The sequence below is a fragment of the Neospora caninum genome, chromosome Ib, assembly GCF_000208865.1.
Source record: "Neospora caninum Liverpool complete genome, chromosome Ib".
NCBI classification, from domain to species: Eukaryota; Apicomplexa; class Conoidasida; order Eucoccidiorida; family Sarcocystidae; genus Neospora; species Neospora caninum.
This window is the reverse complement of record NC_018386.1, coordinates 1,024,884-1,159,783: the sequence shown is the minus strand read 5'-3', so window position 1 is coordinate 1,159,783 and position 134,900 is coordinate 1,024,884. Positions and strand designations below refer to the sequence as shown.

Here is a 134,900-nt window from a genome sequence, read left to right as displayed (position 1 = left end):
TGGCAATGAGAGACAAACAGTCGGGACGGGAAGGCCAAGGCACCGGTTTCTAGGCCTCAGTGTGCGATTGCGCGTCGGTCTCCGCCTCATTTTGCGTGCCGCCTCACACGCGCGAAACGGCGAAGAAAGATACGCGTGCCTCTCATGCAGCCTGGGGACGCCTCGCAGTTGCTTCCTCCAAACACCAGCAACTCTCACAGAGAGGCTTATTTGCAGCGGCCCTCAGTTTCACGCGCGTTCCGATCTTTCGGAGACAACGGGGAAAAACAACGGGGGAAAACCGTCTGCCAGAAACCCGAGTTCACGGGTCCTGGAAAGAAGTGCACGCAGGATGAAACGACTTGCGAGCTGTGGAGGGAAGAGACGCTTCCTCTTTCCGGTTTGGTAATGCTTTCTTCGCCTCGTTGCTCTGTCTGTCGCTCCTCTCTCGCGCCGTCGCACAGGTCCGGCCCCCCGCACATTCGTCAAAGGGCTCGCCGTCGCAGCGCAGGCACTCCGGACTCACCGAAGGACGGGTTGCCAGGTCGTGGGCCAGGAAGAGCACCGAAGAGTAGAAGAGAAACTGGGAAAGGAGATGTGCGCTATTGAAAGATTTGCGGTCGTGCTAGCTCAGCGCCCATCTGTGAACCGGGACGGCGTGCTGGAGCGTGGGCAGCTGAGACAACAACGAAGCGGGTTTTGGGGATCTCCGGGGGAAAGACAGGCAAGAAGAGGTTAAACACAAAGCAGAAAAGCGCGCAAACAGTCTGTGTGTATCCCGAAACGGAATCAAGGGGGGGAAAGTTAACTGTTTTTTGACCATGGCACTTTCACTAGCTTCCGCTTCAATCCCCGCCGTGCCACAACAAGTGACGCGCGCGCGTTCTATACAGTCGAATTCCGCGGCGGATGGCAGGAATGCAGCGACAGAACGGACACGGAAAGAGGCGATTTCCGTGAAGACTCGAAAGAGTTCGCGGCACTTCCCTTCTCCCCCGAAAGCCTCCTCGTGGTTTTCTTTCTCCCGTACATCAAGTGCACCAACCTCTCCCGCGCGATATTTTGCACAACGCATCACTGCGCGCAAACGCGCGGTCTGTCAACCAGTGGCGCCACGCACAGCGGCGCAAAAAAGGAAATCTCGGTGTCTGTGGAAAGCTGGGCCGACAAATTCGTGTGCCGTACGAGTTTTTTTGCAGCTCTGTCGCTGCATCTATCGAGGCCGTACGGCCCGGACCGGAGCCGGAAAATGCGAGACACACACGGCTCGAGGGAGAGCCAACGACCGGACGCGCAGGAAGCTGTAGCTTTGTGTCGCAGCGCCGCTTGGCAGCGAGACGAGACGAAATCCGAACTTGAACAAAAATGAGCCGAAACTGCCGCAAGGAAGGGAAAATCGCTGCCAGAAAGAGGCGACAAAGGCGCCAAGCGGCCGGTCGAGCTGTCTGCCACAGGGACTCGCCGAGCATGCAGAAAAAACTGAGACATCGAGGCAATCCAAGCTTCCACAGGAGAGACGCGGAAACTGCGCACCACAGTCTGGCCCCTTCCGGGCGCATCCCCAGAGGCATCAATGCGAGACAGTTCGTTCGCGACAGGGGTGGAGACCCAGGAAGCAGAGAGGCGCGGGAATTCCACAGCTCCTCTCCATCCGGTGAAGAGCCCCGGAACGCCCAGCAACGCAGTGTAGGCTTACTGTGCTGACACAGCGAGCGACAGGGACAATCTTTGCGTCAGGCGTCGAGTAGGGCATGTGTCGGAATGATGCATATGTATGTATATAAATGTGTGTGTAGGTATGTGACGGATTCAGAGAGAGAAATGCCGTCTTTAGGTCTGGAAGAGCAGCGGATGAAAAGCGGGAGTCCCCCTTATTGTCTTGCCACTCTGTGTGTATCCTGTTTCCATTGGCAGAACACACAATCCCCCCTCCCGCATTCGCCTGCGAAGGGGAAAGGCCACGATGTTTCCTGGCGTCGATCCACCGGGGGACGGGCTTTAGAATCTCCTGTCCACTTTTAAAGAACGGAAAGGGGGAAAACACAGGTCGACTGCAGCAGGTGAAACTCGGACAAAACGAAGGAAAAGAGAGAGACAGAACCCTGCGGGCTGTGCCGTCCAACAGAAGCGACAGTGTCCAGATCGAAACGTGTAGGCCAGCTGTTTCGCCAACAACACATTCCTTTCCTGGACTCTTTTTTCTCACCGTTTCAGGTCGTCCACGCCGATGTCCATGTGCGGCGAAGCCTTTGGCACATAAAACTCGCGTTGGTACGGAACTTGGTCGCAACAACTTCGAGAGATCGACGCCCTCTGTCGCAAGACTGGCACACGTTGCAGAACCACCGAACTGCGGGGACGCGAGGTCCACCGCGGTACGGGGAATCTTCCTGCACGTACCGAAGATAATACTACGGCGACGGCGCTCCCGTGTTTGCCACTCTCGCGTGGAGATTTCTGACACGCCTTTCAATCGCCCCCCAAAATAGATATCGCGTCCCCGCAGCAGCAAAGGTTGCTGGGGATTGCGTTGCTGTCCCTTTCTTCAAACATAGCAGTGTCCCATGTCTTCCCCCCCCCCCCCACCGTCTTCTTTTTCCCTGTCCGCTTGTACGTATCTCGTGGCATGTGTGTTTCTGGCGGCGTGAAGCCAACTTCCTAGGCAGGGTTCAGCTTCCCTACTAAGGGAGGGCGCGGACGTAGGCTTAGTGTGTCTTTTTTCGTGTAGAGAATTCCCTTTTAGGGCGGCTGGAAAGTCTTGTTCGTGGATTTTTTCGATCTACATAGTGCACCTGCTCACGCTCCTCCTCACTCCTCCCAAACGAAACGTGTTCCTCTATTCTACGTGTTCACACGCAAGATCCGCTGCTTGTCGCTCCCTGTCCAGCAAAATGAGCATCCCCGGCCGGCGGCCAGCTAAAACGTATGCCGAGCTGGTTCTCTTTTCAGGCTTTCTGACTGATTTTTAGACACAGTTCCCTTTCCGCAGTAGGAAAACCTTTTCCCGCACATCTTTCTACACACACACACACGGCGTGCGCAAAACCTTTTCACTCACATCTTTCTACACAGACAAGGCGTCTATTCTCTCTCAGAAAACCGATGGAGTGCTTCCGGCTCTCGACACCGTGCCACAAAGAGACCCCTCGTCTCAGTAAAGCTGAGGCCGCTCTGCGGCCTAAGAAAAACACTTCTCTGCAAACGTAGCGATAGACATGCTCTTTGCCGGTCCTCTGCTCGTTTTGGTACGGAGGCAATCGTCCTTTCTTTCCAACATAGACGGTCAGGAATCCGTCGCGTAGCTAGTGCCTGGCTCAGTGCGACTGCTCCGTGTGTGGGGTGCGGGGGAACGCCCCAGACGAAGAGAAAAAAGAAACCGTACCGCATTGCATAGAATTGCAAGCAAGTAGGTTTGGGTGTAAGTCGTCAACGATTTTCCTGGGGCACGACGCCCGAAACAGGCTCATTGTCCCCCGTCACACACGGCGTGTTCGATGTTCGTTTTACCGTCAGAGAACCTGAGAGGGTGCACTTTTTTGTGCAGTCCGATGGCGGGAGAAAAGAACCACTGGCCAGCACGCGCGAGAAGAGAATCGTTCTTCGCACCTGAGACACCCCATCCGCCCCGGGGTCAAACTGTGTCGGAAGAAAGAAAATGAGACAGCGAAGGAAGGCGACACGCGGTAGTGGGAGAGAAGGCAGAACAGCAAAGAAGAGAGAAGAAGGCCACACGGGAAAGCACTAGATGGCAAGAAGCTCGAAGTCGTCGAGAGTCTGGTTGAACTGCTTCACGTGTCTTTGAATAGACGAGCCTTGCGACCAACCAATAAGGTCTTCTTGTTCTCGTGTCACGTGCAAGGCAGGATTTAGGCAAACCTCCGAGCCAATTCGCACGTCTGGACGCACGCACAGAACACACTCAGAACCACCTGATGCAACAAGCAGACGCGGCGGCTGTTTGTTTCGCCTCCACGTGCAACCTGAGAGCCAGATGAAACGCATGCACGAAAGCAAGGAAAGCTTCGCTTCTCGTGATTTCCCTCCCTCTGCATTCCCGTGTTTCCCATCCATCTAGTGACTTGGTTGACGCATATACGTTTAAATGGCCTTGCATGTCCAAACAGTCACATCCGCACAACCGCACATATCCATATACACACAAACGAATATAGACAGATAGATAGAAATAGAGATAGAGGCATGTCTCATGGCACTGCCTCATGCAGAGAATCCAAGTGCAGAAAGCCAGTCTGCAATGCGTTTCGTTTCTTTGTTTGTGACTGTCTTCAACATGGGTGGCGGTCGCCTTTCCTACGTGCACACGTCGAAACAACGAAAGGCTACCATGCACGGCGCCCACAGTAAGGCGACGTGTCGTCCAGATTTCGTGAGGCCCCGCTCCTGTGCGACGGAACGGAGCTTCGCTTTTGCCATCGCGCCCTGTATATATAGTTATAAATATTTATATACATACGCATGCACATACACGCGTATCCACATCACCTTATCTATATGCATGCGTTTGACGTCGATTCGCATGCAAGATTTGCTGGGGGGTCCGGTTTCCTCTTTGCCAGGTGTTTTCGTTCCTTACGTCCTTGCTCGATGTAGGCGGTCGCTTGCTTGAGGTGTTCGCAGAATTTGAGTTGGACGAGAACCACGGAGAGCCGCCTGCGGCAGAAGCTCGAGGCTGACAAGCCTTCGCACTGAGCGAGGCTGCTCTTTTTGCTGATGACGCCCATCGTGTAGCTGCAGAACGAGAGAAACCGACAACAGAGTTTGAAGAAAGAAGACGGGACATGCCTCCGAATAAGAGGCGCTGGCGGGAAGCTAGGACACTCGAACAGAGAAAGCGCAGCGAGACGACGCGCGAGAAATGATACGGAGTGCTGCAATTTGACAGCAGGGAGAGGGCCACCCGCGTAGAGGCGCCCCTCCGGAGGACTTTTTGAGACTGAGGAAGAGACCACAGGCGCGAGCCGTCCCACTCTGAGTGCGCCATTTCACCAATTCGCAGTTGCGACGCGTTCCCGTTCATCTCTGCATCGACTCCCGCCCCGCTGCGAAACGGTGGAGCAGACTATGGAGGGAAGAGAGTCGCGCGGAAAGAGGAAAAGAAGCGAGAAGTGGAGCGGGAGAAAACAGTGCGAGGGCTCACAGTTTGTCAAGCAACAGCTCGGTCATCTTAACTCGAAACGCGTCATCTTCTGGAAGTTTCCGCAACTCCGAGGTGAGCTTCGTCACGACGCCACACAGTTTGTTGTATCTGGAAACACAACCGCGCAAAGAAAAGAGCATATATATATATATATATATATATATATATACATGACTATATATACATATACATATATACACTTATATATTTATACCACACGCGTCCCTCATCAAGAAACGGCGAAAACAAGAGAGTCTGCACGTTCTTTGGCATAAAAGGCCCAGGGAAGCCCCATAGGCTGCAGAACCGTTGACAGGTCATGTGCATGTCCACATGGATACACAGTAAATGCACCAACACACGCATGCGTCAAGACACACATAAATAAGCATATATTTGCATATATGACGCTCAATCAGTGCTGAAAAGGGTAGATAGGCGCGAAAGTAGGCAGTCAGAAGTGGAGCGAGCCTGGGGTGTCGTACCGTTTTCCCGGGAACAGTGCCCGGCTCCCCTTTTCTGGCGATGGCACAAGTAATACGAAAGTGAGTTGCACATGTATACAGAAAAATATACAAAACACACAGAGATAGACATTGTTAACTATGTATATGTAGCGACCTCGAGGACGGAGCAATGCGTTCAAAGAGACGAGCGTTTCCTGCAGTTCTTTTGTCGGCCCTACTTTTGATAGTCTTCTCGATCTTGGATGAGATAGCGCCGAAGAACCTTCACCTCTCGCACATTTTGTTCCCTTTTCCAGTTGTAGAAGTCGACCTTCTTCAACAGCCGCTTCTCATGATATTTCAACTGCCTCATCTTGAGCACAGCCTCTGGTGGTTCCCGCTACCGGAGCCTCGTCGAAAACCTCGTCTCATCCAGACCTGTTCCTCTCTATGCAGTTACGCAGACACCTTTTATCAGCGCATGTCCACGCGCATGCGTTTGTTGTATATGCTCGTATGTATCTAAACCCTAAAACCATATATATATATATATATATATATATATATATGCATAGATAGATAGATAGATAGATAGATAGATAGATAGATAGATAGATAGATAGATAGATAGATAGATAGATAGATAGATAGATAGATAGATAGATACGATGCGATGCGTGGGATGAAGAGGGAGAAAAGCACACAGGTGGAGGAAGGAAGCGAAAGCTTTTTCTTTTTCGTTGCAGACTGCGGCAGGGAATCACTTGGTTCTTTAGATCGAGCGTTGGTATGGCGAACGCGACCGTCGCTGTTCGTTCTGCCGCTCGCGGTTGCGACCGCAAAAAGGAAGGCTTCGGCTCGCGGAAAGCCGTTAGAATCAGAGGGAGACGAACGAAGAGAACAAAGCGACGCCCCGAAAGGGTCTTTTCTTCGGAAATCGGAAACACAAACCTGCGAGGTTCGCCGCGCTGTGCCGCCCCGCTCGAACGTTTCCGTGGATAATCTCTTTGACGGTCCAGAAGAAAACTCAACCCCACAGCGAGTCCTCGAGAGCGAGGCAGAGTTAGAAGCAAGTCCTCTGAGGGCGTTAGATTTTCCGAGAAACGTGGAAATTTTCTCCGCCCCGAATCGATCTTCTTAACTTGTCCTTTTCCGCTTCCGGGGAAAACGCATGCATGCGCGTGCCCACGTTGAGACACGGGCGGGCGACTTCTCTCAAAACGGAAATGATTCGGGGCGCACAACCGAGCCTCTGAGGCGGGGAAAAACGCCGAAAAGACAAACACAACTTTGTCTTTTTGTGGCGGTCTGCCAAGACTTTTCTGCCTTGCCACGGCCTCTTCTGTCCCTTGAGACAGAAACGAGACTTCGCGAGGACTGCGACCAGAACTCGAGCGAGAGTATCCCCCGCGGAGAAACTTTTCCACTCCCTGTCCCTCGCGTTTCTGGAGAGAGCAGAAATTCCTGTCAAAACGTCGCGTGGCGAAAATGAGTAAACTCAGTGCGTTCTTCGAAAAGAAAAAGAAGAAGTCCCTCAAGACTTCCACCCCTGCAGGTCTCGGAGAGAAACCCGTAAGCCGCGCACGTTCATCATAGGACGCCGACCTTTATATCGATCCATCAACGTATCACTTTTTGTAGCAGCTTTACGTCGTTTTTTCTCCTGTCTTTGTCATTGAAGATATACACAAGCAGGCCGTCTTTTTCGCTTCTTCCCTGTCGTTGTGGTCTCACTCTCCCGCTCCTCTGTGTTGCCTCACCGGTTCCTTTCTCTTCCCGTCTTTCTCTCTCGCGTTCTCTCTTCCTGTGTCATTCTCTCTGTGTCTCCCTTTGTCTGTCTCCCTTTGTCTCTCTCCCTTTGTCTCTCTCCCTTTCTCTCTCCCCCTTTCTCTCTCTCCCTTTCTCTCTCTCCCTTTCTCTCTCCCCCTTTCTCTCTCCCCCTTTCTTTCTCTGCCTTTCTCTCTCCCCCTTTCTTTCTCTGCCTTTCTCTCTCCCCCTTTCTCTCTCCCCCTTTTTCTCGCTCCCTTTCTCTCTCCCCCTTTTTCTCGCTCCCTTTCTCTCTCCCTATCTCTCTCCCCCTTGTCCTCTCTCCTTTTCTCTCTCCCTATCTCTCTCCCCCTTGTCCTCTCTCCTTTCCTCTCTCCCTATCTCTCTCCCCCTTGTCCTCTCCCCCCTTTTCTCTCCCCCCTTTTCTCTGTCTTCCACGTTCTCTCCTCTCCCGTTTTCGCTGTTTTCTTGCGCTCTCCCCGTCCATTTCTCTCTCTGTCCTTCTCCCCTTCTCTCTCCGTCCTTCTCTCCCTTTACCTCGCGCATCTCCCTCTCTCTTTTTGTCTCCGTGGCCAGCCCCGCTTGGTCGAGTCGCCTGCTGCTGTGTGCACGGTCTTTCTCGCTCGCGCTTAACTGCGTGCGTTGCCTGCAGAAGAAAGAGGATGAGTCCGTGCTCGTGGTGGAGGAGGCAGACTCCTCGGAGTGGGTTGTCGAGGACCAAGCGAAGCCTGCTTCCCCGCAGGATGAAGCCCTCGCAACTTGGCTGAAAGTGAGCGTCGTCGACGCAGCCTCGGTCCGGAAGAAGGAACCGGAGAAGACGTGGCACACGGCGGTTTCCGGAGACGACCTCCGCGGCGAGGAGAGGCGCGACGAAGACGCCAGCGACCCGGACGGCGAGCGCGCGGGAATCCCAGTCGCGGCATCCGCAGCGGGCGAAGACGGCCAGGACGCAGGGTTCGTCGGCGAGAAGAGTGAGTCGCCTGCAACGAAGAAGTGGGTTCCGCCGAGTCTGCGCGGAAAACGCGCTGTGGGAGGCGGCGCTGGAGCCCGCATCAACTTTGACGACGACCAGGATCTCGCGACTGCTGCGCAGCTCGGCTTTTATTCGGGCAAGGGCGCGGCCAAGAAGAAGGCTGTGAGCCCCGCGCAGCCGCCCAAGGAGGCGAAGAAGGAGAAGGAAAAGAAGAGCGCAGAAGAGAAGAACACTCTCGAGGACCTACCAGCCGTCCCCGAGTTTGATGTGTGGAAGTACGTGAAGGTTGAGGGCGTCCTTGCAGGCTCGAAAGCCCCGCAAAACGACGAAGCTGTCCGCGCAAAATACCTCAACAGAAAGAGACTTGCGCAGCGCTCCGCGTAGCGGACGACCAGGGACAAGGAAAAACGGAGGTTTAGAAAAGGGAGAGCAGGCAGAGAAGTGGAGAGTGAGGCAAAAGATACGGGGGAAGAGGGAGAAAAGGAGGGAAGAGAATGGGAGACGAGAGACCCGGAAAGAACGAGGGAGAACAAGCGGACCGGACTTTCCTGTGGTCTTTCAACGGCAAGAGAGACACCAGTTCCCCGATCTGCGGGTCACTTGATAGGTGGTGCATCTCTCTGTGTCTCCCTGTCTCTACAGCAGGCGCTTTTCTGGGGACATGTGTGTTTCTTCTTCAAACGTGTAGGTGCCTGTCGCGGCCCTTTGGTCTCTGTAGGTGTAACCCAAATCGTAGGTGATTGTCTTGGAGTGTTTTTTCGCGGCACTCCTGTGCTGTAGGCGCGAGTCTCTGGCATGCGAGGCCCGAGAGAGTATCTCTTTTGTGCGCGGCTCTGTCGCCTGAATCGAGCTCGTCGCCTTTCTTTCTCTCGGGGAGGAGGCAGAAGCGGGGAAACGCAGTTCCAAAAACCCTTTTTTCGGTGTGTCTGTCCGTGTGGAAGCGAGGCGAAATGCGTCTTTTCGCGTGCTCTCGAGGGCGTTTCGCGGGTGGCGCAGACTCCGCTTCGCTTCTCCGGAGACGAAAACGCTCCCCGGACAAAATCCAAACACTGTGATCGCTCTTGTCTGCCGCACGGCTTCAAAGACCCTTCTCGCTTCGCATTAAAAAGAGTGGAAAGTCCTTGACTCTCCCCGCGATCCCTCCGTGCACCTTCTTGGCTCCGCCCCTCAGCCGCACTCTCCCCCCTGGCACAGGAACCCAAATGAAGCTGAGCCACATGCATCCATATATATATATATATATATACATAATACACGTATATATATATATATATATATGTAAATGTGTATTTACATTTCTACGTGTGTGTAACTTTAGAGACGTCGGTAGGTCGACAAAGCGTGTGTACAGCCGATCGAGTAGTGTCGATTGTGCAAGGGGAGCAAGTCCGAACGGTCTCCTCTGGAGCTTTTCCGCACCTGCGAGAGATGATCTTTTCCAGTATATCTGATTCACTAGGCGGAAAGATTTGCAACGAAAATCTCCACACGCGTCTGTCACAGTGTGCGCGTGCAGGGACGGGATACACAGAAAGGAGGAGCGGTACCTCCAAATGTAGACATTCAGCAAACTCTACTGCCGTCCACACACGTTCCTGCCCACGGATTTATAGTAACGGATGGAGCGCGACATACGGGCTGTGATGTCTACAGTCTACATATGTGTATACATCCCTCTGTAGAGATATAGATGTTTGAATCGTTGTCGTTTCTAAGTCCCTCGGTGCACATGGGGGTCGAGCTCTCGACAGGGCGCGGCTGTGGTTTGTCTCACGAAGGGTTTGTGTGTTCTGTGGAAGGGGCCTGTCGCTTCTGGAAGAGATTTGCGCGAGGGCGAATCTGACCGAGACTGGGCCTTCTCGCGTTCTTCTGTTCCAGATACGCCAGCGAAGGTCTGCTGCAGGGAAGAAATCGCGTTTCTCTCAAAGACGGGACGCCGACATTCGTACCAGAAAGGACAAGGCAACGAAGAGGTCTCTCTGACATCCCTGATTCTTTGGAAAGCTCTTTCTAGGAGCTACATCGCGCAGGAAGCGCATCTGATGCCCACGTTGTTTCTCTGTGGACGACCAGACTTGGGAAACAGGAACGAGAAAAACGAAACCAGACATCCAAGCGGCAGTTAAATAACTATAACTCCAGTTATACACTCCTCGAGTCATGTGAATTAAAATACACAGGAGTGGTTGTTTAAACACCTCCGAGGGATGTGTGTCTCGCCCCGCGCGACACAAGGTTTTTCAGACCTGAGGCTGCAGAAGGCAACTGTCTGGGGGGTTCTCGGCGTCAAGCAGCAAATCCTTGGATGTGGATGAGATTCGTGTCCCTTCACGGCGAAGAAAAAGATCGAGGCGGAGTGCTGTGTTCATCACACACGCGCTGAAGCGCCTGGGGTAACTGGCCACCAGTGGGACTCGGCGCCTGGAAGAGGTCGGAGACAATGGCGAGAACTGCGTTCATCTTCTCCGTCCTCGCTTCCGCTTCTGTTTTGCCTTCGGCGATTTCCTGGAGCAGCAAAAGACGGCCGACAAGCGCCCGCCCTCACATTCAAGCAACGCGCCTTGCGCTCAGTGGCAGCTCGGGCCTCGCCCCTGAGAGCTCCCGGGAAACATATGCAAATGCTTCTTACCCAGTCACATGCAGATGTCCACATACGCATGCGTCGATGTGCGTTTCGCGACGTTTTACATCGTAAATTGGGATCTCTACTCACACATATGGTAAAGATCTACGATACAAGCAGATAGATAGATCGATAGACTGATATAGATAAATGTTGGTAAGTTGACAATCGGCTAAATCCAGTAAAATCGAGTAGGACAGAGCGTCATGGGCCTTCCAAAACTCTAGACTGGATAGCCTGGGGACTAGGAACTCGGAAAGCCGTGCAAAGCTGCCGACAGGTCCCCTTCTCGTGTGTGTGAGTGTCGACGGGAAGTTTGCGTTTGCTTTGGAGTCTCCACAGAGATGTCCTAAGCCGGCTTCGGCCCTAAGAGAAGCCTGCCTCACCAAAGTGGACTCGGGAGTCGACAACTTTAACGTCGCGATTTTCCCGCCCTCTTGCGCAGCGAGGAGGGTGCTGTTGTTGCCGAAGCAGAGGCGCGTCAGGGCGGCGTCTGAGCAAACCTGCGCGGCCAGAAGAAACTCGGGCAAGACCACGGTGAGGGGAAGGACAGAGAAAGGCAAACCGCTGACGTCGCAACGGACGCCTAAAGGGGGGAGACAGAGACAACCAGTCAGGAGCGGATCCCGGCGCACTGGCGGCGCTGTTCATGCGCGTGGCGGCGGAAAAGAAACAGACACAAAGCGAGCAGAGACCGAGAAATGGACGGGGAAAGAACCAGCGCGACAGAAGACAGCTGAATTTAAGAAAAGGGGAAACAGAACGAAACAGGGGGAAAGGGCGAGCGGAGAGAAAAGGCAAGAGATCCACCACAGCTGTGGAACGGGAAATAACCAAACAGCCGTGGCACACCGACACAAACACAAAAGTGAGGAGTTGAATGGAAAACTCTTCCTTTGATCAGCCAACGACGGAGTTCTCATTTAACAAGCGATGATTACAGGTCTACATATCCATGTCAGTCTCCCTCTACACATACAAATATATATATATATATATATATGATCTGGACCGTTGTGTCGCATACTGCACACAGATATGCAGGTGCCCGGATAGATAGAAATATATATTTATATCGATATATATATATATATATATATGTCGGCAGAGGTGGATACGTTTCGAGGAATAGATCCTGGTAGAGCGTCAGAGATGCGCCCCGAGATGCGCCGAGTATACACAGCACAGAGAGAGTTGCCTGCGTTTCTGCGTGTGCGTGGAATATAGGTTTCCACATGAATATGGAGATGCCTTTCTCGAGGCTCCAGTCTGAGTGCTTGGTTTGTGTGTCTTTCCGTTTTCGTGAAGAAGCGTCGGCGTGGTTTCTGCGCACCTTGAAAGAGCCGATTTGTTTCCGCCGGTTCACGTCTAGGTCATACAGGTGGACCTGGAAAACCCGATCCAGAGCAACGGGGATCTCCATGAAAAAGGCAGAAAGCGGGACTACGAGGAAAACATTTCAATAGCTCAGCATGCATTTGCTCATAAGTATATATATATATATATATATATATATCCACAACACGTGGCTCCCTATTTTTTCTTTTCACACAGCTGACAGAATGATTGGCAGCTCCTGTGTGGACTCCAGCCCCTTGAATTCAATAGAGACACCCACGAGTTCCACAAAAAACGTATACGCATATATACATATACATATATACATATATACATATATACATATATACATATATATATATACATATATATATATATATATACATATATATATATATATGTTGATGTGTTTCTTCATGCGTATGTGCGCATATATGTGTTTGAGGTGTCTCTTCGGCATTTTAGGGACGAAGCGGCGAGGGTATCGCTCTCGATGACGGACGTTGGAAAGTTCCCGTGTGGTTAAGTTCAAGTCTAGGAACGAACTTGGAACCTTTTGAGTTCGGCGACACCCCCGAAAGGGTCCGCCTGTTTTCCCTGTCGACAAACTAAGAGCACTCTCGTGTTTTTGCTCGTTGAATCGTGCAGCCGTGCACTGTTTTTCCCCAAAGCTCAAGATTAACACGACGCCGGAGACGTCAACAAGCTTCTCCCAGCTGGCGAGTGTGTGCTGGCGTTCTCTGCGTCACACTTTCTAGCACACTTTCCTTCTCGCCGTCACTTGGGGGCGCCGTCCTGTTTTCTTCGCTCCTCGGGCCTCCGTCTCTCTCCTCTTTTCCTTTCCTCAGACCCTGACGCAAGACCTACTGTTCCGTCCGTAGTTGCAGCGGCGAACATTGTGGAGCTGAGCGGTGCCCATCGAACGTCGGCCACGGCCTATAGACGAGAACGCGAGACGAAACCCATCTGCGACATAACTGTCCCCCCTTTTCTGTCCTTCCTCGAGGACTCGTCCGCTCTTGGCGGCGCGGACGACATCGCAACTGGCCGCGGCAAGGAAGCCTTCTCTGAGATCTCTCCCCCAAGTGAGAGGCGCCAGAGAGCGCAGGCGTTTTCATTTTTTTGACGTACCACCTCGAAGTCAAAGGTCAGCACTGGCGAGCTGACGGACTCCTCCCAAATCTTCACTGTCCAGTCTGAGGAACTGGAGATGAAAATGCGAGGGTGGAAAGGATTCCACTCCAACCCCGTAATCGACATGTCGTGGCCTTGAGAGACAGAGGAGACAGAAGGAGTCGCCCCGCGAATGCGCAGAGAAAAAGCAATGCAAAAGAGTAGCGGTTACGGTTAACCAAGGCAAATGCCTTCGTACGGAATTGCAAGGACAACTCGAAATCCATCTACACACATACACGGTGATATATACATATATACATACGTATATATGTACGTCGTTACCCGCATCTAGAGAGGCAGATGCAAACAAAAGACTTTTACGTGATTTCCTCATAAGCAGAAACAGACACCTCCCTCCTCGCAAACATATATAAATATATGCATGTATGCATATATATATATATATATATATATACTTGTGTGGATTGATGCACAGGGGAGAGCCATTGCCTCCATCTATCTATACAGATGTGGACAGATTTTCGGTTGTTCCCTTTTTGAGAGGTCTTCTCACCGAGGTAGGTTTGCAGATACTGTCCACTGTAGTTTTTCGAGCATTTGAAGATGACGCCTTCCGCAGTGCCGACGACGAAGATGTGAGGCTGCGTAGGATGGAAATCGAAGCAGGTGCCCGCCGCGACGCCAACGAGCGCTGTCGCATCTGCAGAGTCCCTCGGAGTCGAGACTTGGCTGTAATCCAACTTGAGGAGAGCGACCTGAACCCCCACTCACAAGACGTTGAGCGAAAGCTCCGCGCAAGCGACTCCTACCAAATAGCTGAAGCGAGACCACCCAACACGAGAAGGCCAAGACGAAAGGCCAAGACGAAAGGCCAAGACGAAAGGCCAAGACAAAGAGCAGTCGCTTGGAATAACGGAAACGCTCTTTTGGCCCGATCGCGAGAAGAGTCTCAGACTCGAATCGCCCCGTCGCGTGTCACAGAACGAGAGCGAAACGCAACGCACGTGATGGATAAAGCAGAGAGATCGATAGAGAGAAAGAGCGTTATCTGTGTACCTGTATATATATATATATATACATATATATATATATATACATATATATATATATATATATATGAATGCAGAAACAGGCGCACACCCTTTGGTGTAAATATATATTTATACGCTTGTCGACATGTGACTACACGCCTATATGTTTATACAGATTTAACCATGTCTGCAAATAGATACCTATCACGCACAGGTATAAATATTTGAAGGCAAGGCAGTGTCTTTGGAGGTGAGTTGGAGAAGTTTGCTGCGAGCGGACACGAGGATGGCTCCGAGTGCCCAAACAGAAAAGTCCTTCTGGACATGTGACGATTGCCGTCCTGCCTTGACGTCTGTCGAGAGGCAAGGCGTTCTAACATTTCGAAAGAAGACGGACTTCCTCAGATTCGAGTTTGTTCTTCATGAGTGACCAGCTGGTGACTCGGCCGTCTCCAGAAACGGAATAAAATCGAAGAGCGCTGCTCGAATTGTCGCCATCCCATCGTACTGCGAAACCGAAAGGCCCCAGGCACAAAAACACGCGAGGGCGCAGTCTCGGAGCATTTGCATGCAGAAAAAACGAAACACGAACGCGTCCTCGGTCGACGCATGCAGGCATCAGAATGCGGCATCTCTGCATACACATGGCCGTTGAACCTCGCTGAAAGTCCCGCCCACTCTACATACTGCCGGCAGTTCCTCCGTCTCCAGAGAGAGCGATGCGTATGTATTTGCACAGCAGCATCTCGCCACCAGACGACAAATATATATGTATATATATATATTAACGTCGTAGATTCACTTATTCGTAGAAATAAATAGAGGCACATGGATATTCCCGTTAGACCAGATGCAGACCTTCACCACACAAACACATATATATATATATATATATATATATGGGGATGTGTGCAGAGCTTAAGAGGGAAAAAGATTATGGTCTGTCGATTTGTTCTGAGACAGAAGCGTACCGTCCCAGACAGGATCCGTGTGCTTGTTGACTTTCACTGTACTGGCGTGTGTTGGTTTCCGATCTTTTGAGTGAATGTCGAAAACGAGGACAGTGCCGTCGTAGAGACCAACGGCGAGGAGCGATGGACTGTGGGGGTTCCAGTCGACACTGCACACCGCCTGCATGGAAAAATGGCGAAAACTGGGCGCATGCGTCCGTAAACATGCATGCACTGCACGCACAGTCAAACGCCTCGGCAGCTAAGCACAGTGGCAGATAAACATGCATGCGTATGTGAATATATATATATATATATATATGTATATGTAAATATATGTATAGGAATATTCATGAGCATGTACGAACATATGCGAATGCAAAAATCGTTTGCTTGAAGGTAGGGCTTTGAGTTCAGTGTGGCCACGGTCAGAGACCAAGAGAAAAACAGACCAAAAAGCATAGGGATCCACGCGTAAGAATCTGCAAAGAAAAACCTATACACGTTTTTTATATGAGTAAACAGATATCTGTATATACACAGATGTTTGCATAGGCGTGTGCAGTTATCTACATCTTAGAAAAGTATCGATCGCCCGTTAACATTTCTGAATAGGCGTCTTCCCGATGTGAATGCCTCTTTCGATTTTCATGCCTAGCTGGACGATTGCGTTGCATGCGCAGGAGCTTCTGCGTATGGGAAGGCATGCATTCGGGAGCTGCTTACCAATTAAGGTGTGCGCGATTTGTGTAGCCTCCGTACTACCGCAGCTGTCTAAGTAGATCGGCGCAGCTTGGTGTGGAAGGAAAATACATTTGGAGTTTTCAGGCTCCCACGACGCCTTTTGCTGTTTCAAGCAAGCTAGCGAGATGCAGCCGTCAACCAGCCCCAGGACTCACCGACTCTGTCTTCCAGAAATACTCGGGATAGCTCGTGTTCTTCAAACTGTAGCAGCAAACAAAGCCGCTGCCGTGTCTTTGAAATTCGAAGCTGCCTGCAAACCGAAGAAGAAAAACGTAAAATCCGACAACGGTCCACGACAGGCTTCCTGAATTTTTTTTGAAACATCCACACATGCTTACACCTCCAGTCTCATTATTCATCTTTCTCCATATATATATATATATATATATATATATATATATATATAGGTATATATATGTGTATATGTATACATAGGTGTCTCAATACGTCTGCATGCATATACTCCTGCCTACAGTCAGACACATCTAGATAAATGAACGTGGAGGAAAGGAAATCTTTACATATCACGGCTTGTTTTCCATTTCTCCTTTTTGAGTCCGTATATATCTGTTGCAAATTCTTATACAGCTACATCTGTACATGTATATAGGTACGTATTGCATGCAAATAGATGTGTCTATATATATATATATATATATTTATTTATATTTATGTGTGTGTGGTATCTAGCGCTGAGTCTGTGTTTTTTCGCTTTCAGGGAAGCTTCGCTCTCGGCTTGCGTGCTCACCGTATCCCGCGGCGAAGAGGTCTGAGTACCGCGGGTTCCATTTGAGACCAGTCGCGTCTTTCTTCTTCACCTTGGAAAAGTGGAACTGCCAGAGAGGAAGAAACACGGCGTCTGCTGCAGCGCCCGCAGGCGCTTTGAAAAACCTGAATTTCTGGTAAGTCTCGATCTCCGTGTTGTGGTTAACCACGCGTTCGGTCAGCTGAGGCGAGACAGGGCAGGAAAACGTCTCGCAGAATTCGCGTTTTCAGCAGACACGGCTTTCCACTGCATGCACCCCAAACTCGAGAAGACCGAACGCGAAGCAGCAAACGAAAACACACTGCAAAAGCGAAACTGCGGGGCGGAGCCCGCGCGCTGCCCAGGAGGTGCCGCCAGTCTCCTACGGATCACATCTTGCGTTGTCTCCACGGACATACACATCTATGCAGACATTTAGTTATGTGCATGCAGATATGTTAGCGTGTGGGAGTGTAACCTGCGAACACAGCAACTGAATAGTGTTTCAAACCGACAAGTGTGAAGCGAAATTTGGCACGGCATACAGAACAGACATTTTCGTCCAAATACGCAACACAGGTGACTTGGTTTCAGAAGACTCGGAACGGCAAGACACTCACGTGGTCCGAGCTCTCTATTTATAGGTATATACACATATACATGCACATATATATATATACATACATAGAGAGAGAAAGAAAGCAACAGACGTGGCCGACTGCGTCTAGACAGTTGTGTATGCGTGCATTTCTCACCTTGACAGCCCACTTCATCGAGTTGAGTATGTCGGTGTCCTTGTGAGGCGTTTCGTGTATTCTTTTTTCAGTCTCCTCCGGCTGCTGCCAGGCCTGACGTGACAGAAAGAACCCCTCAAAGACACACGCGGTCTCACGTTTCAGACCTCGTTTCAGTTCGGGTCTATCGCGCACACGACACACTTATCTCTGCCCGAACGTCGACGATCCTTCTCATGGGATGCATTTGAACGGTTCACGTGCGCACACATGTGTATCTACAGGCATCTATCTAAGTCTGTCTAAATCTGTCAAAATCTATCTGTATCTCTTTATATAGAGATATACAGTGACAGATATCTGTGTGCACATAAATGGCTCAACGCACACGCGCCTCTCTCTGTGTATACCAAGAGAATCTAAAGCAATGATCTCGAGGTTTCCCTCTCGTTGTCTCTCTGGGACGTTATCTCGTTTTGCCGGCGTTGGTGTTGCTCTGTCTCTCACATTCTCGGTCTCGTTGTTTTTGCTCTTCTCCGCGTCGCCCCCTCGCTTGCTTTGTCTGTTTGCAGCGCGCTCACTCTCACCTTTGTGTCGTTCTCTGACCGACTCTGCGCATTCAGCTCTTCCACGTAGGCGTCGTACATCATCCACTGGTTGACTGAGGCATAAAAAAAACTGAAAGGGAGGCAACCGGTCCACCATCTCCGTGGGGTGTCTGCTTTTTCCTTCTCTCTCTCTCAGCCTCTTTTTCTCCCACTCGCCTGTCCGGCGTCTTCTTCCTCCTCCCTTGCGGTCTGCGTCTCCTCTCTACACTCAGCGTTTCCGCAGGGGGGATAACCGGGCGTTTCGGAGACGCCTTTCTTGTTCACCTGTGCCAGCAAAGGGTACGGTGGGGGGTGGTCTCGTGGATGCTCCTCGCTCTCTGTGAAAATCGAGAGAAACGGCAAAAACCCCACCACAAGGCAACTCGTAGGAAGCGGAGAAAAGGCGAGAAAACGACACTTCGAGTTCAGTTAAAAGAAAACCATGCAGAAGGCAGGGGGACCACGCGACTCTTGCTCTACATCTACTCCCAGTGGGGGGGTTCATAAACACACGCACAGATACGCAGTAAATGCACATTTTCGCAGGCGCAGGCGCAACAGCATCATTCATAAACACAGATTTACGTGTAGACACCCCCATGCATGTAGGGATAACCTAAACACATATTTACACACGCACGTACACGTATATATATTTATAGATATTTATAGAGATGCCCGTCGATGGAGTTGCAGTTCGATAGACAGCTTGCCTCACCTGACAGTCTTGGTTTCCGTCTGTGAGGCTCGGTCGCCGTAGTTGAACTGGTTCCTGAGCACTCGGCCTTCGTCTTCGGTGTTCTCTGTGCGCATAGATTCCTCGACAGGCAACCTCCCCACCACGCGAGTTCTCAGACTTTCTCACAAGTGCAGGAGAGCCCACGAATGAGATGCAGTTGGACAAATTCTCGCATTCACCTCCCGGTGATCCGCCTCTTTTCCCCCCTTACACCTTCTCTGGCGTCTGCGTGCACGTACAACAGCGCTTTCTCTCTGCATATAAAACAAAGAGTTCAAGTGCGCGTCTCCACGTGCATGCACAGGTATGCACGAGCGTGCAGCCACATATACATATAGAGAGAGGGAGAGATATATAGTGTAGTTGAGTGTTTCAAGCGTTGTGCTTCGCTTGAAGTCATGTGAGAGATCCCTGTGAAAAGAGCGCTTTCGGCCTTGCATACGCTGAAGGTCGTCCTCGATGCGGATGTCGACGCTTTCTTTGCGTTTCTTCTTCGCGGCTTCTTCTTCTCTGACTCGCCAAGCCTCTTCTTGCTCGATTGCTTCTTGACTCTCCGCGTGCAACAGAGCCCTATTTCGTGGACACGAAAGACAATAGACATCGCCTTTCAGCCCATGCTCAAACTGACACAAGACGCATCCACTATCGCCGTCGGAAGAAAGCATGCATTTGCCTATCTTGATCCATTCTTATGTATGTACGTATATATATATATATATATATATATATATATATATGTGAACATGTAGACCCATATGTACACCTATCCACGTGTGTAGGTATACATATGCATTCATATGAATATATATATATATATATAGGTCTATACATGAATATGCGTATACATCGAGGGGACTATATATGCATATCTCAACAATTCGACTAGATCTCTTTGGATCAGCCTCTCTGTCGGCCACATATGCCTCCATATATGTATATATATATATATATATATATATATATATATGGGCATGCGTTTTAATGCGCATGTGCGTTTTTGAATGAACTGCATGTGTGTGTCTCTCTGTTTCGCTAGGAATGCGGCACTGTCGGTTTTGGAGCATGTCTATCTTTTCGTGTCGCTGGCAGGAGAAACGCGACCGATGGTTGTCTTCGGCTTCGCTCGCTGCCGCACCCTTCGACGCTGAGGTGGAAGACAGTTTGTTCAATTTGTTCGTCGCGCTTGAATAGTTTTTCTTTGAACGAGTAAAGAGCGAGATTTTTCGGGGCTCGAGGGTTTTGAGGGTACAAGATGCGCGGCGGCATGCGCTTCCGAAGTTCCTCAGCGGACAGCTGCAGCTGGTCCTTCGGCTTCACCCTCAGGACCGCCTAAAAAAGGGGAGAAAACAAAGAGACGAGGCGAAGACGAGACTCGATGGCGGTCTACTCTGACAACAACGTGAAGACGCTCTCTTGCCTCAGGACCGCAGGGACACGAGCTTTTGCTCTCGCGCTAGCCCTAGGGACAGACTCGAGACTGAAGTCGAGAGCTCTCTCGTGAAGAGGGAGAAGAAGAGAGAAGGTGAAAAATGGACTTCTCCAGCAGGCGGTTGACGCGCAAACGAAAAACGGGGCCGCTCTGTGCAGACAGTCGCGACGACGAATCAGGCAAAAACGCGCCTTCGCAGACTGTGGCCGAGACACAGAGGCGGAGTTAGCAGCACTCTCGGCGGAAGTAAGCACCACGTGCCACTGAAGATACACGTCTATCTCCAAGTATAGATAGAGGTTCATATACACATTCATATATATATATATATACATCTACATCTACAAATATATATAGATATGTTGAATTACAAATGGTGATGCAGATGCTGCGTCTCTCTCGCTTTCCTGTGTGTGTCATTATAAAACAGACCCTCGGACACTGCTCTCGAAGAAATCCGAGGAAGTACGTTTTTGGACGCCCCCCGATATGCGTGTATCGTCGAGATAAAGATTGACAGGGATATCGGTGATAAAACTCGGGGTGTCCTTTCGCGGCTTCGTTTAGCGGAGCTTGCGCCATTCGTGCGACGCCAAACTTTCTCCCGCCATGTTGATCCCTCTTTTTCCCAAAGATCCCCGATTCGCTACATGTCTATAAGAGTATTTTCATAGATCCAGTTATACTGACATGCCGATCTCTCTTACGCTCCCTCCGTCTACATATATATATATATATATATGAAGACAGATAGGTAGATGCATTGGGATATACAAATAGAAATACATACTCTCTCTGTATATGTATATGTATGTTTTTCTGTGTGAGGGGTTGTGTTTTCTTTTGCTTTCGGAGTTTTTGTGCGGTTTCGTGTTTGTTTTTCAGGTCACCATGGGATTTGAGAAATCTTCGCCTTGTTGCGACTCTTCATCTCGATGTAGAGACAAAGACGCACGGTGTCCTCGACGCACTCCTGGCAGCCCTGTAATCGAGGCACGCTTCTTCTGCGCTGAGGGACTGTTGCTGTTCCACATTGTGACCGAGTATACGCCGAGGAAGAGCGAGGCGGAAGGGGAGAAAGGCCGAGAAACTCAAGATGAACGCGCAGGGAGTGGCGCTTGATGCATTTTGCAGGCGAAGGCAGAGAACACGTGTCTCTGTTCGCTGGGCGTATCCGCTGTTCCCCTCAACTTTTTCGCGAACACAACGGCCTTCTGTATGATCAGGGACGCGTTTGAAACGAAACATCAAAACCAGTTGCCTATCTCCAAATATATACACCTATAACATAGATCTACATAATATATATATATATATATATATATATATATATATACATTAAAGCAATATACATATATGTATATATATGTATACATATATATATATATATATGTATATATATGTCGGGCGGTACACGGTCAAGTCGCGAAGGTTTTTGAGTAGGCAATACGCCGAGACAGGCTCAGCAAAGGCAGAATTCGACGCGCAGCGTCTGGCGGGCGAATCGAAAGCAAAGACTTGCCGGATTCAGACATGCATCTCAGAATAGCTGCGTCAGAATCCAGACCTGTCAATCGGTTTCGCAAAGCATCCGCGCATGCCAAGAAATGTTGTCACCGCTGGGACAGTTGAAAACGGAGAATCGGAGAATCGCTACGAAATTCCGACGAACGTGTGCGCATGCGAAGGGGTATTTATCTCAGCTCCAATTACAGACTTCAAGATCGTGAGAGTGGAGCCTTTCTCTGCGGAAAATAAATTTTGAGGGGGGGTCTCTCCAAATCCGCGTTTGCGGGGATATAAATATATATATATATATATGTATATATGTATATATACATATATTTATGTGAATATTCTTGGCTGATTGTCCGCCGAAAGACACCGTTCACGTCTCGAACAGAAAGAGCGATGGGTGTGTAGGGTTTCAGCAGCCTCCGTAGAGAGCTTAGCAGTGTGGCCTATTTTTTTGGAAAGAGGATACCTTCTCTCTGTCGTTGTACTGCATGGCTGCATGTTTGCAGTTTCACCGTCGGGGTCCAGGACACATATATCCATAAACGTCTGCGTAGATCGATGCAGATATACGTTCGCATTTTAGCTCTGCTGGCGCTTTCGTCTACCGCAACTGACGGTATCAGGAGGCTCTTTTCCGCCGTGGCCTCAGTGGGCTGTAGGCGGGCAATCGCAGTTTGCGGGAAGTTCGTTTAAGTCTCTACACTTTTGACGCGAGAGATCTCTCTCTGTTGTGGGATTTGTTGGGCAAAGAAGAGTGGCAGGCTTTCTGCAAAAGGTGCCCAGGACACTCGAGGCAACGCAGGAAAGGTTTTCGTTTTCGTAGAGTCGAGAAAAGGCAGAAACAGTCGCAGTCAGTTGACGGCGCCCGCTCCACGCAGGCCGCTGGTCTTCACGCGGCTCTCCAAAACCCGCGTTTTCCAGAAAACACCGACCGCAAAATGACGAGACACAGAGTGCCTTTTTTCCGCACGTGGTGCCTTCGATGAAGTCGGCGTCTGTTGCGCAGGAAGTCGTTTTTCTGCTTTCGGAGTCGGTAGGTGGCCTGGAAGTGACGTGCAATTCTCACTCCAGTTTTTGTCTTGCAGATATACGCCGTTCTGGTTGGAACAAACGCTGGGAGAGATTCCCCGAGACCCGCAACCCTGGCAGAGACTTCATCGGTAATGTTTTTCCGCCTGGCCACACAGACCGCCTCGCAAGAAACCTGTGACCAACCGAAAACCCGCAAGACGAATCGCCGCCTCTTGAGCCAGCTTCTCTCGGCGCATGCACACGCTCGCACACGGTGCACTCTCTCGGCGAACGCGCGAAAAGCGCGAGAAGATGCTAGAAAACCGCGAGAAAACGACCTACCAGCGCGCGATCTCCTTCGTCCCAGAATTCGGCTTATATACAAATAATCTTCCGCTCTCATCCAGGCCGACCCCCGTCCGCGCTGTAGCTGGCGAAAGCGCATGCAGTGGAGAGATTGTGGCATGTGCCTTCTCTCGCGCTCGCTCCCTTTGTGGCCTTTCCCTCTCTTCCCACACTTTGGGCGCTAGGCACTCTTTCTTGTGTTTTGCTCTTCTCGCACGCCTTGCTCGCATCTTGTTTGGAGCTTTCTTCTGCGCATTTTCTTCGCTTCTTTTCGTCAAGATGGAGCAGCCGAAGCTTGCGAAGGTCGAGAAGGTGTTGGGGAGGACTGGCAGTCGCGGCGGGGTTATCCAAGTGCGCGTCACCTTCATGGCTGACGAAACCGACCTCGCTGGGCGTTCTTTGATTCGCAATGTGAAGGGACCGGTCAGAGAAGGCGACATCTTGGCGCTTCTGGAAACGGAGCGTGAGGCTCGACGCCTGAGATAATTGCCGAGCGGGAAAAAGACGCAACGCGGGGCGCGCATGCGCCGACGTGGCGACCCGCTGTGTATCCTTCCGCGGTTCCACGGTCTGCGCACATATATACATTTACGTATTGGCCTCCCTTCTACATGAATATGTATGTGTCCTTGCGCAGGAGCGGCGTGTTGGCGGGGGGTTTTCGCGTGCGGGCGAGTCGACGGACAGGTCCAGCTGGGGGTTAAGTTCTCGACACTCGGGAGGCGGGCTGCGCTTCCGGGTTCCTCCTGAGTTCTGCGGAGACATCGCGTGAGAGCAAGGAGACAGGATGAACTCTCATCTCCCCTGCAGAGAGAGCGACGCCTCTGGGAACAGAGGATTTCCACGCGCCAGTTCAGACCGCGAGAGGTGCCGTCTTTTCGAGAGAACGGACCAATTCTCGGGGAGGTTTGGAGAGGGGAACAGGTGAAAGCCTCGGCAAGAGAGAGAGCCGCAGTGGACGGAGTATGTGGCGAGGAGAAGGCGTCGATGACCCTCGAGGCGCCGGACAGCTTCCGCGAGCGCGGCAGCCGAAAGCTCTTCTCGCCAATGGTGGGCCGAGCTGTGCGAACTGCATGGGCAGACAACAAGGCGAGGAGGAAAAGGAGGCAGATCGTCTACTCACAAAGTCTGAAGAAGGGGGATGCGTGTTTGCATTTCCTTGGCCTCGCGCGAAGAGTCGAGTCGTCCCAAAAACCTCTGTCGCAGCCTTCGAGAGAGGACAACCTCTCACAATGCCCTCCAGTTTTCGTCGCCCAGACGCTGCTCTGGTTGCGGATAACTCGAGGGCGTTCGCTCCCCTTGAGAAGCATTGTGTGTCTCGTTCGAGTGCATGACTTGGAAGGCACGAGCGGTGTGAACAACCGATACGGTGCCGGAAACCTGTCTCCTCTCATTGCTCGTCTCCGAAAACTGCAAGTGTTCAAACCATCGTTTACTTCCCAAGGTGCTCCGATGGCATGACGCGGCGCTCCGTACCTTTGCTCAAAGACCCATGATGTGACCGCGCGCCGAATCGCCCTCGCGCATGGAAACAGAGATGCACATGTGTGGAAAGAGGCAGGCGGATACATCTGTATCGTGTAGGCATTTCACTGGTTAGGCACATGCGCAGAGAGGCGCGTGTGCATGCAGAACGCACCAATGAGAGGAGCTGTTCATGTCGTGGCAGCGGAAACTCCCAAGATCATCAGAAACATGCAGCCAGTCACGTGTAGGGCAAGGACTCCCCTTTGTTTTTAAGATACATTCACAAATAACGTGTATGCAGATAGACATGCATTTACGCATACGTGTGTAGGAAGCTCCGCACCCATACGCAGACGCTGTGGGCAAACCGGCAACGCACTCTCTACATAAATGCTTTTCATGACACTACGCACGCATCGAATTATCTACAGGAAATGCCTGCGCGTGTCTACTTCATTACAGTATATTATACATGTATATATATATATATATATATATATATATGGAGAAGCCTTCACAATCGACATTCACATTTTTCACAGTTTCCAGAGGAGCGTTTGGGCGTTAGGTTTTCTGCTCAAAGCGCTCACGCAACACACAGAGCGGGGTCTCGGGTGCGGCTCCTCCTGTTGGGGGGACCGGAGCCTGTGTCAAAGTGGAACTGAAGACCCAAAGGCACGAAATCCTCAAGACCTCTTTGCATGCGTGTATATATATATGTATATATATATATATATATATGCGCATGTCTTTAGAGTGAAACCAAGTGTTTTCAGTTGCTAAACGTAAAGGAACATCTGTGTAGGAAGTGCCGCTGAGGACGCGAAGAAGGCGAGACTGCGCACCTCTCGGCGGGGCTCTGTGTTCTTTCAAAGTGGAGAGAACCAGTGAGGTCTGAAAGAGAGAAGACGCCGTGAACGATTTCTGAGCAGCGAACGGCACGGGCACGGGTGGGAGGGGGGTGGGCGGCACACGCAGAACGTTCGCACGCTGCCTAGTGGAAAGAAAGCGAAAGGTGTTGTGGATCTCGCTGCCTCTGCGGATTTTGAAATGCGCGCGTTTGGAGGTTCTCTCTCTTCTACGGTCACGAGCAAAACGTGTTTTCGGAAGTGCAGGAAAACAGAAGGCTCCACAGGTGGTCTGACGCCTCGTGTCCATGAATTGCGACTCAAGAAAAGATCGACAGGTTTGGAAACGAGAAGGAAGACGGGATCCCCCCCGTCGTTGGGGGGCGAGGCGACCTCTATCGCAGGTTTATAATAAGCGGAAGCTCTGGACATGCTCCCCCGAAAGGAAAGACTTTAAAGTTTTGACTTTCCACGTCCAGCAGCAAAAGATCGGGGACGTGCGCCAACAGACGGCGGTCTACAAATCCACCTTTTCGCCATCCAGGAAAAACATGCACCCGCCGCCCTTTACACTGGCTCAGCCTAAGAGACGCATCCGTGTACACGCATGCATTACACCCCCGCCTACATCTCTTTCTCCCTGTTTCTATCTACATACGTCGGTATCTATATCTGTCGATATATGTAGGCACATGCATCTGTGGGTATCTCGAAAGACACCCTCTACACAGAGAGCGTGTGTTCCATTCGACAGGTGTATCCAACGGCATGCGCAGGCGCGTATCTGCGCCGGCGATCGGCGAGGGCTTTCGATTTTTTGTGACGGGAAAGGCGAGGAGCGCAGAGCATCCCATAAAAGCAAGGAGGGCCACGCGAACTGTCGCTCACACAAGGACAAAGATTGGAATCCTTCAGCAATCGGAGCAACGTCCTCCCGCAGCCCGGAATGATCCTGTGGCTGTTAGTTCGCGTTTCGCCACAAAGGCACAGAACACATTCCCGGGCAAAAATGTACGTATATATGTACGCATATAGGGCTATATGTGTATGTGCCCACACGCACAAGTGTATATATGTACATTTGCATCTACGGATATGTATGCACATGTATATACATATATATATATATATATATGCATGTATGGGTGTATATGATACGCTGACAAGTAGAGTCGGAGGGGGAAAGAGGCGACGCGTTCACACAAGGACGCAAATGAGACTTGCGATACGAACAGCGAGGAGGAACGAGAGACAGGAAAGCGGTGTCCGAGGCAAGAAAATCCCACATTCCCGCGCTGAGAGGAGACGGCGAGCGAAAACAGTGCCGGTTTACGCTCTAAAACACGCGTGCGCTCTCGCACGAAAACCCCCCCTTCTACCGAGAGCAGAACCACATCCAGCGCTGAAGACGGAAACAACGCGAGGCGGCCAAGTTTTCAGCATTTTTCCCTGCCAAAGAGGTGGATATGTCCGTCTCGCTTCAAAAAAGCGCTGCAGAAAAGAGGCGCACTCCAAAACATCACCGGGGCATACGCAAATCACCGCACAACTACAAACACAGCTTCGCAGGTAGATGCATGCATGCACAGAGCAGCATCTTCGGCCAGGGGGGAGCATGCGTATCGTGCCACTGAGCCACACACCCAAGTCATAAATACAAACGCCAATACACACGCACACGTATGCTTAGACAAATGTACACGTCTGCGCATATGCATACATATGCATATATATATACACATTTTTTTCGTGCAGAACTCGAAATCCCTCGATTTGGTCAAGAATCCAGTGCGGTGGCGGAGTCGAGAGAAGCGAACGACAGTAAATTCCGTTTTCAGCGACGGTCGAGCGAAGGCGATCATCTTCTTCGACTCGCCTGGCAGGGAGAAACACAAGTCGCGAGACACCCACCGGTAAACCAAAGCGGGTTCATGGGACCGCTCATGCACAAGGAAAAAACAAACCCGCGGATCCACCGGACCTCGAATCTGCAAGTGTATACCTAAATACATCCATACTGTATTTAAATAGATACCCGTATGGACGCATAGATATACAGACAGAGAGGCATTTATATCTATATCTATATATATCTATATCTATATCTATATATATATATATATATATATAGATATATATTAATGATCGTATACAGATGAAGACAGAGTGCCCAGTGTAGAGAAGGAACTCCTGAATATGCATGTATACGGCTTGTCTCTGTGTATCTCGCTGAAGAAGTAATCGCGTGGATGTGTGCTCCTGCTGTTGCGTGCGTGTATAGGTGTGCATGCACTCGTGGAAACACCGGCCTTCAACATCCCCCCCTCTCAAGGTCCCCGCCCCCGTGACTGTTGGCTGTCCTAAACTGCGAAGAATCAAACTAGATTTTCCCACTGAGCCACGAACGCGTGTCTCCTCTAGTCTCCTCGCACCTTTGCTTTCGGCTTCTTCCGCTGTGTCGCCGCTCCTTTCCTGCCTCCGCGTTTGTTTATCTTGGCCGACGCGGCTCTAGTGAGAGGCGCATCTTCATCATCTGCCTCCGCACTTTCCTTCGTGTCTTCTCCTTCCCCGCCGGATGCCTCTTTGCTTTCTTGCGGGGCTGTCGCGGCGGCTTCTCCCGCAGATCGTCTTCTCTTTGCCTCTGTCTCCTGCTCTGTGTCCTGTATCTCGGCGCGCGCTGGGAGGTTGGCACAGTCGTTTTCCATCTCCGCCTCCCCGTTCGCTCTGTTCGCTCCTGCGTTTCGTTCGTTCCCCTCCTCTGCATCTTCGTGGCCGCCGTCTGTTCGCTTCCGTTTTCTCCTCTTCCCTGTCTCTTCTTCGGCGGGTGTCTGAGCCGAACTCGAGGAATCTTCACTTGCCGCCGCTCCTTTGTCAACGGACACTGCATGCGCGTCCTCGCCTTGTTCTGCCGATGGACAGTGGGTGTACTCCGTTGCGGGCTCTCCTGTCCCCTCACCCCCTCCCTCAGCCTCTTCTTGGTCCCTTGTCATCTCTTCTAGAGTCGCCTCTTTGTTTTCTTGCTCGACGGTTTCCTCTACGCCATTCCCTTCCTTCTCTTCTCGATGACGGGCTACGCGCCCTCTCTTGGCCCTCCTTTCAGAGACGCCTTTCCTCCTCCCTTCGTCCTCTGGCCGCAACTCGCCCTCGACCGTCTCGTCTTCCTCGCCATTTGTCTCCTTCTCGTCTTCCTCGCCATTTCTCTCCTTCTCGTCTTCCTCGCCATTTCTCTCCTTCTCGTCTTCCTCGCCATTTCTCTCCTTCTCGTCTTCCTCGCCCTTCTGTCCCTCGTTGTCTCTGCCCGTTTCGTCCCTTCCCTCCCCGCATTCTTCTCTTTCCTTCTCACCACTTTCCTCCAAAAACGCTTCCGCCTGTTCTCGCTTTTCTTCCCGAACGGGCCGCGCCTCGCCCTCTGCAGTCTGCACGCGCTGTCTGTACACCTCGGCTTCGCGCGTCGCCGTCTCCGCCTTGGCCTGGGCAGAACCGAACTCCTCTTCCAGGTCAGCCAGTTTTTTCTTTGTTTCCGCCAACTCTCGCTGTGCAGCAGCCAAAGACGCCTCGAGATCAGCTGCTTTCGAAGCCGCCGCATCCCTCGAGGATAGCGCGGAGTCACGAGACGAAATCGCCGAAGAAAGCTCTTTCTTCACACTCTCCATCTCGCGAATCAAAGCCTGGTTCTGCTTCTTGTACTGCTGCGACTCCGATGTGCACCTGCAAGCATTTACACACATATATACATATCCAACACGCATGCGATACATAGGTATAGCGGGTGTAGTAGGTGGGAAACAGATATGTGAATGTGTAGGAGAATCGTGCAAAAACGTTTTGAGGTGTATGTATGTGCATAGCAGCGACTGTAGATTTACGTCCACATAACCATATATATATATATATATATATATATATATATTGCACACATATACACGCATATATAAATATGCAGACTGAAACAATTGAGGGAGAGCTAAATATGCAGAAATGCATATGTGTAGACAAGATGAAGTGGCTGTTGACTAAAGAGGTACAGAAGTTGAGGAAAGGCACTCTTTGCCCCTACACTGTCCGTGCCAAGGGTTTCACTGAGAGTGCTGCCTTCCCTTTCTCTTTGCTTTTCCTGCGTCGGTTCAGTTTTGCTCTCACCTTTTGTTCGCCAACTCGAGCTCTTCGTTCCGGTGTTTCAGCTGGTCGATGCACTCGTGCAGCGCGTTTGACAACCCCTGCAGAAAACGCGAAAGTGGGCAAAAAGACGGCCTCATGTTGGGTGTACGTATGCCAGGAGATACTGGCCGCTTTCCCGTGTTCACCAGGTGTCTCTGTCTGCTGGCAGCATTTCTCCGAAATTTCCTCAGAGCGTCAGACCACCTTTTGCGAATCAGCTTCTGCTTAACTTCACATGTTCCTCGTGTTGATTCACAAATGAAGCTTTATGGATTTCTGGAAAGTTCTTTCAGAACCGACGCTCCTCACCAAGTGGACTTCTTCTGCTCGCCGCTGGTCCGCAGCTGCTTTGGAGGCCTGCGCTTCCTGCTCCACCGATGCACGTTTCAAGTCCAGAAGCTGAGAGACACACAGACAGAGGCAAACGGCGGAAAGAAACAAATCGGAAATGTGAAGTTTTACACAGGAACCCGAGAGTGAAAGAAAAAACGATCAAAGGGCGAGAGGAAAAGCAGCAAAAAAATGCCGTTCCACCGAAAGCGCAGAACGAGAACCACAGACGACCGCAAGGCCGCGACGCAGCGATTCTTGGACTGGGAGCGACACGAAGACGAAAGAAAACAATCTCTCTCTCAATCGGTCCACAACCCCCTCTCCACCCAGTTCGTGTGTAATTGCATCCGCTATATGTTTTTCTCTCGTGCTATATATATACACACATTTATATATACATATATATTTGTATATATCTTGCTCTACATATAAGTCCTTCTTCTCTCGTGGGCTCTACATGTGCGCTCGTCTCTCGTGTTTCATCTCATTCTCTTCTCTCTCTCCATCGTCTCGTCTGCCGCCGGGTTTCAGCGCAGTTTGGCTTACCAGTTGCTGGTTCCGGCGTTTCTCTTGAAGGAGGTCGTGTTGCAGCGCCTGTTGTTGCTCCTTCTTCTCCTGTTGTTGCTCCTGAAAACGAAGAAAAACGGTGCTCACCCGACATTGTCTGCTGATCTTCCTCCGGCACCGGCTGTCTAGATAGACCCCAGACGCGCAGGGCGAAAAACACAAGTCGCGTCACCTTCTGCTGAGCTGCTTTGGAACTGGCGGAAGATCCCACACAAGACACTCGAGAGAAGACGAAGAAAGCGAAGAATCAGAGAAGCCTTTTCTCTCTTGCTCTCGTTTTGCTCGTGCCCTGTACAGGGCGATCCTCGTCAAGCAAGGAGAGACACACGCATGCACGCGTTTGCATATGTTCACGTCGATTTAAAGATGTGAATCGAGTTCTGCGTAGTGTCCGCTTGCCGCGAGAGAACTCGAAGCGTTTGGTTTTCTGTGGACTCACTTGCATCGTTAGATCTTTGTGGAGCAGTTGTTCCTGCATGTGTTGCAACTGCTGGAGGAATTCTTCATTTTGCTGTTGAAGCGTCTGTGCATGGTTTTTCCAGTAAGACGCCGGTTTCCCTTCCGACTCTTCGTCTTCTGCTTCCTTTTCCTCCGTCGCTCCAATCTGAGACAGCAAAGTCAGTCAAGCAGACGAACCAGGTCGTCGCCCGCGGTCGCTCTCTTCTCACGGCCGCTAATTCCTTCTGTCCTCTCTTCGCGCGCTTCTCTCTCCCATCTCCCCTCTCCTCTCTCCTCTCTTCTATCTTCTTTCGTCGGTCGCTCTTTTCTCTTCTCTCTTCCTGCGTCTGTATCTCTGTGCGAGGCTGACACGCGTGCGCGTGAGCTTGTTTTCGCGTAAAGACCTGAAGAAAGCGTTCTCTGCCCGTTTCCTCCTCCGATCGCTCTGCCCCCGTCTCTCTCTTTCGTCGCTTCTTACCGCTTCTCTCCGTCCACTGAGGAGTCCCTTGGGCACCTTGTCGGGCTCGAGGGCGGCGGCGTTGACACGCCCTGGCTGCAAGAGCTGCAAAGTTTGCTGCGCGCGGCTTCTGGATCTCTGCTGGAGCAACAGCGCCTTCTTCACCGCGAAGGAACAAAGGAAGCAAAGGAATTCGAGAGTCTCGCCCGTCTCTCCAGCTTGCGTCGAAGACCTGGGAAAGGCAGCGTCCACGCCGCATCTCTCACACCGCCGAGGCATCCCGTGCCTGCGAAAAAAGGGAAAAGGCAGAGCGCAAGAGAAACTGGAAAATCCACCGAGGCATCATTTCCTGTCTGAACTTCACTCATCGACAGCGCCGAAGGAGAACACCGCGAATCGCCACTTTATTTCTTCTCGCCCTCCTCATATCTTTTCTACCTTCTCCGCGCTTTCTTCGCTATCGCCTTTTTCTTTCCCAAGTGCTCTTTCGCATCGCGCCGTTATCGCCTTTCTCTGGGCCTCGTTCTCCTCACCGCTGAATTCGAGAGCGACAGCGCTCGCATTCCTGCGCCTCGTTCCATGCGGACCAACACTTGCAGTAGCGACAGCTAAACAGAAACACAGAAGAACAGAAAGCGTCGACACAGGTGACACATACACGTGTAGTCGTGTAATATAGAGTGATAGGCAAAGCTACACATCGATGTAGATAGCGATGTAGATACAGACAAATACACCACAAAGAAAGATGACGATAGAGAGGTAGTCAGCGAAAACGACAGGAGAAGTCCAAGCCTGAGAAACGGGTAGAGATATGGACAGAAGGAACGCACACGTCTTGGAGCGATCACCAGAAACATGCACACAGGATCCGCGCGCTGGTGAGTGGGTGTGGACATGTGACAGGCGGAAGTAGATTTGAAAATGCAGTTGCAGATCCGCAGAAAAAGCAGCATGAGTTTTGCCCTGACGACGCTATACCTGCACGCGTCAAGAGCCGCAGCCACACGAATCAGTCGACGCAGGGATAGAGAGACAGGCAGTCGCAGGCACGCATGCGGGCAAATACATGCCCGGAAAGGCAGAGTAATCTACCTTGTGTATCTGCCTGCCTCTAAAACGCACGATGCGACACACAGGCACATAGTGGAAAGATGTGCATGCGTTCGACCTTCTCCTCTGGAATGCAGAAATCTTCCAGTGTCTGTACAGTGCCGGATCGAGTGCATGCTGTTTCTTACATGCTCGGATCCCTTTGATACTTGGACATCTGCCTGGCGCATCCGAGGCAGATCGGTCGCCCCAGCAATTTCTCTGCCTGCACAGACGTACAAGCCAAGAAAAACAAGCAGCAAATCGAGACAGAGCGTCTAGTCATTTTCCACAGACCAAACGAAGCGGCAACCATTAGCGAAAGGAGAACGAACATCAACAACTTGCCATATATATATATATATATATGTTTAAGCCCGTATCCATCTACTTACAGAAACTCAAATATATAGAAATATATACATGTATATTTATAGGTAACTATCTGTGTGTCGCACTTGAAATTGCCGCCAGTACAGGGCGTGGATGCGCCCGTTTTTACAAGAGAAAGTTCCTGGTGCCTGTTGAAATTCGCCCTTTTCCGCGTATGTGCTTCTTGTCGGCTGTACCTGTGCACAGTAGTGGTGTTGCAGGAATTCAATTCCGCAGTGTTTGCAGTGTTGTCTTCCGACGTGGCGCGTACATCCACTGCAGACACCTGAGGGAGCGCCGGAGGCGTTGCTGATTCGCTGCGGTTGCTGTCGGCAGTTCAAGCAGATCTTCGCCCGTCGCAGCTTGTCGATTTTCTTCCAGACGTTCGGGCTGATCACGGCGACGTTTTGCGCCCGCATTTTCTGCTGCTCTTGCTCCCTGGCCTGCTGCTGCAACACGGGGTGGGTGTCCGGCGGCGGAGAAGAGAGAAACGACGAGGCAGGTCCAGGGCCGTGCGCGTCCAAGTGGTCTCCTGGCGCGCCGAACGCCGGTGACCCTCCGGGAAGCGCCGACGCGCCCCCGTTCCCCAGACTGCTCGCGGAGCTGCGCCCGAGCTTCTGGCCGCCTCCGAGTGTCTCCCCTTCTCTCGCCGGCGCGATGCTCACGTCCCCGTGGGGACCGCCAGCCCAGGGCGGCAGCGGCGCCGCGCACGGCACAGACGCGAAGGGCGGGAAGTACCCGGGGTACGGCGGAGCGGCGCCCGGGAGAGGAAAAGCAGGTGGGGCGAACGGCGATCCCCAAGCAGCGCCGTACGCACCCAGAACTTCCTTCTGACTCGGAGGCACCGACCCCTGTCCCCCCTGAGCCGCGGCCACGGCACCTGGGTGGGGTGTATGTACACCCGAGAAATGGCTAGTTGGGATCTGAGCTAAGGGCGACTGCATGCGGGGGCCTCCGCGTCCGGTGAAGGACGAAAAGGGGGTTCTTGCGTGGCTGTGGCCCGACGCGAGGCCGTTCTTCTCACTCGCCTCGCCTCTGTACGTGCCGTTCTCGAACTGCGTGTGCCGCTGAGACGCGTGCGTCCAAGGGTCGAGTGAAGTCAAGTCGACAGGAGACGCTTTCTTCTTGAAGGCCTGCGGACTGCGAGAGCGGCGCGACCGCGAGGAGGCCGGAGAGAGAGACGGCGACGGCAGATTCGAGTAGCCGGGAAGATGGCCGTGGCACCGGTCTTCTTCTTCGTCGTCCAGAGCGAGCGCGACAGCGGAAGCGCGACCGTCCCCTCGACGGCCTTTGTGGAGGCTCTTCTTCGCCCGTTCGAAAGCGGGAGAAGGCGAGGACCTCTCACTTGCACTGCCTTCACTGTCGGATCCCCGTCGATGCCCCGCCCCTCCACAGCGCAAGGTGTGCCGACGACGAAGACGCGAAGAAATGCCTCCCTCTTCGCTCTGGTCTTCTTTCCTGGAATCTTGCCTGTCACCAGGCCGCTCTTGGCTGTCCTTCCCTTCTTTCGTGTCCTCTCTCTTCTCCTCTCTTTCCTCGAGAGCACCCCAAGTGGAAGATCCGTCTTGAGGCCCTGAGGCAGGGAGCTCCGCGCTTTTGGACGCGTGCGGGGACCCGCTGTGTCCACGCGTGTCGTGGCGTTTGTGGCTGCCTCCAAAGTCAGTCTTTCCGTCCTCTGTGCGTCGCTCGCCGTAGTGCTCGCGTCTCTCTCTTTCGTGGCCCCGTCGCCTGTCCTCTCTCCGACCTTCCTCTCGATCCTCTCGCCTGTCGCCGTGCCCTCGGCGTCGCTCTTCCCGCCTTCCGTCGTGTCTCTCCTCTCTCTTCCCGTCATGCTCTCGCCGGTCTTCGCGTCTCCGCTCTTCGCGTCGACCGCCGTCTCTCTCGTCTCGGCCTCTCCGCCTCTCTTCCCGGCGTCTTCTTGCTGGCGAGTCGTCCGCAGTGCGCTTCTCTTTCGGCCCTTCCGGCGCCGTATGCGCCGCGACCCTCGCAGAAGCCAAGCCAGCGGCGGGCACCGGGGCAAGCTGCTGCACGGCGTTCTCGGTGGGATCGTCAATTTGCATGTCGTCGTCCGAGTCCGAGTCACCAGCATGCCGGGTTTGAGGCGCGGAAAGCGTCTTCTCGTCCGGCGACGCTTTCTCCCCTTCCGCCTTCTTCTGCTCAACCAGCAACCGCCACTGCTCCATTCTCTGCATGCGCTTGTGCTCTTCAGGTCCCACGTCGAATCGGTTTTTTCTCCGAGACGTCGAAGACGAAGATGACGAAGACGAGGACGACTTCCTTTTCCCGGAGTCGGATTCGCGGTCGGAGTTGCTCCGTTTGTCTTTTTTCCTGTCGCGGTCTTCGCCATGGTCTTTCCTGCTCGACCGGTCGGAGCGCGGGTCCTCCTCGTGTTCTCTTTGCTTCGCTTTCTCTCGCTCACGCGACTTTTCTTCTCCGTCCCTGCGACTGCTCATCCTCTCTCGTTCTCTCTCTTCCTCACGCCCGCACCTGTCGCTGGCATGGCCTGTCTTCTTGCTTCCTTCCCGATGCGCGGGCGACTGAGATCTCCTTCCGTCGCGCCTCCCTCCACTGTCTCCTCTCGCCCTCGCATCGGCCTTGCTATTATCCTCCGCTGGGTCTCCGTCGTCTTTCCGCGACTCACCGTGTCGCGCGTGCCCCGAGCTCAGGGCTGGCGCCTCGGGGCTGTCGTCGAGGCGAGAGGGCGAGTACAGCTGGTCTCCCGGATCCTCCGTCATTTTCTAGGCGAAACGGGGCTCCTGGCGACACTCCTCACAAACAGGGCAGGGACCTCTCCGTCGCGCCTCTCCACAAGGTGACTGAGCGACGAGCAAAATGTCCTGGAAGCACCCAACCTCAAGGGGGCCAGAGAGCGAGGACGGAGACAGAGGTTGGGCAGAAGCAGAGAGACACAGAAACGGCATAAGACGGGAACACAGAAGCACAGAGGGACGGGAGGGAAGAGAAACGGAAGAAGGGAGGACAGCTTGGGGGCCAACTCTGGCTTCTGGAGGAGCAGAGAATGGGGCGCAGCCGTAGAAATACACCGACGGGCCGCGAAAAAACGGGGAGCGGATGAAAAAAGACGCGCAAAACGCGGAAAATGTGAAAGGCTGCTCCGAAGAATCGACGCGGACGATACAGAAGACTCAACGGCCATGAAAAGAGGTCACAAGACGCGATTTCCCCTCCTCTCGAACTCGCAGTTCGAGAAAGGAGACAAGCGGTAGGGGGAGACAACAGACGCGTGGTAGAGATAAAGAAAGGGGGAAGAGGACAAAATCGATACACTCGGTTTCTAGCCACGCTGGGGACGCCCTGATGCCCGATGCTGCCTGCGTGAGGAACGAGGGGAAAGAGGGGGGCATTAGGTGTATGTACGCTGCAGATGGGCTCTCTATGAGAAGGGAGTTGTTCCCTGGGGCACATACAGGGGACGAAAAAATTGGCGGAAGGGAACGGAGCCCCGCGGTTCTTTCTACTCGCAGAAACAAAGAAAGGAAACTACGCACGTTTCTGCGGAGTCAGCAGGTGCGATCTCTCGGCACATGCATCGCATCTCTTGTGTGCACGCGCTTCTGGGGTGGTGGCCTGGGGGAAAAGAAAAAAGACTTTCCGCAAAAAGTCGGGGCACTGAAAGTCCCGGGAACAACACGAGCTCGAAAAACCTGGTTCGGAACGAGAGAAGGAAAAAAATAAAAAGGAGAGAAAGAAGGACTACCTGAGAGTTTTCGGTGCTCCCGCGACCGGTTGGAGGACTGCCAGCAGCCTCCCTCGTTTGCATGTGATGTCGGACTCCAAAACAAAAATTACTTCTCTAGCGATGCCGTGTACATGGAGCTGTGGTTAACTGCACACGAAGCGCAATTCAAATGGAGAGATACATACCAAGAACGGCACTTTCGTTGGCCCCAGGCATCCGTGCATACATTTATCGGTGTATGTGGACGCTTGAAGTTTTTACTTTCGCAGCCTGGACGATAGCGGATTTCAGAGATTTTGCGAAGCACACGAGTTCAGAACGAGACGGGAATTGTGGGGCAAAACAAGTGACTTAGGCCGGAAGGACCCGCAAGTCTGGCAGAAAGTCTCTGGTTTTTTCCCCCGAAAGAAAAGGGGAAAAGACGCATGTGACGCGTTGCAGCACGGCCAGCATGCAACTCCCCTGTCTGTCGAAATCGATGAAAAAGCGTGCGCCCTTGCGAATGCCGTCGCGGGGAACAGCATGGGTTCTGGGCTCCCGAGCACCCATTTTTTTCTGGATGAACTTTGTCCTGATCTGCAGACATTTTTGGACGCTCGGGGATGAGCTGTGATTGCTGAGAAGACGGAAACTCGACGTGAAGCGTGCATTCTTCGAGAAGTTGGGGATTCGGGACCGATTCGTCCAAACGCCCGCCGTCTTGGTGGAGACGTCTGTTCTTCAGCGGACCTTTCTGCGTCTGCTGAAAGACTTTACTATACAAACAGATGAGTTCCATGCAAACCACATGCCCCATACTACACGGGTCATCGATTGACCCGAATTTACGCGGGACCAGCTGTACGGGGAGAACGGGGTGACGTTTACCACGCAAGTAGAAAATCTACAGATATATGTTGTGTATGCAAGTTTTGTACAGGCACATGCATGTGGAAAGCAAACCATCCGCCTATAGATACTCATGAAAATGGTGATAACGGCGGCGGAGTGCTGGTCGTTTTCATGCCATAGACAAGTAGACCGCCTTCTTTGCTCTGTATGGAAAAGTGCTGTTCAGCTGACGACTGGCGTTTGGAACTGTCGAATTTTTTCTGGGCCGTCTTGGGATGGCCCAGGCGCAGGAATTACAGAAGACTCTCAGCAACCTTCAGAAAGAGAGGAACGCGGGAAAGGTGTTTCGTACGAGGCACAGACATCCGGGGCAAGTTCTGCCCTGGTGTGAAATTCCGCTCAGACAGATCCACAAACCGGGGGAAAGATTCGAATTAAGTGGACAGAGATAGCTGAACACTCTGGTCTCTGGTACGTCTTGGTAGACTGGACTCTTTAAGGCAACAGTCACAGCGAACATTATGAATCCTTTCTTTGAAGCTTGACGGGAGCATGGACGAATTCCCCAAAACGAATGTTCCGATATGCACATGTATCTCAAGATTATTCCTTCACGGTCGGGATAAGTCAGATGGGCAATTGGAGGTTTGGAAGAAGAACAGCCTCGGAAAAGGATGCTTCGGACCCCCGCTCCCAGTGCATTCTTACGCTGACCTCGAACAGGCGGCACTCGTTCATTGCTCGGTAGACGGATCAAAGAAAATATCTTTGCCAGAGAACGCAAGTGTTACCTCACTGTCGACGTGTGCCGAGAGGAAATGACCAAAAAAAAGGTCGTGTGTTTGCAATCGGACAAGGTTGGGTTATCAGTTGAAGCCTCCATAAATATGCACCCCGCGCGATACTGCACGATGTTGTGAATCATCCACCTCGGTGAACACCCAAAACCGGCGCGCCGTTGAGTAGTGCGCAACTCAAATCAGACCAGATAACGCCCGAGAAAGAGCTAAGGACCGCAAGCGCTTGAGAATTCGAAACTCAAGACAAGCTTCCTTTGTTGTCCGGTTTCCACGTTCCACATGCACAGGGTCAAGGGTTGGGATTTGTGAAGGAGTTCCGTGCCCCAGAAACTTTCCAACATATGTCTGAACGCAACTCGTACACAATTTTTTTGATGTGTGTGTACCTGGTCAATAAGTCAAAACGCGTAGCTCTCAACCGTTTCGTTTGAGTGAAACTGTCTCGAGAAGAAATGTGATATCAGGGAACTCCACACCTGTTTTGATCCCACATCTATGTTCCTGGAGCATAGACGTCCTCATAGGTGCTAACACCCTTTGGAGAGGCTGAAATCTAGGTAGCATTCCGTGTCATACTTGCACAGACTGTACAAACTCCTGTTGAACAACTGGGTCGCCTGTTAACTTTCATGTTCGACAAAAATGAGCAGATGTCATCCCGAGAGGAGCTAGCAAGCGACGAGGACCTGTACAGCTACTTCGGAGGAACCGGCTTCTGTCTACACTTGGGGGAAATCGATAGCTGACTAGACTAATCATGGCAATTGAAACTTGCGTAAGCACTATCTAGAGTAGGGACGAGAATATGAGCTCCGTATGGAACTTCTTGCACAGTTCTTCAGCCTGAGCAAGGCAGATCTACCTCCAGGAATCTTCCCGAAGAATGAGATCTGGATGAATCTTCTAAAATCATTGAAAAATACCTGTGAAAACAGTCTCCCTAAGAACACATCCGCTCGAGCCCTGTACGTCTACTGATTCTTATCCAATGTCACAAAAAATGAAAGCACGGAGTAGCGAGTGTGACATCCGTGCAACAGATGCTCCGGGTGACTCCGAAGATAAAACAGAACGCTGAGTCTGGACTCGTTCGTCGCTGGGTCTGTTTCCAAATTACGGTCGTTCGAGTCGTATGAAAGGTGAAGTTCAAACCGCTGTTTTGATGGAGTACCGTTCAGGGTGTGAATATCCAAAGTATCCACTGATGTTGCCGAAGACGGTCCAAGAGCTGGTGTCTCCCTTTATGTAGAAGAAAAGTGGTTATGTGATGTGCAACTTCCCTGAGTTTTCTTGGGCATGTTCTGCCGCCTTTTTTAGCTTTTCCAAAACGTGATACAAAATACAATGGGTCTAGTCTGTCGAGTTCTGTATCATTTACTGCAACTCTACTGTGATTAATTGTGGAGAAGTATTTTACACACACATGCGCATTGTAGCGTCCGGTATCGCTCGCAGAGAACTGGTCATGGATCAGTTGTTCCGTAGTAGAGAAGGAGCAACGACTGGAAGACAACAAACAGTGGTGGAAAGGGAGAGAACTGGAAGAGACAAGAGTAAAGCAGCGATCGAGGGGAACAGAGGGAAACGGACACAAGACAAGGAGGGAGAAAGGGAATACGACACGTGAAAAAGCATTGAAGCTAAAAGAGGTGCAAGAACACAAAAAAAGTGTCGCTGGGCAGGGACGAAAGCACACACCAGACCGAGAGGAAGAGGAGGGTCGGAAGGAAAAAAACAAGACGTTTGGTGCAGAGAAACGAATGTGATGCTACCAGTGACTGATTTTTTTGTTTTCCGGAAGATGGTTCCAATCCCAAATCTACACTTGTTATGTATCGGCCTTCAGATTCGACACCGTCATCAGGTACGTCAAACGAAAAATGTTGTAACGTTTCTCTTCTCAAACAACACAAAATGTAAAGAATCCAGGACCAAGCCATGTACCAACCATCAGGGTGAATGTTCTTCGATTCTACAAGGGGAAAATTCTCCGGCCCCACAGCAACTTCCACAAAAATGTGTTCCGCTGAACACACAAGTGGCAGCCGGCTGAATTCGTTGTCTGTCAAAGGATACTGGTGATAGGTTTTCACGAGTTTTGAGCTGCTCAGTTCCTTCGCGAGGGGGCCATCCCAAAGTCCGTGAATGCTTTTCGTTTTGTCTTCAGTTTAACGTGGCAGCGCTGTTCAAGGTTTTTGTGACACCGAGCGTCAGCTATTCGGGTCTGGCATGCCCATCGATTTCCATTCGTATGCTCAGAAAAGTGTACGGTACAATATCGTGCTGATATTGGCTCTTCTGAAAGGACTTTTATCCTGAAAAATTCCTTGTGGGGGCATGCACTGTTACGTGGATTATTCCTATAGGAACATTTGGTGAGCACTATACAACAGTGGTGAATTCGATGCACCTGGACTTTTCGTCCAGTGGCCAGAATGCCACTTTAGAGAAGCTAAAGGTGGCCTTGGGTGAGAGCATTCTCTTGTAAACAGAGTTTCAGGTCTACAATAACACGGCGCTTCTTGAGTGCCTAAAGTGGTACACACGAGATTTCCTCAGCCGTGATCCTGACGCATCGATGGTCCACCTGGTTGGTCCACACACAACTGTCCTCTAGGTGGAAGTTCTAAGTGGTTTGTTGACGTCATCTGCGAGGCGAGTTTTGGACTTTTCGCATGATGTGTTACAACTTTTGAGAGAAAGCTCTCTTCTATTCTCCACAGATGAAGATGTCTTCTCGAGGTTTTCCAGCGCAGGCGGCCGTGTGTTGGTGCCTCCTGGCAGTTGGGATTCTGTTTCTTCTGCGAAGAATGCCAATGACAGGAATGGCTTGTTCCGCGGCATCCGCTTCATTCTTGACTGTAGCAGAGGCGCTACCCAGCTCTGCATTCAGTAGAAAAAGAAAGGCTGCTTTTCAAAACACGAATCTCAGTCGGCGGACCTTCTCTCAACGAGCACTTCCGACGGCTGTAATTGACGTGAGCAACGACGTTTGGGATGGTGAATTCGCCGCAGACTGAACGCACAAGCGAGAAAAGCTCAAATGTCAGTCTGTGAACGCTGTTGCTGCACTGACCGTTTTTCCCGGCACAGCCTGTCAGACGAAACCACCTTGATTTTGCCGAGGAGTCATACGATCTCTCATCTTTGCAGCGCGGATGTGCCACTTACTCGTCGCCTCTCTCTGCGTTGTCTCTAAAAAGAACGGTTTTCGCGTGCGCCGAGCACACGAAAACAGTCCTGCCCAGCTGGCTCTTTCACTTGCTAGAGACGGCCTTTCCCAGCACCATCTGTCACACGAGCTGTGCGCAGGCTTCACGAGGAGATTTTCTATTCGCCGCAGAAACCAGATATCCTCTTAAGAAGCCCCTTTTTTCATTCACTGTGTAGAGCAAAGATCACTCACAACCACTGGGAAACCCTTCAGTGTAACACTCCCTACAAAGGGTAGTATTGGACAGCGAACCCTTAACGCCACACTGCCTCTCGGTTTTTTCATGCCATAGTTGACACCTTCGTATCGCTTTAGAGATTCACTGGAAGTTCAGAAGCGTAGCCACACTTTATTTCGTCTATAATAGCCCGTTTCTTCCACCTGCGCCATGAAGCGCCTGCGTGCAGCAGAGGTTGACCGAGGTGGCCGGCTACGCTTTTCCGCCGCCTATAGTCTATACATGACGGCTTCTTGTTTTCATGCGTCTTTCTCTCTCTGTGGACGTGAACCAGGGCCCTACGCGCATCCATCGGTGTTCGTCTCTCACCTTGTCAGCAGCAGGCAGCACAGGTAGGAGTTTTCGTGTTGATTCGAGACGAGACACACAGAGGAAACGGTTTTTGCTTGTCTCTGCTGACATGTTTTGGACCCCAAAGTAGGGCGGTGTTCTGCATGCGGAGATTTTCTTCGAGCACGAGCTCCTATAAAAACATGCTGACGAAAAAATGCTAGTGGGGGGACACCCAGACGCCAATAAAGAATTAAAACGCATGTAGCTGAACGGTCGAGCTCACTGTTGGACCGGCGTAGTGCCTAGTTATATTTTAGAGCATCCAAGAGCAGGTGGATTCCACCGGTTTTTTCAGGAGTGAAACAACCGCCTGCGTAAGGCTCGCAAAGAGTATGCAGGTTCGCAAAAATCCAACCAGAAAGATACTCTTTCGAAGAGATATTGTCATTACTTCTTTCCACTCCAGTCCCCATGCGTATGTCGTACCTACTGTGCAGGGGACGGCGGCGGCACGGGGCCGAGCATCGTGAACTACGAATGGTGAGTTCATAGCTGAAGGATGCGACTCCTTGGATTTGGAAACCTGGATGAAGCTGGCGGGGGTGAAATGAGGAACTTCACAAGAAGAAAACTTCTCGGCAAGCGGAGAACAGTGAACAGAAAACGCAGCAGGCGATGTCGTTCTGACGTGCCTCGCAAAAGAACACTAGAACGAACTGTGAGCAAATCCAGATGCCTGCAAATAATTGTATATATTGTTGCAACCAAAGAGGCTACGAAGCGTCGCATAAACACCTTCATGAACTTGAAGCAACGGTATCTAGGAGCGACCGACCAGCGGCTGCAAAACAACTCCCCGCGGCTGCAAAACAACTCCCCGCGGCTGCAATGATTTCCTTCACGGAATGCATCTCTGTCTCCAATACGAGCAGTCTAGGGTTTTGCACTGCATGCGAATCTTAGCAGCAACGCTCCCTCCCGATACCGTATTTACAGAACATAGTGGAAGTCTTTCGTTGACCGTTTGGGGGAAACAGCGATGATGGAAAAGGTACTTGTTGATATTGCGTTCCGAAGTCCCAGAGAAAGCGGAAAGCAGGAAGGGAAGCCGAAAAGGAGTTTTTCGTATGTCGCTTTGGACGTTTTTCTCTCAGGTCGTGCTCACAATGTCCTTCATCCATCAAAGCATTCCTTCGCGAGGTGGAGGGCAGTCGAACCATCATCCTTGATCAAGAGCTTATTTTCTCCTCCTTTCCTTCAGTCTTTAGCTCGTCTACCGTGCAGACGCACGATTTCCAGCTGACCGTTACGACAGCAAAAGGCCTCACTGCCCAGGGTGCGCGGAAAAGTGTTCGGACGAAAACCTAATACGAAACCCGAAGCACAGAATCTGATTGATTCTGGCACGTGAACGTGCGAGAGCACGTTTTGTGTGTTTTATTCTTCACTGCACGCCGCCGGGGACGCGAGCGAGCGCAGAACTGCCCGTGGATTGTCTTTGCACCCCGAAGGAAATCACTCATCGCTGACGCATGTCCACAGTTTTCGGAAGTCTAAGGAGTTTCCTCTATTTTCGCTGCGACGTTGGCCTATTCGACGTCCGTATGAGGGGGGAACCACGACTATGCTGAGTTTGCACTCTAACTGATCCGTAGAAAAAAAGTCCTGATCGGCTCTAGATTATGGCGCATATGACTGTACCGACTCACGTTGCAAGAATACCGCAGCAGCAGAACGTGGCAAGGTCATTTGTGAGACGCACTGGATTATAAGAAGATATCGCACCTGTCCGAAATCTCACGTTCTTCCTGTGATTGCCGTGTCCATCACGATACCCTCCTGTTCCCTGCGCTATGCGGTTTTCCCTGTCCTTCTGCCCCACCACGTTGGAGCATCTGGTTTTCCTTTTTCGCTGTCCGAAACTGAAGTTATCCGGCAACCTGCACACTTGCCAAAAATGAACGATTCAGAGTCCCCACTTCGCTGCAACGTTCGTGTCTCTCTGGCTTGGCCACCCAACGTGCGTGCATGTGGTTCTTTCGGTCGCAGTCGACAGGGGTATGTCAACACTTTCTGTCGTGTTTTGTCCGTTTTCGACTTGTTCCTACAGTGACCAAAACCGTGCAGGTTCTTCCGGCAATTACACCTGCGCCGAACTTGTCGATTGTTGGCGGAAGTCAGATCCAGAGTCGGCGGGACGAGGTGGTAAGTTTGGCTGTTGCTGTCGCCGCGTGTCCCTATGCGAAACTCGGGAAAGATTTGAAGATAACTTGGGCAATGAAGGGCACAGGCGACACTAGGCCGCTGGACTCTCTCGTGGATCCTTTTCGAAATTCCCTGTACTTGGCCCTCGACCCCCGAAAACTAGTTAACGGAGCTTCCTACAATGTGGAAGCGACAGCGGCGTACCTTCTGGCTGCCAGTTCTGAGTCGAGCACGGTTGCGTTTCAGGTTACAACGGAAAAAGCTTCTCTCAAATTGCAGTTTTGCGTTGAACCACTGAGGCCTGGCACCACCACATGAGCCAGAGAGGCGCTTCGATAGCGACCGCAGAAGAACCCATTTGGAACGACGTTTTCCGGTGTACCACGCTGTTGCTCCCAACTGCGGAAAGACCGCTCGGGGACCGTCCCGTTTTAAGTCGAACGGATGATGCCCCCATGCCTGGTCTCGCCGTCTAAAAGAAAGGGTTATGAACGGTTTGTGAAGTTTTTCGTTCAACGAGCACAGAGGAGCAGCCGTTTCTGTTGTGAAGGCAAGGCTTGTGCTGTAGTGAGCCCGTGCCTTCACATACAGCGGGGCTGTTCAGCGGAGGTTGGATCTGAGTTTTTGATTTCTGGAGTCGGAGTGCGACTGCTGGATGAACTCGTGACTCTAAAACGCCGCCGTTGCCTTGTAACGGCGTGCGTTTTGTGATGTCATTGTTGTGGCAGCGGAATAAGCAAGATGGCTTCGTTTCCTGAGTTGATCCCTCTACGGCGGCCGGATTGGCTGCTGCTTGATCACATTCGCGCTTTAGTTCCTCTCTCCAAGTTTCTACGAACGCGTGCCTAACACCGACGACCAGCAGCCCGGCCACGCGACAGTTTTCTCTGGAAGGACAAAACACAGTTGCAGCACTGCAGTTCCCATCGAGAGCTTCGTCGCTCCTCGAATGCGTTTTCTTCGGCAGAATGTAGAACACATGTGCTCATAGCCGCATACCCAGACACACACACACGCACATATCCATGCTTTTGTGCTTATTTTTGTGTTTTCTCTCTGCGAACGGGTTGCTCGTCTGCCTAGAAGCAGTACGGCAAGTAAAGCCTGGCCTGCTTGCTCATTTGCTCAGCGGTTTCCCGCGGCCTGTCCTGTTCCTGCGTCATCCCTCCTCCGCTCGTATTCTGACACACGATAACCTTGGCAGTTTACTGCACGACCAAAAAAACACACCACAACTTGCTGGTGCCAGCTTGTGGTTCCGCGGGTGGTTCGTCTGCCGAAGATCTCCATGCCGCTCATGCGACTCTCTGAGAGTCTCGGCGTCGCTCCGCATGCGGCAAGTCGTGCATGCCTTTTTGACTGTCGTGTTTTGCGTTGTTGCCCATGTTCGACAGTGCCTTTTCTTCTCGCGAGCATTGCCGACGTTTTGAAACGCGGTCTCTGTTCAGAGCGCGGAGCGAACCCGAGTTTCGCTGTGCGAGGCGCCGTCCACCTTGGACTTCTTCTTGCCGGAATAAAATCTTAGTCACTCCGCAGTGAGACACGCGCCGCGAAAACCGAAGCGCAGTGGCTGTTTCCGCCGCGTTCGTCCTGGTTTTCTCCCAAACGTACCGTTACCCTGAAGGACCCGAACTGCGGGAAGAGTTTCCAAACCAATCGTGCGGCAGCGACAGCGCCACAGCCCGCGGGGATTCCAGAGTTTTTTCACACCGCCGCGATGGCACCCTGCTCTTGCGCAGTTTCCGCAGGGTGTCTGGAAGCAGCTCCGCCGGACTGGCTGGCCAAGGACGGCCTTCTGTCCCGCTTGGATTCTCTCGATGCTCCCGTCCGTAAAGGATCCCTTTCTCGGCAGTTTGTGCCGCACAAATCAACTGGACAGGCGCGCGATGTGAATGTCAGCGATGGAGACACACTGAACCTTCCCGTTTCTGGCTCGGCACATGAGGCTGCGCGCTGCGCGGCCTCTCAGAACTGCAGCGAAGAAAAGAACTCTTCAGCAGTCGAGAATGGCGCCTCTCTCTCTTCTGAGACGCCCTCATGTGCTTCCTCTCTTTCCTCTTCACGCTTTCAAGACGCGCTCGCTCTCCTGCAGCGCCTCGCTCCTCCTCCTGTCGACGCCTGTTCATCCTTTCCGCTTCTCGCTGCGCCTGACTGTTTGCCGTCCTCTACTTTTCTTCGCGAATGCCCTTCCGTTTCACTTCTCTCTTCTCTCTCCACCGCTCTGTCATCCAAAGCTGTGAATCCGCCAGCGGGCGACCTCGCTCCTTCGGCGTCTTTTCAGCCGTCTGCCTCGTCGGCTGCCGCCCCCGCGTCTGCGTCTCCTTCGTCTCCGTCCTTTTCTGTTGCCGCTTCCTCGGTTCCCTCGGATTCCTTGCCTTTGTTTCGTTCGAGATACCCCTCCCAGCCTCGCCTCCTCGTCCCCGAGGCCCGCGTGCATGCAAGTGCACTTGGCACTGACGAGCACGAACCAGAGACACCGTGTCCCCCTCAGGTTCCTTCTTCCTCTCCGTTCTCGTCTTCCTCCTCCTTCCCGTCTTCCTCCTCTTCTTCCTTTTCTTCCTTTTCGTCTTCCTTTTCTTCCTTCGCGTCTTCTTCCGCATTTCTCCCATCTTCCGCGTGTCAGCGAGTTGGGTCGGAGCAGGAAGAACGGCAGCCGTCACCTCGACGACGACCTTCGTTTCCTGCTGACTGTGCTGTGGAGGAAACGAAAGGCATTTTCTTTGACGCATATGACGGCGAGCGAAAGCGACTAAGAAGCACAGGGAAGTATGGAGCCGTGGACGAGAGCGTCGGCTTACGGTCCATAGGTCTGTTTCTCCTCTCTCTGTTGCCTGACTGTGCTTTTCCCGGTATTTCATCAGAGGACGACATACCGACTTCGTTTGATGGGCGGAGCGAGAGGAGCCCGGCCCCCTCTGCTTCGACACAGGAACGCCGTCTACCGAGACACGCCGATGAAGGGAAGCAACGAGGAGGAGCGAACGGGGAAACTTGCCCCGCTTTCCAGGCCTTCAATTCCCTTGTGGCAGGGAAGACCCCCAGCGCGTCCGCGACGGGCGTTCTGCCTGACCTCAACAAGCGAGCGGTTCAGTCCATCCTTGACGCGGTTGCGGTGTATGTACAGTCGAGAGAGCTGGCTAGCCACGAAGCGCCTCTGTCTCCGTCTCGCTCTTCCTCGTCTTCCTCTGACTGCAACGGCTCAGCGATGAGAGAAAGGCCTCCCCGTGGAGCGATGTGGCGCAGCGACCGCGAAGAACAACTTCAACCGCGACAGGACTCGGCTGTGCCTCGCCTGGCCTCGCCTCTCTCCTCGGAGTTGTTCTTCTTTTCCGTACTGAGGCAAGTCCACGTGGCGACGACTCCGTCCTTCTCCCGCTCAGTTTCGTCTTCTTCTCTCCCGTTGGATTTCCCGCAGCGACAGCTCCATCTCTGTACCCTGAAGGCTCTGCGGTCTATGCAAGGTTTGCCAGGATGGGCAGACACGAGTGTCTCCCTCCTCTCGCATTGGATCGTGGATGACCGTTACCCGTTTTCCGGATGCGCAGAAAAAGAAAGAGACGCACTTCTCGATGAAGAGAGACTGGGCTTGGCGTGGCAGCTGCTATGCGGAGAACCCGGCACCCTTCGGCTCCTCTTGGCAAAGCTGAGGGAGACGGCGGCCTCGGAGGCTCTCTCTCTCCAGGGTGAGGCGGATGCTTTTGCATGCGCGAGAAACGAAATAAAGGGGACGGAGAAACAGGAACCGGAGAAGCACGGAGAAGGACACAAAGGGAAAGGCGATCTGGAGGAAGCGGACGTCTTCCTCTCCGCTCCGCACGCCCCAACTTTATTTGCCGCGAAAAAACACTTCTTCTTGTCTCTCCTGGACCTTCTCTTTGCCCCTCTGAGCACACTCACGTGCCGAAGTCGAACAGCGGCTCTCGTCGCCTGGATGGTCTGCGAGAGAAGTCGAAGCGAGGAAGAAGGCGCACGGGGAGAGGAGAAGAGCGAGGAGGCAGAGACGAGAGCGGTCAGAGAGACAGGAGAGACACCAGGCCTCGTGGCGTTGCTGCTCACTCGAGTCTCCGAGGCCTCGCCGTCACTGCGCTCTCTCCTTCAGAGCTGTGCGAGCGAGAATCTACGGAGAGGAGATGCGCACGGAGACACCGTTTCTGTGGGTAAACGGCTTCCGAATCCAGTCTGCAAGGAGCACGAATCGAGGACAGCAAGCTGTGTTCCGAAAAGACGCGAAGAAACAAGAAGCGATGCTGGCCTGACTGAGGAGCGAGAAGGCTGCGTGGTCCTGGGCGTGCTGGAGCTTCTCGACGCACTTGTAGAACTCCTCGCGTGCTGCTGTTTCTACAGCGCCGAGGTCTCGCGCTCTGCCGGCCAGGCAGATGATCGGCCCCCACGAGATGGAGAGGTCGAGAAGGAAAAGGTCATGAACAACGACGCGGGTGATGAAGATAAAACCGGTGTGGGTCAGGCCTCGCTGAAGAAAGGAACGCTGCCCGCCGCAGAGGATGTCTGTCGTGTCCTCTACGCTCTTCAAGCCCCCAAAGTTCTCATTGCGTGCGCAAGGGCAGACCCCGCGCCCTTCTGTCGTCTCTCATCTTTCCCGATTCTCCTTGAAAACGTGCCGTCGCCACTTGCGCCCAACTGCCTAGCTCTCGGGAGCCTGACAAAACTCGTTTCGGTTCTCACCCAACTCGAATCCTCCTCTTTCTCGTCTTCTTCTTTGTCGTCTTCCTCTGTCTCGTCTTCCTCTGTCTCGTCTTCCTCTGTCTCGTCTTCCTCTGTCTCGTCTCTCTCTGTCTCGTCTTCTTCTTTCTCTTCGTGCGCGTCTCGCTCTGGGACCGGTCCCCCTGCGTCGCCGCATCTCTCTCTCGGCTCGCAGAAGCTTTCTGTCGGGGCGTCGGAGGGAGGCGGGGCGGGCGTTTCGTCCTCCGAAGCAGTCGCCGTTTTTTCGGCGTCTGTTTTTCACTGTGTTTGTCGCGCACTTTCCTGGAGTGCGAGCGTTCTCGACTGTGCCTGGGAGACCACAGACAGGAGCGGAACCGCGAGCGGCGGCAGGGATCCTGCAGGAGAAAAGGTCGATTTCGCGAACGGCTGCTCAGAAGGCGCGCGTGTCGCGGAAGGGAACATGCGAGAGGGAAGCGAAACGGCCAAAGAAGACACGGAAAAGGCGAAGAACACACGCGAGGCGGCGCAGGACGAGCAGGAAGGAGGCTTTCCGATTTTGGGGGCCTCTGAAGCAAACGGGCCGCCGGGAGACGCTGGCGAAGCCGTTCGTGAAGAGCACGCGTTTCCCTCGAACGCAAAGTTGGAGACCTGCGAGGGGAGGGGAATGCGGGAAAAGGAGGAGTACGTCTCGAACTCTGCCGTTTTCCTCGGTGCCTTCTCTCCGCTCCTCTTCTCGCGGTGTCCAGCTGAGTATGCCGCATCGATCGCGCTCTTGACTGACCGCCTCGCATCCCCGCCTTTCTCGTCTCGCTCTTCGCCGACTCCTGCGTCCCGTTCTGTCCCCTCGCCGTTCGCTTCCTCGCCTTCGTCGTGCTTGCTGTCTCCGGGCTCGGAAGCGTTTGAGCCCTCTTCGTCTCTCCAGGAAGCCGATGCCGCACTTCACGGGGACGGGGAGACGGGGGACTGGAAACGGCCCTTGCCTCGGCGGGGTCTTGCCAAGAAACTCGTCTGGTCGCTGACCCGCGCGTTGCGCCCTTCTCGCCTGGAGGGTAGCAAAGAGCCTCAGCGTCGAGCGGTCCTCGCCGTCTGCATCGGCGCGTTTCGCTTCCTCGCGAACGAAGTGGACGAGCTCGGTCGGTTGGTGGCGCATGCAGGGAAGGAAGGGAGACGCGAGGCGCACCGGAGAGGGCGGCGTCGAGCTCCGCGAGACACATCGGCCTTTGGAAGCCGAAACGCGGAGACGTGTGCGCAGTCGGAAAGACGTGGGGCAGACGAACAGGGAGAAGACAGGAAGACGCGCGAGGAACGGGACCCACGTGAACTTCCGAGTGGAAAAGAGACGGCGTTTTCCCAGCTCATCATTCAAGGGGAACGAGGAGTTGTGGAGGATCTGTTTTCCACTGTCCTCGCCTTGTGGCGAGATCTGGTCGGTTCGGGCTTTTTGGGCCCCCCTACGCGTGTCGCCAGCCGGGAGAGACACACTGAAAAAGCGGGGACCAGGCTCAGCGATCGCGATCTGAACTGCGTTTCAAACTCGAACGAGGACTTCCGCCGTTCAGCGCCTCCGCGTGGGACAACCGGACAGGCAAGTCCGACAATCGACGAGGAAGACGCCCTGTCCTCCGGAGTCTCGCCTTTGTCGTGTATGCCTTCGGCCTCTCTGCTGTTTTCGCCTCTCCACTTGCTGGACGCCCTCCACGGGGCCCTCGAAAAATCCACACTCTGCGTTCTCCGTGAAGAGAAGAAGCCGCGAGGGGAGGCCAGCGAGGCAGCCGAGAAGAAAATGGTCCTTTGCCTCCTCGACGCCTTGTGGAGACTCACAGTCATGACGTGCACAACAGTCTGCTCAGTGACGTCTTTTCCTTCTCGAGCTCCCGCTGCTTCGCTGGAGAGCGAAAAGCGCCGGACCTTTCGTGCACCGCGGAGTTTCCTCTCCGCGTTTTCCAACTGTCTCCAAGAACGACTTCTTCCTCTTCTTCTCTCTTCCGCGCGCCTTCCCCTCTCTTTTCCACTGACCGCGCCGCATCCTCTTCTCTCGGTTCTCTCTCTCCTCTCCGTCCCGTCTCTGCTCGACGCGTCTCTCTCGCGCCCTCGTCCCACCAACGGCAGAAGACCACCCCGAACGACAGAGGGGGAATGCGATGGCGAGAGCAAAACAGGAAAGACGGAGACGGGTCTGTGTGGCCGACCGCTAGACCCTCAAGGCGTCGATTCAAAGGGAGAAAAAAACGAGAAAAACAACGCCGTTTCTCTTCCCCCGCAAAGCGACAGTGCCAAAGCCAAGCAAGGCCCAATCCTCACATCCACACATGCCCTTTCTTCTTCCCCTTGTTCTTCTTTCTCTTCGTCTTCTTCCCCTTATTCTTCTTTCTCTTCGTCTTCTTCCCCTTGTTCTTCTTTCTCTTCGTCTTCTTCCCCTTGTTCTTCTTTCTCTTCGTCTTCTTCCCCTTGTTCTTCTTTCTCTTCGTCTTCTTCTGTCTCGTGTTCTGCCTCGTCTCCGGTGTGGGGTGTGTTTGTGGCATTTCACTGTCTTCTCATCCGCTGTTGCCGTGCGCTTCTCTCCGACGTTCCGGTTGTCCTGGGCTCTCCCTTGTCTCTGGAAGAAGGCGCTTGCCTTTCCGTGAGCGAGAAGGCCTTCCCTGGACGGGTCGCCTTGGCGTCGCGCACAGGCGCGTCCGTTTCCGTGGCTTCCAAGAAAAGAGGCGAGACACGGAGAGAGAATCCCCATGCTTCTCAACGGCAAGCGCCATCTCCACACGACGATGGACTGCAGCGGAGGGCGCAGAACGCGACGTTTCCACCGCCAAAGGACGCGGTCGCGTTTCCTGACGCGTCCCGCTCTTCTCGTTCGGAGCACGCAGCATCCGACCGGCCGCAGTCACGGAGAGAGCTCGAATCAGCAGGAACAGAAGGCGACGCGAGTTTCGTGACAGGTGCGCGATTTTCGGGAGGCTGTCGGGGGGGACGAGGCACAGGAGGCGCGCTATCTTCGCCTTCTGACACATCGCCAGACAGGCACAACGCCGAAGAAAGAACCATCTCCTGTGCCTACGAAATTCTTCTCGCGACTCTCAGGACGCTTACCAAGATGACAGATTCGTTCCAAACAAACAGGCGATCCACCGTTTCGTGCGCGTCCTCGTGTCCTGCCTCTTCCTCTCCTTGTTCTTCCTCTGACTCGTCTTCCCCTGCCTCTCACTTTTCTTCTGGGCGTCTCTCTGCGGTGTGTCCTCGGTCGGCGTCTGCTCCGCGAGCGGATCCTGAAACGCGCACAGCGAGAGTAAGGCTAAGGCGTGTCGGGACGGGGCGTCTGGAGCCGAGAAGAGGCCTGGCTCTCGCTGCGTGGCGTCTTCTCTTCGACACCGCGACAGTGTATTCCGATTTGCGCCTTCCGCTGCTTCTGTTAGCTGAGAAAATGGTCCGACTGTCTCCGGCAGAGCACAGCGCCGAGGCGCGAGGAGCCCCCGGAGAGCGTTTTCGGGGGGTGGCGAGTTTGGAGACAGAAGCCGCTCGGTCGGGCAGAGAAGGAAGAAAGCGCCGCATGCAACCTGCGAGGGACACGCAGCGAAAGGGTTCGGAGCAGAAAGCGCGGAACACAGACCAGGGAGAGACCGAAGCGGCCGACGGCCCTTTTGCGTGGGGACAGATCGTGCGGGAGGTTCTCCTGGAGTTTTTCCATCTGTCAGCTTCGACGGAAGCGAGGAGCGAGAACCACCAAAGAAGGACCCGACAGGCTTGTCTGCGTCTCTTGACGCTGCGAAGCTCGCCGCCGCTGCATGTGTCCAGGGTCGGTGGGGAAGGCGAACATCCCGTTGCGAAACGACGTGGGAGCCGTGAGGAGTGCGGAGGATCGCGACTTGGAAGCGAGAAGACCAGGCGTCCAGAAGAGAACGACAGCGGAGAGCAAGGCAGAGGAAAAGAAGGCAGACAAGAAAGGGAGAAGAGTGAAGCTACGAAGGTCGTTGCGGAAGTGGCGGGTGGACGAGGGGAAAGGGAGGGAGGGGACGAGAGCGAAGGAGAGGAAGAGAAGAAGAGGAAAGGGGAGAGAGCAGAGACAGAGAGGGACGGGTTTCTTTCGTGGCTTCAGCAGGAGGGAGAAGAAGAAGAAGCGGTTCTTCTCTCTCTCGCCCACCTCGCGGCGCGTCTGGGCTCTCTGCATCGGGCCGATCACGGCTTCGGAGCAGAAAGAAGTGGAGACTTGCGAGGGAGGTCTGTGTCTCGCCGGCGGGGATCTGTGGCCAATCGAGATTCGCTGGACGAAATGCGCCGGCATTTGCTGGCCGCCTATGAGCAAGAGCGTCACGACAGGAAAGCACCTGAGAGACTGTAGGTGTTGTCGTCTTGGCCTGCCTCAACCCCGTTACTTTGTGGTTTGGTTTTTCCGTCTCTCTGCTCTGCACGGTTCTGTCGCCATTTTTTGGTGTTTTTCTCTCTCGTGAGTCTCGTCGGTCCATCCCTTCCTCGGACCCAAGCGGCCGAAGAAAGCCTTGTCTTTTTTTCGCGTTTCGTCGTGTCCCTGTTCCTCGCTGGTCTTCGTCCTCCCTTCTCTGTTTCCATGTGTTCTTCCACTTGGCGAACATTTCTTTAGGTTTTTCTCCTTCTTGTGCCTTCGCGTCCGTCTCGCCTTTCCCCTTGGTGATCCAGCAGAAGGCACGTGGCCCACCGGTGGCGTGCCGGCGCTGTGTCCATGTGGCTGCTCCGTAGCTTTTTTTCTGTCTAAATTCAGCGGATGCTGTCTCGCCGTCTCGTCCCCGCGCTGTCCTCGTTCCTCCGCCTGCTCTCGCCATGACCCCTCTTGGACAGGCGAAACGCGCGACCGCTGGCCGCACTTTTGTGTTGCTGAGTTTTTTCAGCACTTGAGGCTGGGTCCTCAGACACCGAGACACCTGATTTCTTGTCTGCTCTTTAACAGTCTGTCAGGCAGAATTTCCTTGTGTCGATGTGTTATCTTGTGCATGCGCCCGCAGGCCGGAGAAGACGTTTTTCGACTGGCCCGTGGACTGCCACTGTCGTCCCTGCGCAGAAGCAAATCACGTCGATTGCGTCGACGAGTGAAACGGAAGAGACGGAGTGGAAGATGAGGCTTGAGGGGAGAGAAGAAAGGAGCAAGGAAACAGCATAGGCAGGAGAAGAGGCTAGGAGCACGGACGATGGCTCACCAAGCACGTGTCTCCGCGTTTCGATGAGAGGGTCAAGGGCCGGAATGCGCGATCTAGATGTACGCGGCGCTTTCCACGCTCTTTTCAGGAAGACGCGACGCTGAGCCAGAGGGAAAAAGAGCAAGGAAAACAGAGATCCAGAAAATCGAAGAAAAGGGGATGCAGAAGAATCGAAGGCGTGCCGTCTGCTCTCGTGAAGCCGAGAGGGAGTGGAAAGGAGGCTTTACTTTTTTTCTCACAGCGAAAGACGGAAAACGACGTTTCAGTCAGCGAGAAAAAACGAAAGAACTTGCCTTCCTTGCCGCACGCGGCTTTCGCACGACGGTCTGGTACGGGTCGAAAGCCTGGAGTCGAGGATACAATGCATCTCGGTGACCATAGGTTCTCCACTTCCTTTCCGGATGCGTCTACTCTTGCCTGGAGGCGAACTCTTGTTTGGCGCATTGCATGTGGAATTGATGGTAGCCTGTCGTGTTTAGGGTGAGAAGTACGGAGTACGGTTCTAGTGTCGCTGTCCACACGTTCGGGTTTTTTTGACAAGTGTACAGGGACGGAAACAAGCACCCGCGCGATTCAGAGCAGCGGTGCAAAGTCTGCTGGGTCCTCTCGTGGCCCGGGGCACTCGAAAAACGCGTTTTTTGCACCCGGAGAGACTTCGCAGCGAAGAAGAAAACCTTGCGTGCAGCCTAACTGTCATGCACAGTTTCTGGCTCTGTATCGATGAAAACAGAGCACTCGTGGAGGGAAGACGAAGATGCAACCGGCAGGTCACTTCGACTCTGCCTGCGTGCTATACAGATGCACAGTCCGTCTATCACGGAGCAACGATCTAGTCGTTCCGCACGGACACCTGAAACAGAGAGGCTTCTACCGCAACTCGCAGGATTCGTATTTTACGAGAAACTGTTGGTGACAGCGCGCGGCATCCCTTCTCGTGTGCGAATCGGATGGAGTGATTACAGACCTCCTTTCTCCAATACCATATTTGGTACCTTGGCTACTTGAGGATACTCCGTATCTACGATACCCCAAATCCGCCGCTCCTGGCTTTCGGGAGCGCCACTCGGTTGCAGTCTTCACTTCGAACGAGAGATTTGTGTTTTGCCCCTTTGTTCGCCGTTATCAAAAGAAGTGAACGTTGCGAAGCGCCAGGCGGCAAGGAACTGCCTGACAAGCACACTGGCTACGTAAGGCTCTCTCGGGAACGCTATTCGAGGGAAACCAAGTCAGCGAAGAGTCCTGCGGTCAACCGCGAAATCGGTTGAAAAATGCTAGCCCTTCTGCCTCTCGCGTTATCCTGGCGAGTCCCGGGTTCTCTGTCGTCACTCCACGCTTTTCTTGCGCGCATTTCATGGATCTTTACGCTTGCGAGGGGGTGTAGGTTCTTGTTTTGAGTGGAAACCGTCCCTCGCTGCTTGCCATGCTCAGACGCTGTGTCACCCTGTCTTACGGAAGAGGACGGGATCTAACAAGTACTGGTACGAATTCAGTCGCACGGGCCTCTTCTGGTGGTTTTCCGGATAAGGGACTTGTGGTAGGGTATATGCGCCTAGAATATCTCCCTTTTGCCAGTGAAAGGTACAGTGAGTACCTTTGTGCCTCACGCGACTCTTTGCGAGATACTGAAGCTTTCGAAAGTCTTCGTAGGATCAGTGAAGTGTGCCTTCTCGAGATCCTTCAAAGACACTGGTGAGGGAAGTGACATTCGTGTGTGGTTTGTGTCGTGGATTTGATCTGACATTTTCTCATTCCTCGGGAAAGGGTGCGAGGTAACCCATCGCCTCCTTGCCACAGACAGCCCTGGCACGTTCACCCCTGCAGACCCGCGGAATATGCTTTTTCAGTTCTATACAAATCGAAGCTCATAAGGTTCGCCCTTAAGGCTTGATGGCAGTTTGGAAAACGAAAACTGGAAGCAAGAACCTCTTGTTTTAAGCACAAGTCGCTGGGCAAACCGGTGTCGATTCGAGCCTCCGAGGTGTGATGTCCTGCCAGATTCGTGTATTGCAAGCCCCGGGAAATTGTGTGCCTGAATCTCGACTCTGTGGACGTTGTGCTCCGCTCTGTGGCAGATAGGCAGAAAGGAAACTTGTTCTGAGACAACTGTTGCGCCGCTGAACCGCTGCTAGCCTCCAATGGTTCCAGTCCGAAGAGGCCCCGACGGGGGGGCGTCAGAAAGCGTTGCGACTGTTGTTTTTCGTCGGCGTATCTTCGGGATGCCAGTGCCGACAAAGCGCGGCCCGTGTCCGGGGATTACGAAAAGAAGTGGACCCAAGACACAAAATCGTGTAAGAAGTGATTTTTTTTCTGGAAGGGTTTCCGAAGAATACAAAGCGCGTTCTGTTCTTCTGCTGACCGAAAGGACGACGAACAACCGGAGCAAGGTCGAGCGGCGACTCGGTCTTGCATGGACATAGCAAACACGACCAATAAATTGCTTCTCGAGGCTCCGCGACCGGACTCTTGCAATTTGTGGACACAAAACCGGGTAAGTTTCCTCTGCTTCTGTGGCCGAGGCAGGGTGTGGCAACTGAATTCATGCACACCTTTCCAGGTGTACGTACAGCTCGTGGTGCTGCTTCGTCGCCTTCCCGGTGATTCCAACAACTTTTCTGGCCAGCGCACCGCTCTTTTGCGGGCAAACTCCGGTGACGAGGAAGAAGACTGGTCCTCTTTTTCGTCTGTCTTGTGACAAGGCTCTGCCTCGTCAAATTTCGGGGATACTCCGCACGCCGTCTGGAGGAGTGCCTGCGTGCAATGACGGTGACGGGAGCGAGAAGGGATGCAATGGCTCTCGATCTGGTTCTTTATCCATCCTGCCCTTGTAGTCCTTGCCCTCCAACCAGATAAACGACGAGAGAAGACACCCGTCTCTCCGTTATGTCTCTTTTTCGATGTGGTGCGCTCCATGCGTTCCCGTACCGGGAAGAGGCAAACCGGGGGAACCAGTGGCATTGTAGGGGCTACAGGCAGAGCCAACGAACGAAACACATAGGTTTTTCTCATTCTTTGGACATCCTCCTTCTCGAGACGCCGGAGTTCAAGAAGGAATGCATATCTGTCTCTGATGCGAGGGGCCCTTTGAACACACGTCTGACGCCGGCCATCAACATACCGGATGCTGCCTGTTTTGGGGCACGCCGCAGTCCTCTTTTCTCGGGACAGTCTTGGATTGGGGAACGCTTCCTCTTCTTTCTTCTTGTCACCGATAAGCGGGAGGGCGTTCAGGGAAGACAGAGATAGACGCCGTTTTACGCCGAATGACCTCGGATGGAGGAGGGGTGACAGCCTTGTCACCGCAACATTTCTCTCGCCCTCGTGCTCTACTTGTGTTAAAACAACCACGCGTCGTCTCTCTGGAGGTCCTCTGTTCGTACTTCTTCCTTACCGCTCTTTCCTCGTCATCTCTTGCCCATCCTCTCTTTGGAGCACTGCGCTCCGCGTCCTCTCCCTTCTCGTGCTGTCCGTTCAGCGTTCCCTCGGTGCATTTCCTCTCCTCCCGTGCTTCTGCCTTTCCCTCGCACTCGCCCCGGCCTTTCTTATTTTCTGACGATTCCGCGTCTCTCTCGCGGAGTCCCTGCAGGTCGGAGCCAGCAACGAGGATCGAGCATGTTGTCTCCATTTCTTTAGCAGTTCCGCGACTACCTCTGGATGCCTGTAGATCCCCTCTTCACTTTGCACCGCATGCCTGTTGGAGCGTCCGCATGCTGGGTTTGAGGGCACCGGCTCAGGGGCACACACGAGTGTTTTCCTTTTTTGGTGTGTCACCGTTTTGGGGTTTCGATCGTTGAGGGCATCTCTGCACGTTCTCGTCTTGTCTCCAGATGTCCAACTGGAGCAGCCTCGTTGTCACCGTTTCTTTCCATGCTTTTGTTCAGGCATCCTTCGTCAAGATGGTGGCTTCTCGTCTTTCCTGCATGCTCGCGTCGGGGGCGGCGTCGAGAAACCTGGTCCCCAAGAGCCTCTCCTTGGGGTGGTACCCGTCGGCCAAGAAATCCTTCTCGTCTCTCTCTGTGCTCTCGTCCGCCTCTTCCGCGTCTTCTTCGAGCTCTCTCTCGTCTCTGCTGTGTTCCTCTTCTCTTTCTCCACGAGCGCTCGCAGGGACACAGTCTGCCAGCGCATGCACAGCGAAGCGCACGTACTTGCACTTTGGCCGAACGATGCCCGAAGACTTCGAACTCCCTTCCGACACCATGCCGAAAAACGTCGCGGAACTGATGAGCAAAAACCCCAAAGATCTCGACTTCTTTGAAAACTACTGGTACTGGAAACTCAGGGGCGAGGCTGTCATCCTCGACCCTGCCACGCTCCCGCAAAAAAGCTACAAACAACTTGCTAGAGACATGGGCATGCAGGTGAGGAACACTCAGCCCAAAACACATCCACATTCACCGAGACACTTGAACCTTACCATTCAAGCATATGCCTATCCTATAGATGAATTTATATATATATATATATATATATATATATGTATGTGTGTGCGGATAGGTACACCCATGAAGATGTATCCCGTAGATGCGTGTGCGTGTGCATCCATTTCGTGTACACGGGATGCCAGTGCTTAGACGCAGGCGAGGTAAGTTTTTCGGGAGTGGCTGCGTGTGGTCTCCGTGGCCTTTTCTTTGCATTTTGGTGTTTTGTGGACTTTTCGGCCTGTGTTTATGGCGGCGTCTCGTGTGTCTGTTTAGATTGTGACTGAGGAAACCGAGCACATGGTTGGCCTGCTGGAGCTGTACGAACATTTGCGCGCTGCTGCGTTCGTCGGACCTTTCGGCACTATCGAGAAGCCTGTTTTGTGCCCCTCGGTGACGACCGATCGGTGAGAAAAGAGAGCACTCGCAGCAAGAAAAAAAAAGACAAGTGGAGAGGCGGCAGCTGAAGAGAAGAGAAGCAGAAGGCGCCGAGAAGGCTAGAAACACCGGAGGAGGCGCATAGCAAAAGGCAAGCGGGAGCGTGGCACACCGTGCATGCTGTGTCTGTGAGCTATCCCAAAACGGTCACGAAAGAAGATAAGCAGGAGACAGAACCGCCTTGTTTTCTTGGCATAACTTTGTTTTCCACGGTGACTGTTTTTCAGACAAGCGGAAAGAAAACGGAGCACATGCGTCCCTCTCTTTTGTTGGCTGTGTCCACTTGTGCCTGGACGGGGCCGTCGCCACACGCTCTCGAATCGGACGCAGCTGGTGTCTTTTGTTTTTTCAGGATCGTCGGCTGCACAGGAGGAACTGGCGAGAAAGAGCATGTGCCTCTCTGGTTCCGCTGCCGCGAGGGCTTTCTGTACCGCTGCGGCGAGTGCGATCAAATCTTCATGCTCGTTCGAGTCTTCTACTCTCTCCCCGATGGCAAAGATCCGTTCCCCGTTGACCCGGACGTAAGCTTGTCGTGAAAGGAGTCAGAGAGCGTGTGTGTCGTGTGTTTCGCAGTTCTGTGAAAAACGAAGCTTGTGGCTGCCTGCGCTTGCACACTCAGGTCGAGGACGTCTTCGACATAAAGCTCCTTGAGAAGGGCCAGAAAATGTGGAACTGCAACGAGTACGTGCGGTGGCCAGCAGGTCACCAAGCCTACTCAGAACTCTTCCTGGAAGGTAAGCGTCTTTTCTGGAAACGGGAAAAACTGCCGGAAAGCAAACAGACTCTTTTCACGTGCGCCGAGCCATCAAAGAGAGAGATTCCGCGGGGTGCCGTGCAGGCCGATAGATTGCGTGCCCGAAAGACAGAACTCTTCCGCCGCTGCGAGACGGAAAAACAGGCTCCCTGCATGCATGTATTCCTACGTACATGCATTCACTTTGGCATGTCAGCATGGGCTGTTTAGTGCGGGGACCCTATGTCCAAGCACAGTTAACACAGGTGCGACCGGTTTTCTCCGCGTATAATACGCATGGACAGATAGGTTTTCCGTTTTTTGCTCCTTTCTTTTTGCATGTATATGTCTGCGTGGCGAGCAGAGTTCCCCGTCAGAGTGTGTTTTACCGTATGCGTACGTTGCCCTCAAGGGCTGCGCGGTTTTTCCGACGAGAAACTGTTAAGATTCAGACGGGCGTTTGGGAGACAGGGGTAGAAAGTGCAGCGCTTTTTCCCCTTTTTGTTTCCCGCGTCGCGTGTGCAGGCAAGTGGGGCAACGAGATTCCCCGGCGTCTTGCTCAGGAGATGAGGGAAATCGAGGCTGCTTGAGGCGCGCGATCTGTGGGCGGGGGGGGGGGGGGTACCTCTCAGCGAGGAATAGGAAAAGAAGACGTCCAGGTCGACAGGAAGGCTTTCGCTTGGATTCGTGGGTCTGCCGGCCAGAGACTGAAGGAGCGATGGAGAGTTTTCGGTCGTGGAAAAACGGTATCAAGAGAAAGAGCCTCGTTCTGTTTTCTCTGTCGGCCTGCGTTCCCGCTCGTCACTTCCAAGTCACTCGTGCGCTTCAATGAAGCTGCTCAGTTTCCTCTTTCTGTTTCCGTCTCTTTTCTTTCTCACATGTTACAAGTGTCGGCCGCATGGGTCTCTGTGATCGCTAACGACTCCACACAAGAGGAGAGGCAGGAGCGTGTGTCTGTTGAGAACTCAAACCACGAACCCTGATTGGAGAAAAAAGGCACAAAAAGTTTAGTGCATTTTCCACGTCCACGTAGCTAGGACAACACTTGGCACTGGACGCAAAAAAGTGGGAGTGCGAAAAGACTCTCCCCGTTTCTTCGCGTCCACCGGCATACATTTATATATATATATATATATATATATATAGGCAGGCGAGATATGCCGAGAAGGAGGTTGTTGTTCTCGGCGCGTTCGTCGTGATAGAAAGTGTCGCGGAGTGCAGTCTGACCGTCTAGTCGCTGAGTCAGGAAGACAAAGGAAAATGGGTGAGGCAGAAGCGGAAGAAACAGAAAGAACAGTCGAGAGGTCAGCAGTGGTGCGTTCACGAGCTACGAGAGTATCGGTGGAACACAAATTTGAAAGAACCCGAGTGGGAGGATTCGGGGGAAGTGTCGGTCCCACTGCGTTCTGCGATTTCGTCTTCTGCAGCTTCCCGTGATTTTTTCTTCCGGGTTCTGCTCCAAAGGAGGAGTGCGTTCAGTCGTTGCCGGTCCAATGTCTGCCGCGAACGCGGCAAGGTTAGTCTTCGACAAGCAAAAGAACGTTATCGCTAAGCACATTCGCATGTAACTCTACAACACCTTTTCGCTAGTGTTTCGCCTGCCGTTTTCATCTATGTGTGTCCTTTGGATGGGCACCTTCTTTGCTGGGGCATGGGACTTCCGTTTCGGTGTCTGGGTCTGCGGGCGCTTTTCCCAGCGCGACGGAAATTCGGTGTTCCCCTCCCTTTCGGGTTTTGTGAAAAGGCAGACTACACAGGTGGGCACGCCGCAGACTGCGGCCCGTTCACCTGTGTAGTCTGCGTTATTCCACGAACGCCGACTTCACTGAAGCACTCTGGCGGGATCTTTGGTCGAGACAAGAAAGAGCGCGTGGGGGCCGTGCAGCTCTGTCTGTGTGTGCTGCGAGAGGAAAGTGAACACTATACAGACGTAACGATGGTGAACGTCGCGCCGTTTTGCTTCGTAGTCTCCCTGCGTGAGACACGTCGGCGACCGAACCTGAAACCTTCCTCGCCAGCACCCGTCGTGAGATCGACACTCAGAGCGTTTCCAGAGCTGAGACAGCCTTTGCTCAGTGCTTGTGGATGTAAAAGAAATTTCGGTCAAAGAGTGGAGGCCGGGGCACGGGGAAAACGCTGGACAACTCCATTCGGATTCCCAGTGGGGTGTTCTCGGTAGAAACATCGGGAAGCACGGAACGCGGCGGGTTACACGCGGTGGACACACGAGAGGCGCGCTCCTCACACCTTGCAAGAATTCCCTTCAAAGTCCCTGGGGAGGCCTTGCATGTTCAAGACCCAAAACAAGCAACACACACAAGCGTCCTGCGCCCCAGCGCGAGGCGAAATGTCGCCGAAGAAACATCTGCCGAGACTGCTGGCGTCGGTCCTGCTTCCCGCCGGCATTTTCCGCGCCTCTACACACTAGTGCCACGCAAAGCTGACAAGGTCGTGCGCAGGCTTGGATTCACACTCTCTCGGGTACCTGGAAACGGATACAAAGATTTGCGTACCTTATGTGTACATGTGTGCGCGTCTTTCCGACAAGGTACGCCGGAATCACGCACCATCCCTCCCAAAAGACAACAGCGGTTTGTTTTCTGCCGCCGCAACCGGTATAAAAGTATATACGCTCGGCCTCCTAAAGACCGGCTTGCGTTCTTTTGTGTCGACTGAATCCCGCAGCACCTCGAGAGAACCTTTCCACGCTCAATGCTTTGAAATTCGGACTTCTTCGTCCGAAAACACGGCAAAAGCGACGTGCGACATGAATCGCATCGCTGTCTCGGCCCTCGCATGAAGCTCCTACCCTCCGCCCTTCCCTCTCTCGTAGTGTTCTCTCGGCGTGTCATGCCCGGACAAAAAATCAGGTTTCCACGGACGCGCGGAAGAAAGCGGTCTCGGCAAAATGCAAAGGAAAGTGGACATAGGGCGAGCCATCCAGCCCCGGTTCTGCATTTCGTTCTTCCCGTCGTTCTCCACCCTGGCGCGAGCTAGGACTCTTCATTTCTCGTAAATCGCTCCGAGGCGCCTCAAAAACCAGAGAAAACACACAGCGGTGCACGGGGAGCGACCGCGTCCCCAGATACTCCCTCCCCTACATACGGCTTCGAACGCGAACCGGTCAAGTCGTCCCTTCGGGTATGCGATTTTTTCAAGAGAACTGTACATGCGCACGGAGAAACCAACGCAGGCTGTACACTCACACACACACATCGAATTCTGGAGGCCTACATCCAGTCGTAGGCCGGCACGCTCTCCAGATGTACGTACACAGGAAAAAGAGGTTCACCTTCGTACGGATATACCCTTAAAAAACAGAGACTTGCTTCGCAAAACACCTCGTGCGTTTCGCGGACTCGTCGGCCGTCGGCGCTGTCCAAGGTAAGTCGTCCTTCAGTCACACATCCCTGTTCCGGAAACCCGCTGCTTTTCCACTCTCTATATAAGAACGCCTTCCCCACAAACCATCAGCGCTCCACCCAGGGTTTCAGGCTCCCCAGCGGCGTGCCTCGCCTCGAAGTCTCCGAAAATGCCGCGAAAAGCTGCTTGATTTCACTCCTGACGACCCTGGTCCTTTTCGTTCCCGTTGACGCTCCGCATTCGTCTTCCTCTCGCCGCGCATATCCGCAGTTGGTGTTTGCAGCCTCCAAAACCGTTATACCTTCGCGGAGCGCACTGTTGAGACGCAGCAGAGGTTCTTAACCCCTGGAAAGCTGAGGTCTTTCGTGCATATCGGCCTCAGTCCTCGGCGGCTCCTCTCTCTGGGTGCAATACCGCGCTTCGGGTTCCCACTTCTTGTTCTCGGGGGCGTGTGCCTCGCCGCATGCGTTCTCCTATTCACTCTGAGCGCTCTCGTCGCTCGCTCCTCGCTCGTCATCGCCGTGGTACGCACTCGTTGTGCCGCTGTTCGGGAGCGAACTCCGCACAGACTTCTCGCCGTTCTCGACTTCTTTCTTCCCTTCTCTGTCCGAAGACAGCGTGCAGGGCGGCCTCCTCCCACCGAGCGCAGGTGCGTTGAGCGCACCGGACATTCTGACGTTGAACGCCTTGAACTGATCTAGGCACGACGCCTTCTCCAGCTGGAAAAACAGGAAAAAAACGAAACCGACGATCAAGACCACAAACAGAAACAAGGAAAACACCCCATGCTACCGCTTCCCCGCAACGCCTGCACGGCTCCCTCCTGGAGAGGTTTTAAAATTTCATGGACACGCCACCCGATCGCAGAAGTTGTCGCTTCACTTGCAATCTACCGCAACCTCCCCTCACAAACACATCACCTTCCTGCCGTCTATACACCTCCCACAGTCCCCGTTGCCCGTGACCCAGCCGCCTGCCGCTCCATTGACGACTGGCGTTCGCTCTGTCAGTGGCACGTCTCTCGCTTTGTTTTCTCTAGCTGTGAGCCCCTTCCAGTGTTCTTTCTTCGCCGCTGTTCGCTTCGCTTCCGGCTCCTCAGTCCGCCGGGGTCCTCTCGCTTCGCGGCCTACCTCGTTGCTTCGCACCTCCCTTTTCTCATTCGTCCGCTCTTTCTCCTTCGCATCTTTCCCCAAGGTGGATCCCGCATGCGCTCCCTTTCCTCTCCCCTCTTTCGCTCGCGTGTACATTTCCTGCATTTGAAGGCGAAGCGTGGTCTTCTCCGCGTCGGCGCCCGTCTCTGCCGCGCTTCGGGGCTTAACCTCTTCGGCCCTTGCCGCGAGGGCGTAGCCCGGCGGCGTCGGCACAGGCGTCCGCATCGGCTCTGGAACCGACGAAAGCGAGGTGGAAGACAGCACTGCCAAGAGCGACGCGGCGACTGCGTCCGGTGTAGCGACGCACGGCGGCGCGTGAGCCTGGAGAAGGCGAAGCGTCGACAAAGGCGACGCCACACCACCCTTCTTCGAGAGAGCCGGCGACAAGGCGGACGACGTGGTGCCGAACGCATTCAGGTTCAGTGCTGGGGCCGCGACTGCGCAGGACGGCGGCACCGTGGCAGCTTGCGAAGACACCGAGAGAGGAGAGAAAGACGGAGAAATCGCAGCGTACGGCGCCACACCAAGTGTCTCCGTGCGGCAGGACAGGGAGCGAAGCGTCAACGGAACAAACTCCGGAGCATGCGGGTTCAAGGTGGGCAAACTGGAAGGCGACCTGTTCCCCGACGCCGTCTGTTGTCCTCCGGAACCGGCCTCGTTCTCCCCGAGCTCCTGAGAGTCACACGCAGGCAAAAATGCGAGGTGACTGAAACAGAAACACAAAACAGCTACCCCGCGCCTCTTTTCCCATTCCCCTCTTTCCACCAGAAAGTGACCGCCGCAGAAAAGAAAGCCTCCCCCTCACTTCCCCGTAGAGTGCCTTCCGTCTCTCGCTGTCTCCTTTTTTCTCACCCTCGCCCTTGCCGTGTCGTTATTCCCGCAGGCGCGAGATGCTAGCCCCCAACACAGACGGGCGTCTGCCCTCCGCATTTCGTCGCTCGAACGTCTCGAATCGACATTCTCGCGCCCCATTTGGACCTATCTCCCGGCTGTGGTGCTCCGATTTCTCTCGCCTTCTCTGCAGCGTATACCTCGCGTTTTCCTTCGCCGGACGCATGGGAGAGAGACGCGTCGCTCGCCCCTTCCTCGTCTTCTCCCTTAGAGCCCTTCCGCGCCTTCTTCTCTTCATGTCGGAGTCGCCTGCCGGTCCCGCCTACTGCGCGTCGCAGCAAATTTGCGCCGACAGAGATGTAGGTTTTCGCACTCTTGAGAACCTCCAGGCACTCCGGCGAGAGCGACGCGCTGCGCGACTCTAGCTCCTTTTGGAGAGCCGCGGCGGCGGGCGGATCGCAGACTGACGCCGCAGCGAGGAGACGATCTAGCCAACTCGCGTCGATTGCGTGGCCTTCGTCGATCATCTCCAGCAGCCACTGGGACTGCAAGGCGACGTCTTTGCGGCTGAACAGACAAGCAGAGACACGCAACTTCCTTTTCGCGGCCGCTCGCCGAGACACACAGAGACACATGGGGCGACAGCGCACTCTGAGCGCCACCGGATCCCCTGCGAAAGGCCAAGAGTCCTGCGCGCGCGACCTCGAACGAGATCGAAAGTCGAGAAAACTGGCAGACTCGCTGCGCACACTGTGTGTGGGAAGATACCGGCCGGCCCTTTATCCACGCAGAAGCCAGGTTGCAAGACATTCGGTGTTTTCGAGCATGCGCACGTAAATCGAGGACGCGCGAATGCCCGACACACTCGCGTGCGCACAGCTGTCTACACAGAACGCGTTCCATCAGTGTGATCGGTGCCTGCCGAGGAGGAAGAGGGCCGCCAGGCGGATGCAGCTCGAAGCGCCTTTGGCCTGTCGCGAAGGACGAAAGCGACGGGGACATCGCGTCACAGGAAAAACCGTGTCAGTCCGCCGCACCGGACCACGCGGTCGGCGATTATCTCATAACTGGAGTGATATTCAGTATCCTAGGTACTATAATGTCTCTGTTTATTCGATTTGAGTTATACAGTTCTCGATCGCGTATCATTTGTACAGAGACAAAATCTACTTATATAATGTGATAATAGCAATACACGGTCTAGCTATGATCTTTATGTGTGTCTTACCTCATCGCGATTTGGACGAGGAGTGTGTAGCTCCTGCGATCAATCTTGACGTTTGCTGCGCGCAGGCTGTCGTGAACGGTGATCGCGATGTCGAGTTGCTTGAGCTTCATGGCTCTGTCGCAGGAAAAAAGCGGAAAGGAAAACCCCGCAAGTTCTGCCATCCGGACTCCCGCGACTGAAAAACGCCTGTTTGTCAAGCGCAAAAAACGTACGCCTTTTGGCCGTTCCCGGGAGAAACACACCACTCGCGAGAAAGCGCTGGAGAGCCTGTCGTGTCGCGTATCTCCACACCTGCATCGGGCGCTGAACCCGGAAAAAAACGTACACCTTTCCCTTCCCGGACGTAAACACCTACCTTTCAAGGACGTGCTCAAACTCTCCCTTTGCGGGAGGAGTGGTCTTGTTCAGGCGGGTTTTTTCTGCCACCTTGGACGGGCTTTCAGCGCCAGTCGCCCTCCGCCACAAACCCTCCCGGTCCACCTGGTCTCGCCGCTCAGCAGCGGACTCTTCGTCGCCCGTCACTCTGTCCTCCCGCGCGGAAACCCCGCGGTGCGTTGGACTCCCCCGCGCTGCGAAGGTGCCCGACTGTCGCTCGTCGGCGTAGCCACAACGACCCCGCTTCTGGAGGTCTTCGGAACTGAACCCAGCCTCCGTGGCAGAGAGCGATTCGAGCGAGTCTTGCGAGGAGGCCACCAGCACGGAACCTGTCGACCCGTTTGAGGCTCCACCTGAGAAACGCGACGCGCGGGAATTCTGGAAGGAACGGAGACGCGCCGAGGGATCGACCGCCTCACACCGGAGACTCCGCACCAACTCGAGAGACGACGACGGCAAGAGCAAGTCCTCCACCTGACCGCAAACAGAAGGGCTACCCGCGTCTGTGTAAGGGGAGCACGACAGCTTCTCGTCCTCCCGACTTCTCCCCATGAACATCGCTTGCCGCTCTTGCTGGAGAACGACAAAGAAAGAGTGAGACTGGCGGGAGGAGCATGGGCAACCGCGCGGAACCCTGAGGAAACCAGCGCCAAGGGCCCTCTCTGGGACGACACTTGCGTGGCGCGGAGAAACGGATGGTTGCATGCGCCGTTTCTCGTCTTTTTCTCACTCCCTCAGCTTGCCAGCTATCGAGGTTTTTGAGGTCTAGTTGTGTATACACCCGGAAACGGTCTATGTGAGCCTCTTCGGCTCAGCAGGAAAGGCGAATCACAGATGTCGAGTTCGGGTCCTGCACCAGTTCTGCATAGAATAAAAAAACTTCGCTGCAGGTTTCGATGTTTTGCGTTCGAATCTGTCCCTGATTCTCGCACGTTGAGTCGGGTCGTTTGACACGAGCTAGCTTACCATCGCAAGGCGACACTGAAGCATGGACCTCCGAGGGTACATCCGCCGTTCCCTCATATCGCTGATGTCGTCTTCGTCGTGAAGCGTGCCTGCTGCCTTCCACACGCTGGAAAGCGACTCGACCGAGGAGCCGGGGAAGGAACACTGCAGCCGCCTGTCATCGGAGCCGTCAGTCCTCTTTCCTACAGCCTTAAGGTCATATGCACTGCCTTCCGAGCGGTCGGCAGCGCTTCTCTCATCCTTGCCGGCGCGCTTGTTCGAGTCTCCCTCCGGCGCGTGTGTCGACACCGAATCCGAGACGCCCTCGAGGGCGGCAAGAAGAGCCGCCGGCAGCATTCTGCTGCGGCCGCTCTTTGCTTTCTCCTCGACTCTCGGAATCCCCTGTGGACGTGCACCGAGCGGGGCGGGGAAAACCCGGGAAAGAGACGAGATCGACGAGTCGGAATCGAAAAACACCGTGAGTTTTTCCTTGGACTTGAGCGGCCATGGCACAGCGTCTTCCGCGCAAGCGAGACCGGGCTCCGGCTCCACGCCTGCATTCTGGGCATCTGCGGGAGGAGAGACGAAATCCCCGGAATGCGAAGAAGACAGCCGGAGGTCGTTCGGCAGAGCCTCAAATGTTGAACATTCGGAGTGGACGAGGCTGGCATCCTGCTTGGGAGTGGAAAACCCCTTCTTCTGCGGAAGAGGCGTCACCTCGCCGATCATGAGCGGCGGCGACTCCGGCGAGGCGCAAGAATTCGCCTTTGGGCACGATTCATCGCATGAACCGGTACACCGACGTCGTACTGTCCTCCCGACGAGGTACAGCAGAAGACCCGCCTGAAGACAGAGCGAGTTCGAGGCAACCACACAACGGCTGTGTGGACACACAGAGAGACGTGAACGCGCGCACGCTCGCAATCCAGCGTCGGAGACGCAAAAGACCACAGACCTCGCCCGTACAAACGCCGGAAAGAAAGTGCACAGCACAACGCAGCGAGAGTGGACAGGCACGGGCACACCTGACGGGGCGGGCGAACCACAGAGACCCGAAAAAAGAGAACAACTGCCGTGAAATCGCACGCGTACAACTCAAGAAGTGCCGAAAAGAAACGATCTACTTCGACGCGTGCGCCCGTTCTTTAGTGATCAAACAGTGGGGGCCAAGAAACCTGCCGTTTCTAGAAAGCGAGCGCGCGCCGCCAGGCCACCCAGTTCGCCGACCTTTCCTGCGCGGTGTCGGCGCAGAAAACAGAAACAGTACGCAGCGTCACGGAGCTAAAGAGAAACAATCAGAGAGGCTTTTACGCTATGTGTGTCCTTGCTTTACAGCGCCCGCTGACTCGAGGTGAACATGTGTGTTTTGAAAAGACCACCCCCTGCCGTTATACAAAAGTGACTACGCAGCCCGTAGAGCTCGTTGCCAAGCCAGACCTGTTAGCGAAAACGGAAAGGAACCATTGCGTTTCCTTCCGTCTTACCAACTCAATAACGATGATGACGAGGACGGCGAGGATCCATCTTTCGGATTCGAAGGAAAATCCCCTGTCCGACGGCAACGCAGCCAGCTGGAAGGGCTGGGACGAAGGTCCGACGCTGGCGTCCAGCGTCGATGTCCCCATCGTTCTTTTTTCGAGGACGAAGCTGGCTTTAAAAGGCAATAAGCGGAAAAAAACAAAACCCGTCCGGCGGCCGACGGCGGCTTTTTTGAGCGTCGTCGGACCTAGCGGAAGACACACAGAACCGCGAGATGCATTGGGGCAGACCCGCAAACGGCGTCGTGTCTACTTTCCACGGGGCGGCGAGAGGCGCGATGCGTGCCGCAAACGGAGGAGCGGTTCAACTAGTTTGCTCTTCCCGGAAAAAAAAATATCGACCTGCTTTTGCTTTTCAGGTTAAATCCAGTGTCGGCGTAGATGTCTCCGCTATCGCGGCTCAGCAGAAAACACACAGGCAGTCTCCTCCCACGCCGACGAACCCCGAAAGACACGAAGCCAGAGGCAGTATCTCCTGACTTGGCGGAAAATCTGGACCACAACGCTGCAAAAGAGATCAGGTTGCCCTCCCCTCCGGCGACGCTCCGCGAAATGTTTGCAAAGGGACCGGGAGAACGCAGCCAGGAAGAAACGGGACAGAACGTTTTCTCGGTGAGTCGAGACAGACGCGCAAGGGCGCTTACTTTGTGGCCGTTCGTCGAGGGAAGCTTCTGAACACAATCCACAGGAAACGCGTCAAAACACACGCTGTGTGCTGGTTCCCGCCTGTGGACGGTGTGCCTGAACTGAGGTTAGCGCAGGTGTCGGAGTTTGCATCACAGACAGGACACTGGCGAAGAGCGTGCAGCGGCAGTGACTATACGGTGAACAGAACTCGGGGAGAAAGTGTGTTCAAAACGCGTCTGCAGGTGGGGGCAGTGATGAGTCAAACGAGATACCGTCCGAGCTACAATTAACTGTGTCTCGATGTCACGCGCGACTCGAATACAGTAGCCACTTCCGCTCTTTTGCGGCACGACAGAACCGCTTCACAACGCTGCTGGAGGACAGCCGCGATTGGCCAGAAAACCACAACTAGAAGACGCACATCAGCAAACGAGTGTATATCCCTGCCGGTGGAAGCGGCAGAAGAGTGCCGCGAAACAAATTGGAACCGCCGTGTGACACAGAGACAGCCGCGTTTTCGTGTTCACGTAAGAATGCACTTGAGTGCCGCACACTGCTTTGGAAGGTATATCCGGACGAAAATGGAACGGAAAACTAAGAGCATCGGACATGAAGCATCGACCAGTGACGCAACAGGGCGCAGTCTGGCTTCACGGGTAAAGGAGCCGTTTGCCAATGTAGGTACAAGAAATTCTCCCCAGAAAGACGTGGTGTTTGATTGGCTTCATGGCGTTCCACTGCAGCGTACGGGAGTTTAACGGTCTCCAATATATGCAGCCAGATCGGGGTTTCCACAGAAAGACAGTTCCGTGACGCTGGCAACACCGGCAATCGAATCCCCCTGGTCGCAGTCCCCGTTCAGTAAGCGTCTAGCGCCATGTCTATTAAAAGAATTCGTCACCTATTTTCGATATATTGTTTGCTGCGCGAGACACTAGCTAGTCCATATGAAAGATTTCAAGTGTAGGGCATCCATTGCGTGGGACACTTTTTGACGCCCCTGCTGAAATTCTGTTGAGGGTGTCGATGGGGGGGACAAGCAAAGTGTGTATCTGGCGCGGTGAACGCGACAAAGGAGCAAACACAACTGCAGGCGCCTGGCATGAATCACACTTGGACAAATTGTACCATTACAGTTCAGGCCCCGGTACTACGATCTACGAATCCACAAGGTCGAGCTTTTGAGGAAAGGGGTCCTTGCACCCGGAATTCGGTAAAAACGCGTCTGCCACGGCAAGAGCCTCCGTTATCCTTTCGATTGGAGTCAGGTTATGCAACGCGTCTCACCTCAAAACAGATTCAAATCCAGTCTTCTTGTCGAGCAGTCAAACCTCTGGAACGTGTCACCAGTTGACCTCAGGAATGACCAAGTTGCCCTCGTCCCATTCCCTGAAAATGACCATGAGACAGCCACAGGGTTTTCCAACCGTTCCATTGCAGATGTTCCTTCAGAACGCAGCTATCCCTTCAGTACGCGTCTAGTGCTGTGCCTTCAAGGTGGCTCAAATCGGCGCGAAGAGCAAGAGCGGCTGTGCTCTAGCAGTTTGGGGGTTTGATCTGGGAGAACTGCTTTCTTGAATTCCAATACTGTTTGATTTTCTTCCGGCTAATCGAACTCAGCGAAGAGGGCTGTACCCCCCGTATGCCACCCAAGGGAACTCAAAGTGAACCTGGCTCTTCAACTGTGTGCAGACACGTTTTCCCTCAGCTTCTGCGAGCGCCCATGTTTCCGTTTTCTCTCGGCAAAGGCAGAATCAACCGGCGCGCGCGCGCGACCGTTTTTGTGACTGTGTGTGTCCAGTGGGGCGCGTCCTGCAAGTTCTCGACAGGAAGATACCTGTTTTTCAGTGCCGACGAAAAAAAAAGCGACGATCGCCTCCGCCGAGCCGTTTCCGGCTGAACTCCTGTCGTCCTCCGAGACTCAGGAAAGACCGCACCACAGCGCTGGCTCGGCCGCTCGATTTGCTCTTGTTTCGGAAGAAGAAAAACGGTCAAGACAAGGTCGACGCTGCGCGCGGACACAGCGTGTTCTCCCTGTTCGATTCTCCCGGTGGACGAAGGCCAAAATCCATTTAAGGCGTGTCTCGCGGCAGACTTTCTGGCAACAAAGAAACATGGAGCAAATGAATTCCACCAAAAGAGAGCGAGAGGCTGACCAACCGCGGCTCGCGCAATATTATTCTTGCGAAATCCAAACTTTTCAGCTACAGCCGAACCCCCGACTGTATCAGCGACCGATTCTCTGCGCGCCTGTTTGTGGCCGCGGCACAGCTAGCAGAGACGAGCGCGTAGCTTTTCAGAGATATCGGCCAGCTTCTAGTCAAAGACGCCACGTGACGGAATCCGCGGCGGGGTACCCGAGCTGATCTCTCTCTCTGCGAACCGCACGCGTCCACTGCCGGCGCGTGCTCGTCTTGTCTTTGCGGCCGCTCTCGCCGGGCGTCGCGCCTTTCGGCTAGAAATCAACTCCAGACACACGCTCGGCCGAGGAGGGCTGTCTCGCAGTGGAGAGCCTTCGTCCTGTGCACGTCCGAAAACCCGAGTTCCCTGCGACGAGGAAGAAAAAACCAGCTCCAGAAAGGTGAACTGAACTCCGCGCGCGACGACCGGCGCAGAGACCCGCGCTTGCCGCGCGTGCGCGGCTCCTCTCGCCTCTCCTGCGCGCCTGTGATGCCGGGAAAATGGCAAAACACGGGGATTTTCCAGACAAAAAGAGCTCGCACGCGGGCACACGCAGCGAGACAGCGTGAAGCGGTCGCGTCGGAACAGCTTCGCTGCGCCCTAGACCCAAAAGATTTCGACAGAAACGCTTGCCAGCCTCGGTGTGATTCAGCTGGTCTTCTAGGCGGTCTTGCGGGCTGCGAGCGAACGCAGGCAGCCGCCTCTTGGTACAGGGAGTTTTCTTGTCACCTAGCAGTCCTTGAGAGCGCCTTTAAGTAGATTGTGCAGGAGGGATATCGTCGCACAGGGTGGTTCACAGTCCTAAAAGAGCTTGGAAACGAGGTCCGTAGGTTCTCACGCGACGCAGAGGTTCATAGGGCATGCGAAAACAGCGCCGAACCACACACAGAGCGCCGTGTCGATTCACGGATCGGCCACCGAGAAACTGCCTGCTTCGTTCGGGCTACTTTGCGCGAAAAGGACGACTAAACACCCGGCGGGAAAAACAAGGACCACGAGCGCTTTCCTCGGAGCGCAGCGAGAAAAGGCTTGTGCGTCAGAGCCTTGAGAAAAACACATGTCCTCCAAACTGGAGTCAAAACTCGCGCGTTTGTTTCGGGGGCGGCCTTCGCGCCCCGTGGACGCCGAGCGGACGGGTCCCAGGCTTAAGAGCTCGACTTTCTGAAGATCTCCATCTCCTTCAAAGCTGTCTCCGCACCTCGGAAACAACGAACTGGACACATGAATTAAACGGTCCCCCCACCCCCCCCGGCCGCCAATTTGTTCCCGGTTGACACTGGAGTTGTTTGGCCCCTCTCCGTTCAAAATCGACAGGGTTCTCTGCCGGCACATATTCACCTCGTGTCCCCTGCGGGCTCCTTTTCTTCCGATTCCCTTTGCCTCTCCACATCGTAGATTCGCCCCTTTCTCCTTCTCTTTGGCATTAGAGCCGTTATAACTCTCCCCACGATCTCCGCATTTCTTCCCGAGTCCCCGACCAGCCAACTTCCGCGTGGCTCTTTCGCCTGGCCGTCGACTTGGACTCGCAGACATCTGCAGTTTCTCTGCTCGATGTCTTCCCCCCACTGCACACACAGAGAGAGGCAACGTAGCCCTTCATCTCGGGCGCAGGAATATTTTGCCTCCCTAGGCATCCTGCGCCGCCGAAGGCTGGCCGCGGCAGCGGAAAGGCGATAAAGAGTGAACGCAGCCCCAGCGATTGTACGATTCCTCCACAAAGGTTCTTCTCTCTCTGTCTCCGGCTCGGACGAGTCCTCGTCTCTCCGCAGGAGAAGGGCTCTCGCGCTTCACCCGAGAGAAGGGGAGAGCGCCGTCGAGCACCCTGACACACAGACCACAGCGAGGCGAGTTGAAACGTGGAGAACGAGGCGGTCCTGTCGGCCTCTGTCCCCTCTGTGTCGTCTCTGTACCCTTTGCGTCGTCTCTGTCCACTCTCTAGCGTCTCTGTCCCCTCTCTAGCGTCTCTGTCCCCTCTGTGTCGTGTCCGTGCTTTTCCTGCGGTTTCTCTCACCGAACAGACGCTTAGCGCTCTGCTGAGGCTCTCTTTCGCCGCTGCTTTCTCGTCACCCTTTCCTTCTTTTTCCCTCCTGGCCTCGTGCCTGTTTTCCCCTTGTGTCTTCGACTGTCTATTTCTCCTCCGCGAGTTTCCTGCCGTCCGTTCCCACCTCGTTTTCTTCGGCACACAGCTACCCCACGACTCCTTGTGCTTTTCGTGCTCTGGAGTTCCCCTTCTTCGTGTGTGGTTCGCCGCTCTTCGGCTTCCCTCCCAGTCCTTTCCTCGACGCGTCTTTATCTCGTCTTCACCATGAATCTTATTCTCATCAAGAGGCGACAGATACGGCGAGTCCGCGCAGGTCCGCCGACCGCCCCTGAGCACGCAGAGACGGCGAGAGGAGACACGGGAGAAGAGGAAGAAAAGCTCTTGGTGGATCTGCCGAGTGCCGCCGCACAGCACTGCCTTTCTGTTCTTAAAGTTCAGGTGAGCGCGGAAACCGACGCCAGAGCTGGATTTCTCCCTCCCGTGTGCGCTCTAGTGCGAAAAATAAGACGTGGACGTCTTTGTCCTTGTCTTTCGGCTCGTGAGGAACTTCCCCAGTCGTGGTGTCTCCTCATCTCCGTAGGTCGGAAGCACAGTCAAGGTCGGGGTGTTCAATGGAGGCGTCTGCACGGGAAAAGTCGTGGCCATCAACGGTCAATCGCCAGCATGCGTCCAAGTCCAGCTGGAGAGAGACATTGCAAAGTAAGCGAGGCGTTTCGCAGAGAGGACGGCCACGCGAGAGCGACGGAAAGGAGGTCGTTCAGCGAGAAAAGGGCGACAAAGAGAAACTGCCTTTTGTGGGGCGATGCAGAGACGCCGTAAGGGAAGGAAATGCAGGGGAAAGAATCAACGCGTCCGCGATTTACAATCCGCGACACGGAAAGATGAGCGAGCGAGTGCTCTTCCTCTTTCCGAACAGCTGCGCCTACGACGGTCCTTTCTCTCGGACTGTTCCGTCCGTCTCGCCGAAGCGTCTTCTCCCTGCCTTTCTTGATTTCTTGCACACGCCCGCCGTCTCGCAACGTATATTGTTTGACTTCCGACCTTCAGCGGGTTTCTTCCACCGCGGGTTTCTTCCACCGCGTTTCGAACAGCTGCGCTGGGAGTCCGTTTTTGTTCCCTCTTTTCTGTCCCTGTCTTCGCCGCAGGGAAGCGTGCGCGTCTCCTGATTCTCTGATTGATCTTCTTCTTGCCATACCTCGCCCCAAGACGCTCGACAAAATTCTCCAGGTGCGTGTGCGTGACGGCAACTTCTCCCGACAGCAGAGGTTCGCAGAGAGAGGGGTCTTCGTCGTCAGCTTTCCGTTCCGCGTTGCTTCTTTTCCGCGCACTCTCTCTCCGATTCGTGTTTTCGAGGCTCGCCCGTCTTCTCCCTGCCTCGCGCGAGTTGGTGCACCTTTTTTCGTGTGTGTCGCTTCTCCGTTCTCGTGCATTTCGGGGGCCGTGGCGTCGCCGTCCAATCCCTCAATCGCAGGTTCGGTCACGTATCAATCTCGTGTGTCCCGCTGCACTATGTAGATTTTTCTGTCGGTTCTTTTGCGCCTCTCTGGTCGCCAGTGCGTGGCTGATTCGTACGACCTCCCGTCTCTTCTCTGCTTCCGAGGCGTCATTCTCTGAGACTCCAGTTCTCTGCGGCGCGCGTTCTGCCTTCCGGTGGTCCGAGCCTTTTTTCCTCGTCCCCTGCGTTCGCGGCCTCGGCGAGCAGCTCCTGTCTCCGTGGCTTGCGCGTTTTTCGCTCCCGTCTTCTCTCTGGCAGGTCAGCGCAACTCTCGGCGTGGGGCGCGTTCTCCTCGTGTGCTCGGAACGTGTGGAGAAAGGTTATCTTTCGAGCCCGAAGCTCTCGAGAGAAAACATCGAGAAGCAACTCCAGACAGGTACGTCTCCGTCACACCTTCTTCGGGGTCCTGAGGAAAACGAAGACGAAGGGGGGGAAAAGGGAAAAACGAGCGGCCAGAGGAGAGGCTTCAAGAGAGAGATCTATTGCGAAGACGTGCAGTTCAGTCTCACGTTCGGCTCGCTGTTTTCTGTCACGCGCCATCTCCCCCGTTCTCTGCCTCCGAGACGATTCGTCTCGAATTCCACTCTGTCTCGCAAATCGTTTCCCCGCACAGGCCTCGAACAAGGCGTGTCCACGCGAGTCCCTGAGGTCCAGGTGTTCGCCTCCTGGCAAGCCCTCATGGCGTTTTTGCGCCGGTCGTATTTGCCGTGCCCCGTCCACTCCCAGAAGGCGAGAGGCGCGGAAGACAGCGAAGGCCATTCCTTTTCTTCGCGATCCGAAGCAGGAAACCGGTCCCCGGTGACTGCTGTTCCTTCTGACGCGTCGCGTGCTTGCGGCGACAAGGCCAGACAGGACAGTCCAGAGCACGTACAGCCGAATAAATCTACCAGTTCGTGTCTTTGCGGCAATGAGGGAGAACGGACAACTGCAGAGAGCGGCGAGCTGCTCTGCGAGCGGGACGAACAGAAGGACCCTCGCGAAATCCCGTGGTGTTGTTTCACGAGCGCAGTCGGACGTTCTCGCCGCCTGATTGCCCACCCCGGAGTAGACGCCACGCTGGGCTCCATAAAAGTAAGCGGCAGAAATCCTCTCTTCGTTCCTCGGCCCGTGTCCCCACAGTGCGCAACAAGGGCGTACGTTGTGGTGTCAGTTGCGGCGCGAACTCGTGTATATGGGCGTCGGGCGTCCTGGGCCGGCTGCTCGAAGACGAGCACCCCTGAAAAAACGTGCTGAACGGTTCTCTGTTTTTTGGCAGATGCACGCGCACTCAAGAGGAAGAGTTCTCGTTGCCATCGGTCCCGAGGGCGGATGGCTAGACCAAGAAGTGCTCGAGCTGAGCGAAACGCAAGGCTTTGAGTTTTTCTCTCTAGGCGACCGAGTGCTCCGGTGCGAAACCGCGGTCGTCTCCGTCATTGCTCAGGTCAGGCTCCCTTGTCCGCCGTGGCGGCGCCTGGCCTCGATCGAAAAGGAACGCGAGCGTCAGTGCACATGCATCCAAGCGTTTGTTTTTTGTGTTTATATCTGTCTTCTCGAGTCCATCCCGACTCCGGCTCGGCGGAGACAGACGCGTACACATACATGTGGTGTGCATATGAAATTCCAAGTGCTGGCGCGTTTCTGGGACGCACGGTGCAAAGCACAGGAAGGAAGCGAGTTCTTTGGCTCGAGCTCGGGGGGATCCCTGCATGCGTTTTTCGCTGAAAGCTCCCCGGGCGCTCAGTGGAGGGCTTTTTTCCAGTCCGCGTTCGAGGCTGCGCCCCGTCCGCGCAGGACGTGTGCGAAGCGAGTAGTCTGAGGCGCTGAAGACAAAGCAGATCTAACCTTTTTTGAGGGCCAAAGAGGGTTCGAGAACAGGCCAGGTCTAACTTTTTTTGGCCGCGGCTGTGGACTGCATCAATCTGACCGTCTGGTGTGTCCTTCGTGTTGTTTGACAGCTGAATATGCTTCTACAGGATGTGACGCTTCGCGCTGGACTCCCACCTGCGTGTGACATCCCGGAGGGGGAGTGCGAGGCGTTCCCAGTTTTTCAGGGAAGTGTTTCGATGGACGCGTGTTCCGACCGGAATTCACCTAAAACAGAGCGGCGCGCAACGGCGGGCGACCACGAAACACCTGCCGGACGAGCAGAGTGCGAAGAGCGCCCTCGTTATCTTCCCGCTTCTTCACCCAGTTGTGGAGGAACGACACAGCCCTCTAAAAAGGGAAGAAGCAGGGACGGGGTGCGCCAAATTCACTGCGACGAGGATGGACGGGTCATTGTGTTGCCACAGAAATTCTCGCAACACAGGCCAGCAGCTGTGTCGCCAGCGCCGGGAGAATAGAGTGCAGGTACGCGTTGCAGGGGAGCACTGTTTTTGTCGCGTCGAACGGAACGGCAAAACACCGGAACTTTCCTTCGCTATTCTGTCCTACCCTTTATCTCGGTGGTGCACGAGAATTCCCAGTGTTGCTGCGTAAAAGTCGTCAGCTTCCCACCAGAAGCTCAGGGCCGTCGAGATAAACAGCTACACCTTGCCTCGATCGATACACGAGACTTTCCGTCTGTGAGGCATTCACCTTGCGGTTCATCGCGCCTAAATTCCCTCCATGCTAGAAAGACACTGTAGGCGCCAGTGAGGACACTTGAGTCCTCAGTAACGTGAAGCTGGAACCGAAACGTCAGCGCGCGCGTCGGCGAGGAAGAACTGTCTTTGCAGGAAAAGACCAAACCTCTCCTCGATCGCGAACACAGAGAGATACAGAGAAACCTCCTGCCGTGACCCGGGATCGAACCAGGGACCTTCAGATCTTCAGTCTGACGCTCTCCCAACTGAGCTATCCCGGCTGCTCGGGCTGGGGGGAACTTGGTGGTTTCGCTAGATTGGAATGGTTCTTTTTATTCAAGGACTGTGTGAAGATAAACCTGGTGCACACAAGACTGTGACCCAGCAGTGGACCTTCCAAATTGCAGCGGACAGGACGATACTAGTGGATTCTTTCCGTTGCCGACACTTTGTGGAGTCTCCTGTCCATACCAGGTGCTGTTCACTACGAGAGCGACGTGCACGCACACGGAAAAAGTTTGTGCGATGCAGAAGAAACACCAAACACGCCTCTTCAAAGCCGAGAGATACAAGGCTCGCCCCGATGCTTGTGACCGGACTTCTTGGCTTTCGTTCCGCGTCACCGAAAATGCAAGAGGTGCGCGAACAGAGAACCGCGCCTCTCTACACAGAAGCATTCGAAAGAAAAAGAGGCCGCCGAGTGTAGGGGGGACCGTACGGCGACGTCTTTGGAACAAGCAAGAGCCAAACTTTGCAGCCGCGTCCTTCCCTGTGGAAATTTCCTTTTGAAACACCAAATCGTGGGGAAAAGGCGTTCGAGGAAAGACCTCCGCCTTCTTGCCTCAATCACCCCGCGGCCTGTTACCATAGAGTTTTAACCGGCAAAAAGACAACCGCGCGTTCTGGCAAAGAGGGCGAATGTCCTTTTCCCGCGAATGCCAATCTTTTGCACATTCCCCCACCGAGGCTCGTGACGCTCGTCAGGACGCCGCACTGAGATGTGGCGCGGAAACGGTCAACACAAGAGAAAGTTTTTTCTATATCGCGACGAAATTGCCGGGTTTCCTGCACGCGTCTGGACCGTACCCAGGGAGAAGGGGACTCGCAGGGCACTCCGTTGATTCAGAGGCGCACATGCCAAGCTATAAAAATAATACTCGACTCTATACTTTAACCGCTGCTGCTGGGACTGGGCATCATATACTGACGGTAGTCCGCTGCGTGAGACGAGTTGCGCTCCCGTACAGAGAAACAGTCTGAGTCGCCTCTTTTGCTGCCTAGCAATCTGGACGCCACGACGACACCAACCGACTGCAACAGACTCCGAAAGCATGCGGGATCATTCTACTGCACGAACCACATAACGAGAATAGCACATCGGCGTTAGTGATGAACACGACGCACAGCGTGAAGAGGTCTTCCCGTTCTAGACGTCCCTGCGACGAAACGCACCGAAACGAGCTAAGCAGCAGTATGCCGGTGCGCACAGCTCTCCAATAATACTCGCATAAAACAGGACACGAAAACAAACGATGCATGTCCACGCTCACTTTCCCCGCGCGTCCTTTCCGATGGGCAGTAACCCTCTGTGTGGTAGCGGAGAAAACCGCGGGGATGCGCGCATAGCCGCCGGTTCTCTCTAATCCAGATTGTGTTTCGCAAGTCTCTTCGTTTTTCGCTGGAACGCACGCGGCCGAAAGCGCCACGCAGTGACGGGCGCACTGTGGCGTCGTGCCGACACCGCCGCTTCGACGCGACAAAACATACAGCTCTTAAAGGGATTACACGAAAAATCGCGAGTCGCGTCGTCTTGTCAGTTTCTTTGACCGGCACTGACCCGGCCCCTGCTACCAGAGCGTTCACGTCCACGCTGGGTCTCGACTCCAAAAACTCCACGGGTTTTTCTGAAAGCCAGGGAACGCGCTCAGAGAAAGGACGAGAGACCCGCGCAGTCCTTGCATTCCTCTCTGCAGTGAGGAGCATTCCGAAACGGCTTCTGTGGTGAAGGGGGCAAGGAAATCCGGCGGAAGCGAGACGGAAATGAAGGAGCGACCGCCACGGGGCTACAGGAGGACATGCCTTTTCCTGTGCACGCACCACTCAGACGGACACGGAGAAATCACGAAAAGAGAGCGGACTGACGGGCGACATTTTTACTCACCGAAAAAGCGCACCACACGGAAAAGGCGCTACACAGCCCCTCCTGCCTCGCGAGTTTCACAGAAACCGATCCAGCTTAACGCCGAACTGGATGCCTTCAAAAAATGAGAAGCGAACGCGATACAGGCACCCCTCCTCCATTCCTCGTTGCTTCTTCACCGTGATCTCCCGCCTCTCTCTCTTCCCCTCTTCCCTAAACAACCCTTTCCCTCCCAACACCTCTCTCGCCACGTTCTCTTTGCGCCGTTCGTGTCGCCGCGTCTACACGTGTGTTTTTCTTCCCTAGGCGCGGTCCTCGCGCGCAGTTCTGTACCCGCGGTGTCTCTGTTCATACACGCCGGAGTCGGCTTCTTCGCGTCTTCGCTCTTCCTCTGAGCGCCCGCCGTACTCGGCTCTGTCTCTCCGTCCACCTGCACTCGCGCGGTATCTGTCCTCGTCCTGTCTTCTGTCCTCTCCGTCCCTTTCCAGTGCTTCCCGCTCTCGCCGTCTTTCTCCGCCGGCGCGCTCGCCTCGGTCGTACGCATGCACAGCCGGCGCCTGCGCCGTGGAAGTCCGCGCCGAGTAGCCGCCGTACCCCACAAAGTAGGGCCCGCCGCCTGGAGACCGACTCCGCCGTCGCTGACCGTCGCCCGCCACGCCGTAACTTCCCACCTCCCCAGGAGCTCCTAAGCTGTCGTCCTCGTCGAGGCGGCGCCGAGACGGAAGCTCGTGGGCCGTCGCGGCCGCGCCGTACTCCTCGCGCCTCTCCTTGTCGCGGCCAGCGCGCTCGCCGCTGTACGCCCCTCGGTCGTCTCTGCGACGGTTGCCGGAACCGGGCTGCGTGCTGGCGTCGCCGGCGAGGGGATCAGCGCGGTCTCCTCGTCGGCCTCGATCTTCGCGAGAAGCAAGAAGGAACGCATTGTCCCCCTCTGCTGCGTACCCGTGGTGACGCTCGTCTCGCCGTTCGCGTTCGGGATCTTCGAGGGTCGTGGCGCGACGTTTCGACGCGCGCTCCTCCCTCTCCTCGCGACTTCGCTCGACGGCCTCTTCCCGGTAGTGCCGGTACGGTTTGTGGTGCGAAAACTCGCCCTCTGAGTACTGTCTCCGTGCTCGCTCCACGTCCCCCTCGGACATGTCTCGCGGATCGTCTCTCCCGTAGAAGCGGTGCCGCCCTTCGCCCCCAGCGCCGACTCGCCGGCTCGAAAACGCCTCGTCCTCCTGTCGCAGCCGGCCTTCGCCGGCAGAGCCCTCGTTGGGCCCCGCAATCAAGTACTCGTCCCTGCGGCTGGTTCGCTCGTCTTTTCTTCTCTCGCCCTCCTTCCTGCGCAGGCTCTCCTCGTCATGTCGCCGCTCCTCCTTTCGTCTGCCGTCTCGACGCGCCTCGTACGCGTACGCCTCACGCGACTCTTCAGCTCGGCCCGCAAAGCTCTCGCGGCTGTACATGCCCTTCTCGCGGTCTTCGCGGTCTTCGTAGCCCCCACGGGATCGGCCACTGCCTCCCCAGTCACCCCCCGCGCCGACGCCCTCGCCCTCGCCAAGGTACGCCGCTCGCCGATCTTCATGTCGGTCTCGACTACCCAGCGCTCCCTGGCGATAGCTCTCAGCTCTTCTCTCTCTCTCGCGATCTAGGCCGTACCCGCCCTTCTTGGCCCCAGATTTCGAGCCCGACGCGCCAGCCTCCCTCTCGTCGATCTCTGCCCCGCTCGGGTACGCCCCGTAGCCGATCTCCTCGGACCTCTGTCCGCCGAAAGGCCGCGGAAGAACCGTCGGAAGAAACGCGGCTCTGCTACCGGCGGGCACTCCGCTGGAGGCGGCACGGCGGTGCGACTCCAGATCGCCGTCACGACCTCCGTACAGCCCGTCTCCTGCGCAGGCGGCGCCTCGAGCGACGTGACGCTCGCGCATTCGCCCTCTTTCCGCCTCCTCGGAGAAGCTGTCCTCGAGCCGCGGAGCGCCGCGCAGAGTCGGAGACGCGTAGGGCCCGTAGCGAGAAGCGCGAGACGCCCTCTCGGGGGACACTCGGCCTCGTCTCTCCCGCCGCGACGCAAGCGCCTCCCCACGGCCCCGCTCGTCAGGATACGGAAAGAGGCCTGGAGAAGCAAAGGGAGAGAACAGCAGAGACGGCGCCTCGCCGAACGCGGTCCGCCGAGCGGACGGAGACAGCGCGCGTCCCATCACCGGTCCGAGGCCTTCGCCAGGCAGCAGCGGCATCGAGGCCGGAAGTTTCTGGCGCCCCAGCAGAGACATGTGACTTGGCGGCAGAAAATTCGGCAACGGAAGACGCGGATGAGGCCCCGGCAGAATCCGAGGCGCATCCAGAAACGGTGCATGCATTCCCACGCTGGAGAGAAAAACACACGCAAAAACGCCCACAGGCTCTCAAGGAAAGACACACGAGGGAGCAACGCAAAAGAGAAAGCTGTGGCAAGCACAGTGCCTCGAAAAACAAAGATAGAAAACAGACACCACCATATACATACATATATATATATATATACATGTGTGATATATACATGTGTGAAGACGTGTCCGCCTGCTGTTTGATGAAAAGCTCTGAGGAACTTTGGAGTCACAACGCGCACAACTACTCAACCACGACGACGCCTTCGCTTTCCTCAGGACGCCACAGTTCGCAAGGATGCGCACCGTCCCTCCGCATCTCTCTCTTTTTACGTTGAATCATTCATACGTGCATATATATATATATATATATATATATATATATATAGGCATAGACCGTGTCGGTATACGCAACCGCGTATCGCTCGATGCATGTCCGAGAAAGACAGAGATTCTTTCTGTGCATGGCCAGTATCAAACGCACGCAGACGGACACATGCTGGTGTCAGTTTGGTTAATTCTTACTCTCGGCGGGGCAGAGGCCCCGGAGGCAGCAGCCCTTCGTCGTGCGGAAAGAAGGGCGGGAGCGCAGACGACAGCTGGTAAGGATTGTCGAAGAAGAGGTTGCACGGGTGCCGAGCCTCTCCACGACGGCCCCGCTCGCCCCTCTCTGCCGCTCCCATCAAACGACGAACCAGATTCACCGCCTGGTGTCGACCTTCACCAGACGTTCCGAAAATCAGCAGTCTTTCCTTCTTCCTGAGCTCGTTCGGCGAAGCAGAAACCGGGCCAGGCTTCCCGCCCCTGGGGCCGGAACGGCAGGCGGAAGAGGAAAGAGGGAAGACGCAAAGGGACAAGAAAACAGGGAGAAGACGGCGGAGCAAAAGACCGAGGGGAGGCGAGAGATGAACAACACGACCATCAGGAACAAGGTACACACCGCGAAGAGACGACGGGAGGGAGGTAGGGAGAACAAAGCGGCAGAGATTCCGAGCACCGAGGACACGAGAGAGCAGACAGGCAAGAGCCGTCCCAGACGCGGGAAGGCAGGAAGCGTACAGACAGCAGCACGACACGGAAGAGAAAAGACGCCGCAGAAAAGAGAGAGACGCGCAAACCAGCAAAGCATTCGAAGCACCGCCAAGGAGGGACGAGGCGTACACAAGAACAACAGGAAAAGAGCGAAAACGAAACCGCAAGGAAAGGAACGAGAGGAAGACGTACCGGAAACCGCCATACCGCGAGAGAGGAGCCGCAAAGGTTTGGAGCGCCGCAGCGAGGACGAAAGTGGAGGGTTTTGCAGTCGCCAGGTCGTGTGTCCAGGGGGAGAACAGAACGGAGACGGAGAGCGAAGCCGTACGAGAGCAAGCAGGAAGGGCGAGAGCGGGGTTCCAGGCCAGCAGGCGACCAGGAGAGGGGAGATGTGAGAGAAACGCAAAGAAAAAACGAAGCATATGAAGACACAAAGCTGCAAGCGCGGCTCCACAGAGTGTCGACAAGTGAGAAATACCGCCAGAAGGTAAAAAGCAAGCTGTGGACCTCACGCGGTGTCTCTTCTTTTCGTCGGCTTCGCTCCCCTCTCTCGTGTGCTCAGCTGTTCTTTAAACGACGCCCGAGTCAAGCAAATCTCTTGGATTCCGGTCCCTCTTCTCGACTGGGCTCTTCCCTTCTCAGCCGGCACTCGCCGGTTTGCCTGCGCGACGCAAACCCCGGAAACGCCCTTCGCCCCCACCATTCACCCCCCACTGCCCGCAGCGGAGACAGAGCCGCAGAGGCGCCGGCGCGTGCGAAGTGAGACACGAGAGGAAGGAGACAGCCAAGGGACAGACGCGGGAGAGCGGCGCGCGTGAAGAAGAGGCAAGGACAAAGGCGACGAGAAGTCGAAGACGGGACCGCGCGAACCCGTACCTCTCGCGCTCTGTGCGTTTCTGCTGCCTAGGAGAAAATCCGAGCTTTCTCGCGTAACAAACGGAAACGGCCTCCCCCCATGCGCGGTTCCCGACGGCCGAGACAAAGACAGAACGCAGTTCAGGCGTATGTACACTGCGCACCTGACTCGGGGCCCGAGACCTCGGTCTCGGACGGGCACGGACAGGGTCGGCGGAAAACGAGGAAGAACATGGAAAGAGAACGAGGACGGAAAAACGAGAAGCAAACGGGGGAGGGGAAAGAGAGAGGAAGAAGAGAAAACCAACACCGGCTCAGTGTGTCTGTATCGCATATCTTTCGTTTCGGAAGGACGTGCACCAGAAGGCTGAAAATCTCTCCCGAAGAGAAAGGCTGCGAGAAGCAAGGAAATGCAGAGGCAGCCTACGCCATCAGACACAGAGACCGGCCCCACGGCCAGTCTCCAATTTTCCAAGCTTCACATCCTCCCGCAAGAAAAGCCATATATACACATATATACATATATATATATATATATATAGGTATTAATCGGTAGACATGTAGATACACACCAAACATGCACCACGAACTGCTGTCTGTGCACGACATAAGTATCCACAGATTCGTTGTATGTCTATCTTTCTTTCACTAGAAGTAGATATAAACAGATCTGTATGTATGTATGTATGTATGTATGTATGTATGTATAAATACATAATATGCATATGTATGTATGGGGAAAAGGAAGGCGTGCGGCCATGCGCGGCGGCGTCTCCCCACAGTTCGCCTCTTTCCCGTGTCTTCCGGCCTGCCGCTCTGGAAAGAGCGGGAAAGCGTCGGAAATTGCGCGCTTGCGTGGGTTTGGTTTCTTTTCCGAAGGAACAGAGCGCACGCCAGGTCCACGCGGACGCCCGTGAGGCCACCATCCAGCGAACCAGAAAACCCCCAGAATGAGCAGAAAAAGCGCAGAGGAGAGAGAACGGATTTGCGATTCAAGAGGCGCGAAATGTTTACCTTCTTCCTTCGAAGAAGCAGAACGTCCCGGTTCTCTCTTCCACATCGCGCAGAGCATTGCCTTGCCGCCCTGCCACGTGCGGAGCCTTCTCTCTGGGAATGTCCATCACCGTTAAGTCCGACCTGGAGAGACGACACATCGACACGCCCAGAGTACATCAGTTGAGTCCGCGCGCCACTGTTCATGCGTATGGGCGTCTCTGAGCGCCGAAACCTGAAAAACGGGAAAGAACCCTGCCGAGCGTTTCTGCACAGCTGTCGGGGCGACGCGTCTGTTGCGCACAAAACGGGGAAACGCCTCCTATGTTCTCTGCCTGTCTCTGTTTTGCGGCGGCAAAGAACATCGCTCACCTTTCGCCGTCTTTGCACACCTCACTGAGGAAAATCGGCTTCTCCCTCTGTAGCACTAGCCAGGAAAGGTACTCCTGAACTCGACGGCGCTCCGCAAGAGTTCCTGAGAGAAAAAAGTTGCAGCGCGAATTTGCTCCACGAAACGGAAGCTCTCAGCGCCGTCACAGACACATCGACGCATTCCGCGGCGCGCGCGACCGACGCGCGACCACCATGCAGGCGCGAAAAGAGGAAACGGCGGGTGTCGATACGTGCTGCGAAACGTGTGCAATGCACATCACGAGACGGACACACGTATGCCTAGAGATCCGGAAGCGACGGGAGTTACGGAATACACACACACTCTCTCATTTATACATATATATATATATACATATATACATATACATATATATATATATATATATACATATATGTATATATATATATATATGAAGAGATGCGCACATAAGCGAAAGAGCATTGTGAGAACGCAGAGATAGAGGTGTTTCGCGTTGACAGCCGTCGCTCTCGATGGCAGGTTTTTTCTTCTACAGTTGGAAATCCGGAGACGAATGTAAAGGATCGAAAGGGCTCCCAAAGAAGGGAGAAGAGCCTCTACGGCTCTTTTTTCTCACCGGCAGCAAAAGCAAAGTGCCCAATGTACTCGAGCATGCACCCGGCGGCCGACGCAAGTTTCCGCCGCGTCTTGCCTTCCCGCCCGAGACAGTAGGAGAAATGGCAAGAGTCGATTTTGATGATGTCGACGAGGATGAGCGTGCTGTCCTGCTCTTCGAGGTCGACGCCCTTCAAAGTATCCCAAAAGCTCTGGTCCGGAGCGCAGATGTTTTCCAAAGTTGTTGTCAAGAGCGTTTCTCCAAACACGTCGCCCTCACTCCCGTTCCGTCCAGCCTCGCCCTCGCCTCCGTTGACGGTCGACTGCATCTCTTCTTCCAAATGGTCCTTCTCTTCCTCCTTTTCGTCCTTTTCTTCCTCCTTTTCGTCCTCCTTTTCTTCCATCGCATGTTCTTCGCTTTCTTCCATCGCATGTTCTTCCTTCCCTTCCGCGCGCGGCATCTCCATTTCGACATCTTCGGGGTTCCGGTCTCCTTCGCGCTTTCCAGCCCCGCGCGCGGCGAGCGCAGCCGTCAGGCGCCGCGTGTAGAAACCCCGCAGCTTCTGGTCCACTGCGCTCATCACTTTCAAGCTGGCACCTACGCGACTTCGCCTGAGGCAAGCGGACGGCAGACACGCACAAACAGCATCGCACGCGCAACGGGGAGAGAAAGAACGAGAAGAAAGCGAGCGAAAGAGAGGGAGGACGGGGAAGAACGACAGAGAATGAGCGAGGAAAAAAGCGAGAGAAGGTCGTGGACACACGAGACGGGCGAGACGGTCTTCCAACACGGTCCCCAATACCCCGACCCAGGTCTCTCCCGGGCCAAAGCGAAAGAAGCAAAAGAGAAAGCCAGCAGCACAGGCAAAAGGTCTGGCAGCCGAGCCCCAGCCACGAGAAAGCGGGCTCTACACAGGGTCGTCCTTGAGGCGTGAATCCCGGGGAACGTGACGGCCCGCATGCATCAGCCAAGACGCCCAGTCCAACGTCTGTATGTGTGTGTGTGTTTGTCCTTTCCACGCATGCAAGAAGATCCCTTCCTCACTCGCTGCCAAAGATGAGGAGCTCTTCCATCTTCCCGCCGGGGCTGGAGGCGTCTGTCTCTTCGCGCCTCTTCCCGTTTGCGTCCTTCGCCGCCTCCGCGTCTTCTCCCGTCCCCTCCGAGGCACAGCTGTTTCGGCGCTTCCCGGAAGTCTGTACAGCCGAGCCCTTGCCGGCGCCCCGCTCTTGCTGCGTGAAGAACATGAGCGTTCGCCACTCGTCTTCGATTCTGCGCAGCACTTGGCCGTTGCTCCCCGTCACGTACGCCACCGCCTCGCTCGGAATGGCCAAAACAGTCAAGTCTTTTCGCGGCGGCTTCTTCTCATCTCTTTCCTCGTCTTCTTGCGGCGGGAACAAACGCGCTACCCCCTCCTGAACGCAGAGAAGGGAAGACAAATCCGATAAAAAAAGGAGAGAACGCGCGAGGGAAAGAAAAAAACGGAGAAAAGAGAGACGCAGAGAGAGATACAGAGAGAAACAGAGAGAGACGAGGGGAAACAGAAAGAGCGAAAGTGCACGACAAAAATGGAGAGAAGGGAAGCAAGAGAGAGGCGGAGACCCACGAGACGACGACGAATCGACGAGCCGCGAGAAAGACCTCTTACCGTGCACATATCATTTCTCTCGCTGTCCCATCGCACAGGGCCCAATCGCTGCTGCATAATAAGCCGAATATACAGCAGCGCACGCTCTCTCTGCTCTTCAGTCCCCGTCACATCCAGACGAAGGCCTGCACGGAAAAGGACAAAAAAAACCAAAACAAAACGACGCAAGCTCACCTCGCGGGTTGCGCCACGCACATCCGTTCAAGCATATCTATATATATAGATATATAGATATATACAGATATATATATATATATATATAGGTGTCCAGAACCATTTGCGAAAAAGAGATGGGCTTGTGCACTTTAGCTCTCTTCTATGTCTTTGTACGCATCCATATGCAGACAGAGAGATACACACAGGGCTGCCCTCTACGTACAATATATATATATATATATATATATATATATATGCATTATATATATATGCATTTGAAGCCAAACTTTTTTGGAAAAATGTTCTTGACTCCAACCGCAGCAGGAGCGCTGATTAGAAGCGCGAGAGGTTCCCCTCTCGCTGCCCCGTACCCATTTGGTTATTCTCCGTCTTCCCTTTTCTCTCCCAGTTCGTGGTCGTCATTCCCTCCTGTCTCTGCTTCCTGTGTCCCTCCCCTCCGGCTCCTCTCTCCGTTCTCTTCTGCCTCTCGTCTCTTTGTCGCTTCTTCCCTCTCTCCGTCTCTCTGTCTGTTTCCTTTCACAGCTGATTTTTGGCCCTCACCGTTGTCTTCGAGTTCGACCCGAGATCCCGAGACGGCTGCGATTTTTTTCTTCGTGCTTCCGCCCCGGCCGATGATGAACGCGGCGTCTTCGTTGCTGACTTTGATCGAGTAGGTGTCTCCGACGAGGACGCCGAGGACCGGACGCTGGAGCGCAGAGCGAATCTTTGAGCCGTCGGGCAGTTCCTCGACAAGAGCTTCCGGACAAGTCGCGAAGATGTCTTCTCCCTGTCCTTCTCGACCTCTCTTTCGTTTCGCGCGCACCGGTTCGCGCGCCTCCGGCTCAGCTTCGTCCAGATCGAAATCGCCCTCTCTGCCGTCTTCCTTGAGCAAGTCCGCGTTGGACGCCGAGCACGAGACGCCATCTTCCTCTCCGTCGGGGCCGCTCCGCGCCTCGTCTCTCTCGTCGGCTGTCTCCACCTTTCCAGGCCTCGCCGACTCCTCTTCTCTCGATCTCTGTTCACTCTCTGGTTCGTCCGCTGCGCATGCGCTTGCTCGCCGACGCGTGTCCGGCGTTCTCTCTTCTTGTTCACGACTCCTGGAGCCGGCGACCGCGCAGTGCGCCTCGTCATCTGTGTCGTAGCACGGCCCGTCGTCGGCGTGCGAAAATGCTTCCTTTCTCTCGGCGGCGAGATCTGGGGGAGTCCCCGCTGTCTCCGCTGTCAGGTCCATGGATGCGAAAAGCGAGCACGCGTGTAGAATCGAAAGGGACCGAAAAGGGTGAAGACGCCGGGACGGAAGAAGGAGGAAGGAGACGTTTGACGCAAGTGGAGATTCCGAGAAGGAAAGTCCCCGAAACAGGAAATCTCCACCAGCTTGCAGATTTACCTTTTCCAGAAAAGAGGGCACCGCTCCGGCCGGTACATCAAGCACAGAAAGTGGACGGGAGAGAGGGGAGAAGAACGCGAGAAAAGGAGAGAAGAAGAGAGCGAAAAGGGGCGAGAAAAAGAGAGGGAGGCACGGCAGCGGAGCCGGGCCAGATCACGAGGGATACAGATAGGGAGAGAGAAGACGCAGAAGACGACACACTCACGCGCGCAGAGAAGCCGAAACGGATCAAGGAGTAAACGGAAGACAAAGAAAAGAGGATCTTGTTGAAAAGGCCACCGTTTTGAACTCAGAGCAGGTTGGAACGGAAGAGAAGAAACCGCGGAAGGGACGCACCGTGGAGCCGCTTGAAGAAAATGCACAGCCCGAACACTCGTGTCGTTTTCTCTTTCCTGCCTCCGCCTTCTCAGTCGCATGAAGAGAGAGAAATCTGGAGGGAAGAAGCAGACTCAAAAAAGCCAAGATTTGCCACTGTCGGCGACGCGTGCTACTCTGCGGTGGACGCGGCGCGTCAGGATCTGAAAAGCCCGACGAAAGACGCAAACTCGGGGCGGGAAAAAAATTGAAAAGAAAACCGGCAAACGGGGAACCGCGTGCAAAGGCTGAGTCAAAAGATGTTCCTCGCACGAGATCTCGCTGTCGATACACTGGACGAGAAGACAGAAAAACGAAACGAGGGGCCCGCAATGCAAGAGAGTGCAGGAGCGCGATCGATGCGCGGAAAGAGGAATACGCGGAGGCAGAGCAAGAGAAGGAGAAATGAAGAAAAGAGGCAGGCTAGCTGCTGGCAGACGCCCGTCCAACGGCTTGCAGAGAAAGACGAAACTTGACGAAATGCAGGGAAGAGAAAAAAAAGGTCGGCATTCACTGCCCCCCCCCCCCCTCAACGTCCTCCTAGTGACGCCGTCCTGGTAAAATGTTTTGGTGCATGCGTCCAAAACCCATATACGCGACCTACGCTGTGCTAGGAGGCTCTCTCTGTGTGCCATCAGGAGTTGGAAAACAAAACTTCCTCACCTCTCTGTGCGCTCTCTCTACATGTGGATGTGCTAATAATTGAATGTAACTCCAAATATGTGCATGTATACACGACAGTCAAGTGCCTCTTCTGGGCTTTCTTCTGTTGCTGTCTTCTAAGCAGCGTCCCTGTTGTGGGCGTTGGTCGGAACAGCATCACACATGCATCTCACGCAGAAATGCCAAAGGCACTCTCGGGGAGTCACCAGCCGCTGTTTGAGGATAGAGAAAGGGAGAACCGAGGAGCGCACACGCAAAACAGGGAATCCAAAGGGAATTCCGCCGCACAGGGAGGGCTAGCGGATCTGGGGAACGTTCTGTGAGCGACGCACCTCTGTTAGGTACCCTCTGTGATCTATGTGACAGAGCAGACTTTGGGTGAGGGCCGAAGGCTGTATCCTCTAGAATCGAAGGCCAGGAAACAGGCGTCAGCGTTTGCATTCTTAGGTCTAGGCGCCTCGAGATGCACTGTGAGCAGATGCCTTGCTTTTTATTGGGATACCGCCGGCAGCAGAATAGTCTCTCTGAAACGAGTGCAGCACATGGGAAACCGTACATTGCACGGGAAGGAAACCGACGCTTTTCCCCTGCGCCGAGCACTCGAACCGCATAACCTTGGTTCAGTTTCGTCCTCCTGTGCGAACTCTTCCCTTGGAGAGAGAAAAGAAAGAGGCGAATCTGCGCCACGAAATGGGGACGTGCGAGTGAGAAAGATGACCGAAAATCCAGAATTGTAGCAAAAACGCACGGGTCCGAAAGGCGACCAAAAGAGCCACTCTCTAGTGTACGTACACCCGGCGCGCGTGGACGCCACGCTGGCCTGCACAAACACCCGAGAGATGCTGTTTTCAGAAAGAGAAGGCTGACTGAGTTAACGTATACTGAGACAGCGGGGGAGTTTCCGGATCTCAAAGAAGGGGGAGGGGAGGAGAACGGAGCGTAGAATGCGTTTCCCTCCCCGCCAGATCGTTCCCTGCACTTTGTGTCGCCGCCTGATGGCGTTTTCTGTGAGAACGCCGAGTCGCATTTCCGTGATAAATCTAGGTGTTAGTGTAGTGAACTGTGGGCCAACAAAACCGCTACACGGGTCTTGTGAACAGCCGGCAAAGCCAGTCTCTCACTGGTACGAGCGCGTTCCCACTTCCGCACAAGAAACTGCTCTTTCATTTCTCCCTCGAGTTTTCGCTATCGGGAGACCGAGCTGTCCTTCGGGGAGATTTTTCTAGCTCGGCGTGTGGCGCGCCGGTCGGAAACCCGGGAACTGCCAAAAAAGCACTTCCTTCGGGCGTTGCTACGGAAGGCTCTGCTGTTCGTCTAGCGGTGGCAACGTTTTCGAGATGGTCCATACACCACGCGTGTGGACACAGACGCGTTTTTCTGTGGTTTCCAGCGCATGATGTGCCTCGGTAAATGTACACTCCAGAAGAGACGTCGAAACGCCATCTGTTTGCTTACTGCTTGGCAAACCGTTACATTTTCTCCCGTAGACTCAAGGTCGCTGTCGAGTCAAAAAAGTGGACCTCCCCGCCAGCCTCTCGCACACAGACCGGCTCCACGCCCAGCCGACTGAAGCATACGAATGTGAAAAAACCACGAACACAGGCCTCTGTGCACCGTTTTACGGGTGAGGGTTATGCGAGCCTCCCGGTTTGAACCAAAACTGGCGGAGAGCGGGCGCAGTTCTCGGGCTTCCGTCACATTTCCACAAGGCGCGCTCTGAGCCGTTCCGAGTTTCCTCGTCACTTTTCTCCCACCCCGTCGAAAAACTTTCCCAGATACTTTGTCGCCACCTCGACGGCTCAAACGCTCAGAGAAAATTCGGATGAGTAGTCTGCTGCTTCTTTGCCTCCCAGCCAGCGTAGCTGCGGGTGTGCTTTGCTGGTCTCCTGGATACCTTGGTCCTTGAATAGCTTCTGGTTTCCTGCCGGTCCGGTGGACGCCGCACCTGGGAAAAAGTCCCCTTCGCCTCACCTAGAGCGCCCCAGGGAACGTAGGCATCGCCCCTGAGAAAGGAAGGAACCGGCAAAGCCGAAGCCACGAGGACGACAGTGCGCGTGAGCGAGAACGTTAAAGGGACAAACAAAGCTACCCAGATCTGTTTTTGCGGAGACGTCAGTGCCCATGTACACATATACACAAATGGAGCTCTCTAAAATGTGTGTATGAAAAGCGTGCCTCCATAAGTACATTTGATTCTATACTTGCGTTTACCTGACGTAGCTACCTTTTCCCCCAAGTCTGTGGAGCAACCTATCGGTATCTCCATATTTGCCTTTGTCCCTGTCCTCTTTTTCTCAGTAGGCGCACACACAGATGTGGACGTCATGCTATCTTTTTCACCTATGTGGCCGTACCTGGGTTGTACGCGACAGGATACATGGTCGGAGGCATGTAGTAAGGGACGAATCCGTACGAATTCACTCCAAATTGACCGGCAGCCTGCCCCGGAAAAAGACCTCTCTCGGTTCCGAGTGAATCGCCGTGGCGACCAAGGCGATCGTCTCTGCCGCCAGGCGACGGGTCAGCGCGGTTGCTGCGCGCCGTCGGAAACGCATTCGTCTCGTCTCCAGCGTCTTCAGTTGTGTCCAAGTCCTTCGAAGGCCTCCTCGTACTCGCTTGCGAGAGCAGACCGATATTCCCAGCCCCAAGGTGCGGGCTGGCAGAGGCGAAAACACGATCTGGAAAAGGAAGAGGGAAATGCGAGCGCCGCGAAAAAACGGAGAAAGAAAATGCGGGGCCGAAGAAAAAAGCAAGCGTGTGGGGAGAAAGCCGCGGCACAGCACTCTCGAAAGCGAAGGAAACTTGCGAAAAGAGAAGCTTCAGACGCGAGAGCAAGAGACTGACTCAAAACCGAGAAGGCGACAGAGAAGGACGAAACACCGGACAGGAAAAGGCAGGGAGTCCCTTTGCGTAGGTCAGAGGAAACCACCAGCCTCGAAGAAAGCAAAAAACGGAGACACGGAAAACGAACACGGCTTTCCCTTTCCTCCCTCTGCATCCGCTGTGTGTGTGTCAAGCATCCTTTGTCAAAAAACATGAAAACATAGTAGGTAGTCTAGAGAGTATACATATCGAATCTAAAAAGAATATCCAGGAAACCGCGTAGGTGAATAGAGGCACACCCGAGGACCGTCGGGTCTGGTCACGCCAGGGGTGCGTTTCGAGGCGCGATCCGCGCGCGCGCGCAGATAAAAAAGCGTGGTCTCTTTTGTCTCTTTCTTTTCTCGGAAAAACAGGGGCCCAAGTCCCAACACCACACGGAGAAGAACGGAAGCAGTCGCCTCACGTGCGTCGTCGTCGTCCTCATCGTATCCGAAGCTGCGTTTCACGTCCGAGACCTCTTGCTGGCCTGAAGCTCCACCCGCCCAAGTCTTCATGTACACGTTCTTGTTGCGCACAAAGAAGTTCCGAACGACTTTCTCCCTGCACACGACAGGCGCAAGAAGCAGAGCGAGGCGAGGGTCCGCGTGCGGAGAGAAGCTCGGGGAGACGCAAGGGACGGCGGTGCCGACGGAGCGTCTCCTCGCTCTGTCTCGGCCTGTCGCATGCTTTTGAAAGACACCGATTGCCGGGATTCAGGGGGTCAGGAAACCGGAGACATCGCAGCGTCCGAGGGCAGCAACAAAACCAAAGAAGAGAGAAAAACGAAACAAACATTGGGGGAGGCACACAGAAGGGCGTGTCCACAGAGTGAAGACGCGTACAAGCCAGCACCCCCGCGGAGGGGAAACGCAGAAGCCGCAAAACGAGATGAAAAAGAGAGGAAGGAAAAACGAGAAAACGGCGAGGAAAGAAAACCGGTACAGATGCCCTTCATCTTGCTCGCTCTCTCCACAGGTGGCCTTTTTGTCGGATTTCTCCCACCTTTGTAAACCTTGTTCCTCGCGAGAGACGCACCTAACCATTTTCAAGAAGCCCAGGCGCGGCTTCAACTCGACGTACAAGATGCGACTGAATTTGTAGAGAAGCTGCGGATCCTCAAACACAAAACCGATCAGTTCGGCGTGCCGGAGAGAAAGAGACTGCCAAAGAGAACACGATAGTCGTCCACAGTTTATTCAAAATGGGAATTCTCATTTAGACTCTGGACAGACTTCATGTACCTAACACGGTCACGAAAAGCACAGTACAAACTTGGAATGTGAAAACCAAAGGCCCTCGAGCTCGAAACCAGAGACGCCCCGCGCCGACACCAGAAGGCGCTGGTCCACATTCGCACATCAAAGAAACAAACGGGCAACCCCTTCTATCCAGTCTTTCCTCACGCTCACATACAAAACATGCAACTGCATACCTACATATATATGTGAACATACAGAGAGAGCAGACACACGTGTGCCTACAAATAACATATCCATAAGCATGTCTGTGCGTGTATGTGTGCATGCATCCGCGTAGGAATGGGACTGAATTGGTGTTCCTGTTTTGCATAGCTGCCCATTGCTTTGGTTTTCTCGTGGGGGTTTTACCATTTTGAATTCGGCGAAGGAGAGCCGGGAGTCTTCAGCGTTCTCGAGAGCCTCGAGGACAGCCTGGGCGGGGTCGTGGCTGTCGCCGGGGCCCGCGGCAGAGACGTCTTCTCTCGCCGTGTTTGGGCACTCGGTTTCCCACACGTGGCTGCTGCGGTCGTCTTCGGCAGTCGCGGGAGTGCCCTCGTAGGCTGCTGCGAATCCCCGGCGCGTGCGGTTTCGGCCCCGCCCCGCGATCACTGAGGACACAGGATACACCCGGAGAGACAGTCGTGACTCCAGGCCGCCTCAAAGGCCTCAGGACGGACGGCGCCAAGGCTGACCGCGGAGGCGCAACACACCGGCAAAGGCGCGAACGAACACGGAAACAGAAAAAAGACGGAGGAGGAAGAGAAAGGGCGGGGAGGAGAAAACGCGAGAGAGGAACGGGGCGTGGAGAGGAGCCAAATGCAAGAGCCTCGTTCGGGCGTCGACGACGAGGAAAGAAGCGAAGGAAAGGGAAGGCAGAAAGAGAGGAAGAGAGTTCGAGCACGGCGAGTTCGCTGTGTCTCCACAGGACCGCGCTTCCGTCGCGTCCTTCGCGTTTTTTCCCTCCCTCTGAAGCTCAAGCGTTTATGGCGACGTCTCCAGCGTGAGCAAAAAAGGAAATGGGCGAGAAAAGAAGGAAAAGACAGCTTCCAGAGAAGCAAGGAAGAGACGTCACATGTAGTGGGGGCAGACGCCGCAGTGGTCTTGCGAGAAATCAGAAACGATCCGGGAAAAACGATGCAGAACGTGTCAAGAAACGCCTGCGGACGCCACGAGGCGACCTCGGGGCCCCGAGAAGGAATTCACCAGGGACGGGAAATCCACGTGCCGATACGCCCGCAGCCTCTGCTATCAATGGCCAAGGACTCGAGAGGACCTCCCATCTCTCTGTTTTTTCTCTATTCGCATGCTGAGTCAGGTGCATGCACGTTTGCCCAGATGTTGTCGACGTCTCACCCTGCCAGCTCCAAAAACGATGCCTTTCCTGTGTACATACACCCCGCCTTCCCACCCCGCGACGGCAGCTCCCTGATTCCTCTGAGATTTGACGAGAGGCGCGCCTACATGCGAGCGAGGGGTCATCACCTCCATTTCCTGGACTCTTCCCCCGTTGCTTTCTCTCTCTCTACACGTTCCGCTCCTTTTCTTTTCATCAAACAGCCACCCCAGAGAGCTCACCTTCTCGGTACAGCTGCCTCGCTTGTTGTGGCGGCACGCCTGCGTACTTGGGGTGACAAGGGACCTCCATGATTCCCGAATCCTTGCAGAGGACTGCGCACGCTCTCTCGGTGATCAAGTTTTGCATGGATCTGTGTCGAAAAAGCACGCGAGACACGCGCTGCCGCACTGGAGGTTGTGAAGCCTTGGACGGCCCCCTGGGCGAGGCCTCTCGAGCACGCATGCAGGGAACGGCCTCGCGAGATGAAAGAGGCTCTTGAGGCACAAACGTGGGTGAACGCGAAGCGTCTGACGCGATTTCCTCCGCAAACAAAGCGACCTTTGAGGGACCATCGGAGAAAAAAAAGCAAAGGAAGCGCGAACAGTCCTCTTGACCGGCAAAGACACTCCCGTGCCTCTGGGTATACAGGGACTCGGTCACGGGCGTGTGTCTAGGATCGAGAGAAGGACTTTTAAGTGATAAACACCCCACGGATGCCTCTTTCGCCCCAGGTGCGAGAGGCCTCGGGACTGTCTATCTCGCGTTCTCTTCATGGAGTTCCGTTCCCGTTTGCCTCCGCTTGTCTCTGGTTTTCAATCCAGCTCGCAGAAACCATGAGGCCGCCGCTCTTTTGTCTATCTCCCATCAGGCTGTCGAAGCTGGGTCATCTGAGACACCCAATTTGCGTGCATCTTTCTTTCAGTGTTTCGCGCTGCCTCGAGAGTCGGTGCGCTTTGCTCTTTTACTTTTCCAGTTTTCTCCCCGGCGCGAGTTTCAACTTACTCTGAGTCGAACTCGCTGCAGCTGCAAAAGACCTTGTACAGATCGCTGTCGTCGCCGCCCTCAAGCACAATGCATGCTAAGGCCCAGAAGACAGAAGCCAGCAACGACACATGAAACGCAAGCAGACGATGATGAGGAAAAGCGAGGGGAGAACACGATACACAAGCGAAAAAACGGAGAGATCGGGACAGTGTGAGGATAGAGAGAAAAAGAGAAAGAGAGAGGGAAAGAGAAAGCGAGACAGAGAGAGAAGGAATACACACTCATGTCGCGCGAGAACGCATCCAGGAAGGGAAACAGAATAGAAGCCGCCACAGAAAGAGAGGCACAGAGCAATGGATGACGAAAAAGAACCAGAGAATATCAAGGCGAAACGAGAACGAGAAAAGTATCAAATATGAACGCAAGAAAAAGAGCAAGCACGCCCAAAAGTGTTGGAGAAGATAGAAGGTAAAGTCAAGAGACGACGCGCGCGCGATTGAGAACACACTGAGGAAAGGCAGAACCTGAAGAGTCGACTCTCTCGGTTCTCTCTGTGTCGCCGTCGGCGATTTGGTTTTCTTCAGCGTCTGTTCACCTTCCATGTGTGGCCAGGGCCTTTGGGGAAAAACCGCTTCCACGGCTTTCTCCTTCCTTTGAATTCTGGCGCCTCTTCCACCTGCGCTTTTTTCCTCCATCAGCAGATCGCTCGTCATGGAGCCTCGAGACGTCGTTTCGGCTTTCGCCTCGGGTGGCTGCTCCGGGACAAAGAAAAGAACCCAAGAAACGAGAACGATCTTCACATGATCAAGGACAGAAAACACTTTTCCCAGGGAGACACAGAGAGACCCAGCAGAAGCGAAAGCCGTCTGCCCCTCCCTGCCCGCAGCCTCGTCCGCATTCCCGCGCGAATGCCCCCCGTCGCAGAACCCCTTTCTCCTTAAGCGAAAAAGAGAGACACCACCAAACGCAAAAGGACACTGGGAAAAGAGCCTCTATTCATGTTGCCGAGAAAACGCGAAGGGCGATGCGCCTGCCGCCTTTACCGCACGCGATCGATTACGCATGCAACGTGTGGCCATCAGCACAAAACGCGCTGCTCTCCTGTGTTTTCTCTCTCTCTGAGGGTCTCCTTCTCTGTCTCTCCTTCTCTCTCTCTCCTCCCTCTCTCCTTCTCTTTCTCTCCTCTGTGTCTCTATTTCTTTGTCTTTTTCTCTTTCGGTCGTCTCAAGCGGCTAGGCAGACCTGTGTTTGCGTGCCTTCTGTGGCGATGGGCGGGGGCATGGTCATGGTTTCGACGCTCGCGACGGAAGGCTCGACGGCGATTCCCTTCTCGTCGGTGGGGACGGAGGTCTGGGTGGAAGCTACGGTGAGAGGCGGCGTCGCACTCGTGCCTTGCTCCTTGGTGAGGAGCACGGGGCCGACGCATGCGTCGCGTTGAGTCGTCGTCGCCTGGATTCCGCACTCTTGCAGCCGAGCGCCCGATAGAAACAGGCGAGGAAAACAAAAGAGGTGAACCAAGAGGGCGTTGAGCTGGAGAAGCACAGACACCCCAACACAGACACTTTGTGACAAGCAAAAACCCGCTGGAGTGAGAACAAGTGGAAAGGTGGAGACAGGAGTCCGAGAAGAAGCCAGAGGCAAGGTGTGCAGGTAAAAACGGATTGAGACGCATGGCAGAAACGAACGAAACGGAAAGGGGAACCAGCGGAACGTGGAGGAGTCGGAAACGAGGAACGCAGAGAGATACAGAGCGGAAGAACGGCGGGAAAGAAAAGGAACGAAGAGAGAGAAAGAAGATGAGGGACTCCGATGTTTACCACGCGCGAGATAGGGGGCGAGAGACAAAAACAGAGACAGGTGCAGAGCAGGCTGGGGAGAACGACAAGGCAACTGCGGAGTTGCTCTTACGGCATCTTCGTCAGACATGTTGCGAACCAGACGGAACTTGTACCTCGCGAGTCGGAGGAGAAGCCGAAGGAAACTGGTGAATTCTGGGCGGAGAAACGAGAAAGCCAAAAAAACCAAAATGAGGGAGGGCGCAAGAAGAGACAAGACAAGAAGGAATATGACAGCACGACACGAAGCAGCAAGTCAAGAGAACAAATGCCACAAGACAATACGCGCGGGCAAAAGAGGAGGCGGGGAAGAAGGCACGGCAACTCGAAGTGCGGACGGAATCGAGAGGATGACGAGCGAGAGAAGCGCGAATCTCCAACAGCAACGGCACTGTCGGAAGATGCGGTTAACATGAACAAGAGAAACGAGAAAGGTGCGGAACGCCAAAGACACGCCCGAGAACCAGAGGCAACGACAGTGCGACTGCATCAGGAAACAGGGAGGCCGAAACAAGGCAAGTCGCGAGAGACCGGGGAGCTCTCTCTTCGTATAACCAGTTTTCCGTTTCCCTTGTCCGCGTGTGCTTTTACACACGTTCCCTTTCATCTGCTTATCCGATGTTCAGGTTCTTTTTCCTCTCTCACCAATGACTTTCCCGTCGCTGGCTACGCCCCGGAAGATGTGTCGGAGAATGTCAGGGTCTTTGTTTCGCGGATATAGCTCTGCATCGATACACTGCACGCACCGCGAATGGGGGAAAGGGAAAGCGTGGACGGGCTAAAAGAGGGCAAAATGCAAGCTTCTCCGTCAACCATTTCTTTGACAGCCACTTTTCTTCTCTCCATTAGGATGCTGTCAAAAAACCAGAAATCGCCGTTATTGATATGCCCTTGGCATGTACAGACAGCATAACAAAGCGTTGGACAGTATGGAGTGGGGAACGAGAAAATAAGGGAGAGGAAAACGAAAGAAGAGGTGAAACGGAAAGTGAGAGGACGAAGAGCAAACAAGAGACACACGTAATCTACAGGGGCAGAAAGGGACACGCCCCATACGGGCCTTGCAAGTGTGCTGGGAGAGAATTTCTCCTCACTTCTGCCAAGAAAACAGTAACCACCATACCGGCACGACTGGGACGCATGGGCAGCACACGCGAAGACAGGCAAAACGCCTTCACCCCCCAATTTTTTCCTCCATTCCTCATCCCAGTCACCCTTTTCCTTAAGTTGAGCACATTCTCAAATGCATGTACAGACATCTACCTACTCAAATAGATATATATATATGAGTGTGCGTACATGCCTCCACATATGCGTACGGGTGTGAAACGCAAGTACAGAGGATTGGAGAGCCACTCCAGAAGTTGTACGAAACACAATACACCCAATGTTTTGCCTTTCCTAACGGCCTGGGTGTGCGTGTCTTGCTTTAAAGCGGACATACAAGCATGCACGCATACATACATACATACATACATACATACATACATACATACAAGTGTCATTGGGCGTGCCTTCCACACTCGCGAATGCTCATAATTACGTCTCCACCAAACGCGAAGGAGCGGCTACACGTGTCTGTTTATAGGTTTTTCTTTTCTGAGACTAATCCGCCTGTATCTGATCCCACAATTGCATGTGCGAGTGTCCTACATACCAGCTGAATCCATTTCTGGTCCGTCATGTAGCCGTTGAAAGAGAAATTTCGGAAGGCGCGGAGCAGAAGTTGGTCCAGATGTGCAGAGACGTACAGGAGGACAGATCCGTCTTTCTGGCGTCGCATATACACCCGATTGAGGGGCGCGTTTTCCCTGCCTTCGAGGGGATCTCGCGGGCTGAATTCGTCATCATAGAGACCTTGCGGAGCCAAGTTCGGCACCCGGCCGTTTGGGTCGCCGTGGCTCATCGGCCGGGACCCTGAAGGCACCGCTTTCTCGGGATGCAAACGAGAAGCGGGCGAAGAAATGGAAGGCAAATAGGCCTGGCGCGGCGGTTCCGCCGGAGAGAAAAGAGAAAAGGGATTTTCGGCATGCTCAGGGCTCTTCACAGGCTTCGACGGGGTGACCAGCCCCGGACGAGAAACTGAAACCGCAGGCGTGCCGCCGTAGACTTGTTCGGACGTATCCCTAGCGGAAAAGGAAGCATAAGCGCCTTTCCCAGAAGCCTCGGGAGGAAACAGCGGCGAAGGGTGGTGAGACGGAGACGGAGACGCAGAAGCCGACGGGGACGCAGACGCAGAGGGCGACGCTGGGGAAGAAACCGACTCGGAGAAAGATCGCGAGGAGGAAGTAGAAAACGCCGAAGAGGCAGAGCGAGAGGAAAAGGAGGAGTCAGAAGAGGAAGAACTCACATCTTCTGTGGTCGTCATACGGCCGGCAGACGCCGGCCGTCCAGAAGCCGATCGTCCAACCCCCCGTCCAACCGGGACGCGCCAGAGAGGCCGCATTTTGCGGAACGCGAAAACGCACCGGGAAAACGCGCCCGAAGGAGTCAGTTGCGGTTCGTGAAGCCGTCCTGTCGAAAGAAAGAGGAGAAAAACGGAGAGAAAAGCGGTCACATTCAGCACGGCACGGATTTGTCACAATGAGAACCACGGCAGGTTTGGCTGTTGGAGCGGACTCGTGGCCGCGAGGTGTCCATACACCTGCAACAGCGCGCGACGCTCATGTCCTCGCCGAATCGAAATCAGCGTTTTCGCACCGACGAAGCGAGCAGAATTCTCTTTATTCAAGAACGCAATGCTTTGGCGTAGAGGAGAGGCAAAAATTCCGAGAAGGGCGAGGGACCGCGCGATTGCACCGGTCGTTCTGACGCAACTAGCGAAAGAGCAGTGTCTGGACGAGTCGGCCCCGCGCCTGGATTCGAGCATCATGCGTCGGAAACATGACAAAAAACACAAAAGCGTGACGAGACAAGAGTTGGAAGCGACGAATCCGTAAAAAAGGAAAGAGCAGGTCCCCCCAGTGAAGAGTAGCGGAGAAAAAGAAGCCGGAAAAGGCGTTCCCTTCGAGATCTCCCGCTAGCCCGCCTCTCTCACTTCGCCGCCAGAGCCTCAAGACACGCTTGTCCAGTACTCCCGTCGCGCTTTCGTGCAAGCAGTGTGTATTCCTGGGGGCTCTTTCCCCGGCGGGTAGTAGACACATTTTTTTCAAGGGAATGCTCAAAAATCCGCTCCTATCTGATCTTGGTTGACACAAAAAGTCGCTGCAGAAAGGCGAGAAACGAAGCGAGTGGACAAGGCCGGCGCCCAATTTTTCGCGAATTCAGTCAAGGCCCCACTGGGGCGTGGTTCCATCCGGGTCGGATATTCCAGGAGAAAAAACAGCCACAAATGGATTTGTAAAGAGCATATAATCCACGCTATAGCTAGACACACGCTTATTGGAAAGAACTGCAAAAGGTGTTTTGCATACAGATCGTCTCAGACTCGCCAAACAAAAAAATCCACCTTAAAACCGTATGCCGATGGGACCAGAGACACATATCGATAAATGCATCTACATCGATGGGCATGTTTTAACAAGCATGGATGTATATACACATGCAGGGAGAGTTGCCAGGTGCATGTTGAAGAGTGTGTAAAATCGGTTCCGAACCGAACGCCCATCCTGAAGCGATCATCGTCGGCGAAAAAAGAAAGTTGGCAGGTATACGCAAGTACGTTTACACGTGTGTACATACATAAGTATGTACCTGTGGTTTCGCTTATCCATATTTGTATGCAACAAGACACTGAATGGAGAAGCATTGAACAAGCATCAGCGCCTTGTGTGTAGCTTATCTACGATTTGGAGATTCAGACCTTTGCACGGAACACGCGTCTGTTATGTGAAGGAGAAGAGAGGCAATCTCTGGGATCGTAGCCGTTCGGTCTTTGGATTCAAATCAAACAAACACCCAATGATGTGCTCCTCTCCCTGGTAACAGGACCAACAACTGAGGCATCTACATGTTTATCCGTTTTTCTGTACGTGCAGATGTTCATATATCTATTTGTGTATAATACAGAGATATCTTTTCATCTATACATATCAGATTATCTAGGTAGACCTGTGTGGGTTTTTGTTTGCATGTATACATCTGCTCATCTCTGTTTATTCATGTATGTTTGTATACGCATGTTTTTCTGCATCTATCAGACATATACTAAATGTGCACGGAGTCCCCTCCTAGTGAACGAACTGAGTTAGAACGGTCCATTCTTACCTTTCCAGAAAAGTGATTTCTTTTTGGAGAACACGTATGTTTCGGTGTTCGTACCTTGATGTTTGTGCCACTCCAACACCGTGTACTAACTGGGGCCTCGATATTTCTTCGGGTGTCTCCCCGAAAAAACAGGTTTTAAGTCTCTATCTCGCCTGCAGATAAGAGCATCTCAGTGCTCTCCTAGTTCAAAGCCGATTCAACTGGCCCTTGTTCTCCAGCCTGAATCGGATAACCAACCAACCGGTAGATTGAAGCGAATACATACATGCATACAGGTATGGTGTCTTTCCCGTGCATCTACTTAGACATCTGTACATAGTGTTATACACATATATAGCTTGGTTGTGTGAATGTGTGTTTTGTATTATACATTTATCCGGTTTATCACGTATCTGGCATGCATGAGTATTTATGGTGTGTTGAAATGATGCATACACATAAGTACATCTGTATATCTGCGTATTTGTCTATTTCGCTGAATCCGCGCTACAAACAGGTATTGACTCTTTCAATATCTGTTTGTAGCATGCAGGTGTTTGAGAAGAAAGGAAGCGAAAAGTGTTTTTTGAGGAACGTTTGCGCTCGCTATCCATCTGTTGCCTGTCGCGCGCCTGTGTCCCTCATCCAGTGGAGACAACGCCGACACTGCTTTCGGGAGTATCGACAGCTGCCGGGCAGCTGCCCTTCGCTTCTAGCGCGTTGGGGCCACTCGACAGGATATTTTCTGCGCATGTGCGAACACGCCGCTGCTGGTCTCACCTTTCCTCTATTTTTCTCTTTGACTCCTCCCTGTTCCCGCGGGTTCTCCATTTCTCTACACTTTTCAGACCGTCCACATGCCGTCCACCGCTGCGGGAGTCGACAGTGGCCCCTGTCGCTCGGTGTAGAGACACCACAGCCGTTGCTTCGCGGGTTTTTCGCGTTGTTTTTCCTCTTGAGAAACGCCGCGTGTTTGACGTTTCACGTCCTGTACTTTGGCATTCTTCTTGCCGTATCTTTCTTTGTTCTCTTTTCCTGCGGCTTGGCCCCGCGCCGTTTAAAAATCGAGTTTGCTGCTGCTCGTCCTCCCGTTAGCCCTTCGCTCAGTCTCACCAACACTTCCGCTTCTTGTCTCGCCGCCTCGCTGTCTCTGTCTCTCTGTGTCGCTTCTCTCTGTTTCTCGCCTCCCCTCTCTTCCCCTGTTTGCCTCGCTTTCGAGTTCTTGACACGCAATCTCTCCACTGTCCCGCAGCAATGCCCGGGGTTTTGTCCAAAGACTCTTCGTCTCCGGACGCCCCTGCGTCCCGGGCGAGTCTTCTCCTCGCTCTCTTTCGGCGTTTCTGCCCGGATAAAACGCGGAAAAGACTCTTTCTCGCGATGTCTTCGCTCATCCTGTGCAGCTCCTGCAACCTGGCGACGCCGACGTTGTTGGGAATCGCGATCGACGCTGCTTCCAATTCTGCAGCTGCGAGCGCAGGACATCCCGCGCGTGGACACCTCGCTGCCACAGGAGGCGCGACGCTCCAAGGGGCTGGCCTCTTTGGTGGAATAGGATCTGTCCTTTCGGGTGTATGTACAGCTGTCGGCCAGGTGTTGCGGGGCGGAGGAAAGGAGGCGCTGAAGAACCAGCCGCCAAAGGTTCTCTTCACGTTGATTGCTGCCGTCATTTGCGTCGGAGCCGTCGCCAGCTTCGTTCGAACGTCGCAGCTGGAAACTGCCGAACACGAAATGCGAGTGGAAGTGAGGTGAGTAGCCGATAGCGGACGGAAAGGCGAGGAACAAGTGAAGAGCAAGAGCCTCACAGCCGGTCCCACCTTCGAAAAAGCCCGAGAGACAGCGCGCGCGCGACATAACACAAAAGAGACAAAACGAGCGAAAGATAGCTGTTATCTCCCCCCAGCTTCCTAGACGCGCGAACACTTTCCAAACTTTTTGCAGCTCTGCGCCTCTTCGTCGAGACCCAAGCGCCTCAGCTGTGGTGCTCCCGCCCTTGGTCACATGCATGTATAGATCTACGTATGTATGTGCATATTGTGCTTTAACACGATGCTCTCTCTTTCCCTTGGTGTTGAACGCTTTTTACGTGGCTCGTGTGCTTTGTCTTTGAAGAGGGGCGCCGAGCTGTAGCTTTTGTCGGTGTCTGTGTGCTTCAGACGCCAGCTCTTTCGGACTCTTTTGTACATGCCTCCGTCGCTCTTCCTCTTTCGCTCGCCTGGGCATCTTCTTCCACTTTTCCTGGAGGACACAGAAGCGCTCGTCTCAGCTTTCACGCAGACGCACGCCCAGGCTCTCCGGTACACCAGCAGCGTGGTGGGGGGCTCTTCGTTGCTGCTTCTCATTTCGCCGCGCGTCACAGCTCTCGCCCTCGTTCTCCTCCCCCTCGCGGGGTGTTCTGCCATGCTTCTCGCCAAGTAGGGAGAGGAACACGAGCAGCGCGAGACTGTGGACGCTAAATGCGGACGAAAGAGCCGGAAACTACACGAAAAAGGAAGACACAGCAGAACGCCAAAGAACCAAGAGAGGGAGGCAGAAGAACGGGAGGTAGCGCAAACGGGGAGATGAGAGAGGAGGAGTCGTGCGTTCTGTGTGTCGCTTCATCTAAAACCTAAAGGAGGGAAGCATCGCAAGGACAACTCTCGGCTTAATCTCTGCTTCTCCCTCGGCCCCGGCGTTCTGCAGTGCGTCTCGCGCAGAAAGAGGAAGGGAGCGAGAGTGGGAGGCAAGGACAACCACACAAACAACACAGAAGAAAACACACAGAAGAAGATACACAGACGCAAACACACAGAAAGACTCTCTCTTCTCTCTCGCTGCCCGTTCGCTTCGTCCCGCATTTTTCGTTGCTGTCCTCCCGCGACGCAATCTAAGGCCATTGTTGCTCGAGGTCTTCCGGCTTCTTTTGTCTTCTGCGTCTACGTTTGGTTTTGTTCTCTCGTCCTCCCTCTTTCGATCGCTGAGGCGCGTTCTGCTGTCTCGTCTTGTCTTCTCTACGTTTTTAGTTTCCCCATTTGCGTTCACACTGCTTTCAAGTCCTTTTCTTTGTTGTCTCCCAGGCGGCTCCGTCGCCTCCGCGGTATTCGCGAGAAAGAAGTGCAGGAGTGCACGGCGTTCCTCTCCGACCGGCTGTTCCATGTGAAGACGGTGTACATACACCAGGAGCAAGAACAAGAACTCTTTCGCCTGCAGAGCAGACAAGATCAGGCTCTGGAGGCCGCGAAGGCCGCTGCGATTGCCAACGGATGCTTCTTTGGCGGTCTGTCGTTTTCGATCAACTCGACGGTGCTCGCCCTCCTCACTTACGGCACCACGCTCGTCAAACGGGGCGTGGTGAGACGAAAGCTACGGGGTGTACAGACACCGCGTAGCAGTGGAAGAACGGGGCTCGGAAGACCGAGAGGAAGAGAATGCGATAAGCAGATCGTTAGACAGTGCAATATCAAACGGGCGTATATGAGCAACGTGTTACGTACAAATTCGCACACAAGTAGGCTTTGCCCTGCACATCCCGCAGATCCATATATATATATATATATATATATATGTATATATATGTATATATGCATGTAGAAAAGAAATGGAAAGATGCATCTGTCATATATATATATATATATGTAGAGTGTCCTTATTTGTGGCGGTTCGTTGTTGACTTCTCTGTGCTCCAAAAAAGGGTTTCAGTTCGGTCGTTTACATTTGATGTTTGTGTCCCCTGTGGCACTGCTGTAAGAGGTGCACATGTGCATGACTAAATGCTACACAAACGCGTAAAAATGTGTGCATGCACGCCGTGGCCCGATGTGTGTATGTGTGCCCCAGCTGTCCTACGGCAGCCTGACAACCTTCGCCGTTTACTCGTCCATGGTTGGCGTGGGATTCAGCGGTCTGACTGCAGTGTTTTCCGAGCTCGCTCGGGCAGCCGAGGCGGGCGAGCGCCTTCACGCGGTTCTGTCGCTCGGAGACGGAGCGTCGGCGCTTGCTGCCGCAGGAGACCGCGCCGAGGGGAGCGGAAATACGTTGGACACTGCGGAGACAGCCGCGCGTCTCCCGCTTGTCCGCAAGATTTCCGAGTACCAGGAAGGGCGGGCCTCAGCAGGACAGGTTGCCGAGGCGGTCGTCGGTGAGATCGCGTTCGCGAATGTCTCCTTTTCCTACGCGGGAACTGGAGACTTCCAAGAGGGCCTCGCACAGGCGTCTCCACTGGCGTCGCTGGTGCCGTCTCTCGCGGCCTCGCCGGCGGAGGCGCGAAGTTCCTCTGAGGACGGGGGCGAAGGCGCGATGCCAGAGACAGGCGAGGGAGTGGAGACACCGGAGCCGGGAGCAGGCGCGACAGCCGTGAAAAACATATCTTTCGTCGTTCCAGCTGGATCTCTCACTGCGATCACAGGAGCGAGTGGCAGCGGGAAAAGTACCCTGCTGAAGCTGCTGACCAAGCAAATTCACCCTCAACAAGGCACCATCACCCTTGACGGTACGTGGCGGAAAAGCGGCAGGAAAGGAGGCGAAGCGGAAGGGAGGGACGAGAAGAGGCAGAAAAGATGAGCAGAGAAAGAACACAGAGGCGGGCGAGCAGATGTCGGCCAGAAGAATTCCGTTCTTTCCATTTTACTGTGGGTTTTCACGGGAGGGACGCGGAGGGAGAGAGAACCCCTCGCGAGCAAGCATCGGTTCCGGGCTGTTGTGTGTGTGTGTGTACGTGGATCTCGAGTTCCTCGCATAAAACATGAAAATTTCAAGTGGCGCTTTCTGACTCGTCGCTTTCTGGGCGGTGCCTTGTGGTTCGCGGTCCGCTTTCCTTCTGCTTCCCTGTCGAAGAACCAACTTTGTGTCGCTGTGTCGTGCCGCCCAAGGGTGCGTGATCGCGTGCCGGGAACAGAGAACTCTCGGGAACCTCTGTCGAGGTGTGCTGCGTCGAAACGTGGGTGTCCGTGCGTTGTTTTGCTCGCCTGCCGAAAAACGCCTATGGAGCTTCCGAGGTGAAGGAGGGAAAAAAGATTCTGTGGCACGTTGTGGAGAGACACACTGCGTCGCGGGGGAGGGACACACCACGCTTCCGTCTGTGACGGGGCCGGCACCGTTTGTGGGCTCTTCCAGGCTTCGTTCCACATTCGTGTTTTCATTCGTTCGCGGAGTCTCTTTTTTGCGCGGTGACAGGCGCGGACGTCCAGGCGATTCCGACGCGGCTGCTTCTTCAAAAACTGCTGGGCGTCGTCAACAACGAGAGCACACCCTTGCTGACCGGGCTGAGTGTTCGGGAAAATGTCATGTACGGTTTGTGGACGCCGCCCGGGAGCCCGCCGTGCTCCCATTTGCCTCCGCGCACGGACGAGAATCGCCCCGGCGTCACCCCTGGCGAGGCTCCTTCCTCGTCTTCAGCCTCGTCGTCAGGCTCACTCGCCTGCTCGGAGGAACTGTTCGCGGAAGTGTGTCGCCTGTGCAACATAGACCAATTTCTGTCTGCTCCGAATATAAGCCGAGAAAACATGCTCGTCGAGGGTACGAACGCGGGCTTCAGCACTGGCGAGCAGCAGCGTCTCGGACTCGCCCGTGCTCTGATTAAGAACGCGGCAGTCCTCGTTCTCGACGAAGCGACAGCTCACCTGGATGCGGAGAACGAGAGGGTTCTTCTTCACACGCTGCGTCGCGTCCTGCGAAAGGACCAGCGGCTCTCGGAGAGCGAGAGCGAAGACGACAGGGAGGAAAGCGCGGCGCGGCTTTTGAAGGGCGCGGTGAAAACGGTTGTGCTCATCGCCCACAGCAAAGCAGCACTGCAGATGGCAGACACTGTTGTCGTTCTGAAGGAGGGAGAAATCGTCGAGAGTGGGCCGTTCGACGCGCTGATCAAAAACAACGGCGAGCTGACGCGGCTGCTGAAACTTCAAGGCGAGCCTTCTGGGGAAGACACGAGCGAGAGAGGAGCAACCGACGGGGCAGAAGCGCCACAGCTCGTCTCTCAAGGCAGCTGGTGGTGGCGAGAGTAGAGCGCGCGGGAAGGCCGTCGGAGCACAGCGCGTTCCACGGAACCAGTCGAGACACGGGAAGGCACAGGCCACGCTCCTCGAAGGGAGACGGCAACGCCCACGAAAGATCAGTTGGAAGATGTGGACGCCAGCAGAGGATACCGTAGGAACTCAGAGACACGGGAAACACATCGAAAAGCTGTAAACGCCCCGACGTAGAGACCAAACAAAAGAGGCGAGGCCCTTGAGTTTGCGTAGGAGACGACGGGCCGCACTTGACGAGACACAGTAACCGGAAGCTGAGAACAGGCTGTCGTGGGCGCGGTTGCCGGAAGAGTCGCGCGGCAGTGGAGAAACGGAGTATCGATTTTTTATATCTAGGACAGGCTCGGCACGTCTGCGAGACAGGTCACAGATCAGGGCGGGGAGAAGCGTGTCTGCCGGGAAATGAATGGACGTAGCAGAACAGTCAGGTGCGTGGGCTCGGAAGAATCCCCGAGACTCAAGGAAAAAAGTTAAAGTTGTCACTTCTCGATCTGTTTGGAAGACCAGAAGTATGGGCAAAATGAAGAAGGCTAGGACGGACCCTCGTCAAATCCTGGCCCGTTGTCTGTGCTGTCGCATGAAGGGAAGTTCGCTCTATCCGTCTGGGAGTGGCAGTGGGACAACTGGGAACTTGCTGTTGCGGGGACACAGAATGCAGCCCGGCCTCTCGTACGTTCCGCTTTGTCGCTGGCGTTGCGGGCTGTCTGCCCCGCGACAGGGAGGCCTCAGACGTTTCATTCGCAGTTTTTCAGTAACACGCAAACTTATATTTTCACCGGTCATGCTACGTAGGAAGTTTGTAGATGTGACGCGAGCTAGCGCTTTCGTCAGCATACCCCACAAAAGCTGACTTGCCTGTTGAAGAGCGCGGAAGTGGCGCGGCAGACGAACTTTTCAAGTACTTCCAAGGATTGCGTCTGCAGTGACTGAATGCACCGATATATTGTCTCCGCTTCTGTGCATGTTGGGGGGTTTGCGCACCGCAGAACGGCCTGCGTTACGCTTCGTGGCAAGGATACGCATCTATGAATCTTTTTCTGTGTATCGCACCATTTGGGTTCTAAAGATGTACCATGTTGTCTCTCCGAGTATCGCTAGTTACAGCTCGAGAGCGAAGAAATGGACTGAACAGTCGAAAAAAGAAGTCTTCTGGTTCTTTACGCCACCTGGCAATTGGCCCATGTTTCGTTAGGCCCCGTCCCTTCCCCGCGACGAAGTAGGAGGTGATGAAGCTGGGTACCTGCAGCGAGCAGGCAGTTCTTACTCCCGATGGAAAGATTTGTCCACCGACGCAAGCGTCAGCGGTTATGTGAACAAGTCCCCGTACGCAGTATTGCCCTTTAAAAACAATGCCTATACAACCGTCGCCCGGTGGTCACCGTCATCGTGTACTCTCAAATCGTGAGTACACTTTCGCACGATGTACCGAGAAGCTTGGGGCAGAATCGCAAGAAAGTTCCAAACGGGGAAAGGAAGTCACAAACAGGAAGACGGTCCTACTTGCAATGACACGTTTGAGCTCATTCACAAGTCAAGTCCTTCGATTCTCGAAAATGGATGGTCTCGCCACTCGTCCCGAAGCTGCCCTTGTGTCACACCCGATGTAGCTTCATCGAGCTGCTGTTACAGCGTCTCCGGGTCCGCTGTGACGAGTTGTCTTGTGCGGGTCCCTGGTAGTTGTCTTTTGGCCTGCGTCTCCTGCGGCTGTTGATCCGCTGGTTTCCCCGTCCTCAGGGCACTTCCGGAAATATTCTCGGGCTCTTCCGTTCTGCCGGTGCCCCGCCTTGTTCGTCTGCTTCCAGTTGAAGGCTGACTCTGGGACAAAATTATCGGGTGTGCGATACCGATACGTCATTGACACGGAGCAATGATCTCCTCTGAAGAACCCGGTAACAAAATCGGGTATTATACAATCCACACCACTTTCGTTCACGCTTCAGCAAGAACTGTTGGCCGTACTCCTCGATCCACCATGTTCTTCTTTGTTCTGCGGAAAAGGTGCGTGGCTTCTCAGGAGCACCAGTCTTTGGGTCCTGATGTCGAGCCCGTAGTGGCCAGCTCCGTCGATTTGGCATCGCCGGTGAAGAGTTGACACATTTTGGTGGCTTTCGTGAAGGAAAAGTATTCGCAGCCTGACACTGTTTGGCACAGGACCTGGCAATCGAGGGCGCTGTACATCAACTGTGAGGAAAGTTCTCCCTTCTGGTACTTCTGCCCCTCTAAGAAGCAAGTCTGGTTGCACGATCTGGGGCCAGCAACATAGCCTGCCGCCTCGGACACTTCCCACGCGTTTCCACTGAACAGACCACAGAATTTTGTGTTTCGGTCGTAAGTGAAATATCGGCAGCTTTGCATTTTCTTGCAATGCTTCTGGCATATGTCAGCGTTACTCGTGTTCGCAATTTCCTTGAAGGGTGACCCCCCGGCCTTAGTATTCTGCGGGTGCATACACGAGCCTGAGGTGGTCCAACCCTGGGCAGCACTGGAGTCAGTAGCGGTATCGTCATCCGGACACCATTCAGTTGTGCCGAAAACGGAACCAATAAACTCCTTTTTTTGATTCTGTGAACCTTCCCCCTTCAGGAAGCACTTGCTATTTAAAATATTGTAGTCCCAGTACTTGCACTGAGCCTGCGTTGTGCACCAGATGAGGCACTCGAAGGGGCTATACATCACTTTGGCGCTCATCAGTTCCTTTACACTCGCGTGCGTATTCTTCGCAAGGCAACTTGAATTGCAACTGCGCGGCATGGAAACTGTATCGGCATCTCCATCAGCGACGTCAAAAAACCCAGTTTTGAGCTGGCATGTACGCTGCGCCTTGTTCAACACGGCGTGCGTACAGTCTTTCCGGGTTCGACATGCGCGCTGACAGTCTTCTTCCGCCACTACTTCTTCTCTTGTCTCCACAGTTGTGGCATTCGAACCTTTTTCCACGCGATAGCAACGGTACTCCGTTGTGACGGCGCTCGCAGTCGAGCGCGTCGCCGCAAACGAGACGGCTTTCAAAGGGTCAACATCAGCTGGGAGGACAGGCGAGCCCGACGCTGCCTTCTCCGAGGCTGGTGAAGAAGCTGCAGAGGTGGATCCAAGATGACCTTGTCGTAAGGGCTTTGCCACCCCAACGCCGGTCAGCGGTTGGCGGGACTGGGTAGGGGCGATAGCGTCTGCCCACTGAAAGAACGAGACGCTATTCTGGTGCATAACGGTTTGCCATACCTGTGATGAAAGGACGATTGACAGAATGAGGGGGAAAAGCCTGGGCCGGTTGGCCAGCGACGAAAAACGGAGGACTCTAGCCATTTTGGGGAAAAACTACGTGCCAACAAGGGTGTTCACCAAGATAAAGAGAATTTTTGTTACCCAACAACACGGTTCGCCACGGAGTCTCGGCGGTTTGCTCGGAGCACCGGACACCTACTGAACGCAAGACCACGGCCCGAGATCGTGTTGCAATTTCACCACAGCAAAGCACTGGTGTATGCCGGGAGCGAAACCAAGATGCGGAGTCGCCTGCACAGTTCACAGAAAACCACGCAGGTTAGCTGCACCACTTACGGCGCGTGAGGCGTTGCTGGCCACGCCTCTTACTGCCTCGAGAGCACGGTGACCGTCCAGCTTTATCTGAAACGGTGACTGGCTTCAGGAAGCCATCAACACAGCGGGAATTAGATTTCGAGGCGCTGGAAAGCTACTGTCACCAACGGATAGAACCCAGGGGGATGGGTACGGCTCGTCGTCCGTGCCACACGAAGTGTGCACGCTCTCTAGGACTGCCGCGCACACAAAGTTCACCAGCTTTAAGGGTAGAACTGCCCCGTCAGCTGCCACGGTTGATGTGAGACGGTAAGTTTGGTGTGTGCGTGTGGAAAACGAAACTCGAAACTTTTCTACGGGTCGTCAACCGCAGGCGCGTCCAGCACACTCTGCGCGCTCTGCTCTGCACTGCGCCAGGGGACTCAGGTGTAGGGGCAGCAGTCAGTCCAATATTTCGTCCAGCCGCTATCTTGGTTCAGGGGATCAAGGAGTAGCAGCTGTAACAGCCTGTGAGGAAAGAACGCGCCACATGCAGAAAGGGGGAACTGGCGAAATGTGTAGGGGATCGGCGACTGAAAAAAGCGGCACGAGAACGTGGCGAGGTCAACTCCTTTTCTACGGGCGCGCGGTTAGCTAGCCGTTCCGCGGGGCTACCGTACGAGCTCCGACGAGTGTGCGGTCCGCCGGGAAGAAAAAACCAATGGAAGGGGAACAAGAGAAAACCAAAAAGCCAAGCGCCGTGAAAAGGTTTAAAAGAAAACTCCACGTTAAATGAAGAGGACGTTTATCAGTGACATCTCCCCTCTTCGACAGGCTGTTTCCGTTGAAGGCCTCGAGTTGGGGCGCCCCGTCGCTTCCCGCAGTGCCGAGTAACTGTCTCCTGGTCCACCTCCCATATCCCTGGCTGCGAAGGCACCCAGCAGCTGCACTGGCCTCGGAGGCGTACGCTTGCAGCACCGTCCGAAGACGCTGCGAGCAGGGATCGAACCACTTCCGGAGATGGGTGATCGGCTCACGGGTGTCGCCTCTTGTCCTCTGTGCGTTCAACACATGACTCCAGGAGGGACCGAAGCCGCGCGTGAGCTGGGCGAGCGGCCCGCGTGTGTGATGTTCTCCGTAGAAGTGGGGTTCTTAGCGTTCTCAGCAGTGTACCGAAACATCACCTATTGATGACAGGGTCTTACAACTGTTCACAGCACGTCGAATGGTGCTAGACTGAGAAAACGGTCACCGCAACTGTGTTAACCTTACCAGGAAAGGGCAAAAACGGACACCAGAAACAGCAGGTCGACGCAGCCATACGGCCGTCCGGACTCGCCAGTGTTTGCGCCAAATATGCGAGTCAGCTTTGCGTTCCGCTCTCGACGATAACATTACGGGCCGCTGCCTTCACCCAGTCTCGGAAAAGTCCGAACGCAGCGAAAAGAGTATTTCAATCCAGATCCGGGTGTGAGATGGGAAGAAAAACCGCAATTACCCCTCGTAAAATCTACGGTTGAGGTTCATGACCAAGCGGAGGCTCGACAAACTCGAAAGCTGCCTGATTGTACAGCATCGCTATTTAGGACTCGCCAATGACGAAAGGAGCCACCAAGTATGCTATGTATTTTGGCTAGCCTTGCTTAGTACACTTGTGTTTGTATCAGAGAGGTAAGAGGAGGATCGGCGTCAGCCAGTACAACGATGGCTTCCGTCATGTGAGGCACAACGCAACGACACCGACTACCAATTCAAGTTGGAACTCCCCAGTGCTGGGTCTTTAGCGTTGCCCAGCGGTTTCTTGGCAGAGCACAGCAGCTTTAGCAAAGTGAGCGCTATGAGCAGGCAGAATGCAGTCGTCGAAAGTGCCGAAGCCAGTGTAGTAGCCGATAAGTGTGCAAGTCGGGTTCAGAAAAGAGTATGCGCTGAAACTTCATCTGTGAAGAAGCTGGCGCTGTCACCGCGTATGGCATTACCAAGGATCGCAGTGCACTCGTCGTGTGGAAGAAGCAAGTATCGCAGTGCACTCGTCGTGTGGAAGAAGCAAGTATCCGGCCACAGATGCCTACCCGCCATCAAGAGTGGAGCGGTTTATTAACGCGGGGACAAGAGGAGGTTTTTCAGCGAAAGATGGTATTCGTGAAGAGAAACAGAAATGTCTTCCTATGGGTGTGCGAGTACAAAGGCACCTTTGCTGCGTCTCACCAGAATGTGGATCCCTCCATACCTGTTAGACTGGTTCTTCAAAATTCTAACATTGACGGCGATTTCCGTTAGCAGAAAAGACCTGGTGATTCTGGCCGTCCCGGCCTCAACACTTGAGGGAGAATTCATCGGTTGAGCATCCGAGAAGTGTGGCAATAGGGAGTGCTGACATAGCGACTATCCTCTGCTTTCCTGGTCAGACTCACATGCTCTTTACTGTTTTGCGTGAAGATTTATCCACCTCCTGCACTGGAACTTTGCCCATCGTTCATGCATTGGCATGGGATCAGAGGAAGAAGTTCGCCACACAGTGAATTCGGCTCCGGTCCTTCGAGTTGCGGTATCCAGTTTAGGATCGAGAGCCTTTCGGCGTCTCGCGGCCAGCCTCTTTACATAGAGTTGGGAACCCACCCTATGACGTGGAGATGGGAAGTGCCTCCGGTCGGATGCCGCCACGCAGGAGATTATTTTCGACCTGACACAGCGTCAAGCCTGGTGTCGTCACCAATTGAGGCAGGTATAAACAGATCGCACACAAGTGTGTTAACGCGACGGGGAAGTCTTCATTAGTGCCTCCTTATTGCTCCGGACAGGGGTGACGCAAGCCCCAGTTGAGGCAATGATCTGTGCACCAGACCAGGTAGATAGACTTTGGATCTCACGGGACAGGGAACCAATCATGCACCTCCCTCCAGTCAGTGTCCGCTTTGCTTGCATCACAGCATCATACGCGCACGACCACGAGGGGTGTCTCTCTGCAGACGTGACTGGTATTGACTTCAGATCAGAACCCTTCTGGCCCCAAGGTCGCCTCCCCTGTGTAGCCTGTCCTTCTATGCCTACTTCAGAGCACCCACGGCAGCTCCAGGTCGCGCCTGGCGGGCTCCGTGCTCAACGCCTGTCCTTCATTCTGTTCTCACAAACACAGACTACCGCCTAAGGTTTTTGTCAGCCGCTCGCGTGAAGTGACCCATACGTAGCGTCTTCCAACTAGCAAGGCACCAAATATGAAATTGGAGATAGGAGGTGTGTAGTTACCATAGCACCCCAGCAGCTCCTTTGTCCCCATCGTACGTAGAATTGAAAACCAGCATTCGTATACAAAATGTACGAATATCATGGCATCCACTCTGGCCGTCTCCTTCCTGATGGTAGTCCGCATGGAAGACTCAAGTCTGTCCACTTGTATCACCGATAAGAGATATGGTAATGGCTCATTCTTTCCGGCAACATCTGGCGGATCGCTGGTGTCTGGTCAAGGCCTCCCCTTCGAAGGCGAGCATTACGGCGTCGGGGACACAACAGGGCACACCGAAGATAACCTCGTCAGAGCTTCGGTAAAGAGCCAACCGGGCAACATTCCTCCGCCATTACCCCCACACTTGCTTGATCAGTCGTCAAGCATGCGCTCCTCTTGACCTCATGCTAATCACTCGAATGATTGAATGGTACGGGATAGCGAACGATTGATTTAACGCATACAGAGGTAACGCATCTCCAGAAATAGTGTTAAAGGGGACGTACGTGAGCGTCGCCCTTCCTCCTCTCCGTCCAGTCATCGGGAGACTCTGAGAGTTCGGAGGCTCGAAGTGATGCACACGTAACTGGTACAGGAATCAGACGACGAAACTAGCTGGTCCGCATGTCGAAAACGTGACGAAAGTAGCAACCGGTAATTGACTACACGGACTCTTCGCTGAACATCACTGCGGGGGAAGAGCATCTCGCACCAGCATCCTGAGGATCGCGACAGGGGGATCGGTAGCTGCGGCGCAAATGAGAAACCAGTGAACATTCAGCCATCCCCCAGTAGGTGCCAACTGCCAGTTCTGTCAGACCGAATGAGAACAGTCGCTGAGTTCATCCTCATGTGCCCACTTATCATACCGTTTGAGCAGCCCACCTCCAAATATCCAGAAATCACATCGTAAGGCAGAGGCGCCTACCAGGGCAACAACGGCGCTCAATAAGAAAGCCGCCTTTGGTGTAGCCATGCAGGAGAGGTGAAATGCACTCTGTTAGACTGCGTAGAGACCGTGCACCCTTTCAGACGCAGAGGCTGGAAGAGCCTTCCGGGGGGCTGTAACAAGCATCCATGTTGCCGCGGTATCCCAAGTGCTTCCTCCGTCGCCGCTGGGAACATCCCTGTTGCGACAGTCTCAAGGAAGTTGAATAATCATGGAAGAGCCGCTTTTCTCCTTCAGTAAGGCGTGTCGAAGCTGTTTGCCTTTCGTGGTCACTCTCACCCATTTCGTGTGCCTGCTTGCCTAATGTACAGGAGGCATGAGCATTGAACCTTAACTGTAAAACATGGATCCCCTTTAAGTCCTGGTGGTTGTACTCTTGCTCCTGTACTTTTTCATATCAGAACAAAACGAGGCAGCCGAATACATCTCTGAGCCGCTGGAACGGCCGCATAAATAATGAATTCCGCCCTTCACATGGGAGGCGCTGCCCGTTTCCCCGTGCTTCCTTCTGCTTCTCGTTGTAACATCCCCTTTCTCAGTACATTGAACCCTACAACTTTTTTCACTTTCAATTTCGCTTTCAGCGTGTCGAGATTCCTATATTCTAGAGGTGCCGTGTGAAGTAGTTTTTACCCACGGACGATTCGCCCTCCAGCGGGTTCCAGTTGACAGCATGCAGGCTGACCGCAAAGCGACGCGGGAGTCAGGATTTGCGCCGACAGCACGGCGTACTGGCGGCAGGAACGCGGTGTCTTGTGCTGGTAACAGGAAATGAGAGGTGGAGAGTATATGCTTCTGTTCTCGTGATGCGCCCTTTGCGCTGTCATTGGACCTTTCTGTCTCTTTTCCCACTGGCAGGTTTTTCTTTACTCAACAATCCTGCAAATGGGAGTATGTCCCTGTCCCCGACCCGAGCCCGCCAGCTAGCTAGACACGGCTCTTTTCGGGAGAAGTGTTTTTGGAAAAACAGTGAACCATTGTGATAAAAACCCAGGTCAACGCCTTTCAGTCCCCGTTATATCGTTTCGTGACTCGGCGTGAAAACAGTGACGCCGGGAAGGATCTTGAGCGCTACACTTTCGCCGCAGTGGCGCATCGAATAGACCGGTCCTTGGTCCATTGGAGCCGCTGTTCGGCACTCGGGACGCGTTCTTACATCTTTCTTGTACACTCTACGGTACAATGGCCTATCTGGATGACTGTCGAACATTCGAGCTTGTGGTGCCGAGTTAACGCATTTTCCTCTCTGTTGGTGGTCGCTAAGCTGCGTACCGACTCAAGGAATGGCTGGCTCTCTCTGTGTTGGCCCCCTCGTTGTAGTGGAAAGACAGTGAATTGCAATCGAAAGCTTCTCGTCTTGTCAGCTCTCAGTCACATCGGTGGAACCGCTTCTGCCGTGCACGAGGGCGAAAGACTCCATTTAGGTGATGTGTAATCTCGTCCCGCAGCGTTCGTGTTGACGAGGCGTCAATCTGGGCCAGAAATACTGTGTACCTTAGAGGGCTTTCTCCCCCGAGCGCCGCTCGACGCGTCCGTACTTTTTCTTCCTGACACTCAGCAAAATGTCAAGCTTCTTCTGTCTGACAGCGACTACCAATGGAGCACCCTCCAGCTGTCTTTCGTTCTCTAGCGGACTGTCCAGTGTCCTGCTGGTATCTTTGCTCCTCCTCATCGTCGCGCCTTCACACGTAACAGGTCTACAGTCGCCTCAAACAGCCGAGTACTTGAGCCGTGCAGAAATAGCAGCAGGGAACTCCTTTCGCATTCCGTTGAGCACGAATCCGCAGTATGGGCAACGGTGTGAAGCGTTTCGAGGTCCAGATCCGTTCTGGACTAGCCCGCCAGTTGGAAGTCACCAGTACTGGCAACTCAGCGTAGCGCCGCAAAGAACGTATCCTCCCTTGTCCGACCTGCGCTCTTACAGCACTGTGGGGATGTACGAAGCAATCCCAGCTGTCCCTTTGTTTCCACCTGCAGATGGGTTGGCCGGAGTCGGGAAGGTTCGGGCTCCAGTGTTGCAGCCCACACCATGGCTGCAACTGCGGCGAGAGACAACAAGTGTCCCCATTAAACAAATCGACAAGTTTCCTCAGGTGGCGAAGGCCGCCGACGCCGTCATCATGTGGTGTATTCATGAAGCACTGAAAAGAGTGCAAACGGGAAACGAGAACTCCGCAGGACTCACCGGCGCGGTTCAGATTCTGCGACAGAGTGTCGATTTGCGGGAACACATCCGCAAAAAACAGGAGGAGGCACTGGCCTCGTTCAACGCCCTTATCGAAACTGCTTCAAAGGAATTCTCTGGCGTAGATATCCGTCTCTTTCGTTTCTGGGGTATGGCGGCGAATTTGAAAGGACAGCCTAACGAGCCCGACGACATGTACGTGGAATCTATGGAGCAGACTCGATGGCTCTTGTCAAATGCTCTTTTACGTGCGACGGGCCAGCTCTCAGGCGAGACAGTTGACTCGAAGCTCGTTGACTGTGAGCACCTCACATACACCGCTTATTCGTCCAAGCTGCGGAAGATCTTCACGCTTAAGGAGAGCAAAACGCGGTTCTGTAGCATCAGTGTCACCGGATGGATCCTTTTTGGGGCTCGTCAACTTTTTGACATTGCAAAGTCTGCCTCAGAGAGTGGCGATGGCGAAGCCACGGCCACACTTGTCTCCATTCAAGAAGCCATTAAAAAATTTGAGGGTGTGAAGGAAGATTTGGAGCAATTGTGGCCCGTCTTCGAGGAGTACCGGTCTACCGTGCTTAGCTGGTTACCCAAACCGGAAACGACCGCAGAAGCCGAAAAGTAGCCTTCACAACCAAGCGGTGGAGCCTGCTTTACGGAACCGAAAACTCCAGGGGGAAAGAAGTTACGCCATCAACCGGTGGCCGTTAGGAGGTAAAAGTGGATCGTGTGTCTATTGCTTCATACACTCGGCGGTAGAAGAGCGGGGTGCTGAAAAACAGGTAGTGAGTCCTGGTTGTGAACGCTGACAAAGTACAAGAATTAGCTGCCGACTACGCTCCAAGTGAACAAATGATCAGACAATCGTGTGGAACGAGAGGAACGCGGAGTTGTGGTATAGTACTCGTGGTCGGCAAAATCCTCCCTTCGGTCACTCGACTGGATGTCCCCGCGGTGCATCGGCGGGAGGGAATAAGAGCGAAGAACGCCAGGAGAGCTTTTGTCATTCGAGTTCTCCCCTTTGTTGCCGAGCGCGTGTGGAGAAATATCAACCGGAAGTTGAGTGGATGTGACCCGACAATTCCTCGCTAAACCTTGCAACTGGGAAGCAGAAAAGTGCCGGATACACGGTCCAGGAAACGGACCGTGACGAAGGAAAGGAAGGAAACATACAGTGATTATGCTTCAGACGCTGTAGGGCCGTCAAGTGTGACTCTCAATGTTTACGTGTGCAACCGGCCGCTGCCGGAGGAACAATTGTGGAGAGGAGGTAGTCTTGCTGCCCGTCGTAGGTTCCATGTTACTTTTCCCGTTCTGGAACCGCCATCTTTTTGTGCTGTTTTCTCTGCTGTGGAAGAAAGAACTGCCTGGGTGGTGCACAGGCAGACCGCCTGTTGTTGGCCTTCAGAAATTGCGCGGCGGGTTCCAGGCGGTCGACGTCCTCCGGAACAGGAGAGCTCTTTCAGTCACACTAGAGCACAAAGCTCATCTCGGTATCACACAAACCACTCATTCGGTTTCTGCATGTCCAAATTAGGAACGGCCGCCTGGCTGCCGTTCACCGCGGCGATGTTGAGCTTGGAGCTGGGGTTTACGCGACAGGGATGTGCGTGTTTTATGGAATCCGAATACTCTTGCTGAGGCTTGAAACACCAGGTACATCGTCGCAAGGAGACCAGTTGATGCGTCACCAAAGCGTCAAGTCAGCAACAAACATGCACCACTTCTCGATTTGACTCGGGTGTACCGCTCACTTTTTCCTCACCGGAACAGGAGAGCGCCATGGTGACCTTCCCTGTCGGTCACTCGAAACTTCTGGCGCATTTCCAAATTCAGTGCCGATCTTCTGACTGCAGAGGAAGTGTCCGTGCGATGGGAGATCTTCAATCGCCAAGATAGAATATGGGGCTGCACTTGGACTCCAGTGCTGTTCCGTCGCGGAAGGACTAAAAGCGGTACACTGGAAACTGTGAAGGCGTGACGAGTGATACATCCTATGCTACTACATTGCTGTGGCCCATAAACTTTGAAAAAGGCCTCAAACATTCGCGCCGAAGATGCGTTTCTTGAGATCTGAGAGTTACCCTAACCGCCGCGCTCAGCAGACGTGGACCCAAGAGGAAGCCTGAGCAGAAAGGGCCGCGGAAGTGTGGACTGACGAATCAAGATTCCGTCGGCTTGAAGAAGCAATCGTTCATACCCTTTTGCTGGATAGAAGAAAGCGCTTGCATACCGATTACTCTCGTAGACACTTTCAGGCCTGTTGATAAACGAGAGTGTTTAACCTCGATCTACGACTGGGGCTGTAGGCGAGTCCCACGCTTTCACCTGCCTATCTACGCGTGCATCTGTGCGCCGTCACTACGTCGATGGAAACGCACAACCTAGCCAAGGCAGGCGGAAAGACGCCGCACTTTGTCGACTTCCTTGAAATACGGCGTCGGGTCTGTTTTGTACCTTTCGCCCCCGCACACACCATAGTCCACAATCAGTGGCATGGATCTCTACCATTCCACCAGGTGGGGCTCAGCAGACTGCGAAAGATCAGAACAACCAGAACATTCGCATTTCGGGGTTTGGCCCGCGTTCTGCTTCAATGGAAAGACTCGGTCGCGCGCGACATTTCGGCGACACACCTGTGGAAACATGAGGACGGGACACGAGTGCCCGATCCATTTCCCCAACCAAATATTTTAGATACTTCACGAGTCACAGAGGATCCTCTGCAACTTCCCCTCCATTTTTTCACCTCAAACATGAGCTGCCGTCGTGCCCCTCTCGTGTGTACAGAGAGTCGCCTCCCCGGCCACGCAGAGAGCAGACACTTTGCTTTCGAACTTCTCGGTTTGCTCCTCTGCAGATGAAGCAGGCAGGGAAGAGAACTCCACGTGACACATCAGAGGCGCCGACAGCTCCGGCAGGTTACACCCGGTGCGAATTTGTTCTTTCCCGGCAAGCTGATCTGCCTCGGGGAGAGGCAGTACGCATCTGTGTGCGTGCGTTCCAACCCTGACATGACTTGTTTTGACCGGTTAGGCCTGACTGCCTGCGTTAAAAAAACATTCGGCGTTCGCTCTTTCCGTTGTCGCCGGCGCCTCTGGGAGGAACTCCGGGCCTCCTTCCTGGGCCGTGTGTCCCGTCGCGAGTGCTCGGCGATGTCTTGCTTCGCTTCTCGCGGTTTCCCAGTACGACTTTTCTCGGCGTCCACGCGGACCCCGCTTTTCTTGCGTAGCTCGTTGAATCTACGAACAAGGTCTTGTCTTTGAAAATCCGCATCTTTGCGCTTCCTTTCAGTCCCGTTTTCCGCCTACCAACTGCTTTGCTGTGCGAGTCTTTTGCGGTGTGCATACACTCGAGCAGACTTGGCGCGCTTGTGTCTTTCTTGGGCACGTCTTTCGCCACAGATCGCTGAGAAGAGAGAGAGTCACACCTCGAAGGCCTCGCTTACTTTTCCTGTTTCCTGTCTCTCCTCTTCCACTGGAGATTTCCCCCTGTCTTCACCGCTTCCTGCGCAGAGGGACCCGTGCTGCCCCCGTGGCTGTTCCCGCGTGACCCGTTCCTGTTTTTCTGTTCCCATCCTCAGATTTGAACCTTCTCTTTTCATCTCTCGTCTCACTCGGTGTCGACACCCAAAGCGAAACCCCACCAAAGAGGCGATCCCTTAGTTTTCCCCAGCCGTGTTCCTCTTGTTTCCTGACCGTTCTTCTTCATTCGGTTCCAAGTCGCGCTCCGCTGCAAGAAGCCGTCGGGCTTTCAGCCCCACCCCCCCTGGAAACGCTTGCCGCCAAGTCTTCAAGAGGCTTCATTCTTCCGTTCTCTTTCCGCTTTGTTTGCGTCTCCTACTTTCGGTCTTCCTGACCTCCGTTTTCTCCGCGGCCTTCGTCTTCAGCTCCTCCCATTTGCAGCGGTGTGTGTGTGTGTCCCATCCTTCGCCGCGAGGCTACCCTTTTTCTTCCTTTTCTATTCCTCTTCGTACCCGCTTTTCGTGGTAGGTGAGAAAATCCCGGGCGAAGAGCCGACGCGGCAAAAAAAGGATACGCGATCGATCGCCTTGCTGCGCCACACAGAGACGGCATTCTGGCGACTGTGGAAGCGCAGAGTGTCAAAAGACGACCCGTGGACGCCCTTCTCTCGACTGAGAGGACGCTGCTTTGGTCGCACTCCGCGCTCATCGCACGCAACTGTCCGAGGCATTCTTCCGTGCGCTGCTCGTCTTCTCTGGCCTGTTCCGGCCTCTCGTGCCTTCGCACCTCCCTTTTCCCATCCGCGCCCTCCAGTGCGTTCCGCTGTCGTTTCCTCCGCGCTCTCTGGCCACCGCACCTCTCTGGTGCTTCTCCGCCGCCTTTACTGTGTTGTGCTCCTCTTTCTATGCCTCCACCTTCTCGTGGTGTCGCCTTTCCTGTTTTTTGACTGCTCGGGTCTCCCTCGCATACCCCGTCGTCGCCCTCCTTCCAGCTGGTCCTGCTCTTCTCTGTGCCCCGTCTTCAGGACAATGGCCGACCCAAACCATTCCGCGACGGACTTGCCGAAAGACGGCGCGCCTTCTTCACTCGCGCCGGAGCAACAGAAAGAAGGGAACGCGGCACAGGCCGCCAACGGGCCCGGAAGCCTCGACAAGAAGGATGCCGAGAAAGCCGGAAAAGGCGACCGCGGCGCACTGACATCGCAGGGCCAGTTGATCTCCCTGATGCGAGGTGAGAGCGAGTCGGCGAGGCGCGAAACGTTTTCGGAATTTTACGCTGAAACAGGGCGCTCGCGCGCGCGTCAGTCTGTGCTTGCCACTCGCGCCTCCACACCAAAGAAAACACACGCCTAAAAGAGGCTCGTGCGCGTGTCTGTTGTGAGCGGTGCAAAAAGAGGAGAAACAGCCGTGAGAACAAGCAGGGAAGACAAAGACAGAAGGGCTGAAGCAAACGAAAGGGTGGAGAAAGACAGGTGCTCAAAGACGTACACGGTTTCTTGTCGCTGGGTCTTCCATGACTGGGTTTGAATATGATCTTTGATCTCTCCTTTATCTGCGTCTTGTTCTCCAACTACCTGCTAAGCAATCCAAGGGGGGCGTTTGGAGCGGCCCGAGTTGCTCGTATCGTGACGCAGTCTCCGCCTGCGACTGCGGACTAGAACAAACGTGTGCCTGTCTCGCGTTGTGTGTGGGACGAGACCGGTGTATCGCGTCGTGGAAGGATCAAAGATTTTCCGGCTTCACAAGTGATCGGTTTTCGCTCGCGGAGAGCGCAATGCTTGCATGCTGCAGAGATGAGGCTGGCGAACAAAGGCGTCCCTCCACCCTTCGCCCCCCACGCCTTCTGGGACACGCAGCCAGTCCCGAAACTCAACGAGCCTCAAGAAGGGGTAAGTCTCCGTTCCAAAACCCTTTTTTCCGCATGGACGCAACTCTCGTCTTTGGCCAACGTCTGAGAACCGAGACCTGGAACGCTTCCTGTCTCCGACAGGGCCACGCCTGGGTCGTTGTCTCCGTGGGGCAAAAAAAGCTCCAGAAGGGAGTGCAGCGACTGCGAGGCGACGTCGAGCTTTCGCTCCCTCATGGATTTTGCGATTTCGCTTCTCTGCTCCGCCTGCTGTCGCTTCCTTGTTTGACAGAGGGAAGGCCCAATCGAGACAAAAACCGTCGAGCAAGTCCGCACGGTGCGTCGCCGTCTGCGCCGGCTCCTATGCGGCCCCGTCTCTGCGACGGTTTCCCTTGCTCCTTTGCGGCCTCGGTTCTTCTCGAAACTCACCAGCGCTCACGGCTGGCCCTCCTCTTCTCTGTCTCCTCGCCGCCTTTCCCCTCTCCCGTAACACGATCCTTCTCCACACCGCCGTGTCTCTCCCCTTTTTCTCGGTTCCTTTCTGTCTTTTTCTCCTCTGCATCTCTCGCGTGAATGCCGGCATTTGCGTCACACACGGCTTTGCCTGTCTCTCGCTACAGCTACGTACCTACAGATCTAAAGGCCAGTGCATCCAATCTCCGTGTCTGTATATCTCCACATGTGAGAATCTCTGTGTACCTTGATATATGGAGATATCTGTAGGCGTCTCTCTAGATATCTAGATAGACACAGATATATAGATGTACAGCGGTATAGAAGCTGCTGCGTGGATATTCATGTGTGTAAAGCGTGTTGCGGGTGCATGCGTTTCGATAGGAACCGTACAAACTCCCCGACGGTTTTGTCTGGTGCGAGTGCGACGTGAGGAATCCTGAGGAGCTGAAGGAGGTAATGCAACCGAAAAAACAGAAACGAGAAAAAGTCCGAACGAGTGACTTCCTCTGTCAAGACAATAACGATCAACCGCTTCATATACACACGCGGTCAAAAATACGTATGTCTGTGCGTACCCATAGGCACCTCCACAGATAGACATGCAAACATATATATATATATATATATATATATACATACATACATACATACATACATACATACATACATACATACATACATACATACGTATATTTAAGCGTGAGCATGAATCTCGACTATAGTTTGATTATTCGTTTCACATCTATGCAAGAGGAGCATTCTCGGGTTTTTCTTTTCAGGTGTATGAACTACTGAGCCAGCATTATGTCGAAGACGACGACAATTTGTTCCGCTTCAATTATTCTGCTGACTTCCTCGACTGGGCTCTCACCGCGCCGGGCTGCCATCGCGACTGGGTCATTGGCGTCCGTGTCTCATCAACCAAAAAGGTAAACGCGCCGCCTTTTCTTTTGTTTATTTCTCCTTCCTCGTTTTTCCTTTTTGTCGTGCTTTCCCTTCTCGATCTCGCATCGTCTGCGCCCTGCAAAAGGGGCTGTGTCGGTCTGGGGGTTCCTCAGCTTCTTTATTCTTTCTCCTTTGGCCGGGGGAAGTGGTTCTCGGATACCGCAAGCACGCATTCGAATGGCCGTTTTCCTTTTGTGCGAATTCACGGCGTCTTCCCTGCGTCGCATTTCTGCCTGTCCAGCTCGTCGGCTTCATCACGGCGACGCCCTCGCAAATTCACGTCTTCTCAAACAGTGTCCCCATGGCGGAAGTGAATTTCCTTTGCGTTCACAAAAAGCTTCGCTCGAAGCGACTTGCCCCGGTAGGAAACGACACAGAGAAACGCCAAGCAGGTCACCATCTGTATCTTGTCCTCTTTTTCTCCTCTCTGTATGTTTTCTCTTTGTCTTCGTCTCCGTTTTCCCTGTGTTTCCCTGTGTGTTTGTTTCCGTTTCGCGTCAATTCTCTCTGACCTTTCTCTCTCTGTCGCTCGTGTTTTTCGTTTCGTTTTCTGTCTTTTTCGTTTCTTTTCTGGTTCCCCGTTTCTCTTCGTCCTCCGCTTCTCGTTTTCTTTGCGAGGACTGGATTCTTAGCTGCAAAATCGGGTACTCCTGTTTGCGCGAAGCAAAAAAAGGCCGCCGAGGAAGCCCACGGCAAATCTCTTTCTTCCCTTTTGTGTCGCCTCCGTGCGGCCTGATCAGGTGTTGATAAAAGAGATAACTCGGCGCGTGAACCTCCGTAGCGTTTGGCAAGCTGTCTATACCGCCGGCGTCGTTCTCCCCACTCCCGTCGCCCAGTGTCGTTACTGGCACAGATCGCTGAATCCCAAAAAACTAATTGAAGTCGGATTCAGTGGGCTTAGCGAAAGAATGACAATCAGCAGATCAATCAAACTCTACCGAGTACGTCACATTCAACAAAAACTAGGAGGCTCTTCTACACTTCCATAATATATATATATACGCTTTTATCTTCATATGCATATACCATTGTATCCATCTATATGCGTGCCTATACATAGCTCTACTGACCCGTTTAAATTAATTATCTGCATATATATATATATATATGTGCCTATGTTTCATCTAAGCATCTGTATCTACGTATCTGTGTTTGTGTATCTTTAGCTGTATGTGTATGTAGGTGAGCATGCATGTTTCTCTTGTTGCGTCGATGATTTCTGTCGAATGGAGTTTTGTTTCCCTCTTCGTGCGGAAATGCAATAGAGGAGAGGCCGGGGAAAATCCATATTCAAAAGGGGAAACGCCTCGTGAAAGAGATATGTGTGAAAGAAGGCGAGAACGCCTCAGGTCGCTCGAGTCAGGAAAATATCGAGACAGAAGCGTGTCTGTCAATATCTATATGTTTTAACATCGCTATCAGTCAATATTTCTGTCGATAAGTCGAGATACAGAGTGAGGGAAACGCGAAGGAAGAACGAAATGCGATGAGGATTCGAAGAAAGAGTGGAATTGTTTTCTGTCATTTAGGTGAAAGAAAGCCCCTCGACAGCGGGGCTCCGACCTGCAACCAAAGAGGACGTGCCGCACATTCATAAGCTTCTGACAAACTACTTAAAGTAAGGCGAGTCGTCGAGAACCTAGTGCCTGTTTTTCTCTCTTGTCTTTTGTCTTTTCCCTCTTGCTCTCTTCTCTTTTGTTTTTCGTCCCATATCTGTCTTCTTCCGTTGAAGATCTCGCGTCGCGGCAGTAACAGTGTGTCGTCAACCTGTTAACTTTGTAAACGATTTAGTTCGACGTTTAAGACTTCTTGAACACGAATGGGGAACTAATGCTGACGTGATCTTGTCTCTGCCACATTCTTTTCTTTTTATCGTTTTTTGCGTTTCTCAGAAATTTCAAACTGTACTGCGAATTCACGCAAGACGAAGTCGCCCACTGGCTGCTTCCTCGAGACGGAGTCATCCACGTGTACGTACGCACCAGCAGCAAGGGTAAGCGACGGCAGCCCTCGTCTCTTCCTTATCCAGATGGATTCACTCTCTGCTCCCTTGGTTGTCTCTCCACAACACTCCTCGTCCTTCCTCTTCTCCAAACATGAATACGAAAAAAGAAATACATCTCGATTTTCATATATACATGTCAATATTTAGATGTGTATATATATATATATATAGATATAGATAGATAGATAGATATTGAGATACATGCATGTCGATCTCTATCTGTAGTTATCTACCTCTCCATTCACGTCTCTCTCGATTTCTTTCACTCTTTCTTTATCGATCTCTTTTTCTATCTCTACCTTTCACAGCCTGTCTCTTTTTCTCTCTATCTTATTCATCTCTACCTTTTCTATCTTTCACTTTCTCTATCTTTTTTTCTCTCGATTCATGTATCCATTTAGACGTGTACTCGCGCCCATCACGAGTTTTTTTCTCCCTCTTCTTCTCTGATTTCTCTCGAAGCCGGTATGCATGCATCTAAGCAAAAACTCCAGCGCCGTCCCACGTCGATGTTTCTGCATTTGTCTAGAAGGCGAAACGGCGGCTCTTCTTCGGTAGAGCGAGCGTTTCTCGATTGTCATAGGAAAGATGGTGTTCAAGGCAAAAGTACCCAAATGTCTCTTCCGCACCTTCTCCCCTCCAGGAACAGTGACGGATTTGATTTCCTTCTACGAGCTCCCGTCTTCGGTCATCGGCAACCAGAAATACAAAGAAATCAAAGTGAGGAAAACAAATTGAAACACGGGGAAAAGAATCTGGTGCCTCTGGCCAGCAACAGAGAGAACAAGCGATGCACGCCCACACAAGTGGAGACCATTTCATCTACTTACATATACAAAAGCATATGTGCATATCTCCATTATATCTGTATATAGCTGTATTCAAGTGCCTATCTTCCTATATATATATATATATTTACATCGGTAAATAGCGATTGGCAATATACATATACATGTATATATATATATATATATATATATATATACTTCGTTTTGTTCTTCTCACTGCATCGCTTCCGTGCTTCGTTCTCACTCTTTCGAGTTTGTGGGAAATGTGTCTGCTTTCTTTTTGTTTTTTTTCATTAGGCGGCCTACTCCTTCTACAACGTTGCGACGACGGTGTCTCTTAGGGAGCTTATCGACGACGCTCTCTGTCTCGCGAAGCAACTGTAAGGTTTCCGCTTCCTCTCCTTTTTAGTCTCTTTCCTTCTCGCGTGCCTCGCAACTTCTCCCAGTGTTTTTGTGTCTCTCTTTTCCTGCTGCCTTTCCGGGGCGCGTTTCCACCGCGTGCAGAGACTATCCGGTGTCTCTTTCCGGTCCTTCCCAACCTCGTCTGGTGCCACGCGAAGACACGGTTCTCGCTTCCCTTTGTTCTGCTCAGCGGCTTCGACGTGTTCAACGCGCTGGACGTCATGGAAAATCGGTCTTTTGTTGAGGTAGGCAGACCGATTTTCTCTTTTTTATCGGCGGAGTTTCGCCGAACTCAGAGGTCAGGAGATTCGCGGGGAAAAGTCGGGAGGCGACGAGAGGAGGGCCGAAAAAACAGGAGGAAAACACCAACGAAGAGACACAGGAAGTTTGGAAGAACGCGAAAGCGAGAAGAGAACAGACGAAAGGCCATGAAGCTTCTCGCGTTTTCTGTTCTTTGCCCAGGACTTGAAATTTGGAATTGGAGACGGATTTCTCCGCTACTACATCTACAACTGGCGGTGCCCGGAAGTAAGTTGTCTTTTTGGTCTTTGTCCACTGTTCCTCTCAGCCTCTTTCGCTTCTCTCCACGCGCTTTCACGCGTCCACTTGCCCTCCGTCGCCTTGCTCGGGTGTCTGTCGTTTCTGTCCTCACTCTTGTCGCGTCTTCTCACTGCGTTCGGTCCTGCTCGTCGCAAGTTCTTTTCTTTCTTCTCTGTGTCCCTTCCTCCTTTTCTGAACGCGCCTCTGCGGCGGTCTCGGGGTGCGTTGTGCGTCTGCGCTCAGATGAAGCACAGCGACGTCGGTCTGGTTCTGCTGTAACTTGTGTGGCGAAGAGCGGCCCGCGGGAGCTCGCACCCTCGTGTTTCCCTCGTCTCGTGTTTGTCCCACCTGCGTTGTTTCGTCTCTCTTCCGCCTTTTCTCTCGTCTCCGAGTTGCCGCAGTCTCGAGAAAGAATGCCACACACACACACCGCTCCCCGTTTCTTTTGCGTCTTCGCTCTTGCCCGACGGCGCGAGACGCCGCAGGGCGCAATTCTTCTCTTTTTCCTGCTCCGTCTCATCTCTCTGCGTCCGCTGTCGTCGCTCGCTAACAAGTCCCCCTCGCTGAGGAAGCACGCGTCGTACTTCGCTTCACTGCCGCGTTTTTCTCCCTTCAAAACTCGCCCCCACAGTGCTCAGCAGTAAATCCTCGGGGTGTCTCGACACACGCGCATCCTGAAAGCTCGGCTGTCTTTTCGCTGAGGCGCGGAGAGACAGCCGAGCTCGGCGCGCCGCCGTTTCCACGAGGAAGGCAGAACGTTCTCTCGAGAGAGCATGGCAAGCGCAGGAGGGCGAAGAGCACAGGACACCTCTCTCGCTACCTTTCTTCCCCCTGCACAGCGCGCCCGGGAGGCCGTGGGGATGCAGTTGCGTGCAGTCTCTCTCTGTGGCAGGAGATATCCCGACGGCAGCCCCGGAAGAGAATCTCGAGAGACTCCGCGGCTGAGCCGTCGACTTGTTTCAGAAAAAAGCCGCACGTTCTGAGTGGAAAAAAAGCCCTCGTTACAGTGGCGTGTCCAAAGGAAACCTGCCGGGGCAATCCAAGCTTCACCCCGCTCTGTGGCAAGTCTCTCGCGTGCCTCCCACTTTGGGGAGCTCGGTCCGACGGTCGGAAGGCATCCCTCTCCGATCCTCTCTCACGGCTGCCGTGTCCCAGGGTTTCCAGCACATTTCAAAGCGGCTCGTACGTGTTCGAAACACGTCATGGCCAAGGTCTCAGAGTCGCAAAATAAAGTGACGACAGACCAAAAATGTTACAAATGTCTGAAATCTTGACAAAAATGTAAAATCACGCTGCCTCGTCACACATACACGCGCTGCCCGCCCTGTAGGGACTAGGAAGGAGAGCGCCAAGAAAGATGAAACGCCGAACTTTTCCCACGAGAAAAACGAGCTCTCTCCCACATACCACACAGACATGCATGAGCACACGCATGCGTGCACCCCACATGCAGGTGGAGAGATGGACATCTTTAAAATCCCAATGCACACACGGCAGTCGGGATGTGAACGTTCCGCGAAATCTTCCCTCTTCTGCCTTTCCTCTTTTCACGCCCTCTCTCGATCTTTTTGCGTTGGACCCGCGAGGAAAACCGTGCGGCTGAGGTTCGAGCAAAATTCCGAGTTCCCCTCTCTCCTCGCACAGGCTCTGCTCGACATCTACCGCGCCCAAAGCTTCCTCGAGCTTTTTCGGTCAAGCATGACTCTTGCCCGACGACGCACTCGCAACAACGCCGTCCACCACCCCGCACGTCCTCGTCTCTCTTCGCTCCTCGTTCGCTCACCTTCCTTCACCTGCGCGCGCGTCTCTTCCTGTTTCTCTGTCTTTTCTCGGCTTCTTTTCCTTTCTATCTTCTCTTTCGCATCTCTTTTCTTCACTTCCTCCTGTCGCTGTAGACGGTCTCGCCGTCCAAGTGTTCTCGGCAGACAGCGCGGCCCACAAAGTGCGTTTTCAGCCATCCGCCGAGACAGGCGAAGGCGTTGTAAAAGGTGAATTGCATCTGCAGATACGCGGCTTTCCAGAGAAGAATCGTCGCGCGCCCGCCGAGGAAGGTCCGCCAACCTTCGATGTCGGCGGCGGCCTGGCCCTGGCCGAGGTAAACCAGCGCGCCGCGATTTTTCTCCACGAACGCAGGAGCCAGTGTCTTCTCTTCGGGAGTTGCAAACGCGTTGAACGTTTGCGCCAAATAGAGCCCCGCCTGCTTCGCGTTCTGCGCCGTCGGCGCCGGCGCACGATACGCCAAATCGATTTCCTAAACAGAAACACAAACCCGCGGAAGAAAATCAGAGGCGAAACCCGAACACACGCAAGATATCCCGAGACACATGGCGACGAGAAACCGAGACCGTCCGCGTTTCTACCAAGACACGTCCGGTGTACACACACATCTACACATACATATTCACACAGATGCAAAGACAGATATACACATACATGCAAAGATAGAGACACACATACTGTGATATACACCTCTATATATACATATATATACATATATATATATATATATATATAAAGTGAGTGGAACAGTGTAAGGGACTGATCTCCCCATAGATGGCGCTGAAAACATCTAAAAAAGGACCGACCGGAAAACTGGAGAACGCTGGCAGAGAAGACGCTTACCGCGAGAAGTTTGACAAATTGGTCCTTGGTCATCTCCGTCTGACGTGGCTTCTTGGAAAAATCGTATTTGCTCCTGGCCAGCTGAGGGAAGATCGTGCTCAGTTTCGGGGCCTCTTTCTCTAGCCAGTCCGTGCCTAAAAATCAAAACACACGCGACTCCATCTCGAGTCGGGCGTGATCTCTTACTTTATAATCTCCCTTCTGTTCCACTCCCCGCATGCGTCTCTTTCTTCGTTCTCATCACATCGGCTCGTCTGCCTCCGTCTCCCTTTCTCATTCTCTTCTCTCCTCTCTCTTTCCCCCCCTCTCTCTCTCCTTCACTTTTTCCCTTCTCTCTCTCTCTCTCCTTCACTTCTCCCCTTCTCTCTCTCTCTCCTTCACTTTTCCCCTTCTCTCTCTCTCTCTCCTTCACTCTCCTCTCTCTCTCTTTCTCCTTCACTCTCCTCTCTCTCTCTTTCTCCTTCACTCTCTTTCTTTCTCCTCTCTCTCCCGCTTTCTTCTTGTCTTTCTGTTGCTTCCGGGTCTCTTTGCGCGCTTCTCTGCGCGTGAACTCTCTTGTTGTCCCTTTCCCCGCTGTGCTTCGCCTTACTGGCTGTTCCGGCGCCGCCGGCGGCGGCTTCGAAGAGCGTCTCTGCGTGCTCGACGAGGGGCGGCGGCAGGAGCCTGCAGCAGTCGCCCAGTGCGTAGATGTCTCTGCAGCCTCGCACCTTCATCTGCTGGTCGACGAGGAGGACGGGCGTTTTCTTCTGCGCCTCGCGGAGCTCCGCGGTTTTCCCGGCGAGGTCGAGGCAGATTTTCGGGCTCTTGATTCCCGAGGCCCAGACGAGGAGGCCGCAGGCGAGCTCGTTCTCTTCAACGTGCACCTGGCCGGCCGCGCCCTGTGCGCGTCGCGTCCGAACCTTCACGGAGTTCGGCTTCACGCCGACGACTTGCGTCTGAAGCAGGAGATTGACGCGAGGATTCTCCTCCAACAGGCGCTTCGCGAAGGCCTGCACGCTGCCGTTGTAGGCTGCGAGGACCGTCGGGAGCATCTCGACGAGCGTGACGCGAACAAACGGCATCAAGTGGGGGAAGTGGAGCGCGCCCTCGGTTTGGAAGAAGTCGTCGATCTCCGCCGCCACTTCGACTCCCGTTGGGCCGGCGCCGACAACCACAAAGTGCAGCAGCTTCTTCCGCTCCTCCTCGGAGACGCTCGGGACCGCAGCGGCTTCGACAACGTCAAACAATGCGGCCTTGAGGCGCCGCGCATCCTCCAGTTCCTTGACGAAGAACGCGTTCTCCTTCACTCCCGGAATGTTGAAGGTGTTCACTTCAGCCCCGGCCGTGACCACCAAGTAGTCGAACGGCTCGTCCCACTCGTGCGCGTCTTTCAAGCTCGCCTGTGTCGCGCGACACCGGACGGTCTTTGTCTCCGGGCAGATCTCTTCGACGCGCGCCTCGTAGAACTGGCCGCAAGGCACGCCGCCGCGCATCAGCAACTCGCGCATGCTCGTCATGCATGCACTCGCAGGCAACGTCCCCACACACACCGACGGCAGCAGGGGAGTGAAGGTGAAGTAGTCTCGGGGGGAGATCACGACCGGCTCGTACTTGGTCATGTCCAGCCCCGCGAGGAACGAGGCCGACGCCCACCCCGAACCGACAATCACGACCTTCTGTCTCCTCTGACCGGGCGCAGCCGCCCCCGGCGCGGCGGCGGAAAACGGAGACACTTTCGCCGCCGACAGAAGACCCGTCCACAGGCGAAAGTTCGTCCACTTGGAGGCCATCCACGAGGAGAGCGGCGCGAAGGACGAGAACGGTCGCGGCGGCTGCGCGAGGAGCGCCGCAACCTGCTCTTTCGGAGTCCGAGGAGGCGACTGCGGAGAGTCGCAGCGCGCAGGCGCGAGGAGCGGAACAGACGCCCCCGCCAGGAAGCGAAGCCACGAGGCAGTCATCGTGTAACGCGGAACCAAAAAAACCCTCCCCCGTGCTGCCGATAGAAGGGAGAGAGAAGGGAGAGAGAGGAGAGAAGGGAAAGAGAGGCGAGAGCTGCGCGGGTGGGCGGTGTTTTCCCTCTCACGGCACGCACGGGAGCGTCCGGAGAGAGGGTGACACACAAGCAACGAAAGATGAGAAAGGAGGCTGGCAAAAAAATTGGAAAAAAGGGGGGAGGAAGGTGACAAAAGCAGGAAAGTTGACAAAGGAAAGGGGGAGAAATCGTGCACGAGGGCAAAACGTACGCCAACGTGACACAGGCGCAAAAAGCCGTTTTGAGAAGACTCTCTCTCCCTCGCTGTTACCGGCTCTTTTTGCACGTTCTTTTCGTGGCTGTGTGCATTTGTTCTCGCGAGAAAAACGTTTCCAAACAAAAGATCTCGTTCTCGTCCTGTTCTCTGGCGAGTCGCGTTCTCGCAGGGTTCTGCCTCCTCGCTGGCGGCGCTGCGGTCTCTCCAACCGACCGAGACTCGCCAAGCGGAAGGAAAAAAGGCGAGAGCTTGCAGACGCCGGCGAGGAAAAGGAGACAGGAAGGGAGAGAAAGAAGTGAGAAGCGCAACGGAAGAGAGAAAACGTCCGGAACACAGACACACAGACGCGCGCGCGCGGCTCTTCGGTGTCCCAGGTTCACGAGAAGTCGAGGAAAGGGTAGTCTTCCTCTTTCTCTCTTCCTCTCTTTCTCGCTTTCTCTCTTTCTCTTTCTCTCGCTATGCACACGCACGTTCAAGGAGGCAGAAAACCTAGAGAAACTTTGGAGATCACGCCTTCGCTCCCTTTCTTCGAAGCGTTGCAGCTGTTGGTTTCCCTTCTCTTCTTCGCGCTCGGCGCTGGCCTCCACGGCTGCAACAAACCGCGCAGCGAGGTTTATCTTTTCGAGGGGAGAGGAGGGAGGGGTGTTTTCTCTCTCTCGTGAGGCGTGCCTTTAGAAAGAGGAAGAACGTCTGGTGTTTTGAGGCGATTTCAACTGCATATTTTCGGCCGAACCGACGAAGAGGACAACGAGAGGCAGATCTTCCCCTTCAAGGCCGCGCGCGCGAGAGAGA

At 54.1% G+C, this 134,900-nt stretch overlaps 16 protein-coding genes and 1 non-coding gene across 17 annotated transcripts; 8 read left to right on the top strand and 9 right to left on the bottom strand.

Moving 5' to 3' along the window:
* Positions 1–3,720: 3,720 nt before the first annotated feature.
* On the bottom strand, positions 3,721–5,956 carry NCLIV_003710 (putative U3 small nucleolar ribonucleoprotein protein IMP3; the record flags this gene model as incomplete). The annotated part of the gene is made up of 4 exons (XM_003879872.1): positions 3,721–3,875; positions 4,574–4,728; positions 5,138–5,245; positions 5,823–5,956. The coding sequence occupies 4 exons, from the start codon at positions 5,954–5,956 to the stop codon at positions 3,721–3,723; spliced, it is 552 nt and encodes a 183-aa protein (XP_003879921.1).
* Positions 5,957–7,071: 1,115 nt separating this feature from the next.
* NCLIV_003700 (conserved hypothetical protein) lies at positions 7,072–8,707 on the top strand (the record flags this gene model as incomplete). The annotated part of the gene is made up of 2 exons (XM_003879871.1): positions 7,072–7,155; positions 8,003–8,707. The coding sequence occupies 2 exons, from the start codon at positions 7,072–7,074 to the stop codon at positions 8,705–8,707; spliced, it is 789 nt and encodes a 262-aa protein (XP_003879920.1).
* Positions 8,708–10,651: 1,944 nt separating this feature from the next.
* Positions 10,652–19,025, bottom strand: NCLIV_003690 (putative dynein intermediate chain; the record flags this gene model as incomplete). The annotated part of the gene is made up of 14 exons (XM_003879870.1): positions 10,652–10,828; positions 11,333–11,449; positions 12,280–12,333; positions 13,152–13,220; positions 13,416–13,552; positions 13,975–14,176; positions 14,850–14,959; positions 15,424–15,583; positions 16,302–16,396; positions 16,895–17,093; positions 17,647–17,739; positions 18,213–18,286; positions 18,498–18,550; positions 18,931–19,025. 14 exons carry the CDS (start codon positions 19,023–19,025, stop codon positions 10,652–10,654), a joined length of 1,635 nt encoding a protein of 544 aa, XP_003879919.1.
* Positions 19,026–23,533: 4,508 nt separating this feature from the next.
* On the top strand, positions 23,534–23,740 carry NCLIV_003680 (40s ribosomal protein S28, related; the record flags this gene model as incomplete). Its single annotated transcript, XM_003879869.1, has 1 exon — positions 23,534–23,740. The coding sequence occupies one exon, from the start codon at positions 23,534–23,536 to the stop codon at positions 23,738–23,740; it is 207 nt and encodes a 68-aa protein (XP_003879918.1).
* Positions 23,741–27,986: 4,246 nt separating this feature from the next.
* NCLIV_003670 (conserved hypothetical protein) lies at positions 27,987–35,721 on the bottom strand (the record flags this gene model as incomplete). Its single annotated transcript, XM_003879868.1, has 9 exons — positions 27,987–29,277; positions 29,710–29,786; positions 30,037–30,126; positions 30,607–30,687; positions 31,067–31,231; positions 31,544–31,808; positions 32,056–32,130; positions 32,764–32,840; positions 33,184–35,721. The coding sequence occupies 9 exons, from the start codon at positions 35,719–35,721 to the stop codon at positions 27,987–27,989; spliced, it is 4,659 nt and encodes a 1,552-aa protein (XP_003879917.1).
* An 8,278-nt stretch (positions 35,722–43,999) lies between these two features.
* Positions 44,000–53,964, top strand: NCLIV_003660 (conserved hypothetical protein; the record flags this gene model as incomplete). Its single annotated transcript, XM_003879867.1, has 4 exons — positions 44,000–44,100; positions 44,153–44,247; positions 45,987–53,118; positions 53,877–53,964. The coding sequence occupies 4 exons, from the start codon at positions 44,000–44,002 to the stop codon at positions 53,962–53,964; spliced, it is 7,416 nt and encodes a 2,471-aa protein (XP_003879916.1).
* A 3,928-nt stretch (positions 53,965–57,892) lies between these two features.
* On the top strand, positions 57,893–60,244 carry NCLIV_003650 (hypothetical protein; the record flags this gene model as incomplete). Its single annotated transcript, XM_003879866.1, has 5 exons — positions 57,893–58,423; positions 58,760–58,890; positions 59,274–59,442; positions 59,541–59,655; positions 60,180–60,244. The coding sequence occupies 5 exons, from the start codon at positions 57,893–57,895 to the stop codon at positions 60,242–60,244; spliced, it is 1,011 nt and encodes a 336-aa protein (XP_003879915.1).
* Positions 60,245–63,490: 3,246 nt separating this feature from the next.
* Positions 63,491–69,172, bottom strand: NCLIV_003640 (conserved hypothetical protein; the record flags this gene model as incomplete). The annotated part of the gene is made up of 7 exons (XM_003879865.1): positions 63,491–63,736; positions 64,148–64,840; positions 65,200–65,566; positions 66,228–66,341; positions 66,583–67,175; positions 67,569–68,390; positions 69,032–69,172. The coding sequence occupies 7 exons, from the start codon at positions 69,170–69,172 to the stop codon at positions 63,491–63,493; spliced, it is 2,976 nt and encodes a 991-aa protein (XP_003879914.1).
* A 5,026-nt stretch (positions 69,173–74,198) lies between these two features.
* NCLIV_003630 (conserved hypothetical protein) lies at positions 74,199–77,750 on the top strand (the record flags this gene model as incomplete). The annotated part of the gene is made up of 7 exons (XM_003879864.1): positions 74,199–74,372; positions 74,515–74,633; positions 75,080–75,161; positions 75,688–75,805; positions 76,043–76,500; positions 76,685–76,849; positions 77,364–77,750. The coding sequence occupies 7 exons, from the start codon at positions 74,199–74,201 to the stop codon at positions 77,748–77,750; spliced, it is 1,503 nt and encodes a 500-aa protein (XP_003879913.1).
* A 430-nt stretch (positions 77,751–78,180) lies between these two features.
* NCLIV_t020008 lies at positions 78,181–78,253 on the bottom strand. The gene has a single exon. It is a non-coding gene; the product is annotated as a tRNA-Phe (tRNA).
* A 2,161-nt stretch (positions 78,254–80,414) lies between these two features.
* NCLIV_003620 (putative KH domain-containing protein) lies at positions 80,415–89,331 on the bottom strand (the record flags this gene model as incomplete). The annotated part of the gene is made up of 8 exons (XM_003879863.1): positions 80,415–82,452; positions 82,977–83,255; positions 85,353–85,475; positions 85,704–85,806; positions 86,321–86,910; positions 87,344–87,711; positions 87,945–88,069; positions 88,662–89,331. The coding sequence occupies 8 exons, from the start codon at positions 89,329–89,331 to the stop codon at positions 80,415–80,417; spliced, it is 4,296 nt and encodes a 1,431-aa protein (XP_003879912.1).
* Positions 89,332–92,475: 3,144 nt separating this feature from the next.
* Positions 92,476–101,205, bottom strand: NCLIV_003610 (conserved hypothetical protein; the record flags this gene model as incomplete). The annotated part of the gene is made up of 12 exons (XM_003879862.1): positions 92,476–92,507; positions 92,859–93,182; positions 93,791–93,927; positions 94,402–94,526; positions 94,974–95,212; positions 96,180–96,310; positions 96,943–97,018; positions 97,520–97,676; positions 98,167–98,454; positions 98,833–98,915; positions 99,405–99,495; positions 100,417–101,205. 12 exons carry the CDS (start codon positions 101,203–101,205, stop codon positions 92,476–92,478), a joined length of 2,472 nt encoding a protein of 823 aa, XP_003879911.1.
* Positions 101,206–104,198: 2,993 nt separating this feature from the next.
* Positions 104,199–108,919, top strand: NCLIV_003600 (putative ABC transporter; the record flags this gene model as incomplete). The annotated part of the gene is made up of 5 exons (XM_003879861.1): positions 104,199–104,689; positions 105,098–105,355; positions 105,998–106,271; positions 106,758–107,409; positions 108,093–108,919. 5 exons carry the CDS (start codon positions 104,199–104,201, stop codon positions 108,917–108,919), a joined length of 2,502 nt encoding a protein of 833 aa, XP_003879910.1.
* Positions 108,920–110,953: 2,034 nt separating this feature from the next.
* Positions 110,954–112,246, bottom strand: NCLIV_003590 (putative PAN domain-containing protein; the record flags this gene model as incomplete). Its single annotated transcript, XM_003879860.1, has 1 exon — positions 110,954–112,246. One exon carries the CDS (start codon positions 112,244–112,246, stop codon positions 110,954–110,956), a length of 1,293 nt encoding a protein of 430 aa, XP_003879909.1.
* A 6,319-nt stretch (positions 112,247–118,565) lies between these two features.
* NCLIV_003580 (conserved hypothetical protein) lies at positions 118,566–119,438 on the top strand (the record flags this gene model as incomplete). Its single annotated transcript, XM_003879859.1, has 1 exon — positions 118,566–119,438. One exon carries the CDS (start codon positions 118,566–118,568, stop codon positions 119,436–119,438), a length of 873 nt encoding a protein of 290 aa, XP_003879908.1.
* Positions 119,439–123,305: 3,867 nt separating this feature from the next.
* Positions 123,306–129,537, top strand: NCLIV_003570 (hypothetical protein; the record flags this gene model as incomplete). The annotated part of the gene is made up of 14 exons (XM_003879858.1): positions 123,306–123,507; positions 124,068–124,165; positions 124,415–124,459; positions 124,960–125,031; positions 125,358–125,507; positions 125,765–125,884; positions 126,264–126,464; positions 127,053–127,141; positions 127,416–127,516; positions 128,172–128,248; positions 128,614–128,696; positions 128,909–128,963; positions 129,181–129,246; positions 129,502–129,537. The coding sequence occupies 14 exons, from the start codon at positions 123,306–123,308 to the stop codon at positions 129,535–129,537; spliced, it is 1,395 nt and encodes a 464-aa protein (XP_003879907.1).
* A 1,594-nt stretch (positions 129,538–131,131) lies between these two features.
* On the bottom strand, positions 131,132–133,817 carry NCLIV_003560 (putative mitochondrial alternative NADH dehydrogenase 1; the record flags this gene model as incomplete). Its single annotated transcript, XM_003879857.1, has 3 exons — positions 131,132–131,509; positions 131,881–132,014; positions 132,470–133,817. 3 exons carry the CDS (start codon positions 133,815–133,817, stop codon positions 131,132–131,134), a joined length of 1,860 nt encoding a protein of 619 aa, XP_003879906.1.
* Between the last annotated feature and the right edge of the window lie 1,083 nt (positions 133,818–134,900).